A 144,179-nucleotide genomic window follows, 5' to 3' on the forward strand; every position below is an offset into this window, starting at 1 on the left:
AATTTGAAACATTTATGATTATATTTTAGCATTCCTTTTACTTTTAGTTAACTCATTAGTTTCCATTTATTCAAATCTGGTAATTTCTTTAATCAAATGTAAACTCGTTTCAGTTTTATCAGCTTTATGTAATGACCTTTTTATTTTACATTTGTAGACTATGCATGACTCCTGACTCACTTTTACCTTTGCTGTCTTTTACTTAATTGCTTTTTCGTTTATGCTTTGTGAAGCATTTTGGACCCATTTCCCAAAATGGCCCATAAATAGCTGAGATATTCTTATGTCCCTGGAATATTTATGCATAATAATCGCAGGCAAAGGAAGCACCAGGCAGCCAAAAAAAAAGAAGACACCAAGTCCAAAAGTAATGCATTAACAGCTCTGCATTAGGCAAGGATGGGTTTCTTTTATCGTCCTCTTCTTCTTCTTCACCTCCTTTTTTCCCCTCCTCTGTAGCACCGCTGGCACCGGACTGCACCACCTGCTCCACAGCTCTTTTCACTCCAGCCAGAATGAACAGCTGGCTGCTCTTCTGAAGCTCTGATTGGCTAATCCCTGCTGGTCACTTGCGCTTTTCCTCCCTGCGTGTCATTGAACTTTCTCTCGCCGAGTGCCAGGTCCGAGGAGTGTTTTCTCTCTCCCGTCTTTGCCCAGGCCCGTCCTTCATGTGCCCTGCGAATGGTCCGGGTGGCATATGGGGATATGTAAATAATTTAATGAGGTCAAAAGTGTGAGAGTCTCCTCTTTTTTCCCTTCATTCAAACCTTTTTCATGACATCGATGGTTAAATATGAAACGTGCTTGCTGGGTTGTCAGGAACACCACCTTTACACCTGCTATAACATGCATCTGCATTCACTGGATACTTAATGAAAGCTGCGCATGAATGCAAGACCTCCCCCTTCCTCGGCCAGGAAAGTTTCAGATAAAAACAGTGTTCAATGCACCTCAAAACACCTCTGAGTTCAGTTGTTTCTAACTTTTTCCATTCAGAGACAAATACAACTCCAATTCCAAAAAAGTTAGGATGCCATTTAAAAGAGCTCGGGATCAAACAACTAACCATCTGGTAAATAGATCACCTCACTCCACCTCCAAAGACACAGCTACCCTCTACTTTACAGCACCTGTTGTTCCCTGAAACTCTCCCATCCAGGTATAAACCAGACCTGACACTGGTTAGTGTCTGAGATCTGGAGTGCTCAGGGTGATGTGGTTACTCTCCACTGTGGACATTGATAGCTGGAGATCCGATGGCCGAGTAGTCATTATTGTTGTACTTCTTTGAAGTTCGCCAACTGTCCATGTGGTCACAAAAACAGGCAAGCACCCAGACAGCCACACGGATCCTCGCACTCACCGTCTAATGATGTATGTCCTTTACACAGGAAGTTGTCATCAGCCTCATGCCGATTACGTCCGATCTCTATTTCTTTACTTGTCAGGCTCACTTGATTTTAACCCCAATAAAACATGATTCAGACTCTTTAATGTTCTGTGCCTCGCCAGATTTGAACTTTTACACCTCAGCAATGCTCCACAGAAAATAAAAAGCTATTTTTTTAGTGCGTGTGTTCTGAAAGTTTGCTCACAGTTTGCTCAAACTTAAACGAGCTAATCTGACATGGATGCACCTAATTTGGAGCTTTGGGGACTACACAGCCACATTTTCATACTAGTTCTTCTTTACTTGAATTTCAGGTGCATTTCTACTCTTCTTAAGTCTGGATAAATAAAATGACTTAAAACTGTTCTGGATACACCACCGGCTCCAAGAACAGGTCTAGGATCAGCATTAAAAAAGACAAGAGGAGGAGATCACATGTAACTTACACAGTTCTAGATTGTTCCACTGAGGGTGGAAAAACTACAAGAAAGGAAGTTGAACCTGTTTACATGGATGCTAAACCTCTCAGTATCCTTTGCTTCACTTATTGGATTGGCTGGTCTTGTACAGCCTCCTCTTCTCCTCATCAAATGCAAAGCTAGCACTGAGTCATATACTCTGAATATTTCAGGGACTAATCTGTTCTCCAGTGGAGCCCAGACTGACTTCAAAATGGAAAAAATGCCCCTCAAATCCTCAGTTGCAACCAAACCTCAAACCTATTTTCATTCACTGGCCTCCGACGTGTTCTGTCATGCTCTATCAGTCATATTTTGTGCATTAAAGCGTGATCTTTTTTTCCCTTACGACTTCATTTCGCTGTTGATGTTTCATGCTCTGGCTCCCTTTTTCCATAATGTAACCCCTCGGCTTCTTAAAGCACATGTATGCGCCGGTTTTGTATTTATAAGCTGGTGTATAAATAGAGTTGATTGACAATCACCTACGGTATTTGACAAATGACCTTTGTGTCTCTCTGAGGATGAGAAATGCAGGTAAAGGAGTGAAGACGATGAATAATACAAGACGGACGAGCATTTTTTAAATGCAAAACGAGTCGATTTTACTACTAAGTGTATCTGTGGAGGCAGCAGAGTAGCCCGAGGCAAAATGTACACTTAGCTTTGGTCTATACAAGGCCCAGCACTGAATCATCAGAGCTCAGCTGTCCAAAATACACCACCAATCTGGCCGAGGCATATGGCTGCATGACACTCGTATGAATTACTACTACACGCTTGTGTTGTTGTTTTTCCTCCCTTTTAAATGTTCTATGAGCCGGGTAGTGCTCCCACCACCGTTTTACATGAGAACAGATCAAAATCGCTGCCCCGATGCCCGAGAAGAGCGGCCAGACAGGTCTGCTTTTTCAGCTTCTTAACACCAGAGAGAGAGACATGCGATCAGGCTCAAGGTTTTCACAGATCAGTCTGAAAGATGTGAAAATGAATATTTGTTGGTGATAAAACTGCATTTAAAGCAGCAGACTTCAAATTTGCCTTGATAACAATAGGCCATCTTCAGTGACTTATTTTGGGATTTTTAGGCTCTCTTCATAATTCGTAACTCTGAAGGTCTTTGAATGTTTTTCTCTGCTTTTTTACTCATTTTCAGTCCAGTCCTGACCATCCTCGTGTGGATGGTTTTGTTTTTGTTTGTTTGTTAAGCTATTTTACACTGACCTAAAATTCACGCATAAGAAAGGCTGATGAACCAGTGTTGTGTCTACACATGACTGAAATATTAGCAAAGAACCAAGCAGGTACAATAAGGAAGATCTCACTGGGCTGCCTGCTTTTCTAGCTGTTGTCTACTCTTTACATCTCATGGTATCAAACTCACTGCTGTAGTCCAGTCATCTTCATTCCCACCTTCTACTTCTTACTGTCTGTGGTTGGCATCCACGGTCACACCCCTACTGCTGCATAATTTTAAGTCCTGAAACAATTGAAATGGGTAAGTTATTAAAAAACTCAAAACCTGTGCAGTTTTCACAAATTTGGGCTTCAGGTATAGAGATTAAAACTGTTTTCATAACCCTATATAATTGTGTTTATTTCTGCTGTAAAGTTGGACCTTTTAACATGGGAGTCTATGTGGAGAGACTCACTGTAGGAGCCAGCCTCTAGTGGCTGCTAGAGGGACTGCAGCTACTGGAATTATTTTCCTCTCTTATTTTTGATTTATTTGTTTTATGTATTTTTTTCTGTGTGATGTGCAGCTTAAAAATTTTAAAGGAGCAAATTTCAATTTTCTGTCAAAACATATTTATAGAAAACACACACACACAAACATACAGAAACACACAGACAGAAAAAAAATCAATTCAGGGCACCATCATGCAGCTTGATTGCAATTAAAAGCTGTCCTCCTCTGGGCCCAGGGCTAATAGTATGAGACAGTATTGATCAGTAAATGTAAGAGTAGACTGGATCAACATCAGTGTCAGTCAATATTTAAGAGTGACAGCGGGAATTCATACAGAAGGAAGAAACGCGCAGGAGCTGGATGGCAGACACACTTCAGAAATCAGCAGATTCTAATGTAAACAGAAGTGGAAAACTCATCTTCTGCCTTTTGCACCTTTTCCCTGTTTTATTTTCCTCTACACCATCTAATAAGTTGAAATCCTGTCATTTCTTTCCTCTGTTTCCAATTCACTCTCTGCCTCCTTTACTTTAGGGTTGCAGGAATGTTTCATCACTCCCATCTCGACCTTTGACCTTCCCCATTAGTGGCTTGTAAAGTTAGAGAGTGGCGAACGCAGTCTTGTATGCAAGTCTAATAGATGTAAAATGCAGAAGTAGAGGAAGGTTGAAAATTTCTCCCTTAATGATAGTGATATACTCCAGAGGATTCCCTCCTCACCCGCTCATTTTTCCGCATGCGTAATTGTCCAGGCGGTTCACGGCACATTATCAAATTCATCAGCTAATCATTTAAGACCCCCTCTTTTATCTGCGAGAAGGTCCGCGCATGATCCGATGGCGTGCCGATCGATAGGAAAATCGAGATATGCAAAGCGCGTTCTGATGTTTGGCATCGCTCAACCTTTGGCGCTTTTATCTCTGCCTTTTGATGTTGCTTTTAATCTGCATAACGCCGCGTGAGTGGATGATAGAAGCGAGCGTCTTCTCCACTGGAGAGGACTCCTCCGATGGAGTCCACCTGTCAGGGCAGAGGGAAGTTTCAAAAAAAGAGATTCAGGAAATGAGGAGCTGATTTTTGGTTAGGGGAGAAAAAAAATGTCAGAAAACGGTGAAAAAATGCAGGTCACGGGTTCAACATGAAACCTTCAGATGTCTTCTTCAGTCTCGCCACAAGTCCAAACCCAAGAAATCTTTAATGTCATGATAGAAAAGAAACAAATGCTTACATTTGGCATCCTTGAACCATAATTGCAGTGTTTGTTTTTGTTATATTTAATTATAATGTTGAATAGATACTTGCAAATGCTTTAATTTGAAATTGGTAGCTTTATTTTGAAAGGAGAAATTGAGTCAATCCTTGTTTACAGATCTTTGTAATGTGCCTGAAAAGGTAAAGCCATTTCTTATGCTAGACACGAAATAACCTAGTTGGAAAATGGTAGCTCCACACATTTGATTTGGCAGGTTTTTAAATGTAATTTTTTTTAACACGAGATATCATTCCAGACGCAGTCCCAAAGGGATTTGCATCTCTCTTCCTGGATCAAACCAGGATCTTTCACTTATTAGGTGACAAGGAAGACCACCCTGCAATGAACCCTCGGCTAACGAACCACATTAAGACAGTTAAAATTTGTTGGCAGCTCTGATTTGGACACACGATTTCACAAACTTGTACTTTAATTGTTCAAGCAGATTGCAGGATTGCTCAAGTTTTGACAATCAAGAACGTATAATTAATAGAAGATTATGTAATTTCACAACTTTTATATACTCACACACATTCAAGAAGCTTTAAAAGAGCTTCTGATTAACCCCGTCCATTGTCTCCATTAAAAATAAATGCTGTCTTGTGCAGACAAATAAATATTAATTGAATAAGTCAGGTAAAAACACACAGTTTCATCAAAGAAAAAGTTTAGTAATTTACCAAAACAGCTGATCACTGTAGTTTACACTTAATCAAAATGAAGTAGTGCATTTGGACTATTTATAAGTACTATTTTCAGTAGCAGATTAATACATGTGTTATTCTGTAGGCAGTGAATTTCATTATTAGTAGTTTTTTGGTCTTTCTGTTGGATATTATCAGTTTGATAGGGTTTAAACCCCAGGTGTCAAAAATAAGGCCTGGGGGCCAGAGTCAGCCCAGCAAAGGCTTTGGAAAATGGGATAAATTTTAAATTTTTACTCTATTTTCTAAGGTTTTACAACTTTTATCTTCTTATAAACACTTCCTTCATGTCCATTCAGACTACACTGAAGTAAACAATTGATAGATAAACAATTAAAAGGCAGAAAGTTCCTTTTTTTTCACTAGCTGTTATAAAAATGTTCAATTTTTAGAGATGTTTCACTGTGAAACTTTATAAAAAATCGAGGTCACATGTTTCATGTCCAATGTGACACTTTTAAATCTGAATGACATTTATTGTTTAATGCTGGTAGAACAAAAGCAGCAGAAAATTTTAGTCATCAGCTCCTAACATTTTATATTTGAAATAATCCTCACAAAACCATAAAAATCGCAGGTCCCAGGATCTCAGATAGTTGAACCTAACCTAAAGATGATACTTTCTTCCCTAAATGTACTTTCAGCAACTCAGATCAGCTGAAGGTGCTTTAATGTTATGTTGTCATACTTCAAAATAAAAATCACAAAAAAGTTTCTTTACATTTAAAAGCTTCTGCTCTTTTTATCTAGTGTTATTTCACTGATTTTGACAGTTTTGTGAAGCCTTTAAAGTAATCTGGGAATGCAGTTGCATTTGCTTGTTTTTTTTTAATATTGGTTTTTAATTGAAAATCACATATAGAATATATAGAACTACCCTTTACTTCAAAAATGTGGAGAAACAGCAAAAGATGCCTTTAAATCACACATCTATTCTAGCTGAAAGCAATATAAAGAATATAGTTAATGGCTCAATAAACACCATATTTTAATACTTTAATACAAAAACTTCCAAATGTGTTTTTATTTAAACTATTCGTGCTTTTTCAATAATCAGTGTTGATATTGAATGATACATGCAGCATTTTTATTACTGTCATCACTGTAGCTTCTCAGCTGCTTCACTATAACGGGAGGAAGAGGGGGGTTTATTATGAACTATTAAATATTATCATACAATCTCATACTTCAAAACGAGCTTTAAATAAAACCTTTAAGGGTTTTAAATCCTTTAAATGTGTCTTGAGTTTTCTTGTAGTAGCTTTTAATCATTTATTAAGCGGAGGTGGTGTATTTATTTAGAATTATCAGGGATAAGTTGGATCGGTGCATGTTAGATCCTTCAGTTAGTCGGATCAATTCAGTGAAACAACAAGGAGTTTATCAAAATTGTCATGCGTCAAAATAAAAGCTTCAAATATGCTTTAAAAACCTTTAAATGTGTCTTCGCCTTGTGTTTTCTTGCCTTAAACCAGCCTTTAAATAAGTAGTAGTCGTAGGTTTGCTCTGGTGTACATTTGGTCCTCCAATCAGCAGGAGTAACTCAGTGAAACAAAGCAAATCATTTTGATTCTTAAACCTGCTGACAGCTACATAAGTATGTTATCTGCTTACAGCAATTTGCTCAAGATGCTTTAATTAAAGCGTTAAAATGTCATTTGTTTCAAAAGAAAAGCTTCCAAATATGATTTTAATATTTTTTAGAGGTTTTAAAAAGCTTCACTTTGTGTTTTCTTGTCTAAATTAATAATTTGTTTTATATGTACAGCATTTTTTAACCTGTAAAAGAACACTTCCAGAACAGCTGGACACAGCACATTTCAGCAAATTCAGTAAAAACAGGATGAGACTATTTTCATTGGCAGATTGATTCACATTCACACATTCCAGTGACTGGAATCCAAGTTTTAGTCATTTAATGTGATTTACTAAGAAACTAATACAGAATATTTTTGGCTTTATTGTTTAAAACTTTGGTCGTGGCATTTATGTTGTTTTCTCATCTTAAAATAGTGATAATCAGCAGGAGGGCTGGGCTCAGTTGACTTTAATCCATCTGAAAAGAAAGAGTTCATTGTGACGAAGCCAAGCACACCTCACCGTTTGTGAACAAACACGAAGCCCCGAGGGTTTGGTACTCTGTAATTTGGCTACTTTTATTCGAGCAGGGTCATTTTCAAGAGAAATTACAAATTAAGAATTCAATAATACTTTTACAAAGACATTTCAGGAAAGATTCTTCTTCAGTCATGATATCATACATAGTATTTAACAGTCCCTCTTCATTTTTTTTAGCTTAAAAAAAGAAACAAAGATGAAGAAAGTGGAATTTTTCAGTCGAAAATACAGTGTTTTCACAATTGTATAAAAGTTCCCAAATTTGGAATTTTCCAGTAGCTGGAAAATAAAGGAAAAAAAATAAAAATAAAATAAGATTAAACTTCGCATTTCACAATGTTTCAAAACACAATAAATGCTCTCTTTACGTAAAATTTGCCCCTATGATCGACACCATGTTCCTTTTTACTAAAATATATCTATATATTGAAGAACTATAGTACTGTACACAACAGTATGAAATAAATAAAATTAGGAAATATAAAATGGGCCACATAAATAATGTTTTCTTTTCAACCTACAAATAAATGAAATGCAATTTGTTGTTTTCAAAAAAAAAAGAAGAAAAAATGGTTTGGTGTAATACTGACAAAGAAAAGAGGTGAGAAAACATTGCACAACATAATGTAAACTAAGGAACTGCTGCCTATAATACTGACACGGGTGCTTCAAAGAACAACGGTGAACCATTTCATCAATACTGAAGCTGGTGAAAAAAAGTAACCTTCCTTTTACACAATACGAGGGTGGCACTTGCAGAAAACACACAGGTTAAAAGGTTTGCATATAAGGCTTCTTTTTTCTTATCAAAAACACCTTACAAAGGCTTCGTCCTTCTTTTTTTTTTTTGACCCTCCCCAAAAAACAACATCTGTCCGTAAAACTGTATTTTCCCTTAAAATGAAGGTCTCTTTTAAAAAAAATAATAAAGAAACAAACAAAAAAATAAACGGGGGGGGAAAGCTCCTTCACACAGTCTTTGAATTTTAATTCCTTCATTTGATTCAAGAGGCCTAAAACAGTGTGGCTGGAGATGAAAACTAAAGACGACACCGTAGGTAGGTTGGTGATAACAAAGGTAATACTGAAGGACTGTAGTAGTGCAGATACTACTGCTCTTTTTCCAACACTGTATAAATATATACATAGGCAATACTTTTTATTATTTTTGTTCATGATTATAGAAGCGGAGTGCAATTTGTACAAGTCACTAGTTGTGCTATAAATACTATGGAACACAGGGGTTTTTATTTGAGGAGGTTAGCACCACACATATTTTTAGGCCTTAGTACTGTACATTTTTTGAAATGTATTCATTTATTCATTGTTCGGTTTGCATAATGCAGCTTATTTCACAAACCCAAGCCTCCCCCTTCCCCCTTCAATGCCTCCTTCTTCCTCCTCCTCCTCTTCCGGATTGATATTTGAGTCCACGTTGAGGAGTCCGTCAAGCTTCCCGGAAGCTTCAGGCACGTGCACGTACAGCTTAAAACACGGCGTTTTAAACCGAGCAGGTAAGAATACTTGAACCGAAAAGAGAGAAACTTAAAAACTTTTTTTCTTTTCTTTTCTTTTGTTTTTTTTTTCATTAGTTTTTCTTTTTTTAAACTTCTAAAGATGGGAAGCTTCTGAAGTGTCGCCGCCGATTACACGCCATCCTCCATCGCGTCCTCGTGATCCGATTTGGTTTCCGTTTTGCCGTCCAGCGAGCTATCGTCCATCGAGTGCTCTCCGTTCTCCTCCTCGTCCCTCAACGTGTCCGGGTCCGTGTCCATGCTCTTGCTCTCCTCCTCCTCCTCCTCAAACTCGTCGTCCCTCCGTCCAATCTTTGCGTACGTTCCATCCACTTCCTTTCGCCCTGCATCTCTGATCCCTCCGTTCACCACGTCATGCCTCAGAATAGCCTCTCGCTCCGCCAGCTCTGGGTAACCCTGAGGAGTCATGCCCTGCAAGTACGCCCTGCTCATGAGCAGCTCGGTGGGCTCCAGGTGGCCCTTCTCGCGGGCCTCCCTCTCTGCGGCCTCCCGCTCCTCGGCCTCACGCTTGCAGTAGGAGTAGCGGTGGTTCATGTGCTGCGAGTATGAGCCCGAGTGCGAGAACCTCTTCCCGCACTTGTCGCATTGGTAAGGTTTCTCCCCCGAGTGCAGTCTGGAGTGCTCGATGAGATGGTGTTTGTGTTTGAAGGCTTTCTTGCAGATCTGGCACTGGTGCGGCCTCTTGCCTGCGGAGACACAAAGCAGAGAAAAAACGAAAGGGACGTGAGAGGCGTCCTGCAGCCACAGCAAATCAAACACACACACACACACACACACACACACAAGTCAGAATCAAAGCAAAATATTGAGGAAAAACTCTGATGAACTGGATGGCATGGAGTAAAAATGACATCACCGAGCATTAAATCCAACTTACGACTTTGGGCTATTTGTTTATTCAAATTGGGAGCACGATGAGAAAAGCGTGCTCGCATTCACAGGCCTACATTATGGAAATTCCCCTCCTGTGGTTGAAGCATGAAGAAACTCAACCGCAACTACTTATTTTAGGCCCTGCGTGCCACACTGATGAATGCAACATAAATAAACTACTGCAAAAGCAAACAAACAGAGAAGGCGACAAAGGGGTAAACAAACCCGAGATGGGGCTGTGGGGCGGGGAAGGCTCCGAGGGGTAACCCTGCTCATCTCCAATTGCAATTCGAGTTCATGGCGAGGCCTGGGACTATATTAGGTTTTGAGCTGGAGCTCCTTCCCTACCAAATATGACGGCGCGGCTCAGATGCCAAGGCTCAAAATGAGAAACCCGAGCTGTCCAAGAGTGCAGGGTGAGATAGTTTTATGGCTGGCTAAATGGCACTTTTTCCCCACACTCCTTCACCTAAAATATACCTGGATTCTTTTTAAAAAGCTACAAAGAAGCCTCTAATTTTGGCATTTCCCTAACTGCTGCTCACCACGTGTGGAAATATGGCTTCCTGCCTCGCACAAATCACATGACTCCCCCCTCTGACAGCTCCGAAACTGCACTCCAGGTCCAACATCTGGCACGATATTGTTAAAAACACACAGCGACGCATCAGGAGTGGAGATAACGCATCCCCGCGCCCCACCCCATATTTTCTGTCCAACCTCCCTTTTATGTCCAACCAGATAACACGAAGGCTGCGTAAAGCACAGAGCGCTTCTCTACAGATAGTGGATAAAATAAATGATGCAACTTGGTGAAAGAGGATCTCTGTATAATAACTATAATGAAAGACTTGTTATCGGTGCTCTGAAGCTTCTAAGCACTACTCCGCTGATGTGATCTATCGTCAATAATAGGGCCGATAAAGGCATTAGGGGGCCTTTTGCTGGCTTTACATATCTAGGTGAATTGATGTGTGTCTTTAAAGATAGCAAAGTGGTTCATACAGGAAGACATGATTGGGAAATAAATGGTACAATCCTGCCTATACCTGCAACATTACAGAAAAAGAACACACAAAGCCTTTACTCATTCGCTGGATTTCAACCCTGTCAATGAAGAAGCAAGTTAGGTGTGGGTTTACATATATACAACTTAAGGGTTAAACAGAGAAGGAAAGAAGGAGGGAAAAGGGGGATAACATAAAAAAATATTTATATATATTAAAATATATTCATACTGATAGGATTTGGCAACACAAACATTTAAAACATAAAAAAAGCATGGGGTTTAAAATAAGGGTCTAGAACAGTATATACCTGTGTGTTCATATTTGTGTCTTAGAAGGGAACTGCTCTTCTGGAATGTTTTGTCGCACAAGTCACACGCGTACATACCACTTTCGGTCTTCTTAATCTTCTTCCGCGACAGACAGGAGTCGGGGTCTGTCATGTCGTCCAGCCCTGACATGTAATCTGGTGTACCGTCGAGCAGGTCCCCCTAAAAAGAAAAAAAATCACAAACAAAAAAAAGGGAGAAAGGATAACACAATAATGAATTTAGTGTGATGATGAGATGTTGTATATTCTTTTAAAAGTGAGAAAACAGTGAGGTGGTCACTGTGTGTGTGGCAAATAACATGACTCTAGCTTAAGCTAGCTTCATGTAAATGTTGCTAATATCTGTTGCTGACATTATTCCACATGTAATCCCTTTAAATTTTTACTTAAATTATGAGTTTATGTTCTTAATGTGACTCAAACAAAAATTTATTTATTTATAGTTATGTTTAACCAGAAGACACCCTTTTCTGAAGTGTAAATTGCTAAGCTAACTGTAAATTAAGAGTAAATATCAAAATGCTACACATTGCTCAAAGAGCGTTCGTGTTATAATCTCAAAAGGTGTGACAAATTTTTTTTTAGCAAACACAATAAATATTTTCTGAGCTGCTGGGAGTTTTTAACCCCTTTAGAAGGGTATTTACCTTAAGCCGCTGTAGCAACCCACTAACCCACTATCTGGTTTTAATGAAAAGTGGAGTTTATTTTATCTATAAAGCTATAAAACCTATAAGCTCTTTATAAGCAGTGTATACTTTTTTAAATGTGAAAAAAGTTTATTAGTTGTTTATTTTTTTAGAATATGTATGTTAGAAATGCTAAAGTTTATTTTTCCTGCTAACTTTGTCTTGCTAGAAAAACAACCTTGTACTAGTAGTTACATTTTCAAGCTATATAATCTTTTAAGGTGACAGTTAATTATAACTAAATTAAGGAAAAATAAGGTGCCTGTGTTCATGTGCCGGTTTATTAACTCCTAATACTAATTTGAGAGAAAGCTAATGTTTATAATTTTAGTTGCAATTTCTTATATTTAGGTTTGCCATGCTATATCTTGAAAAATTGTATGAAGTTTGACAAAAAGTTAGCAATTAGGTGTCATGCTAATTGCTATATTAACAGCTAAGTGTTTGTTAGCTAATTAGTATGCTTTGAGAGTGTCATTTAGCAAAACTACAAACACTTTGTAGCTCAATCTACGTTGGTGGAAAAGCTCATACTTGATACTTATATTATTTTAAATTACATTGATTTACATTATTAGCTGATTTTTGTGAGTTTAGGTCATAACTGCTTCATATTACATTAATATAAAGTTACTGATAGCATGCTAATTTCTAAACTAACTGTTAAATTTTAAAGGAAAGTCCAGAAGATCAACGCAAAAAAAGGAAGTTATTTAGTTGTGAATATCCTCTTTTCTTTAAACAATAGCTGGTGAAAGATCATAAAAATATCTAGCCAGACACCATTTGTCCACATAGGATCATTACACTGAAGCGTTCCTCCCAAACAATCACACAACGCTACATGTTCTCATGCATTTTTGATTACCAGCACATACCGGCGTTTATTTCTTATAAAACTTTCAGCTCTGCAGTAATATCACCCATCTATAACTGACAGTCTCCTCATTATGAAACACCGCTATAATGGTGTATTCAGTGTGGTCTAATTTTGTACACGAGCGTTAATTCTGCACATTCCTTTAAAATTCTCTTTTATGATGAAGATTAGTCTTAAATATGAATTGATGGAGAACAATATTATAACATTAGAGGAGGCACAGTGAGCCATTCTTGACATTGCAAACTCATATAATGATTAAAATCAGAAGGTGCACCTTAATGGCCAATATTGAGCCACTGAAGCTTTCCTTAATGAATATGTGTGTGATAATGTGGGGACAGCACTGCACTGTGTTTTAAGAAGGGACCACTATCACTCTGCAATCAATTTGAACTAAACGCCTGTAGCTGTATTTTTAAAATCTAATTTAATAACTTAGAATAGGAAACATTATTAATACTTTTTTTCATCAAAATGGCTCCCTCTATGTTAAACAGCCTTCAGCATTCACTGGTAATGAACATGGAGACTGTGCATTATTAATCCACATGTAGAAGCTCATTTTGGCTTTGGCTCTCTTTAAAATGCAGCAAAGTTGCAATGGGAAATTTCAGAGAAGTGCACAGCTCCGGGGCTCACCTTTGTCATTTTTACAAAGGCCTTTCACCCATATTTAATAACAAAATATGTGAGTTCAGGCCAGCTCTGGAGGAGGACTGGAGTCGAGAGCATTAATGTACTCCAGCGGGTAAAATTTACTGTGCAGAGTGGTAACAATTAGAGCTTTAACGAGATTAAACTTTAGGGCCAATATGGGTCCTGTCATATATTTTAACCTGATGCTGTTTGATATTTTGTGCCAGTGTTTTTTTGAGGGTAAAAATTAAAACACCACTAACATTCATAAATCTGCAAATGAAACTCTGGTAGAAGGGCTGGAGGCTCATTAAGACGGGATGAGATAATCCAGTTAAAATGAAGTCAAGGAAGTAGAAGCAATCCTCAAAGCTTTTTCTTTTTCATCACTGAATGATATTACTGCTAAAACAGCTGAACACAGGCTGCACAGGCCCTCCTTTCCTCCCACTAATGACGCCTCACTTTTTCCACCCCGGGGTTGTGTCACAGCTGTTTATCTCCATCGCCTATGCCAGTTCAGTCTACCTCAGGTGAGCGTTTCACTCTCCTAACTCCTGAGTGGTTTTTTAATTAGTACAGAAATGAGTTCAGATCATTTCAGAGAATCTGAGTGAGCCTGGGGCTTTCACAAAACCACAGGTGGCTTATTTACCTGGAAACCTGGTTTCCGCTGGTACTTTCTCCTCTGCTGCATCTCGGCAAGGGTAGCTGCCCCTGCTGCATAAGTGTAGGCCATGTGTGGTAGGAAGCCCATCTGATCCATGCCCGGATAGGGCCTAAGACCTGGTATGCTGGCCTGCATCGGGGGCATGAATGTGGCGGGTGGGAAAGCGCTCTGAGGTGGAAGCGACGTGTACAAGGGTTTGGCCGCAAACGGGTTAATGCCGAAGATGGGGCTAGTGCTTTTTTCTAAGTTTCCATTGTTGGTAGAGCCTGAGAAATCCTTTTTGAGATAGGCCAAGTTCAAAGGCTCTTCGAAGTGCTCTCGGGGAGAAGGGATGCTGTTATGGTCAATGGTAATACTGTTGACTTTAGGTCTGCTTTTGACAGTCAGTGCATGCTTGGGTTCCTTCATGAGTCTCGGCAGAGACAGGTCCAGCGGCTCAGCCTGCAGGTCTTCTGAAGTCAAGCTGTTTGGAGTGTAGGAGCTGCTGTGAGAGTTTTTGGAAGAAGTGGAGGACAGATTTAGCGGGGAAGGGGTGTTGCTGCGGGAGTGGTCCAACTTTTCACCTGTGGGTTTGGTTTGGCTGCCGCTGAACTGGTGGTTTTTCAAATGTCTGAGCGAATTGTCACAGTTGTTCACGTTGTTATGGAGCTCTGCTATGGAGGGTGATGTGATGCGGTCAGTAGGCTTGATTAGAGACAGTGGCGACCTAGCTGCCAAAGAGTCTTTTGGTGGAGTGTGGTGGTTATTTGTTCCGACAACCATATCCATGTTGTTCCTGTGCTCTAGTGGTGGGGTCCTGTTAGTGCCGTACTCGTACATCTTTCGCTGCTCAAACCACTCCTTGACAAATTCCTGAGGAAGACCGACCGCTATGGAAATCTTGAGCAGCTCCTCCGAGTTGGGCTCCATGTTCATGGCAGAGTATGCCTTCAACACAGACATGTGGTCCCTGTAAGGGTTAAGAGGCCCAGTGAGTACCTTCTCAGACAACACGGAGGAGGGTAAGTGAGTGTTCTTCTCCATGAATATCCCTGGTTTATTGGGCATCAAATTCTCACTGGGCTGCAGCACAGCTTTGATCTCCTCGTTCATTTTACACAGGTAGCGTTCGTGCTGATGCAAAGGTATTGGCCCGGGGAAGGTTTCTTTGCAGTATTGGCAAGCGTAAGGTGTAAACATGTTGTTTTCCTGCACCTTCTCATCCACACCTCCTTCAAGCATGTGGTTGGGTTTCTCTCGTTTGATATTGCTAATCTGTCTCTTTGAGTCTGTAGTCAAGCTCTGGAGGCAGGCTTTGGCTTCGTTCACTTTTTCTAATGTGTAGTCGATGATGCTTTTGGTGGCGCCGTTGTGATTGACAAGTGGAAGACCGACCTGAGCCGTTGTCAGCGCTTGTTTCTGCTCCTCTATCTGGGATCCCAGCTCCTTCATGTGGGCTTTGAGCTTGGAGAGCTCTTCTGGCTTGCAGTCCATTTTCTGCCTGCACACAGTGTTGTCCACGATCTGGAGAACCTTCTGTACTTCGCTCAGGTTATTCCCCAGTGGGCCCGGGTAGCTCAGGAGCTGCGCTTCAAGTCCGGCCATCCCAAGATGCTGCAAGGGGCTCTGGGCCGAGCTGTGGTGGATCCCAAGTGGGCTGTTTCCCCCCACTCCTCCATTCATGAAAGGCCCAGGAGCGGCAAATCCATGAGAAGCCATCATCAGCTTGTAGTCGAAGTCCAGCGGCTCCGTCTTGATGTTCAGGTGGTTGTTGTGCTCGGCGAGGCTGAGTGGCTTTCCGTTCTCAAGCTTTTGTCGCAGCTGGGTGATGGCAGTGTTAGTGGGGGAGGCGGAGGCAGAGGTAGGGGAGGAGCCTGTCTTCATGTTGCTGCGCATCCTGCCATTGACTGCAATCAAGCCAATACACTTTTTGCTGCTGATGTGGGAACTGTAGGAGCCCGAGTGAGAGAAGCGCTTCTTGCAGTTGGGGCACTCATAAGGTTTTTCACCTGAAACAAGAAATATAGATGGTTAGCCAAGACCAGTAAACAACCAATTGGCTCAAAGGGGGGTCATGCAATTTTGCTTTTTCTCTCATATTATTTTACGGTCTATACTTTACAATATAAAATGCCTTGAGGTGGCTGTTGCTGTGAACTGGTGCTATGTAAATAAAACAGAATTGAAATTAACTGAATTGTGCCAAGATGTGCGATATGCGCTAGAGCCGGTAATCTTCCAGTATAGTGTCTGCGTTTTCTTTATTTTCTGCCAAACTGAATTGGTTTAGAGATCTTTGCTCTTTTTTTGTACTTACATGTTTTGAGTGAAAGTAAACCATTCTTTAACATTTATTAGCTTTAACATTTTCTGCTCAGCTCAGTGAGCACACAAAGACACTAAACACAAAGGCATGGAAACCTCACTGACTACTTTTGTTTTGGACATGTTAAGCATGTTCAAACAAGTGTGATGGACATGAAATTATTTTTATTTGATTTTATTTGTAGGGAAAAAGGCTCCCATCCAATAAACTGTAGGAATTAATTGAAAAAACAAATTCCTTAAGAGTTGGGGCACTGTTAAGAAAATGTAAAAGTTATTTAATTCTTCATGTTTTGCTTTGAACCTAAAGTCAATATAATCTGAAAAAACAGCATTAAAATTAAATTAAATTATATAAAATAATAAATTATAGTTGAGCAATAGGGCTTCCTAGGTAAGGATACTATTTGTTTCATGCTTGTATTACCAGAATAACAGCTCCACAGTACATGAAGTTTTGAAGTAAGTTTAATGTACACATCTGAACTCTGCAACAAAATACTCTTTGTTTAAGGCTGATAAAAAGGAAAGTTTGCAACAAGTAAACAAATAAATTCAATTCAATTTAAAAGCTTCACACACATAAGCAAATATTGCACACCCCGAGGACTTCAGTGTCCATTAACAGCCGACGAGTGTCCAAAATAAACCAAAAGGAATATCTGTGGATCCTTAAATCACCGTTATGAGAATGTGGCAGGATGAATGTTATCCTTCGGTCCAACCCACTTTCAGCCTGGCCCATTAGGGGGCGCTGGTATAAATAGTGGCCATTTGAGTGTCTCTGCGTCGCTTGCCTGTGATCTCCTTTTTGGTCACCTGACTTCCCCTCGGTGTGGTGGAGATCATTTGCGGGTTATTCTTCTGAAGCCTCCATCGCGGCTGGTCGTAGCTATAGAAGCCTCCTCTGAGCTATTCTGCTTACGTTCTGTGACCCGGCTTATTTGGTACGTAATCAACTTTTGTTACGCTCTCTGCCTTCTATTGTTCTTTTATAGTAATTATTTATTATGTTTCGCAGGAAGTGTGGGCCTTAGTTTTGCGCCAAGCTACGCGAACTGAAGTGCTGCTGTTTTGCCTTGCTGTGCTTTTACCGTCTGTTCCCGTTGTGAGAATTCTTTCCCTGCTGCTGTCAGCTTTTACAGTGGACGTCGGTGTGGACAACGGCCATATGCATGCCGGTTATCGGAGTCAGCTGGCGTGCATATTGATTGACTGTTAACTTATCGTCGTGTGGACGGCAAGTTGGAGCAGTACGGCGATTCCGTTTGCTCCAGATTTTAGAGTTTTATTCAGATTGTATGTTGTTTTATTGCTTTTTGATTTGTAGTTTGGATTTTCTGTTACACCACTGGTGGGAGGCCCTTTTTCTAGCTGTAGATCACCAGTGTGGTCCTGCAGTTGGGTTATCCCCCGGTGCTACACATTAGTTTGTTGTAATATATTAACATTTTCTTTGTTTCTTTTATTCAGATGCGGAGTGCCGACGTGGAGGAGACTAGGGTGCCTTGGTGGTGGGATCCCTTGAGTGTACACACCTGCCTTGTCTAGTTTATTAGTGTGAGTGTGTGATAGTGTGTTGCACTTGTGTTTTGGTGTGTTTTCTTTCTTTTGTTGTGTGTGGCATCCCTGCCCCTCCACTGGTAAGCCTCAGCTCTGAATACCTTTTTAAGCATATTTGTATTTGAATATTTATGATTATGTTTTTATTCGGTGTTTTAAATAATTACCAATAAATTGTCAATTTGTTTATTATTGAACCTCGTCTCTGGATTGAGTATAGCGAACCTAAGTGCCTTTTTGGTGATTTAGTGTCATTTCCAGTATTCTCTGGGTGAAATTCCCAGGGTGGCGTTGTCGTTCTTTAAAACTGAAGAGTATTTACTTTATATCCCAACCTCGTCTCGCCACAAACTTTCAAAGAGCAGGGCAGCGTTCTTCCTGCAACTCACCGCTATGAATCCGGAGGTGTTCCTTCAGATGGTGCTTGTATTTGAAGGCCTTGCCGCACTCGGTGCATTTGAACTTGCGGTTGCCGGCCGCTTGGTTGAGCAGTTGGTGCTGTGAGAGAGAGAAAAAAAAAGAGCGAGAGAGAGAGAAAGAGATTTTAAAAAAAGAAAAATGTACAAACATGGAGGGGGTAAGAGTTCAGTTCACGCTACAAGCCAAATGGCTCCTGTCGCAAACGAAGCATCTTGGCTTTCTACTCCCACCTCCATTGAGCAACTACAGGCAGCGGCGGCGATAACAGAGAATATCACATACCTTTTAATTTCCTGGCTGCACAGCCAAAGGAGGCCTGCCTTTAGAATTTGGCAGCCCAGAAAATAGAATAAATGAAAAGAGTCTTTTTTTAGAGCGTTTCTCCTTCATTAGAGGTGCCGATGTGATCTACTTTTCATTAATTTGGGGTCTAATCAGTCCAAAATGTATTCAGAATCATCTGTGAGCTCTCTCTCGCCAGCATACCTGTATTCACACCATCTCTGAATTTCACTTTTTTTTCTTTCCTCCCCTCTGCAAATGTGTTGCAGTAATTAGGTCCCCCCCCCCCCCCCCCCCGAAAAAACAAAACAAAAAACCCTCAAATGTCTCTTTAATAATCTTGGGATAAAGAAGCCAGCACATGGGCCCGGCCTTGATTTTGCTGTTCAAAAAAAAGGTAAACATCAGTTGCAATCCATCACATTTGCAATTCAAACAGAGCCTTCCTCTCTTAAAAAAGGGGAAAGAAAAATCAAAATATAATAATACTCAGCAACAACAACACGGGGTGTGTAAACCTGGCTCGTCACTCACAAAACAATTAATTCCAAGTGGGAGGCAGGGATGTTAAATGGTTAGTAAATATGGATAAAAGAAAAAAAGAGAGAGAGACACATTTTCTCTGAGCTTGCTAGGGGGAAAAGCAGAGCGACTCCCTCCTCCCAGTTCAGCCTTGACAAATGCTGGGGTGTGTGCTGACTCTACCCACATTCCTGGGGAGACAGATGGTGGCGCGCAGGACACTGGGAGGACTGGGAGGAATTGTTCAAACAGCCCCAACCTTCAAAGATCAAGCAGGGAGAGTCGAGGCCCCGCCAAGCGCCGGAGAGGGACCCCACCGCTCGTATGTTGCTGAGTTGCATAAACAAACAGCAACAGCTGCTTCGCTACCTCCGCCCCCACCTCCATCGCCACCGCCACCACCTTCCTCTTACTTCCCCCTCCCTGAGGACCCCTGCCCGGTAAAGTTTAGTCTCGCCACCACTGCTAATAAGACACAATTGCTCCGCGCTCATAATTGTGAATGGCACTGGCGAAAACGCTCCGTCTCTCCTTCATGGCTTGTTGTCTGTGTGAATGCCACCACTGCTGTTTGTGGGCGGGGGCCCGACTGGATTGGACTGGATGTTTGCATATGTATAACCTCTAATTAGTCATATTTCAGCTAATTGCTTAAGAGGAGGAGGAGTATTAACGCTTGTAAACATAGCAGACAGAACGGAGCAGCACATGTTTACCTATCAGAACATTTCTCTTTATGTTAATCTGACTGCGGCTCGGCTTGTTGTTAATTGCCAAATGTACATCTAATATAAGCAAACAGTGGAGTTTGTCAGTGTCGATAATTAGAGGACAGGCTAAAAAAAAACAAGAGCGCCACCTAGGGAAAGGAATCAAAATGAGTAAGACATCACCTCAATCTCATCTGGAGGATTAGCACTTAAACAATCCAGCTCATTTACAAATCAAGATAACCGGCTTTGTAGAAGGAGCCACGGTGCTTGAATAGGAGTCTTTGGCCATTGACTGGACTCCGGAGGGGAGCAGCAACAGCATTGTAATATGAGGATTGGGACAGCGGCTCAGTCGGCCGGCCCATCTGCTCACGTTTACACCCAGCTGGTAGATCAGGTGAAAGTGCTGGCTGCTGACATCTGATCAAATCAGCCACAGTCTGAGCCTGTCATCCTCGCTTCAGAGAGCACAACACAACACCCACGACCTGGGACTGAACACCGCAAAGCATCAGAGTACATGATATCATCTGTTATTGGCTGAATGGCTCAGTTCTTTTTTTATAACTCTACTTGCATCACAAGGTTTTTCTAGCAGAGGAAGTCCAAGAGAAAATTGGACACCGAGACGTGACAGATTATTTTTCTCCAAACGGGGCTGACCCATTTGAGCTGTAGTTTCTCTGTATGTAAAAGAAAAAAGTCTAACATTTTATAATAAACATTGGTAATAAACGATAAATTGGTAGTTACCTTTGTATCTCTCCAGGACCAATTCATTCTTGATTTTTCACTTAGTTTGGCAGACAAGTACATTACATTCATTTTGGACCCCCTACATTAGTCTAGTTATTATTACAATCCGCCAAGTTATTACTGCTATTAGTTATTAGTAAAATGTTTAACTAAGTTTCTTACTGAGACCCATACATAATCTGATTACTGGCATGTCTACAATAACCATTGCAACACAGATTTACATCAGTTTTTCTACTTTTAACAAACCACGAAATGACAATATTATTTGCTACTTAATAGTTTGTGTTTATAGATGGTTAAACATCATTTCCTGTCTTACTCATTGTTTGGTTTTGTTTGTAGTCTAGGTTCACATTAGGCTGGGGAAGGCTGTTCAGATCAGGGTTGACTGAATCTGTGGTTTTATAGGTGAGCTAAGAAAATTAGGAAAGTAATGGTAACATTTATTAATCATTAATAGCTTGTTATATAATCAGAATGTAACTATTACAGAATTGTATTATTTATGTAGTTAAAAATAATAAATTAACAAATTTTTACAAATTATTAGCCAATGATTTCAGGGTGTCTGAGTGAAAAAAAAATTCTGTTTTTTTTTTTTTTTTTTTTTCTTAAAGGCCAAACAGCTGCCTGCTAGAGGTCTCTTCCTGAGAAAAAGGGAGTTTCTTGTCCCTACTTTCATCAAGTGATTGTTCATAGGTGGATCAATGGATTGCTGGCTGAAGTGTCATTAACTCATAATACGATACAGTTTGGCATGACTGTTGCATGGCGCTGTTTACATGTCTGCATAAGTGGATTCTTTACATTTAGAGGTTAAGTCGCAGTTTTTAATAAAGCAAAAATTCTTCAATTATAATTATCCTCCGAAGCAAAAACATCAACTTCATCTACTTTGAAATTTACTGCTCCGATTTTAGCTTACTGAGAACTTATAATTATCCCCAAATGTGCAAAAACTCTGAAAGCGTGCAATTTTTTTTGCCACAATCTATCTCAGCGCACATCTTCAACTAAAAGCTGACAAGCGAGTTAAACACCCGTAACTGCTGGATGCGTTTTCACCTCACAGAACTTTAAGGTGATTCATGCTAACTGCCAGCGGATTCACATTATATTTCAGACGTACAGGATATAAATCGTGGGAGAAAAAAATTAAAGTATACACAGATGTTTATGCAGTGCATGAAATTAGAAGTGGAGGGGGGTGGAGTTTGATGGAGTGCTACGACTGCGGGCTGCACCAGAAGAACATTAAAGGCCAGGAGTGAAGTGAAGTTAAGGAGCTGATAAAAATTTCCAAATTGGAAATTAACACAATCATTCGATCGTGAACACGAGACTGGAAAATCATATCAGGGAGGGCCATCAAAAAACCATTTAGGGCCTCAATTAAAGTTATTACCATTAAAGGATCTGCATCTTCAAAATGCCATGAAAAATTAATAATGATTGCCAATCAGAAAAAATGATCTCCCTTCTCTGAGGGATCGGGGCACATTAGAAATGAAATGAAACAGGGGACAGGCAGAGGAGGAAAAGGAAGGAGGGAAAAACAGGAAGAAGGGGATGGGATGAGGAAGAAGAAGGAGAAAAAAGAAAGAATATCCCCCTCACCTGATCCCTTGCAGGCTTGTGTGTGGCCATATGCCGCTCAAGCTGAGTGCGGTAAGCAAACGTGTAGTTGCACAGGGGGCAGGCGAAGTTCTCCTCGTTCTTCTCATGGCGGTACTTGATGTGCTCCTTTAGCGATGTCAAACGCTTGTAGCCCCGGTCGCAGTAGGGGCAGGTCAACAGTTGGGCGAAGGCATCTGGCGTTCCAGGTGGCAGGTCTGCACAGGAGACAGCGGGAGGAGGAGAAGGAGGGAGGAGGAAGGGGAAAGGAAAGCGGGCCAAAAGGTCAGCGAATCAATGGCAACTAACGGGCGGGCTGCCCAGAGTGGTATGGGAGTTATCTCTGCAATCTGCTCCACATGAGAGTCACAGTGTCAGGCTGGCATCCGCTGCACTACGACCTCCTCCCGACTCACACACAGCACTCCCACTCGTTCTCACTTTCCTCCACATAGTTACAAACACGTACACGGTACTGGATGCACACACTATTCCACAGATAGTCCGAATTTCTTTAAACAGCCCTCATTTTCTAGTCCCCCCACACCTAACCACCACCGCTGGCACGTTCATAGTGTCTGTAGCGTGAATCACAATCCCGCTCAAATTCAAGCCCCCCTCTTCCAATTCTTTCCCTCCGGGGAGCTTCGGAGGTGTGCTATCTGATTTCAAGCCCCTGCCCAGCTGTTGCTTAAGACTGTAGGTAAACACCCAGGCATCCGGCGAATCTGTGGGACCAACAGCTGCCCGGTCGTGTCAGCGAGAAGACTTTTTCTCCCCCTTTCTTTTCTTTTTTTTTTTAACATTTGCCAGGACATTAGCTGAGCAAGCACCCTCAGTTACTGCAGCAGTTATGCTATAAGAGTAGGCACATTTAAGGCTGGATATCCTTTAAAATGGTCTGGAGTAATAGGAAAGGTTTTTAAATGCATCGGTTTAAAGAACGTTTTAAGACATTCTTCAAGTTTAAAGGTTATTGTGGGTGTCTTTCTGCAAAAAACATCCACCAAGCTGCTGGCAACACATCTAGAGTTAAGAGCAGGGTTTGGGTTAGGTTTTGTCTACTTGGACAACCTTGAACTGAAAAACTATGATGCCAGAACAAATGCATGAGGCTTAATTTGAAAGATATCATATTATCCTTCCTGAAAATATGCCTGTTTAGCCCTGTGAGGTCTAACCCTAAACCTACTTATATTTTAGAGGAAAAAAACTTTAATAGATTTGATGCTTGCCATCTAGAAGGATCCTTTTTGGTATCCCATGATTGTGAACATTTGGAAGAACAATTAAAAAAACATAATGACAAATTCTGATAGGTTAGGGTTCGGGTTGGGTCAGTGCCAATGACCCCAATGACTTAGACTTTACTTTCTTTTAACACGTGACTAAAAATAACCCTAACCCTGACTCTGAGAGGTTAAACCTACCTGTAACTCTTCCTTAACACAGGGAACCATAGATAGGTTATCAAAATTAGGTCAAACTTAGCATCAATTCCCAATATTTTCTGAGTCATAGCTGTTCTGGGTTACATCTTGTCTTGTTTCCTTCCTCTCACCCTAATCTTTCGACCCAGATCCTTCCTACAAACCCTTGGACAGGACCCGTACCGTTCTCCTCCGGTCCAGTGGCTTCCGGTGTGCCCAGGCGGGACAGCTCCTCGGGGGCTTCCGGGTAGATGATGGCGGTGTCACCCCGCTGCAGGTACTCGGCGATGCTCACCACGTGGCTGTCGCTGTCATCCAGCTTCCGCTTGGCAAAGAAGTCCTCCAACTCTGAAGTGCAATCGACGCTCTTGACTGAAGTGACAGAGAGGAAGAGAGAGAGATGGAGATTGTGAAGGAGGAGACTGAGGACAGGAGGGTGGGGGGGAGGCGAGAGGAATAAATTGGATTCCCTTCGTCCCCAGAGAAATGTCTTACAGGAGGATATTGGGAACATCTTGGTGGAAATGTGATGAGGATAGCCACCCTAAAACATTACAGCCGTGCTTTGGGGAGAATGCATCTAAATTACTGGGCTTGCTTGTCACGCCACGTCGGCTAAAACAAGAACTGTAACTTAATCCGAACAAAAGTCGGGAGATAAAGGTGCTACCATGAGCCTTGAAAAAACCTTCACTGACCTAATTTACTCAAATAATTTTTAAAAAAAAGAGCCTCATATACATACACATACAGACAAGCCTGGTTTAATCAGCAACAGAGCCACGTTTCTCAGTATCGACTTTCACATATAAGGTCAATCAAGAGGCTGTGGCTTTTGTTGATTCTGTGTTGAACAGATTACCAGGGCCAAACCACAAAAAGAGAAGAAAAAAAGGGAAAAAAAGGGCGAGAGAGGAGAGAGAGTGTGGGGGGTGGGGGTGGGGGGCATGCTTTGCCATAGCTGAGCTGAATGAATCTTAAGCCAACCAAAGTGCTGAGGCCACACAATGCATTTTCTCAAATTATTTCCCAGTCCCTTCTCTTCAGGGAAACTCTTAAGCTGCAGCGTGGAGATAGCTGCCTCCTAAACAACAAACCGGAGCAAAAAGAAAATCAGCAGCCTTCATTAGTCAAGGGGATGGCCGACTTTCAAAACATCACACGTACGCGCGCACACATACTGTTTACAACCTGGAGAGATCCTGGAGGATGTTTGGTGACCAAAAATATATTTTTAAAAAAAATCCTCACAAAACAAAAACAACCAAGTGACATCTCATCAGACTTCACCCCCGTTAATTAGGCTTTTAGACTGCGAGCCAAGGTGAAGTTTAAAGAGCGATTTGTTAGACCGTGATGACTTTGCAGGCCAATTTGCGAAAGGTCAAGGTAGTACATATTTGGATGTCAAAAATGGCACCGAAATGTCATCGGTGCCAATGGATCGCTTTTGATAACCGTGATGGCATAATTCTCAGTCTTCTCATTAGATGATTCTTTGTAGCTTTGGAGGAAGTCCTAAGCTAATTGTGATGATTGACTGATGATTGACTGGGTGCGGCTCAGTGCAAGCAGTTCCTGGACTTAAAGCTGAAAAGCTTCAGGGTAATGAAACATGGTTTACTTTAACATTCAGCTGATGCAAGCGACCAAGCTTCTATCGTCAGGAATAATAAAATGAGGACATATTCTGGATGAAAAAACATACATGCAAAGTGTTTCTTTAAGGAGAAAACGACCAGCTTTCTTTCCAACGGACGAGGAAATCACCTGGATCAAAGTGTGCTTTGGCATCGGGGGACGTGATCAAACTGCTCATGTCTTTAAATGAAATCACATGTGATCTAGTGGCGGGGAGCTTCCACAGCGGTGCCACAGTATTGTTTCCAAAAGTCCTTTAAATGGAAAACATTTGCTGGGCTTGAATTTCCAGAACATGAAGAAGGGGAGAGGAGAAAAGAAAGCGAAGAGGAAAACACCAGCAGAAAGTAACGGTAATTAAAGCTGAAGGGAGGATTTTGATTCAGGGCTGCATGGCGTTCTGCGGGGCGAGTTCGGTTTACCATAACGGCGTCCGAGGCCAATTGTCAGGGTGGCCAGGATGATATCATGGAAGGGAGGGTATGTGGCGACAAATCAGCTTTGGTGGCTTAATGAAAAATGGCAGATCGTGTTCGACTCCACCAGAAGAAACACTTAGCTAACTGGGAAAGCTGAAAGTAGCATGTGTAATCAATGGTTATTAAAATCAAAATCACTTCAGCTGCCTATAAACATACACGGGATTGCCTCAGTGATCACTGAGTCAGCAGAGGAAGATTTCCTTTTAATTACAGCGCGCAGTTTGTGGATATGTTTGCTTTGTTCTGTTCAGGAACTCCTCCAGGGACTGCAAAAAGCTAAAAAGGCCTGTATTAACTTATTAACATTCACCAGGCCACCAGCAACCCATTTAGGTTTGATTTTTCTTTTATCCACATGTTAATTAGGCAAATTTTCACAAATTGGAAACCCATAACTCTAGCTCTAGATCAGTTGGCAGTGACCTGGTAGATCTTAAGAGATTCAGGTTCTGTGGTTTAGTGGTTATAACTATTACAACCTTTTATGTTACAGCCAAATTTAGTCTAGTTTTAAACCCAGTTTTGACTTGGAATTAGTCATTTTGACCCCATCAGTCTTCAGCAGGTTATCAATAAACCGTTAAGGTTAGAATTACAAACTAGTGACCCTTCAAATTAATCAAATGTCTTACATACATTTTGGCATTACAGTTCTTCTTTTTTGAGATTATCCAACTGAGTATCTAAAACAGGCAGAAGTGCCATCAAAGGGCTGGATATTAGCTGAAATCCAACCCCACTGAAACAAGCCACATTCAGCCTGATGGCACATCAAAGACCTTCTAACCTCTTAACATCCACCAGGTCACTAGCAACACATCTAAGAAGGAGGGATTTGTTTAGTTTCAATCACTTACTAAATAGTCAATTTTTCATAAACTAGAAACTACAAACATATGCTTAGCCTAACACTAGATCAGTAGTCGGTAGTTTGGGGTCTTTAAAATGTACAACTTTAGCTGAATTTGAACCCAGTGTTGGGCGTGAAATGGTCATGTTGAACAGTTCACTTTCAGTTTGAGAAGCTCTTAACATCTACGAGGTCCTACAAGTTGCAGCTGAGCTGCTGGAAGTAAGTTTTTAACCTCTTAACATGACCTGTTAGATGTAAAGATGGTAAAAGACAGTAAGAGAAAGAAAACTAAAATATCCAATCCTTGACGTAGAGGTAGAGAACCCTTACCCTATATTTCGGAGTTAAAAACAAAGGACTTCCATTATTATGTTTATTTGTTCCAATAGAGTACTAATCATCAACGATAGGGCTGTCAGACCTTAAAGACTTGCAGACTGACAAAGAAACATGCACGTAAGGCACCAGACAAGAATGGCTTAATATGAAAGGTTTGACACACATACAGCAAATATCTGAACTCACCTGTACCGTTTCCAACTGTCTGCAAAGTGGTATCAGGCCCCAGGGTGTCAAAATCATCTTTTATTTCATCTGCACAAAAACAGAAGAAGAAGAAAAAGCAGAGAAGGGAGGGTGAGTACCTCGATGTACCATGCACGCTGACAAACGCTGACAATGAGGCCTTTAAGAAGAAGGTATGGTGAAACCAATAAAGGCACCGCTGTGAATCGCAGTGCACCACGGCTTTATTCAGCATGCTTAATGAATGCTATCATCTGAGCCAGACAGAGACTTATTTACCTTTAACGTGACAACAAGCGGCGGGGGAGGCGAAGAAAGCTTCAATCGCCAAACAGAGCGATTAAATACAACACGGAACACATCCACCTGAGCAATCATAGAGCTCCAGCCAACACGCAGGCTGAGCTTATTACTCCCCGGCTGTGACGCCGCTGCAATCCGCTGCATGCAGGATCACGCTTGTTTTTTATCATATGTCATTTTGGTGGATGCTTTTATCCAAAGCAGCTTGGAGTATTGTGAGCGCGCACATTTTTGTGATTCACCACAAGCCCTGGCAGAGACTTAGTAGTGCCTTGCTCCGAAACTAAAAGGAATACAACCCTTAACCACAAATTAAGAGTTTTAGTTGCACAAACATTTCAGAAATAACCTCATTGGTTGGGGTAAACCTCAGGTGGGTGGAGTCAGAAAATAAATAAATTAATGTTTTCTGGTGAGGTATGAAGCCCGACAATACAGAAAAACATGTAAAACAGGCGGAAACTATTATTTCAAAGCCTCGCACACACGATACTGAAGGGGAAAGTGCATTTTTAACCAAAAAAAGACACACATTTGATCTGCCCTATTTACCACTTTTCCAGGCCTTACAGGCCTTTGAATATTCCTTATTCTACAGCAACCTATCTTGATTGAAAGCCTTTCATAAAAGCCTTTTATTTGAAAGTTATCAAGCAATATTCCTCAGTCTCTGGCTAGATTTTAGGCTCTAAGAATCTGTGGCTTTCCTTTTTTGGCTCCACCTACTCAAGCCTGACCTCAGCTATTCAGATTATTCCTTCATCTCAAAGAAACCCTTCCTCGGAGAAATGTTGGTTTAAGCAGGACAAGTTCTTACTGCCAATCAGGATAATGGCTCCCGGTCTGTGCAGATGGGGAGATATTGCCCTGGCACAGGTGAGGCGACAGTAAATAAAGGGTGGATTGACAAGCTCATAAACAAACCCTCTTTTCCACCTCCACCTCACGGTCGACAGGAGGACAGAGACTTGACAATCAGCTTAAGAAGTCCCTGGTCCCTCCTTCCTGCCTTGTCAGTAAAAATTAAATCAAGGTGCTTCCGAGAACATGAGGCCTTTGTCTTAAAATAAAAAACAAGAACAAAAAACCTGCATTGTCTTCTTTTCACGCATCTGTTCTTGCTCTGCTGCTCCTGCAAGGAGGTTACAAGCGTTGCATTGTGAGCATTTTTTATTTTTTTTCCCAGATGACAGCAGGATCCGATGTATCGGACTATCCCTTGGCTATTAAAACAGGATGAGCGCCTACATAAGAGCAACCTGGCTGAGATAATACAGGAAAGGTGGTGGGTGTGTTGTTGATAATAATGTTATCCTGCTTACATTGCTTTGCACAAAAGCCAGAAGCAAAAAGAGTTTTTATTTGGAGTTGGAAACAATGGGCTTGATCGTTGTGGAATGCTTTCTAAGGCTTGCAATTCGGGTTTGCTTGAAATTAGAGATTTGGCTTCTGCGGTGAAATGATAAATACCCCTGTCAATGGCTTCAGAGAATAATGACAGACTCTTCTGCAGGGGTATGTCCTAGTTTAACTTTCCCCATGCTGTACATTTGATTGCACGTCTGCCAAACAGCATCAAAACCACAGTCGCACTATGGGAAAATAAATGGGTTTTAAAGAACATAAATTAAAGCTACAACAAAACAAAACAGATTTAAAAAAATACTTCCACCACAGATTAAAATATACCCACAAGTATCAGATATCAGAATGTAGAAAAGCCTCCCCCCACCCCGTCCACCCTTTTGTGCTTAAAACTCCCTCACATTTCTGTGTCCTCGTAGGCACCGTGTTTGCGTTGGGTAATCAAATTTGACTGCATACTTTTAGTCTGACGCAAGGGGATGACCAGTGGGATTTACTGGCCCTTCACTCTCCCCTATTTACCTTGGAGAACTTTTGTTATCTGTGGTCTAAAGGGAGGGACGGCTGCTTCCAGTAGGAGGTAGACTAACACCACATACACCTCTCTGCTATGGCCTCTGGGACACTTAAATACATAGATCCATGCCAGTGCTGAGCTACATTCAAATGGTACAAAGTGCCATTGCAGTGAGTGACAGTGGCTCATTGCACTTTTTAACTTTTTCTGTTTACATATCGCACAACCCTCTCTCAGAGAGACTCAAATTAGTTTCCTTGTTTTAAAACTGGTACTAAAAAGGCATTACATTGAGTGTAATGCCTTTTTATTCTATTTAGCGATGTATTTATAACAATTTAATCATTATGTTAAGTTGTGCTTTTTCCCCCGACATGACAGGGATCAGTAATAACTGTTACTCCATGTTGTTGTCTAGCTATTTCATTTGTTAATCCACATTTTTAGCTTGCAATTCAAAGTGACTGCTAGCCATACTGTTAAATAAAGAATTTCCAAATTTATTTCCAACCAAAATTTGCAATTTTAGTTCACTGTTTTAAGTGTATATCCAAAGAAATTATGGGCCAAACTGGACTAAAACCATGAAAATATCTTTAAGTCTCTTAGCTATTTCAAACAGTTATCTATATTTCTAATACCCTGGCAGCTTTAAAATCTTCATTTCTCTATTCATAATTTTAAGTCTTTATTTCAATTGTTATTTATACTTTTACTAAAAAAAATCATTGTCTGTAAATTCTTAATTTTAGCTACCTATTTCAACTATTGTCCACAATTTAAGCTAACTGTTAGCTATATTATTAGCAAAGCTAATAAGCTAGCCAGTTCAATTATATTTAGTTTGTAAAATAAACTGTATTTTCTCGTTTTTCATATTAGCTGGGCTGGGCACAGAATATAGAAACACGCCCTTGGCAATGGATGGGAATTATGATTAGTGTCATTGGCTGGGAATTGCTGCCTTAAACTAATAAAAACGTCCAACATTAGTGTTATTAGCTTCTGTTTAGAGAAGAATTCTTAGAAAAGTGAGTTTATCCTTGAAAGGGAGCTTAAAAATGTTACATTATGAAAACAAAAACTGCAAGTAATGTCAGAAAAGCAAAAGAAGAGAGGCATCTGATTTCTGCTGGATCCACTTATACCACAAATATGTGCCTATTCTTGGTCATGGAAAGCGTCTTGGATGAAAGTGTCCGCTAAATGGTGGAAAAGTGTGTTTTGTTAGCAGTAAATCACTGAAGACCTGAGGCGGTAAGGTACACACCTCCTTGAAGAGTGATGTTGAGGTTTGAGAGCCGACTCTGGACTCAGGAGGAGTCCAGACTACCTTTGGCCCGACTGTAATTCCACCTATTTTCATAGCAGCTCAGATGCTGTTTATTTTGAAAACATTCCTGTTTTTATGGCCGGTCACCGCAGTCACAGGCGCTTTAAAGTTCTGCCTTTGTGCATTTAGCCTCATTTATCCTGAATCTGTCATGTTTGAGTCAAGCGCCTAATAGTTCTGAATCTCGGAAACAAAACAAAAGTGGCAGGATTAAAGGTTTTAGAAGGCTAATGCAAAATGGGATATTTTTAGACTTGTCAATGGCAGATACTCTGTTCCATCGCTTCAAAATTGAGCATTTAGCAGCCAAAGAACACAGTGTTTTCCTCTGAATTTTATTCTTGGCAGGATGGATAGGCATCTAAAACGCTATGGGAAAGTCCTGGACTGCAGTAGGTGTTTAAATGACAAATTAATAACTGCACAACTCGATAGATGTGCAAAGAAAACAAGAACCACTGTTTGATCGAAAACAGAAGGCCAAATTTGGCTAAAAAAATATATTTTTTCGTTTTGTTTTGTTTGCAAACAACACAAACATGAAGCAAACAGCGCTGCTGTCAGAAATCCCCCTGCCCCCCCCACCGACGGCTGGGAGAAGGGGTTTAAAAAGGGCAATGGGGGGAAGACAGGTGATTTATTTGAAAACGCCTGTCAGTGATAATGATGTCATGCTTTCCAGCACATCGTGTCCAGCCTCACTGTGGGATTAAGGAATGTCAAGGACAATGCCAGACACAAGACTCTGATTGTGCGGTGGAATCAGACGAGGCTCTGCGATAAACTTTTTCTTTCTTACATGCTGTAGTTGTGTCTGGGAGAGTCACCTCGGCTGTTTTTGCCCCGTACAGTTTCTATTTGGCTCGAATATTCCCAACCCTTCGCAGGACCTTCATTCAATCACGCTTCCAAGACCTGTGCAAAAACTCTCGATAGGGGAGTGACGACCAAATCAGTCCGAGTAGGAAGGAGGGAGGGTGCTAACTTATCTCAGGCCTGAGTTATGTGCTGAGGTATCACTGTAGACACTTAGGCACCGCGGATGTTAAAAAAAAAAAAAAAAAAAAAGAAAAAGGCAGGCTGGGAAACACAGCACCCGCAAGATTGGGAAAGAGACTCCCAAACGCTCTAATGAACTTGACTTGCTCTCCGAAATATGTCAGACGCTTTATCACACAAGAAGCATATTATCTGGGAATTGCAACATAGTTGAATTACAGACATTATGGCACCGCAGGTCTTTATCAAATAAACAATTACCGTGTGCAATGACAGCTTGTTTATCCTTTATCTTGATTTATTTACCAAACTGTCTTTTCTTTCTTCCACCCCTTAAGGAGGCAATATGAACGGTTATTTAGGAGAAGTGAAAGTTGATACCCGCTAAGTTTTTCCCCCCCCTTATCCCTAATAAATGTGCAATTTTCCCCCATATTAAAATTTAAGACTGCTGAATGTTCCCCCGTTTTTCGGCACTGTGCACAGCTAGTTCATTAGCAGAAATGAATAGCAAAGCCCAGCTCATTTAAATGGGCTGTCTTACATGACTTCTCGCCATACTCTGTTCCTGTCACATGCTTCCAAGAATCATTGACTCTTATTATACATGTAAATGGCTATCATAAAAATAAAAATTTCATTTAAGATTGTTAATGACTTTTTGCAGCAGTCTGGCTTCCTTTAATGATTATACCCTGCCCCCTAATTAAAAGTATTTATCTTTCAAGCATCTGTGACTGGGGCCCCTGCAGAAGGAGTTGCTCAAACAAAAGACAATAAGTCAGTCAAGTTGGGGTAGGTATCACCTGCCTGGGATTAGGCAGCTTGTTAGGGGCGAGACGAATTAAGCAGCATCAGTCACTGCTGGACGTTGCTGAAACACCATAAAAACACGCTAAGATTTCATTTCCTGCAGCGCACAGGCTTCTTCCCCACTCCACCTCCTCTTTATACATTACTGTAAATATTTTTTTGTTGTTTGGCTTTTCTCTAAGCGTGAACCAAATGGTCTCTGCCGCTCACAGAGAAACTGTTTATCATGTCTGTCTGCTGAGGGAGCGTCATCGGGGCTTCACCGTCAGACCTGGCTCAAGCATTGTTTGCAAAACGCTCCGTGGCGTTTGTTTAAGTCTGCTCGGGCACCAGATGGGTGGGGTTTACAGCATAAGATGATACCACAAGTGGCAGGATGAGCACACATTCACTATAGAGTATCCATGAGTGAGCTTAGTGGTAGTTTTTCTGACTGACAGCTCACCTGAACCCCACACATCTGGTAAGAAAAGCCAAGAGTTCTTATGGTTCTAAATCTTCCCAACCCCAACCCTAACTCGAAACCTAAAAAAATCTAAAATCTAATTTTTGCTTTATTAAGTCTTGGCAATCAGGGTACAAAGAAAATAACCATCCTAATTGACCAAAATCAACCAAACTTAACATTTCTTCTACAAAAAAGCCCAAAACATAGGCTGAGGGTAGGGAAGGTGTTAGTGTTACCGCCTATAAGAACTTAAACCGCAAAGGGTTAAAAGAACATGGATGTTTGCATGATTTAAAATATATTCTTCTATCATCTTCTGATATTTCTAATAGTGCAGGTCACGTTTCTCAAATAGTGGATATCCGAGTTTGGAATAAACACCCCCATATGTTTTCTTTGTCATTTCAGGCAACAGATTGCTGCCTGTTTAGGAACCTCAGTGGGCAGATCCACAACTGTTCTAGTCAACAAAACCTAGACTGAAAGCCAAGCAGAATTTAATTAGGAAATCATCAATTTGCCGTTTTGCCAGCTTTACAAGCTCAAGAAAAATCCAGCACAGAGTTACTTTGGGAAGTCACAGAGCTTATCCGCGATCACGACATCAAGCTGATGCCATTCTACACATCTGACAACTGCCAAGGCTCATTTTAAAGTGTCCCATTAAGGTTGCCTGTGCAAGCTGCTTTGCAACCCAACTATTACCAAACTCCTACAGTTGACATGACTGAATTTACTTGTTCTACACTCACCAGTACCGTCCACGGAAGCACTCAGCATGTCATTGTCGGGCCAAATGTGCTCCACGCCGCTGTCCCTCATCTCGTCGTCATCGTCGTCCTTGTTCAGCAGGCCGTGTCCCTCGATACGTGGCGAGACCTCAGGGTTGGTGAGGCTGGCCGGGCTGCCGGTTCCGTTGATCAGAGGGTCTTCCTCAGACACTGGCAGCTTGTCTTCCTCCTCCGTCTCTGATCCGGTCTCCACCACATTCTCGTAGTTGAGAGCTGTGATACAAAGGAAGAACAAATTTGGTCAGTACAGGAAAGCACGGCGGAGAAATAATGCAGTTCTCTACAACTTCTTGTGGACAGATGAATCTGACGAGGGATTTAGACCAGTTTTGGAAAACTGAGGTCTATCCGCAGATTAAAAGGATAACCCCACATTACTGCTCAATGCAAGGCGTAGGCCCCTTTTTCTTTTGGTGGGTTACACCCCAATTACAGCATCCACGGCTGGAATTTGTGACTAAACCACAGCGGTGGGCAGACAGCTGTCGAGGAGATACGAGCCAAAATAGCCACTAATTTTCAGCCGTGCTCACATGCCTTGGATGCCAACGAGCTGCACCTTTCAGGATGGCTCTGCTCCGGAGCATACCGCTCACATTTGAGATGCTCCACATAGCACGTACAATATTACAACTGTTGTTGCTATGCATACAAAAGGCTTAACCTATAGTGATTTAGATTATTCACTGCATGTAGCCCTCGGATGTCTTCACATTTGCATTGCCAGTGAACCATGAACATTAATATAAATGTTTCCTAACATATTAAAATATAAAAGCATGGCAGCGCCTTTAGGCACATACACACACACACATTCAAAACTCCAACAGCAGGGCTCGCCCAGTTCCACAACACCCAGGTCCCAGACATATGCCTGCATTTCTTAAAATAGACGGCCTGTAAATAAGGGCTGTGAACTCAATCAAAGGTGGCTCTCGTGCAAATTAGTCACCACCATCGGCTGGTTCTCAGCGAGTACGCGCCACGGCGTAAATCACTGCAGAAAAGGGACGTCAGAGGACTTATTGGAGCAGTGCAGATGGATGGCATCACATGGGGACACACCTCATTGGCAGCTTGTGCAAAAATGTTCTGTGGTGAGAGCCAATCATGGGAGGGCCCAGAGTCTGAGCCACCGAAGTGAAGAGGTGGAGGCTTTCGTTGAATTTATGTTTCCGAGTCATAAAAAAAGCCTTAGTGAGCCCACAAGTCAGCAGAGCTTCGGTGAAAATCAATAGATTTATATCTTGTTTGTGGAAAATATGCAGAACTCCTCACATTGTGACCCTGCGAGGAATGAACAAGCTTAATTAAGGCGGTTTTTATGCCAAAGTTATAGCTACAAGTGTCCCTGCCTCTTGAACTCTCTGAGAATCAGGAGTGCCAACCAGATGAAGTTCATGCACGGCATTTCTGAAAACGTTATACATATCAAAAGATAAGCCTCCCCACATCTCCTTCTGACACGTCTCTGTGCGATTGACTGGTCTGCACTTGCCTTCAGCGAACAACTGCACAACAGGTGCAAATTAAAATGAAAACAGGGCTTTCAAACGTGGGAGGGGAGGCAGTTGGGGGTGGTGGGCAGGGGTGGCAGGCAGGCAGAAAGTGGGGGAGGAGATGAGGAGGAGGACGAGGAGGAGGGTGGGAGTGCGGTGACCTGCCTCGAATACCAATCGACGGAGGAAACAAAACCTTTTCAAGAGGTGTGATCACAAGGGTTTAGGCAAGTTCAGACTCAGTAATGCTCCTTGGGGACGACAAAAAAGGCAACCGAGGCAGGAGACCCACGAGTGGAGAGAGACGTTAGGAGTTCCTGGGTGGTCCACATCCACCTTGGTACAATTGATATTGTGCTTTTATTTGAAAGGTTGGATTGAAAGAGAGCCGTCTCTACCTGTCAAACGTCTAGACGTCTGAATGAGATGAAAGTTTGCCAGACTTAGAAATCTCTTAACTTAAAAATTGTTGGAATTCACCTCTCTGCGCCCCTTCACCCCTGAAGTTTTGAACTTTCCTCAGCAATGTCCCATCAGCTCTGTATCCCCCTCCTCCCCAGCTTGCCGAGGAGGGGGCAGCAGCACAGGATTGGTAGAACAAAAGGCCAAGAGGCTTGGGAAGCTATCAACCCGTTGCTGTGAACCTGATCTCTGGATGCAGATTCAATGACGGCCGGGCAGGGGCCGGCTGAATGAAATTATCTAAGGCTGGACAGGTTTTAAAGGGCCTATTCTTCCCTAATAAAAGGAGCTAGGGAGCTTCTTTTTGTTTAGCAACACATCCACCGCAGCAATGCACACCGTTCTGACTTCCCACATAAGGAATGAGGGAGCGGAGCAAACTTTTCAGGGCAGGACTGAGAACACCGGACCTCAAAGTAAAGCAAAAGAAAAAGAAAAAAAAAGAGAGAGGAGCTTTCTTTTTTATTTTTGACACCAGTTTATGTCTCCTGCTGCTTTTTCTTATCTCTCGTGACGTCTTGTCCTCAAGTTTCTGAACAAATTTAAACACGGGGGCGTTGAACTGTCTCCGTGGATGCAATCTTCCCCGAACGTCAGCTGTCTCCTCCGCATTCAACGTATACCTCCAAGAAGGCAAAATGACAGTGGGGTGCTCGTCAAGTCAAACGCGCAGTATTAACGTCAAGAAAGCTGCCATTGTTTAGGTGCCACTGCTGACAAGAGCCTCTCCCTCTCTGAGCATGAAGCATCTATTGGTATTGTGTCAAGCAACAAAGTAATTCTAACCTACTAATATTTCGCAGGCAGTTATTTCATCCCCCTCCCCGAACCTCACTCTTAATCAGTCTTTTGTGTTGCCGAGGAGAGCGAAAGACAAAGAAAAGATAGTGTTTACTTCTCCAGTGCCTCTCCTCTTCTCTCCTTTTCTTACCTTAAGTGTCATCCTTGACAAAAGCAATTATGAACGACGTTTCGCAAACTGTTGCCGCTACCTGTTTGCTTTCTTCTACTCCTCTTAAGGTAAATTGGGGGGGGGGGGTTCTTCGACTTGCGTTTTTGTTGATAATTAAAGTGACATGTGTAGCAGCGCAATTCTTGTTTAATATCAGGTTTTAAGCTATCTGACATAACCCTTTCACAGTCCCAGCATTATTCTGTCACTCACAAAAAAAGTACAGAGTGAGGATTAATATTGATTAGTACGGCTGGAAGCATCAGCAATGACAGCCTGAGAAAAAAATCAAGAGTGCAAAGGGACAAAGTCTTATTAAAATCTCATCATTTCTTTGATAAAGTCAGGGAGGAAGAAAAAAAACAACAATGGCGCAGGCAATTCTTCAGCTGTGACAGTTGCACTCTGCAGACACAGAGAAGCCCGTGGAATTAATTTAGTCCAACTCTAACATGATTGTATTTACAAAGCTTCAGGTTTGACAGGGAACGAGTAGCTCCAGTGATCAAAACACGCTTTTAATGTTGGAATCACAATTGACTCCTGCACACAAAAAAGAAAGAAAAAACCCCACCAAAGATAACAGTTGTCAGGCCACATGCTGCGTTCAAAGATGCCCAAAGTCACTTGGAGGAATAGGCAGCTACCAACTTGCGTCTTTGATGTTGACCGCACGCATCTGTTTGTCGGAAAACTTTTGCATATATGATAAGTCTGTACAAGCCGAGCGTGCTTGACACAGAATAAAAAGTCAAAAAAGGAGCTTACGTTCAGATCCGTTGGGCCTTTGATACCAAAGTTTGCTTTTAAAACATCTGACGAAACCTGATTAAACTCTGTGAGGTCTAAGTAATCACTGGTTATGACCACAACACTAAATCTAGGCAATTATAATATCTTTTTTTTGTTGCTATTTTTCTGGCAATCAGGATACCAAAACAAAAAAGGATCATTCTAACTGATATGCATCAAAAAGACTTTTTTTCCTTGTCTCCTAAACTCATCATTAGGGATTGGGCTCATCATTTAATTGTGACTTCATCACAAAAAATACATTAGTGTCTAAGTACTTAAACCTAACCCCTAAAATCACCCAAATCCTACATTTGGCCTATTTTTAACATAGAAAAGTGGTTTGGGCTCCTTAAATAATAGAAATCAGGTTGTAGCGACACATTAACTCTTTGATGACTTAGACTTTGGGCTGGAAATTGACTTTTTTGGTAAAAGGTGAACAACTTTTATTGTATGTCAGATGGAATGATTATTTTCTTTTAAATCATTAAATTATTTTCTAATTTAATAAAAGCAAAAAATGAGATATGATTGTCTACAAGGTTGCAAATAGGTTCAGAGCTGTATTTTGGGTCATTAGTCGTTAAATCTAACTCTTAAAATCATGCAAACCCATATCTGTGCCTCATTTTAAGCATCAAAACTTGTTTCTGCTTCCTTAAATATCAGATATCTGATTGTAGCATCAAGTTAAATGAAGCTGGGTTACAACAAATCAAGAACATTTCTCTTCAATGCCCAAGTACACTAGGTTACTCTATGCCATAAAATCCACCCTCCTATGCTCTAAAGCCCGAGTTCAGAGGTGTTCCACTTGCGTTCTGCCAAGAAAAACCACTTCACAATGCTAACAGGTATAATCACATTTATTTAACAATCCCAAAGTAGTCATCAGGTGCCCAGAGGAGGCTGCGCTAAAAGCCCTTCCTGCTGGAGTCTCCGAGCCAGAGAGGAAAAAGAGCTCTTACTGTTCGGCAGGCCAACGGTGGAGGTGATCGCTGCGGGGAGAATGACTAACACCCACGTTCGCGCTCTCACGCTAACCCCGGCTGACTTTTTAGTCAAGTGTCGAGGCTTAGCTCCAGGTGACACGCTCGGCCTCCTACGCCGATAATGAGCCAGGACATTCTCCCTATTGGACGATAACTGCTCGCGCTCGCTCCCTGTCTCATGAATGTGAGCCAAGCGGATCACCTGGATGGCTGGGAGGGAGATGGGGAAGCAGGGGCGCTCTGTTAGTCAGAGTGTGTCCGTGTTTGTGTGTGTGTGGGAGGGCATTAAGGTGGAAGCGAGGTCGCTGCCTTGTGGCTACCGCCAGCAGTAGTGGATTCTCGCGATGACCTTTTGTCTGCCATTGTTCCTGTCTGCAACAGTTTAAGCACTTCCTCGGGTAAGTCTTACTCCTGTCTGATGGAAAGCTCACACCTACAGCGAAGACGGTTAAATCTTATTTTATACATATCCTTAGACAGACTTTAAGGCATTTTTTCTGAAATAAAACTCAAACTGGGCTAACAGCGCTCCTTAAAGAGGAACTATTTTATAGATTATTTCACCTTTGTGTTCAAAACAAGAATACACCCTCCTTCAGTCGCTAAACCAGAGCCACCCCAACCCAAATCAGGCCAGACAAAAGGATAGCAGACATGTTTGGATATTTTGTGCTATCTTGTCTCAGTATAATGGTGTGATCGAGCACAAGGGGCAAATCAGGGCCAAGTCGGTGAAAGGACGGTGGCAGAGGGCAAACAAAAGCTCTGAAAGGAGACAGAGGGGGAGAGTGAGGGGTGAGGGCCGGAGAGAGGGGAGGGAGAGACGATGAATGGTGAAAACTCAGTGAAGTGTAAACGCAACCTGGGAGTGTTTGTGTGTGTGCGTCTGTCTGGGCACTGCATGTGTGCGTCTATAGAGAGGGGGAGGTGTGCTGCTGCAAAGTGAAGTAAGTGACGGATATAAGTTGCTGGGGACGACACCTTTAGGTGTTTAAGAGCTAATTTTGAGTCAGATTTATGAGCAAATAGCAGTAAAAGAAGTCACTGTCGAAGCTTAGTAAGTTAAAGAAAGTCTAACTGTGGACATCCAGAGTGAGGCAAACAAAATAAACTCCAAAAACTGCGACGTGATGAGAGTTTTGACGGAATTTAAATCATTCTGCTTGCAAGAGAGTGAAACGTAAGAAATACTGCACTGTTTTCATGCCAAGAAAAGCCTCCCAGCATGAGCGTTTTTCAGGAAATTTGCTCCGACTAATGTGTCTGATAAGTCTTGTTGACCAGATGACATTAAAGCATTGCAAAAAGGACCGATTGCGGGGTTCAAATGAGGCAATCGTAGCCCTTTTTTCTTTCGTGTTTGCAGTCGTTTAACTTTAATACGACAGCACTATAGCACGATAGCGTAGGTTGCCCCGAAAACAAACGACGCTCATAACTCGATTGTGCATAATTAAACTGAGATTACAGAAGGATTTTTACACGGAGACACATAAGGGGGTAAAGAGGCCACCAAATGGCAGATTTTCTTCCTCTGTTAGAGACTACCAAAGAAAAAACTCGCAGCATCGATATTCGTGGCATCTTCCGACCCATTGGACTGCGTCGAATCTCCGCTGGGTTGTGTCCACGAGGAGCCCCTCGCGCAGCCCTGACTCTAATTCAATTAAAGCGCCATTTATTTGCAGAGGAGGCCCGAGCAACAGGCTGGGGAGGGCGAGGGAGGCACAGAAAGCTTCAAGGTTTGCTCAACAGCTCAGAGGTCCCACCTTTGCCGGGTCCTGCATGGATTCACCATCTGTGCCCACCCCGCCCCTTCCTCCTCCTCCTCCTCCCCCAGTTCACACATGTTCCTGCCTCCAACAAATGTTCGAAGAAGTAAACCTCCCGTCCTTCCCCCCACCGCCTGCCTCCTCTTCGTCACACAAGCCAAAGAAGAAGAATAAAAAAGACACACAAAAGCTTCCCCTGGCTGCCCTCAGGACTCCCAGGCCAGGAGAGTGGGAGGGAGGATTCAGAGAAGAAGAACAGAGGAGGGAAAGGTTGGGAGGCAAAGGGGAAGGATGAGGAGAAGGGGGAGGTGGTGATGGAATATATATATATATCCATACATATATAAAATGTTTTCTCGGCACAGGTGAGCTTCCCCTTCGTCTCCTCACGTTACCTGACACTCGTCAAGCAACGGGAAGAAGGGGGAAAAAACGGTTAAAATTAGAAAATTTAATTTATTTGATAATTTCCCAGAATAATTAGAGTTAATATGGGTTAATTAATATGCAAATCTCTCAGCAGATGTTCAGCAGCGAGGCTGCGCACGGCTGAGGAAAAACAGCCCCCTTCTACTTTCTCCTGCCTGGTTTTGGCTGTCAGTTATTGGGCCGTAATTACTGTAACTAACCAAACACACACACACACACACACACACACACACACACACACACACACACACACACACACACAGAAGGGGGAAAAAGAAAACGTTTGCTGGGTGAACTGCTTCCAGTTTTGGAGTCGTCACAGGCAAAGCAGGGCTTCTTACACACATAAAGGGAGACCATCGCTAATTTCCCCTCCACTATAAAGGCCCTTTTTAATGCTCGGAGCTGAATGAATGCAGCAAGTGCTTTAAACTATTTGAAATTTGCGGGGCTTTTTCTGTGCGTGCGGGTATTAATGTGAATTGTAAAGAAGAAGAAGAAGAAGAAGCATCAGTGCAGGCAGCGACAAGAGCACCTGCGGGTTAATATGAAGAAGGAAACACAGCTAATAAAACAGATGTGTGGAGCCGCTGCGAGCATAATAAAGAGACGGACATGTTTACACGCGTGTCTACAGCTGAGCCGAAACACAATGATCGCACGTGGATTCAAACCAGAGTATGGACAAGTACCAGGGCCACGCTAGGGAAGGAGGACTTTCGGTGTTACTGTTTGTTAGAAACAAAAAGGAAACAAATCAGAAGATGTGATGTTATTCCCACATTTGAACTTTTAGTCCATCATTATTTTACGTACTTTTCAAAAACATTTTGTGGATGAGTTGATCATGTCCTCCTCTTTTCATCTTTATTCTTCGAACTTTCCATCGTTTTTTGTTTACTCTACCTTTCTCCTGTCTTCTCTCCATCATTTGTAGTCCCATTATTAAAACTTTTATTTACTTTTTCACGTTTTCTCGACACGCTCATCACATCTTCTACTTTTCGTCTTTGTTCTCAGCATTTCTCCTTTATTTTAAAAGTTTTAACTACATCTTCCAACATTTTGACTTTATTGTACGGTCAAGTTTCAGTCTTGATATTTTAACTTATACTTCACTTTGTTTAAGATGTTGATTTTACCCTCTGCTCAACTTTTTGACTTTATTCTCAAACTTATTTTAACTTTGTTCTTAAAAAATTAACTGTATTTTTTAACATTTTGATTTTAATCTACTTTCCAACTTTCTTCTTCTTTTATCTTTCTTCTGAAGTTTTGATTTAATTTTCCTACATTTGTGATTTTATTCTTGACATTTCAACTAGAATCTTGAAAATTATGGTATTTTTTTTCAGTATTTCAACTTTATTTAGGCTTAAATTATACTATATAACGGTGTCATTTTCTTTCTGACTTTGTTCTTGATATTACACCCGTACTCACATTGTCGTCATTCTCTGTAAGCATTCAGAATTTATTCTCAAAATTTTAACTTTACTCCCAATATTAAGATTTTGAATCTTTATTTGTTAAACTTTGTCAACAAGTCAGTTTTGCAAAATTGTTGGTTTTATTAGGAAACATTTTAAATTTACTCTTAATAATTTAACTGTATTCTAAACATTAACTTCAATTCCAACTGATTTCTCTACATTTTGTTTCCACTTTACTTCTGATTTTATTTATTTCCCCTACTTTTCAACTTTATTCTTGACACCTCTCAACTTTAATCAAAAAATTATAGCTAGTTATAATTAATATTTCAATCTATTTCTTGAACTTGATTCTCATTAAAATGAAAAATAAAATAACTAAATTCTCCCTACACGTTTTTTAAAATTATTAACAGGAACTATGCCGTGCTTCTTAATATGAAACACTTGCACTGAATATAATGCTGGATTTTTTCCATTTTTTGACACAAATATCTGCACACTTCTTACATAACTTAACAACTTGCTAATCAGAACTTGAAGAAAAGTGCCATCTATTCCTACATGTTAACAGTGTAAAAACATGCTGTTTCAATTTGAACATCTCTGAATCCTGTGCTGACTTTAATTGAGCTCCGACGGCTGACAGTAGAGTGGCTGGGTCTTTTTTAAAACAACTTATTGATCAGCTTACCAAAACAATAATCAGGAGATTGTTTGGTAATGAAAATAATCACCAGTTGCAGGTCCAGACTGAATACGTCTCCCTCTCTCTCTCCCCCTTGTTTGTATTCTTGTGGGAGGAGGAGAGAGTTACCTTTAATAGAAAGATTTAATTCATGAATTCTTCCCTGGGGAGGGAGGAAGAATATAAGAGCCTATCTCGGGGTGCTTGCCAGGGTTCTCCTGTGGTCAGCTCTCTCCAATAATAATGTGTTTCTGATAGCAGCTGTGTGTGTGTGTGTGTGTGTGTGTGTGTGTGCGTGTGTGTGTGTGCGTGTGTGTGTGTGTCCATGTGTGTATGTGTGTGCATGCCACAAGCTGAGACTGTTATCTAAATCGTTCCTCTTTCTCTCTCTCTCTCGCTCTCTCTCGGTGTCCACTCCTCCTCCTCCTGCCCAGTCTCAAAGGGACACTGTGGCTCAATGCCATGAGTCCACGCCCCACAAAAAACACACATGTACACACACACACACACACACACCTTTGCACAGCCGCAACATGCATGTATAAAAATAGCGTTTTTAAATATAGACAAACATGTTAGCACACACTCAGGTGGAGGAATCTGCTGACGGAGCCTTGGATCAAGTTGGAGGTGGGGGTAACAAATTGATAGAGGCAGCCTTCTGTTATCAGGTCTCCATGTTTAAACCTGACTTCATCAAATGTGTGAGTGTGTGTGTGTGTGTGTGTGTGTGTGTGTGTGTGTGTGTGTGTGTGTGTGTGTGTGTGTGTGTGAGCCCCAGGAGAGCTGGTGTGGCCTTGCAGTACTTTGTGCACAGTGCCACCATGATAACACATCTGCTTTGGGTTCATCTGTTTATGAATCACTCTTATCTGCCCTGCAAGTGTGTGTGTGCGTGTGCTTGTGTATGTGTGTACATTTGCGTTCCTGTGTACCCAAGTGTGTGTTTCTTTGTAGGCTCGTGTTATTGTGAGCATTTACACGGGAGGAAAACAGCGAGACGAGGAGGAAGGTGGCGTTTTATCAAGTAGCAAACACACCTGAATCCGTTACAGGCCATATTTGCATTTTTATGATAATACAGGCCAAAAGGGCAGCAAAGGGTAGCATTCAGTACGGTACGAGGCATTAAAGTGGCATTTAAGGTGCTTTCTTTGATTTGCGAATTTATCAGGATTACTCAACAGGTTTGAACAACATTTTTACCAAAGTTAGAGATTAAATATTAGCTAACTTCCATGATCAATAAGATTCCAGGAATCCCTTAAGAATGAGAAAAAGTAAAATACACAACTGCTTAAATTGCAGTGGGATTGTTGCTATGGCAAGATTCTAGAATGTCAAAACAGACCGAAGGAAGTATTCTAGAATGTTGCTATGGTCACAGGCAAGCAATTTAGACTGGTAATGGAACATTCCGCCCATTAAAGTGAAAGTTTTTTTTCCAAGAAATTGGTAAATAATTTGAAAACGCTAAATTTTAATCGCACATTACATACTCAAGTCAGTCATTTCCAAGTTTGAAGAGTATTTCTATGACAAACTGGTGCTGCAATAGGGTGAATTTGGTCTCCATTATGTATGTAGAAATACATTTTTAAGAATGAAAGGAAGAAATCCCCCAGTAATAAACTTAAAATGAATACACTTTGAAAGAAAATGGGCATTTTTCTCTGGAAACAACTATTTACAGGTCAGAATGTAAAGAAACAGGAAACTTGCTTTGCAGCTTTTCTGAAGCTCTATGTTCATATACAAATAGGCTCATATCTCAAGCCTTAATAAAAATCTGTAAACCCTAAAACAGCGGTGTTAAAAACACTCCTCCATGGCTCTAATACGCAGTGACCTTCAGTGCAGGCAGAGACATTACAAACAACAGGAAACAGGGATGAAACAGCCTCCTCACAACACCCCGGGCTGCCACCACGTGACCCGTCGCCTCCTGTCAGGACAGGTGCTGTGACACCTTTCCTCACACCTAAGAGGAAACCCTTTCCCTCGCAGCACGGAAAGCCAAAAAAACCCCAGCAATTCCTCATCTCTGACGGCTCCCACGTGCCTCAGTTTAATAAAAAAGAATCTATAAAAATAAATTACTCGCACTAAGTATATGCAAATTCAAATGTAAGCAATCATTGCAAAATTAATTTTGCCAGAACTGATTAAAAGCTTTAATAAATCTATATACAGTATTGCGCCAATCTGATATTGTAAATTTATTACGCTCCCTGTAAGATTAATTAGAAAGCGACGGTAACATATTGCACTGCCAGGCCAGATTACTGTACTTTTTTGTTAATAATAGTTAAGCAGAACCTGAGCTGTAATTACCGGCTAACGGGAGCTTTTTGATGCTGATTTCATTCACCGTGAGGAAGGAGAATGGGGATGCGGTGAAAGGAAACAAAAATGAAGGCGTCTATTTTGGAGGAATTAATCACGAGGCTTGAAGTTCATCTTTTAATATTGCTAAAAATTCCAAAAGCTGGAAAGCTGGAGGACTTCGTTTTGTGGAAGAAGTCGTTTGGTCTGCGAGTTGAGCAATTGTTGCAAAGGTTAGCAGTTGCAGACCTAGTTGGGCAACACTTTGGGGGTCTGAAAAAGAAAAAAATGTTGCAAAAAAAAAAAAAGCAGTAAAACATCAGTCTGGTTCATTCTGCTTGCATAAAAGTGTCTGAAGTAATCTCTCCACCCCCTCCAACCCTTTGACAACCAGCCACCTCGCTGCTAGAGACACATCACCGTGGTTACTCCTTTCACCTTTCTCCTCAGACGACAAAACTGTCGCACTGGCCAGATAGCAGCAAGGGGAAAAAAAAGCACAACACACACACACACTAACACAACAACCGGTTTGATCTGGCCAAGGTTGTTTTGCATTCTTGTCCACAGCGATGGGGCCACGGCCGCGTTTATCTCAGCAAAACAGCACCTGAGAGCGAAAGCGAGCACTTCTCAGTCCTCAAAAGCGGCAGCAGCGGCAGAAAGAGAGAGAAAACGCTCCTGTGAAATATTTCTTTGAGCAGAGTGGGACCTTGCGCAGCCATAAAACTGCCAATCAGCAGCTGTTTAAAGGTCGATCTGTGTGTGCGTCTGTGTGTATGAGTGTGTGTGTGGAATGAACAGGGAGCTCAGATGGACTAAAGAGATCAGACAGGATGAACCGGGAGGGTGGGGGGTCCAGGTGAGGGGCCACCACGTTAAAGCGAGGAGGAGGTTTGAATCTGCTTCTTCTTCTGTGGTTGAAGCCAATCTGGGGGCCTGGGGCCTCATTCACATGGTAATGAGAGTGTAAAATCACATCTGTTACCCCCTCACACACACACACACACACACACACACACACACACACTGAAGCTCTTTGTCACCTGAATAGCATCCCCACCAGGTATCAAATAAGGACCAGGAAATGGGGAAGTGTGTGTGTGTACATGTGTGTGCTTGTGTGTATGTGTGTGTGTGTGTGTGTGTGTGTAACGTTCCCAGCGGGCAAACTGGGCTCACCCCACACACACACACACACACACACATAGAAGAGGTGGCCTGGACCCTTGCAGAGAGGGAAAGCCCTCTGGAGAAAGGCAACTCTCTCTGACACTGTTACCAACTTCCCAATTAGCTACTAGCCAGCCACAGGGAGGAGAGAAAAGAGGAGGTGGATGAGGAGGAGGGGGGGGGGGGTGTTAGGGTTTGGGCTGACAGGGGCACAGCTTATTGTCACAGCAACTACCTGAGCGTCCACAACCATCTCCTAGGGGCTCTTTTGTGAGGTGATTTCAGTTAAATCTCAGCAGCATTCGGTGCCAAATATCTGGCTCGGTAGCATTAGAGGTGCCCCTGTAACCCAAAGGTCACGTGATGATCCCCTACAGCTTGTCTGCTAGCACCTTATGATATAATAAGCTGCCCTTAAGCGTGACAAAGACCTACAAAATCATAATTAGGAATGATAAAAGCTGGTTAAATGGGACCTATTGTGCTTTTTCTTATCTGGTTTCTCACACTGCTGAGATCATGCCAGGTTACCGGTCTTACTTCCAGGCTAAATAAACACATAAAAGTGCTCTAAATATGCTGTTTCTGACAGTTTTCTCTCCTCTTGGAACTTTATGACATCAGAGAAATCATATAACCCTAGTATGGTCATCTGACAGAAGCCCCATCCACCTGCTTGTGAGCGGCAGCCAGTTAAAAGAAAGTTGCCTTCTGAGGGGAGGAGCCATAAAGGCTTGTTTTGATTTGTAAATCATGCAAAGCATGCTAATAGCCCAGGAATAAAAAAAAAACAACAAAAAAAAAACACAAAGCTTGAACTTGAGGTGAAAAAAATGCTTATAAATATATATTTACAGCCTTCCTCAATTGATTTTAGCTCTTATTTTGATTTCCAGTTGAATGAGATTTTGCACACCTTCATATGTGCAGATCTGTGTGTGTGTATGTGTTAGATGGTGCCAGCGGCAAGGTACGCCAGGTGTAAGACAGTAGCTAGATGACACAACTTAACCTCTCTCTCGATCTCGGTAAACGGCGCAAACAGGCAGCGCTGAAGTCGGAGGGCCCCAGAGCCCATGACTTACACATGACGTGGGTGGGTGTAAACAGGAGCAGATCGAGGCATTTTGTTTCCTTTCTTCCCTCTTGCCAGATGCTTTTTTTTAATGTTGTACCTGTCTTTCTTATCTAGCTGCAGGAGGGCGAAAGCTACACTTTTAATTACATGGTGGGAGTAGAGGGTGGAAGCAGGCGGTAGCAGTGGAGGGATGGAGGGAAGGAGAAGGAGGGAGGTGTGTGTGTGTGTGTGTGAATACCTTGGGCTCTTTTCAAAACACCTTAATAAGGGAGCTCAGACGTTAACGGCAAAGTTCAAAACAGCAACAGCCTCGATGTGCACAGGTGAAAGCCATTTATTTGATTAGCTTAGCAGTTAACAGCAAAATTAACACCTTTTCTGACTCCTCAAAGCAACACCAAACTATATTTTGTGGACACAGATGCGCAAAAAAAATCCTGCAAGATAATTGGCTAAAAACCCAAGAAAGACAACATCTAAGAAAGTTATAATATTTCTAGTTATATTATATATATATATATATATATATATATATATATATATATATATATATATATATATTTATTTATTTATTTTTTTGTTAATTTATGTTGTAATTTATGTTGCATGTAGCACCTTGGTTCCTGGAGGAACGTTGTTTCGCCTCACTGTGTACTGTTAAACTGTATATGGTTGAAGTGACAATAAAGCCAACTTGACTTGACTTGACTTGAGGTATTAGGCTGTACTTCTAATCCTACCATTAATCCCTAGATCAAAAAATACAAGCAATGAAGTAAAGCCTTGTGCTTTCGCTTTACTCGATGCAGAGAAAAGTACAACGGTTAATTCTTGTGGTGCATTTCTTACTGTAACTACATAAGTTGTGTGGTCACTTCATTAGGTATACCTGTTCAGCTGCATTTTAAGGCAGAAATCTGATTATCCAATTATGTGCCGGCCACTCAGTGCATTTAGGGCATGGTGACATGCTGAAGTTCAAACTTAGCATCAGAATGGAGATGAAAGGTGGCTTTGAATCTGACGTGATGAGAATTTTTCTACGTCACCCATCTCTGGGGTTTACAGAAAACTGGCCAAAAAAGAGAAACTACCCATCGAGCAGCAGTTTTCTCAAGGAGAAAATGTCTTGTTGAAGAAGTCAGAAGAGAATGGCCAGACTACTCGGTCAGCCAAGGTATGCAGAAGAGCATCTCAACAGCAGCAGCAGACCACACTGTCAGCTAAGAACAAGAAATTGTGACTACAATTCATGAAGATGGACAACAGAAGATGAGAATTGGACTCTGATGAGTCTCAATTTCTGCTGCAACATTTAGATGGCAGGGTCAAAATTTCAGATAAGCATAATAATCGCATGGATCTATCCACAGTCACCAGATCTCAATCCAACAGAGCACCTTTGGGATGTTGTGAAACGGGAGATTCTCGTGTCAATATGCATCAAAATCTCAGAGGAATGTCTCCAGCACCTTGTTGAATCAGTGCCATGAAGAATTAAGACAGTTCTGAAGGCAAAAGATGGTCCAACTCGGTACTAGCAAGGTCAACATAATAAAGTGGCTGGTGAATGTATGTGCTTCTTAAAGTCACCTCCAAACATGATATTTTCCATCATAGATGCAACATAATATCTCCAATCAAATTTCAGGTACTGGTAAGGTTTCTCGTGGAGAGAAGTACAAACAAAGGTCACAGTCTATGCAAAAATGAGAATTTCCTACTATAGGCTATGATTGCATACACTCACCCCCATGTGTGTATGAATGTATATGTATATAGGGCTTACATAATTGAGCAGCTCCATTGGCATGATGTGAATGGCTGAAACGCGGGCACACACACACTCACTCGCACACTTGTGGTATACTGTAAGTAAAAAGGAAATTTTGATCTAAGGCTTTTCCCCCCACCTACCCTTGGGTTCTGCCTCCCCGTGTTTCTGTCAATCCCCTGCTTTTTTTTTTTTTTTTTTTTTTTTGATCAGTGGCTTGAAAGAGGCGAGCATGTGTGAGTGCTCAGGTACCTGGGGTATGCAGAGGTGCTAATTAGCTCGGCAGGATAATTGATGTGTAGATTACACCGTTGAACAAATGCTCCGACTTGTTTGTTCTTCGCACTTCTCGGTCGCCGTGCGAGGAAAAAGCAGGAAAAAAAAGAAAGAAAGTCCCCCCCCAACCACCCACCTACCCCACCACCATCTCCTTTTACCTCGGCCCTAATGAACAATTTACCTGGCTTGTAAAGGAGGTGGTTAAGCCTGCCAAGGCAGAGGGAAAACAAAGGAGGGGTTGCACCAGAGTTCATTTCCCACAGGTGGAACTACTGTCTCCTGTGCTTCCAGACCTTACTCTGGTCCCTGGTGTTAGTGGAAGAGGGGAATGTGTATATACGCTTTGCCAAACCCTGAAGGAGAGGATGGCGAGCATACATAATTCCAAAAGGGAAACAATTTTCAAAATGAAAGAGCATGCCATTAAGAGCGCCGGTAGGCCTCCATTGTTCTACCCCCTCCTCTTCCACCTTCTCTTCCTATAATGCTATTTCCTCCATCTTTTGTCTTTGGGATGCTATTATTAGCCAACTGTGCACGCGTACAACCCTCCTCCCCCTGCGTCCGTTCAATAGGGTTTGAATTTGCTCATTAACGGCTAAGAATCCGCAAACACATTCGCCGGAGCTTTTGCTACTGCTAATAAACTAATCATGCCCTCGCGTCTAATTGGGAAATGGAATGAGCGCTTCGCCTGAGGATTTTAGGAGCCCGCTCTCTTAACGGCGGGGAAGTGTGGAAGCGAAGCCCATTAGCAGGACAGATGTAGAGGCAAAAGGTGAGCGGGCTGAGACGGCGGCTCCTCGCCACACTCCCTGGACCGCCCGTAATCTGTCACCCACACTGGTTTACAAGTTAAACACATTATAGCGCTCGCCGAGGCTCATTTCTAGGATGCATAGCCCCGGCTGCTTTTTCTTTTCTCCCCCCCTCTCCCTTGTGAGATGCTTACAAACCTGCCAGGGCACTGTCACCAAGCATTTTTCTCAGCAGTCCTGATTATTCAGGCAGAAAAACAGAGACATCTTAGATCTGAGTCTTATTGTTTCCTGATATTTCCCCTCACAAACCAAACCCGAGAAGGCCCCTCAATCAGCTCGCCGTAGTCTGATCTCCACAGCTTCCGGAAGTCATATCATTTTTATTTTTCCTGTGTAAGAGGCAAATGATTTCAAATGAGAGGAAATGTGTTCAAATGCTCCTGTTAAGTCTGTATTTACCAGTGAATTAAAGCCCACCTCACCACCCCCCCAAAAAGCACCACATACACAAACACACACATAGTTCAGCCATGAAAAATGAACTCAATACAACCTTCCTCAAGAAGATCATTTTATTCTCTTGTTATTGTGTCGCTGGCCTTAGGCACCTCCAGTTTGCTATGTCGGTGTGATAAGGAGGAAAAAAGATGAGCCCTCTTCTTTAGATCAACCCTGAACTCCCTGGGACAGATTACCGTGTCATCGAAAACCTGCGGCGGCATGTTTGGACTACACCGGATTGGGAGTCTTGCTGACTAACTGGCAGTTTCCATCGCCAACCTGATAACTCTCCTCCAACATCCCTCACCGCAGCTCAGCCAGCCAGCTAAACAGGCAGCCACTTTCTTTTTTTTTTCTTTTCTTTTTTTTTGTTTTTCCTCCCTGCCTTTTTCCTGTCGCCATCTCGGTATTTAATCTAACACCGGCAGGCGGCAAGAAGGGTTTACTTTTCCCCCCTCAAAGACAGCTTTGCGAGACAGAGAAGGCAAAAGTGGAAGGAGGAAGAGAGCCGAGCACTCAGGCAGGGAGGGACAGGGGAGTCTAGGCAAGGCACAGGAAACCTGGGCCAAGCGTCACTTTTAACAAAAGCCTTTCATCTTTCTCTCTGCTTTCCCCCCAAGACAGTGTGCTTCCAGCAGTGGGATCCTTTTAAGTACATACCTGATAAGGAAACTTTTTTCTTCCCTTTCGAGAGTGCATAAAGGAAAGTATCCCCCTCCCACACACATATACGCACACCCCAGTGCGGCTAAAAACCTCTCAGTGCTTTGAACGCCAGATACTGTCCCTTTTATCCCCGGCAAACGGGTTTCCTATGGCTATTAACTCATTCAAAACAGGTAATTACGGCGGGCAAACAGAGACGCCACGGATCAGAGCAAGCTGCTCAGGCCCACTCCACCTTTGCAATCAAACCAGGCAACATCTCGGCTAACAGGATGGAGGTAGTCAAGAATCCATTTGTGGATAACTGTACCTAATCCATTTTAGTCAGGAGTCGCTGTGGCAGGGCTGTGTGCACATTGGGGGAGGGCCCATGGGACGGATCTGATGGAGAGGTCATAAATCACGGAGAAGAAGTTGGAAAAGTTGAGCTCCCATGAAGGGAGCGAGATAGGAGAAAAGAGAGGGGTTTTGGGATTGGGAACGCCCCTCAGAGGAAAACAACTAAGGCTATCATCACCTTAGTTAAAATATCAGCAACCTCAGCCCAGTGAAGGTGGGGGCTGCCAAACAATGCCCTCTTCCCTGTGGTTGGAGAGGAGGATACATGCAGAACCTCCAGTGGGTGGTTGTTATTGCGGGACAATTCCCTCAAGTGCAGTTAACATAGCCTGAGCCAGTTGGTGGACATTTTTATCCAAAGCATTTTTGCTGCGTACAATTTTAGCATGGGCGACACCAGTCGGAGTTAGACTGGTAGTCTGACATTGTTGCTCCAGGAGGGCTGAACCTTTAACCCTGGAGAACCCAGTGCAGAATCACACACCAAACACTTGCAACATATTTTTCAAAAAATCATTTATATGGACATGAAGCAATTAAAAGGTCAAAGCTGTAGGTAACAGATATTACAATAAAGTAGTGGTTAAAAAGTAAAAAGGAACACTGAAATAGCAAGTTAAAATTCTTGCTTGCAGTAAAAGCCAACAGTATGAAAAAAGCTCAAACTTTCTGAGCTAACTGTATGGCTAGTAGTTATAATTGCCAGCTAAAAGCAGTTAAAATTGTTAGCTAAAACAGCTGGATTAGTAAAAACATGGTAAAAAGTAAATAAAATTTTAAAATAGCAAGCTAATATTAGCGAACAAATTGCTGAATTGTTGTTAGCTAACAGAAAAAGAGAAAAATACAATACTTAGCTAAATGTGGATAACTGGTTGAAACAGATAAAAGAAAGATTTAAAAGTTCAAAATGACCGCTTATAATTACAACTACCAATTATTTTTTTCTAGCTAGCAGTTCATATTGAATCCCAAAAAATACGGATTTATATAATTTTTTTATAAACACCAGCTGAAGTCGTCATCGTAAGTACCGGTCAGTGGTTAAACTTTTTCCATTGCTATCAGTTTGTGTTTTTACCTCAAGAATGAAATAACAGTGTAAACTAAACTGTTAGCTAATTGTATGGATAAACAAGCAAAACCTGACGAATAAGTAGTTAAAATGTGTGACTAAATAAAATGCTTAGTCAATAAAGTAGTAAAAGTAGTCTGTGAATGCGTTATTGAAACTATAAAGCGTTAGCTATGCTAAAGTGATAAATGGTAAACTGAATGTAATACTCAGAGCAAATGCTAAGCTGAAATTAATTCAGATCTAGTTTAAAGATGAGTTTAGATAAAGCTATTTGAATTAAGTTGTTCTTCAGTCCATCTGCCAGGACTATGAGGATTTTTGGATGAAAAAGCTTGGATCCATAAAAGATGACAAAGAGCAAGTGGAAAAAAAGAACAGACAAGAGTGAGAATCTTAACCCAATCTCAGGAGCCAAGTAGTCTTTTTTCACCTATCTCCTCATCTACACAGGAAGTAAATGGCGCCCCAAGGGAGCACTCACTCTTTCCTTCCTCGTCTCCTATTTTTTTTCTACACTGTTTGTTGTTTCAGGTAATGAAAACAGAGTGGCTGACAGAGACGTTTTCATGTTGTTTTCATGACCTGGACAACGTGCCAGAGCCTCCCGCCACGCTTGTTCAAGCCAGAGGTGAGGTTTGACAAGATCCTTAAACATTTTTCCCCCTCTTCTCCTCCTCGCCCGTCCTCCACTCAAATTTTGAAGCAAGCTGTTGCGTAAGAAACTCTCTGTATCTATGGTAATGGGCAGCTAATTGATCACATGGGGCTTCGCTGGCATGGGGAGAACTTATTTACTCTTGCGACACAGGAATATTTCAGCTCAGACATTTTTCTCCCTCCTCTCAAGCTCTTCCTCTAATGTGACTACAACTCTCAAATTCTCTTATCTGTGCAGGGCACGGCGAGGTGCAAAGGAGGACAATGTCTACACATTTTCCCATTTGAGAAACATGTGTTCATGGGGTGACAATCAGCCGCCCGTTGCACCACAGAGAGGAACCAATCAAGCTTTAACACCTTGACTCTTCTCACCGAATGTGGCCGCCGCTGCTGAGCCGCTACACCGCTTCAATGTCAGTGCAACAAATTGGCTTCCAACAGGAATCCAAGGTGCCAAAGAGCCATTAGACGGACAAAGGCTTGAAGTCTACCCGGCGATTAATGCGTCAGAAATCCTTACACTGCAATGAGCTCTCTTTATTAGGTCTCGCTATAAAGGCAAGAGAGGCAATGTCAGTTCACCTCAGCATTTACTATCATTTCAAATGATTTGAAGGTTTTCAAGAGCTTGAGCATTTACCTGATCCTTCCACTCAGGGTTACAGATATAAGTCTCTCGAAACCTAGTAATTCAGTGAGGTATTTTCTAGGAATCTAAGAGTCATTACTGGATGTACAATGATGATAAATACCAGTTCACCTCAGTATTTATCATGATTTCAATGGATCTCAAGCTCGAGCATTTATCTGATCCTTCGAGTGGGGGTCATAGATATCAGCCTGCCTAAAACCTTGTAATTTGGGGGCCTATTCCACAACTCTCGGATGCTCAATGGTGATGAAAAGCACCGGTAAAACACCTGCACAACTGAGCAACAACAGGTACGATTGTTTGCGAAGCCCATCTCCAATTAAACAGTCATAATCTGCCCCTGACAGAGCAGATTAGGTTTTGTCCTGGAGGGACCCTCATAGAGGGAGGAAGGAGAAGGAGGCGGGGGTTAGCCATGGCCGGCAACTTCATTTCCTGTGAGTACACCCTTGTATCCTCCCGTGAAGTTACCTGACTCAGCGCAGTCTGTCCGGCGGGCAACTGACTGTCAGCTGACTTGCCTTCCTGCTTGTAGGAATCAAATCCTGCTCAAGATAATGGCTAATCATTTGTCACCCTGAGAAGCAATTCCCCCCAAATCACCCAGGAGGAGAGCGCCACTTTATTCCGTGGTGCTGTCAGGATGGCAAGAAATTACATTCAGCCAAGCTTTCCCTTAAGTCCCCCCCCTCCCGAAATCTCTCCCGAGTCCCGTTTGGAATGACAGAACAACAGCTGAGAAGACTGGAAGACACTGTCTTTCCAACTCCGAAGACTACACCTGGCAGGATATTCCTTAAAAACAACTGCACTTCCAGGCTTTATCCTAAACCTTGCAAAATATCTGGTGCAATCTTTGCCGTTCTTATGCAAACACATTGCCCCGAACACGTAATCACACAGGGGCTTTGGGAAACTATGGGAAAACACATGCTGGCAATATGCAGGCCCGTATCAAACACACACACAACCACACACACACACAGAAACACTTCAGCCTGTCCATGCAGCTGTTTCCTTTTGGGATTCTTGAGCTGTTACACTGTGACACTTGCTCTGCTTTCTCCCTCACATGAAACAGCATCCAAGTTTCAAATTTTGCAAGATCGTCAAAATGTTCAAGAACGCAAACCTACACTAATCTGCAAACATGACTTCCAAGCTGTTTAGGAAAAAAGTCTAAACAATAACCTGCCAGATATCACCAGGATCACATATATCCGCCCGTCCCTTCTCTTTTACAGCAGACAGCAGCTTCGTGTTTCCCACAGCTTTCCGGTGAACTTTAGCTTTCCATTTTGAAATTATTTTCTTGAGCAACGGGAGCTGTTTTATCATCAAGAAAAGTTGAACTTTGTGCGCCAAACTTATGTTGTGTTTGAAATGTTGCTACAGACAGAGCGTGGCCCACATTTGGCCTCGTGTGACGGCAGGGTGAGTCGTAGCTCCAAGTCCACCTTTAATGGGCCAGATGTGAGGTGTACCGTGACTTTTGTGCCACCTCTGATCCGCACAATGCTTTCCATAACACATTGGCCTATGTCTGGCTTGTACTACATTTGTCAAGGTTGTAAATGCTCAAAATAGCACTGATTAGATTGAAATGTGTGTGAAAACTGAGCAAACTTGTGCCAACACAACCTGTGTCAAATCTGGCTGGTGATTTTTGGGCCCATGTCTGGCCCACACTGTGTTTGTCAGTGCCGTAGCTGAGCCAAAAGTAGCCCAGATTAGGTTGAAATGCATCACACAATGCCACACAATACGTATTTATCTAATAGATGCTTTTAACTGTCACATTTATAGAAAATACATATCAAGTTCAGACAAATAACATCGTAAATCGGAACTACAACACAGCTTTTCAGATAAACGCAGCTGGTGTCACTGCCACAAGAGCTCAGCGACAGAACAGCAAAGCGGTGGCAGTTCATAAGGTTTTTATATTTTGAGTTAGTCAACTGAATGGCTCTGGGACGGCTGCCCGCGCAGCATTGGTCATACTTAATTACATTATGCACGGCGTGGGGATATTCATAGCATACATGAGCAGCAAATTAAAAGGAAAAAAGAGACAATATTGCCAGTGTGGAAAAGGACCTCTGACACTGAGCGAATTTGGCGATTTATTTTAAAAAAAGACACCATCCCATTTGATTAGCAATGCTAAATTAACGTCAATTTAGAAAAGGGGAGAAGAAGTCCAACCTGAGAGGAGATCAGTGCGGCGGTGGCGTCTGGGAGACACCAGCTTGTTGATGGCACAATGCTAAGTCTGTGCGTTGCAGATAAGAGTGCCATACAGTAGGCCCTAGGCCCAATGCTGTGTGCGTACGGATGTCTCATGTGTGTGTGTTTGGGGGGTGGATGTGTGTTTGTACACAGATATATATGAGTGCATGTGTGTTAGCGTGCAAGACAAATGAGAAAGGTGCTTGATGGCATGAAGCGACTTATCTCTCATTATGTGGAACAGTGGATGAATAAGGCAGTCGATAGAAAGGAGAAACAATTAGAGGAAGAAAAGTCCAGGGACAGAGTACAGATGGAGCAATTTAAGGTGTGCGTGTTTTATAATTTCTTCTTTAAAGAAGAAACGTGGATTGTTTTGAGTTTTTTTTTTTTTTTAAATTTTCAATTTGATGCTAGCATTTGGAAAAAGGGAAGAAGGGGAAACATCTGATCTTCCTCGGGTTCAACTGAATAATGTATGCATACTTTCATTTGACGGGCGTGATGAAGCAATTTTGGTCTTTACAACCTGCGAGAGAGGCGCTTCCTTGCACCTTTAAATAATTCAAGTGGCCAGGTGCAGACTCTCAGAATAAACTCCGCTGAGTAAAAGGGCTTGATTTCCACAGCACATTTAACATAGATGTAAGCAAAGGAGGTGGTGTTGCACAAACAAAAGCGTGGGTTGTCCTGAATTTATCACACCCATCTGAAATTTAAATTTTTGAAAGATGGATTTCAGGGATCAGAAGGTCACCAAACCAGCTCCCCAAATTGTAATAAATACATATAAACCTGACGTCTCCTCCTTCGGCTCTCCTGCTTTCACCTACATCTGACCATTCGCGTTCAGCCCTGCCGTTGCACTGTCTCTGTAAGTCACCCTGGATGAGAGCGTCAGCTAAACGGCTCAAATGTAAATGTAAAATGACAGGCCCTGGAGATCTCCCAGCCCTGGATGTGTGTGTGTGTGTTTTCCATGGAGTTCAGGTTTGCCCTTGATAAAAGAGAGAAAGGAGGTGAAAAAAAGGGAAAATATATTTGTGCCGAAGAGGAGAAAAATGAATAGAGGGATTTGGCATCATAAAAGTGTGTCTGACAGGTTGAAGGGCTGGAACTGTGAACGACTGGACACCTTGGTGGGTTTCCTGAAGTGGCGGCTCTCGAGCAGATATGAAAGAGAGAATATATGATATATATTGGGAACATAGCAGGATGTCCTTTCTGCCTAACCGTTAGGGAGAGTAAGTAACACTCCAACAGCTTGGATTCTCAGTATTTCAACGATATAATGTATTTATTGTGTCCCACCTTCTCGCTGACACTTAAAATTTCCCTCTGGGATAAACAGGCCCGGTATCCAGCAGAGGCCCCGCTGTTTTAACACACAAGCTCACACTGAGCTCTCTGCGAGAAAACTCAGGTACCAGTCCCTGCAGAACCTTCAAATTACTTTGAATCAATGCAGTAAAATAAAGCAAAATGCATAATAATGTGTTAGCGCTCCACTGGGAGCACAGAAAACGCAGAGAAGACGAGGATAAGGAGGCAAAGGTTTCCCGGGCTAGGCAGCACAGTCGGTTTCTCGGCTTTCGCTCTTAAACTCTAAACGCCCCACGCTGCTCGCGCCGCTCGTTGCCCTCAGTGGCCAAACAAAGAGGAGGATGTTTGTCAGAAAAGTAACGAAAATCAATAAAAGCAAGACCCCACCACCAACCACCTGGCCAAAGGCTCGCTGTATTCATACACGTTGTTACGAGCCCTGCTCCTTTCCCTCCTAGGTTTTTCCTTCCTACGCTAGCTACAGCATGGAGGAGCTGAGAAGAGGAGACCACGGGGAGCCTCACAGGAGGCCGGAGGAGCTGCTGGGCTCCTCCCACAGTGTTGCCCATGGGCTGTCTGCACTGCTCTCGAGTCGGGGCAGAAGGCCACAGATCATTTGGATACTATTACCATCAGCACTACTACCTACAGTCAGATTCAAGGTATTTAAAGCGATGGTTGTGAAGTCAAAATCCTTGCTGTTTCCATCTCTGGTGCTAAGTGGTCTTTGTTGAGGTATTTTGAGCTGAGATCACTTGGCAGTCTAATAGTGTGGGTGGTACTGTGTGAACTACATTCTGCAAATGAAAGGTGGGTGAAGCAAACCAGAGTTTGGGAGGGTTTACTTAAATATCAAAACCAAATATCTTAAGCACTTCTATAAGAAAGTTTTTAAAGGCCCAGCAAGAAAAAAAATTGTGTTTTAGTTGTACATACAGCAAAAAACATTCAATAAAACAAATCGACCTGTCTGAGAAGTTACTGCGTTTGTCCCAAGTCCAAAGGATCTTTATTTGGAAAGTTTCTTTGCTTACATCAGGTCTTTTGTTTTTACTTTTGAGGTCAGACGTTGTTTGGCAACTATCAAGAAATCTTATCAGCTTTCCTTGGCTTGCCTCGATAGTAGTTTTCTCGAGATTATTCAGTGTTTTTTTTTTTTAAATTATTCGTTTTGGCTGTGGATTTCTAACCTATTAACATCTACCAGGTTGCCAGTGACCCAAAGTAAGGTTTAGGGTTATAAACCTTTGATTAAGTGGAATTGAGCAGTTTGGTAACATCTTTTAGCTTTTGAAACTAGGCTTGTTTAGCCTCTGACTCCAGTCCAAGCAAACCCTAAGTGGTTTGAGAACAACCTGTTGGGGCTAAGGGTAGGATTCAGATCTATTCCTCTGACATACTCACATGTGAACTGGAAGGCCACGTTTTTTCTAGAAAGGCTCCAGTTGTAAGGTAACATCTTCTAGTTTCTGAAACTAGCCTTGTTTATAAAAGGTCTAAAAACCAACGCTAACCATTATTGGTTTGCTAGTTCAGGTTAGCATCCACAAGGGTTGTTAAGTTAAGACCAGCTCCACCAGTCTGACCAAACCAACAAAGCACTAAAGCTACAGTTAAAAATGTGTTCAACAACCTGCAACTGCCAATATATCTATTGACGTCTATCTGAATCCAAAGCAGTTACTTTGAAAGCAGTTATTTACTGAAGTGGAATCTCAGCGAGGTATCCATCCATCCATCTCGTATCCCAACCTTAAGGCAGAAGTCTAAATTGCTAGATGAAGTGAGAGATAATACCAAAGAGTTGCTGATCAATAATCAATAGATTTGTCCTGTTGTACAACCCTTACAGAGACATTAATGTCTTATTGCTTTGAGGTGACTTTAATATAAACAAGCCTTATATAAAGACTTTGAGGTTTTTCCACTTTCCCTTTTTGCTGTATTTTTCAACCTCTGGCTCTTTTACAGCTTTTAATTTCTTCACCAGCTTGTGCCAAATCCAGTTACTTCAGTTTCAGTCAGAAACCCTTCCTCGCTGGCTGTTTCAGAGTATTTCCCTCTGACATCATGCATGAGCTCCTCTGGATAACAGTTGAATGGCTAAAATCAAAATATGACTCAACACTCCCTCCCTCCTTCTCTCTTCCACTCTGACACACTGTTCTGGCAACATATGGCAAAACAACATAAAACCCCTAATGCACTCCAACTGTGACTCGCCCTAAAATGCTGCTGCACCCTGTAAAGAGAGTACTTGTTTCCTCCCACACAATATGAGAGTGCGACTTAATCTCAATTACACCTAGAGGTGAGCACCATTTTACTTCCCCACCTGAGTGATTGGTGAACAACAACCGGCTGAACTCTTAAGAGCGGTGCTTTTCTCCACTCACCCGGCGAGAGGAGAGAGTATTGTGGTTGAGGTCAGCAGAAATGGCCTCTTACGGTTCCTCATTCCTCCACTGCAATCTGTATTAGAGCGTCTTAAAGGAAGGATTTTAGTGACCAGGAGAATTTTCCTTCATTTTTTTTCTTCCAAAGGTTTTGGCTCTGGATGCCAGCAATCCCCTGGATGCTGGGATGTTACAGCAGAGGCCTGCCCACGCCGAGACCGCATCACGGCCAGCTGCTATAAGGGTCACAGCTACTGCCCTCGGCCGTCGAGCTGAGCGATGTAGGTGGAGGTTACGCTGGAGAACTGAAACTTTTCTGGCGGTCTGATTGTTTGGTAGTTTGTTTTTAGCCATTATTTCCCCAGGAATTAAAAAAAATACTTTAAAAGAAAAGCTGGCTTATTATTACAGAGAAACTGCAATTTCAACCATTTGTGTATATCATATCTTAGAAGTTACTCAATTTAACAGGTTTTTTGTGTATGTTTAGTTACCAGTTCTCCCACTTACATTGTCAGCCAGTAATTACTGTTAATAATTCACACTGTTAGCCAACAATTTCTACTGTTTATATCTATATTCATACTTATAAGTATGTTTCTGTCCATTAACGACTCAATTTTGGCTAACTATTTCTGCCAACAATCCATTATGTTTATCTACAAGTTTAAATAGTTAGTCCGGTTAGTTAGTCCAGTTTTTTTATTCCAAATTTTACTTTTACTTTAGTTTTTAGTTAATTCAACAGTTAATCTGTTATCAATAAGTAATTTTAGCTAGCTATGTCATGTATTATCCTTTATGTTTAGCCAGCCATTTGTAGCTAATAGCATCAACTGGTAGCACTACTGCTAGCTAAGAATCTTTTAATTCATTATTAGCTTAGTATTAGCTATCAGTTTCATCTATTGACAACAATTCTAGCTATTCAAACATTTATATTTGGTTTTTGACCATTACTGTCATATATTTCTTCTGCTCATCCATACTTTTAGGCTCACTGTTAACTTTGTTCAGGTTTACTGAACTACACCCCTGGAGTGTCCCTGACTGGAAAACATTGCACTTACAACATTTAAATTGCTCTCACTCTCATTCAACTCCAACGTTTTCTGTCTCCCACTGAATAGAGGAAATAGCCCAGCTTAAAATCCTGGTTGCACTCCTCCACAACTTTTACCTGCCTCCCCCCTTTCACATAGAAAAGAGAGAGAGTGTGAGTGGGTTTTAAGGACAAGGACAGGCAACATGTTTTTGTATTTTAAATAAACATGACCCTTGTGGTTTCTCCCAAGGCGAGGCATTTAAAAAAAAGAGAGAGAAAGAGAAGGGCTCTCAACAACAACAACAACAATGATACCTTCGCCTGGACAAAAAGAGACGAGGAGAGTTATCAGAGAGGGGAGGCAGAAGTGCCATTCAGAGCCACTCAGACCTGCACTCTCTAAAAATAGCACAAAGTTAACCCCATTGCACTCAGGACAGGAGAAATAAAGACAAGGAATTCTATATTGCAAGAGTATTTTCATCATTCAAGAGTATAATCTAAGTATTTGAGCTGTTTATAAGACCACAGTGTGCCTGCAGATAGGGCGTATCAGGCAAAAATAACAATCATAGTTCAACAGGTAAAAGTTCAGACTCTCTGTCTCCTTAGATTAGCTAATCTTGTTTTCAGGGGCGCTCAAATTGTCTGTGCATGTACAGTAGCAACAACAGACATAGCAACGCAACAAATATATTTTTACCTGAAGAAACTTTGCTGAAAGTGCATTTTGGTGGACATTGGTGCGTTATATTAAATGCAGGAGAGGTAATGTATAGGAGGGTGACGGCGAGAGCGAGGGTCTGCTTTCTGAAACCTCTGCTGAAATCTTCCAATAAGGGATTATGACACATCATAAATATACTCAACCTTATAAATATTTGAGCTTGGCTACTCCCCTTGCTTAATGTGCTGTACAGGCCCTAATTAAGCTAGTATCTGATAGATGCCACCGCATAATGATGTGCTGGTGTCTGGGGGTGGACTGGTAAAAGGCGGCGGTGGCGGCAATGGCGGCGGCGGCAGCTGGGGAAACAAGTATGATCCGAACTGCTCGCTTTGTAATAATGATAGCAATGTTAATGATGGCACTGCTGCTTCAATTAAAACTACTTAGCTACTACAGCTGACCCCGACTGAGCCCATGAGAGTGGAGAGGTAAGCTAGTCCTCCGTCTCCCTCGTTCACGGGAAAAAATCCTCCTTTTATCATCAGGTCATTTGGAGTCTATTGTGGAGCCTAATTCTCTTAAACCAAGTGAGAATATTTTCAATAGAGATCGACTGGTTTCCAGAACAGTTTGGGATGAAGGGTCATTTGGCGCTGTTCTAGCGTTATTATACCTACTTTAGAGATAATCACAGGGATTAAAGTTGCACTAGTTTGCTAAAATCAAGTGCAGGTCAGGATCTGACAGCATGTTCAGGGCAAACATCTGCAGTAAAAATAAAGTTCTGGAAGTAATTTACTGTGAACACTGATTTTGTTTTGATAAAACCGATATTTTAGGGCTCAAACGCAGACTAAAGCAGCCGATTGGATGGAGGATTTCTATCTTACACTCCGTTGTTTTTGCTTGGCAGTAAGATCCAAAAGTTTGGTTTAACCCCTTGTTTTCCGACATTTTTAACTGAAAAGCCCTGGGCTCCATGTATGGATTTAAATGCCATAAGTCTCTTAATGGTGTGAGTCCCAGCTGTTGCCAACTTAACTTTCCCAAATATGTTGTCCCAAGTTTAGTCAGTAACAGCTGCAAAGCTGTAACACCTTGGACTGGAAAAACTGATAATATGAATTTTAGCATTCAAAACAGGCAAAACTAGCCAATCTTTGCCTTTTTATCTTTTGGTTGTCTTCTAAATACCTACCTAGTACGCTACGAGAGACATGGGAGAATACAGTTGTTACACCAACTTAAAAGATAATAACACAGCATAAAGTGCTGGAGTTTTGCTACAATCAGCATCCCAAAAAATCCCTGTAATGCATTAACAGCATCGAAAAAAGTTAAATCGCCTTTATGTAAATACTAATCGTGTGTCAATAAAACTTTCTTTTCAAGTGTTAAAAATAGTCTAAATTTACTTAGAAGAGAGAATTTCCTTCTGTGTCGCATCATTCAAGCTTGACTTGAAGAAAACTTTTGAAATAAATGAAGTGCTTTCAAAGTGGCTGACAAAACAAACGTAAGGAAGACTAACGCACAGCAAAAGCTGCTAATTAGTGATGGAAGAAAGCCATAATGGGACAATAACACTTATTACTGATAGCTAAAATCCGAAAGTGAAATTTGGTGTTAGCAAGAAAATGTATAGTGCATTGTTATTCTATTTTCAAGGCAGTTCTAGACTTTCTGTAACTTTCAAGTCTACGTAGAGCTTCTCAGCCTCATCCTGTCTTCTTTCAAAATGTTTTCAGAGCTAATATTATTGTTTCCAAAACAGCTTGAGTATCTAGAAATAGGACAAAATGAGGCAAAATGGCAAAAGAAGTTAGATGTTAAATTCTTGTATTGTGTTAGAAAGAGGTATACATGAAAAGGATTTTCACTTGATTTAAGAAAAAAGACACACATACACACACACACAGCTCGTATCTGGATGAGATAGAGCAGGCATTGATTTACACGTCTCACTTTCACTCCCTCCTCTCTCCCCTTCACTGCAGCCGACTACCTTCTCCCACCATCCGTGCCTGTATAGGGACGCCGTTAGTCCCCCTGCACATATTTGTACATTTCCTGCTAAATCCTGCAGCAGTGAACGCGACTTGACTTCTTTTTTTCTGTTGATGAGGTCAGTTTCACGTGCCGCACTTGCTATCCAGGCCTCACAAAGAGGAAGTTTCCCACTCCTGACCAGTAAATTATTCTAATAAAAGAACGATAAAAGGTGGCCATTTTTAAAACTCGCAAGTGCGGCTTTTATTGCTCATGCTGAAAGCTCCAAACAATCCAAATAAAGAGAGGAAACCTGACCCAGTTTGGATTCTTGAAGCGGTTTATAATAAGAAAATAAATGCAGAAAAGTTTTTTACGACGCTCCTCCGGGGAGCTGATTCTTCTGAGCTTCCCCTAATTTAAAAGCTCAACTTGTAACCTTCATTAAGACCCGAGACTGACTCGTCACCTCGAGTTCAAAATGTTAAAGCATTGTCTGGCCAACCCGTGCTGCCACGGACCATCGAGAGAGACGCACAGAGCGAGCGTGGAGTGGGGCGGGTTGGGTGGGAAGGAAGGGGGGCACCTGAAAACTTCATGACTCAATTATTCCCGGCATTTGATTCATGTGCTAACCAGATGATCAATGCAGATTAATTATGTAATAGTCGTTTTGGCGGAGTGCCACTTGCAGCAGAGGTAAAAAAAAAAAAGAAAAAAAAGAAAGAAAGAAAAGAAGCTGTAGACCCTTGGCTTGAATCAGGGTTTAAAAGCCACGTGGGCTGCAGGCTTGCTCAGGTACTTATTCAATTACTGTTCTGCAGAGCAGTGCTGGAAGTGTACACGCTCCCCTTCTCTCTCCGCTGCCCTGGCCTGCTTCTGACAGGCTCTTATTACTGAGCAAACACGCCTGCCAAGTAGCCATGAAGCAGATCCTAATGAGCACATTATTGTATTTACCTTAGATAAGGTGAGCCACCCGAGGTGATAACAGACAGATAATGCTGTGTTTGGATAGCGGACGTATACACGCAGTGGATCATTTGGTATCTGGTGAGCAGGTTGAAGAGGAATGTGATACACCTGGATCAAAGGGGAGACAGGGAGTGGCTAAAGGAGGGTGAAGAGGGGCGCTATTATTTAACTACCACCCCACAGTGAGCCCTACCACAACAAATAGAGTTGTCATATCAGTTTAAGAGTTTAATATTTCAGGGATAATAATGTTGAAGTCATTGCAAATATAGCTGTAAAAATAGAAATCTTTGTTGTGTCAATAATACACACAGTGGAATTGTTGTTTTTGTATGATTTCCAAGATTATATTTAATTTAAAGTATAAAAAAAATTGTAATAACTAGACTAGTTCCCCCCCAGTTTTGTTCTTTGCCAATTTTTTTGATCACACATTGGTGCATTTGTTAATTTAGATTAGTACTGGCATTATTTTTTAAATTTGTCATAGAAATTGTTTAAATATCATTATATACTTGTGAAGTTAAAGCCTGATGAAATTAAAGTCCAGCTATGAATCAGTGGTTAATATAATAGATCTTAAAAAGCGCCGCCTCCCCAATCGCAGCATGTTTTTTTCCACTAGCTACTATTCCCTAACTCCTCCTAACTTAAATCAAAAGAAATGTGAGACACTGATCTGTACTTCTTCCTCTCAGCAGAGTCAAACATAATCAGTCTTGTAAACACACTGCATTCTGTTGGCTCCATTACCTCCCTGGTTGAATTTTGTGCTTCAGTGCGGGGCTGCCGTATCTCCTAATGTGCATTTATGGAGGCAGGTGGTCTGCTGACAATTAAAATTATTATAGCTCACTGATTTTTCAATTTTCAAGTGGGCTAGTTTGGTATTTATCACTGATTACTGAAAATTTTCTAATTTCACCCTCCCCCCACCCAGCTGGGTTGTGGTCCCCCCATTCAAAGAAATCCTAGAAATGCCCCTGAACAGTCAACAATCACAGAAAATCTGATTGAAATCTTTTTTTTTTTAAAAAACCCAAATCCTTCAGAATCAGGGAAAGGGTCAGTAGGCTGTAAGTGGCCTAATGCTCTGACGCTGGAGGTGAAAGGTCACCGTTGAAGCCTTTTTATTTTACTTCAGCTGGACTGCTGCCTCCTTACCCCTGGAGAGCTCACATTTAAAGTACTGCAAAGAGCCCCTGTCAGATTTATCACCTATTGACCACAGTTCACGGCAAAGTCATAAATCCCCGCTGCTGCCTCTACAGATGGAGCTCTGTCAGCTCCATAATACGAACGGGATCCAGGCAGAGAAGAAGAACAAAAAGCTACGAACTCGCTGTTGTGTGAAAAGGTATCCGCCGCTGTCAATCCCGTGCATTCGCAGCCTCCTGATTTGGAGTTTTTTGTCCCCCGGTGGCACCTATAGTGTGCCAGATGTGCATTACCACCCCCTCCCCCCCCCAACCCCTTCTGCCGATTCTCCCTCCCCACTTCCACTCCAACTCCCGTCCTCCTGCATGTGACCTGAGACAGGCCCGGGGCTGAATTCTGGGTAATTTCTCGCTCACATCCTACACCGTCGATTGCGGCGCCTTTTTGAGGTGAGGGAAAGTGACAGCACCGACTCTCCAGGGCAGAGCTTCCCAGTTGAGTGGATCAGCGGTCTGAAAATCGCTTATGAATAGTCATTAGGGCCTTCATTACAAAGCCCCTCACTACCCACTTCTTCCTGTGCAACCAAATGCCTCTTGTCATCTTCACAAGGTGTATCATTTAATTGCCAATTGATTTTTCTCCCCCCCCCATCCACCTCCTCCTCCTCTCCGCATATGACAACATGTCACATAGCAAAATGCAGTCCTCGACCAGCCCAAGGCGGCCACATATTCTTGGCATCCCAAGCAGCCTGTGAATATTCTTCAAAAAAAAATAGAGAAAAAAGAGAAACAGGGAGAGAGCTTAAGCGCCTCACACAATAATTAAACTCAATGCATGTGAAGACAGAAAGAGAAAAACGCTCTTTGTGCGGCGGATTGTTTCTTTGTGACCCATTTTCCGTTTCGGAGGCCACAAAGCTTTAGAGAGAGCGCACGTTCACCCCTCTTCTTTCTTTCTTTTTTTTTGTTATTTAAACATACAGGGTGACTCGTCATGGTGGCATTTTCTCCTTCTTTAAAAAAATCTGTATATTTCCCACTGACATGCCTGTTTGCTGCTTCACAGTCGCTGTCAGTGCCATTAGCACGAGTGACACACCTATTTTGTCTCAAAGTAAATGTGGGACAATCGTCTCTGATCGCAAAAGAGTGAATCTACTGTAAAAAAAAAGAAGGAAGAAAGAGGAGGAGGAAGGGGAAAAAAGCAACATTTCAGTGACAGCTCGACACACGTCTGCTCAAATCTCTCAGCGTTTTCTGTCAGCCTGCCGCGAAACCCCTCAGGTTTTTGCGCCCAGAAACTATGGAGCATTTGAAGTCAGAGGAAGGACGCAAATGGCCTCCTCCTCACTTCAACATGCTTCCTCGCTCATCAGATGCTGCTTGTTGTGTTTTCTTTTCTGTTTTTTCTTGTTTAAATATGTGTGTCTGTGCTGACGGATTGCTGCAGCCCACCGTTGTAATGACATCCAAATCGGCGGGGTTATCTGTCAGGTGCACTTTGCCTCGGGTTCGACTATGGGGAGGAGCGTGCATTGTGTCACGGAAAGACAGAGAAAAAAAAGCAGCATTACACGTCGCCTGTATTTACAGAGCAATTTCATCCCGCCTGCAATGCGTGGAGGATTGAGCTCGGAGCCTTGTCTAGCCTTCAAATGTGGCAAATCAGCACAGTCGCCCCCTTTGACACGAAATGCGGCACGATTATCGAGTTGGTGCAGCCTTAATAAGCTGAATAATGAGGGAATTTCAGAAATGCCCAAGCGCCATTATACCCCAACAATAAGAGCTAGGAGTGAGTAAACCAGTGCAGGGCAGAAGGTAGGCGTCGGGGATATAATGAGGCTACTGTGTAAGTAATGTAGTCTCTATTGTATACCCATGTAAATGCCCATTTCTTCACATGCACAGCAACGACGGCATTAAGCCAGTCAGAGATTTCTGGAAGAATGGCACACACAGTGGCGCTCTCTTTTCTACTTCACCCCTCTCTCTCTCTGTTTTCTTTTCTCTCTGCCTCGCTTCTCTCTCTCTCTCTCTCTCTCTCTCTCTCTCTCTCTCTCTCTCTCGTTTTATTTTTTTCCTGCTCGTCCCGGTGACAGCCAGTGACAGTGGCTGGCAGCCGCCCGGCTTCTTGAAGGCAAACATTACAACGAAAGATGAGCTGCAGGTGTGCCAGACTTGTAAACATGCGCTAATTACACATTTTTCCAGTGGATGACAATGAGGTCACTGAAATAATTGCTGTTTTTTTATGTTGTTTTTTATAACTGCACAGCGTAATGTAAGTAACAACGACAGGCGTACAAATCCTGCTCCGCTGCTGGGCTCCAGAAAAAGTGTAGTGCCTACAAATTAAGTGATTAAAAAACAAAAGAACAAAGAAAAACAAGAACCAGTGTTTTTACCTGTTGCAGGGATTTCTGGACAGATTTTATGACAGAGAACTCGTTTGACTATCAAACTGAGCCCGTGAAGAATTATTTTAAGGTAACTCCTAATGTACGCTGATGTTTTTAAGAAACGCAGTTCCTCAAATGGCCACTAGAGGCTTGCTCGGAAAGTAAGTCAATCCCCATAGAATACCATGTTAAAAAGCCTACCTTTATAACAGAAATAAACACATTTATCACCTGCCACGACAAACAGATTTGCTTTCTAAAGCTAATTTACACCCTTGTGAGAGCTTTAAGGGTGGTGAATCGCCCCCATTTTAAGTACATTAGAGTTAGGCACAGGCCATAGCTTCATGCTAGGCTCACTTCAGCCAATTCAAATTACTGAAGATGACCTCTCTGCCCTGCGATTTTGAAGCCTTCTGGAGCTCGTTTAGTGCAATTACCTGAGATCAGTGAGCTTTAGTACTCATCGGGGGTGTGCATCTGTGGATACAGCTTGTCAACCAACTTATCGAAGCATTAGCCAATCAGTTAGCACCCTTGCCTCCAAATAAGTTCAAGTTTGATCGTATTTTTTTTAAATACAAAATTAAAAACCACAGGATGGTCATAGCCATAAGTCTAGAGCTCAGGCTTCAAAACCAGAGGGTGGGGTCTCTGGGGCTACATCCATCTTTTATATTCAGTCTGACGGATTCTGCCCTTTGCCCTGTTTTTGCTTTGTAACCCTGAACACAAAGCCCGATCACTATTTTACATCTGCTAAATGCATGAATGGGGTAAGTGGGCGAACAATTTCCGCACGATCATGATCGCCATTAATTATATTGGCGGTTCATTCAATACCGTTTGTCCTCATCTTTTGAAATATGAGTCGCCCGGACAGTAAATGATGTCAGGTACCTCACAAATCATGCCTGTGGCCGGCTAAGTTGCTTCAGCTGGGAGATGGCGGGGGAGGTCTGTTTGAAGAAAACAATCTCCCTCCTGCATTGTCAGACATGGTGGTGGTGGTGGTGGGGGGGGGGGTTACGCAGCGAATAGGCACATACATCAAAAGAACTGCCAAACAATTGTCTGTTTTTTATTAATAAGCTTCGAATATTGCTGCTGGACAAGGCCAGGAGAAGTGCCTGGCTTGCACTTTTTTTTCTTTTCCCCCTCCTGCAACACAATACAGGTGCAGCTCAGTGGTGTGGATTTTCCTGCAGCATAAAGAGGCTTGTAAAATGTCCTAATCTGTCAGGCTGCGTTGTGGCTCGGCTCTATTGAGGAGGGAGATAGGCCTTCGCCAGGACGCCTGCTCCTTTTCAAGCCGAGGTCACAAAAAATCCAGGTGGATCGTGTTCGCGAGCCAAGTCCCCCCACATTTATTCCCCTAACACAGTTAAAGACATGAATACAGATCTCCCTGAGCCTGCAGGGCCTGGCAATCCTCCACAGTGGAGCTAGTGTGAACAAACTCCATCTCAGCGAGTCACTTCTGACTAAAATTGACTCCTAGGAGACTCGTTTTAAAAAAAATAGTTTTCTAGAAATGACCATGGATATGAGTGGATAATAAAGCAGGAGAATCAAAAAAAAAAAATCAAAAGCAGGGATTTTTTGGCTTGTTTTTTTTTAACCGATGTTTTCTTTTTTAACTTATATATCAGTGGTTTATGTTTCTGTGAAGTTATTTTTGTTTATATTCAAATTATAAATGCTTAAATATATCATTTCTGATCCAGTTGAACTTTGAGTCTCATTAATATATTGATAAAAAGATACTTCTGTTGCATACGCAGTAAAAACTCCAAGTTTTTTGAGGAACAGTTCACCTCCAAAACCAAATTTACATATTTCTCCTGTGGTTTGGAAGCTGCAGAGATATCCACCTACTATTGGATATGAAGGAACTAAATACTGCTCACCTTGTAGCACTTAAATCTGCCAAAAAGAAACCAAAAATTAAAACCCCAGCAGAAACCATGACCTAGTTACTCCACAAACCTTACTGTGAGCAGTTTCATGTAGGAACTGGTTTCTTTCTACCAAAGAAGCATTTTTTTTGAGTGAACTGGCCCTTTAAATGTCCACAATGTCCCTGCTAAAGCCTCCGTCTTAAGCATTTTTCTCCAATACACATCAACTGAAACAAAAGACGCTGGTTTTAATGAAATGTAAGAAAATGGATACTTTTTTTGGTTGGCGGATGTAGGCTGTGGGAAAAAAGTAGTTCCTGTATGAAGATGTATTAGTACTTTTTGATTCCTGGAGTCCTTCAGAAGACTACATCTATTATATTGAAGCCATCTCCCCAAAACAGCTCCACAGGCCAATGGGAAAAAGCATGAATTGGATGAGTCAAGTCTTCCCAATCGACTGGTGAATATCATTTTCAGAAATATCCACCTGCTGCCTCACTAACCACCTCCTCACTAACCACAAACGCTTGAGTTTCTATCTGATCTGCTACACTTTGTTTAAGTATCTCTTTCCATTTGTTGGGGGGAGGCTAATCCTTTGCCGAACTCTTTGCAAGCTGTTAATATTGATTGCCGCCGCGGACGAGAGTAGGGGCCGGCTCAATCTCAATAACAGCATTCCATTATATGGCAGACGACAGCCGTGCCGAGTGTGCATCTTCCATGCGGCCACGCATTTAGGGTATTATCAAATTGATAGTGACTCAAATTGATTTGGATAATGAAGGTCGCCGCACCTTGAAATATAATGGCCACTTATTGTAATTACCATCACAATTATCAAGGTCACTGCATCAAAAACAAAAGGGGGCTGACATTGTGACCGGAGCAATAGAGTCTGATGAGCCTTTATTATGAATCCTGATCACAGAGAAGGGGGGTGGGGGGTGCTGTTATATGTGATGGCGATAAATACAGATAAAGGCTCGAGTGTTTTATCTTTTGTATATAGGTCAATAATTTCCAAAAAACTAAAAAAAAAGCTCAAAATCCTTGTTTCATTTGAGGTGAAAAGGCAAAAAAAAAACAGTTCACACAGATATCTCCTCCTGATTTTGACTTCTACTGCCCTTCACCCTCCCTCTTCTCTTTTCTTTTTTCCTCCCTGACGCCCGTCAACGTGTCAGGGAAAACGGGGATGACATCCCAACACGAGTGAACTGTCACGCTCGACACTTTGGCTGGGGCGCTCGCGGGCGTGACTGAAAAAATCCACACAGAAAAAAAATAAAAATAAAACCCCACATCAAAACAAAACCCACATCTCTCGGTTCAGATGTAAACCGACCTGCTTGATAGCGATAATACGGCCGTACAAGCATTCAGAGGAAGCAGCAGGGATGGCTGCCGACTATCTCCGAGAATCAAACAATGTTGGAGTGTGTTTCCTTTCACACAGTCGGGCATGCAATAAACCCTTGGCCTTTGTTTCGACTACGCTGAGCAGAAGGATGACCTCAGCTTTGAAACAATAAAGGGCCTGTAATGGTCTCTCATGAGGCCTGCTGCCTCAACTTTGTTTCTCCTGAAAGTGTGAGAAGGCAGGGAGAGAAAAAAAAGAAAGAAAAAGGGCCGGGTTATAAACTTTTCTTGCTCTTTAACCAACCGTGCCCATCAGTGCCACCTAGAAGATACATGATAGCGATAGCAAAGCTTTTAAGTCTAGACCAGGGGTGTCAAAACCAGCCCACTGGATGGATATGGAAAATGTGAAAGTTTTAGACTTTTGACTGAATGCCTGGCATGCTACACCAAAGTAAAAGGTAAACCATTAAATGAGCAAAAAGTTCCTGATTTCTTACTATTTATCTTTTCAGTTCGGTCCACAATAAAAAAAGAAAGGACATACTGTGAATTACAAGTCATTTTTTCTGGTCTCCAAAGTACAAGGTTCTGGGTTAGGGTTGAAGTCATCATTTGAACTCAACTTAGACCTCAATGTGTTAAAATCTTTAATTCAACGCACCCGAGAAATCACACAAAGCCATATAAATGCCACAGCTTGGCATCCAAGACTGGCTTCTACTTTGTTAAATGGCAGATATCTAGTTGTAGCATCAAGTTAACCCTTTGAGGTCAAAGATATCATTGGTCATACAACCGTAACCCCCAACCCTAGACAATCAGGGTTGTTTCCAGTCTCTCCGTTCAGGGAACAAAGAAAATAATTATTCTATCAAAACGTCCTTAAAAACTAGAGACATATTTCCAAGAAAGTCACTTTTTGCATCTTCAAAATACAAGGTTAGAGCAGTATTAGGATTATCACCTATAATGCCTTAAACCTCAGATTTTCGAATTCTCAGGGTGTTTTTATCATCAGTTTTTTAAATCAATGATTTATTAAATGTCTGAATAAACTTTTTTTCCACCATGAGAACTCATTTGCATGTGCTTTTTTGTAGGCTATTAGGCAATATATCCCCTGGTCTGGCCTACTTAAGACCCACAAACTAAAATAAGGTTGACACCTCGGTTTTAAACAATCACAGAAAAGTGTTTCCCACCTTGCTGGGAGGTAACAGCGCTCAAAACAAACACGCTGAGGTTATTTTCTAACAGGTGACAAGAGAAAACGAGAGAAAGAGCAAATGAAAGTGTGTATGTGTGTGTTAATAGTCGTAGTAATAGTGGTGGAGGGTACTAAGGGGGCGGAGGCATGGCAAACTGCTAAGAGGATCAAATATCGAAGCACAACAAAAGCTGTGTCACAGGGGCGTTTGAGTCACAAGTCTCCCTTCGACAAACCCCTCCTTCGCCACCCACCTCTCCCCCCCGCCCGCCCGCCACCCCGTACCTCTAACCTCCTGTTACCACGACAGCGCTCTGCCACAAAGACAGCCCCCGATATGACAAAGAACAAAACGGCAGACAGATGTAGGTATTGTCATGCAGAATGTTCCCTCCCTCCGCCTCCTCCTCCATCCTCCACCTCCTCCTCCTTCTTCTCTCACAGAGAAAACCTGCTCTTCTTTGCCTCGAAAAAAGAAAAAGAAAAAAAGAGCAACCGCGTCGCTGCCCCAGAGTTGCTGCCGCTGGAACTTGGAGGCGGCCATGTCGGCCAGCGATCAGGCCAACTCTCTGGTCACGTCTCTGCAGCCCAGTGGTGGCGTGGAGTGACACAGAGGTGAAGCCAGATGTTTTTAAAAAACTGCAAAGGTGGTAGTTTGTGCTGATATTTTGGTGCATGTAATGTGGGCGCTTACGGTGCCAAAAAAAATCCAAAGATTCCTGCTTGTTTTATTCTTAGGGGAGAAAGCCACAGAGCTCAGGCCTCGCTATCACGGCGCACGAGAGCTCTGGAGTGGAAGTTTGCAGCAGCTCCTTAAGGCCGGTGAGGCCAGCTGATGCATTGATCTAGTTTCAACATCAAACAGGTTTTATTTTTAGCTTGTTGGTAAACTGGGTGAGACTGAATGCTCTCATTTCGCTCTCAAATCACAGACGGATAAGAGCAGACTATATTTGGTTTGAACTTTCCATCTTGAGTAGAAAGTTTAGTTTAGACGGGAAAAAAAGACTCTTTAGGACTCTTCAGTGTCCTTCTATTCAGGTGCTGGGTCATCTGACCCGTGGGCTCTTGGTGAAGCCGGGGCATATTATTACAGCTGGGAGACCCAGAGGAGATGCTAGCGTGGGGACGAGGTCCTGATTGATTCAGACCAGATGGGCGTCCCAACACGTTGCAAAAAGCCACGACCGTAAACAGCTCCTACGCCGACTTGCTGCATTCCACGGGAACACATTGTGCACTTCATGGCAGAAGATCTACAAGTTGCTCCCCATAGGGACGGATGGGGGGGGGGGGGGGGGGGGGGGGGCAACCTTAAATCCAGCTTTTTAATATCCACACCGATTGCTTATCAGAGTTGGACAAGAAGTGAGACGCTTAGATCAACAGATATTACAGGAGGAGGTTTAAAATCAACAACCTTCCTTTCCACACCCACATTGGGTGATTAATCACCTGAGCAGAGCCATGCCAGCTACAGTACATGACTAAACAAACAAGCCTCAAATCTGCGGTTTCCAAGCACTCCGGCATGATTCTACTTTTCAGAGGTAAATTAACACCTATAATCGTGCTCGTCGCTATTGTTCCAACCAATGAGCGTGCGCACCAAAATAACACATTGCTTAACACTGTGGGAGTTGCAATGGCCAGAGAGGTACCTTAAATTAGCTGGGGATTTAGCCTAATTGGTGAAAGTCATCTGCTTCAACCTTCACCCTGCTAAATCCCCCCTCTGCTCTGCAGTCTAGACTGAATTCTTGACGGCACTAATGTCCCAGGCCGCCGCCGGCTGCAGTAGCAGGAGAGGGACAAATGCAGAGAGGCAGGCCAATCTGACATGAAGCCCGTCTCCGGGGTTTTAATGCAGGGTGGCAGCAAAGGCCTCTTTTTTAAGGAAATCAATTAAGGTTTAAAAAGGTGATTCCTGGACGCAGTGTCTGGCTTTATTCCTGGGAGGGAATGAAGGGGAAAGGAGGAGGCTGGCAGGAGGAAAAGAATGGAAGGGTAGTCCCATGGGGGTAAAATAGAAACCACACACACACATAATCACACACCTCAATGGCACCATTGTCGTAAGCAAAGCACATAACTGTGAATTTGGCAGAGCCGTTTCGCCTGATCTGCAAGTTTACACGGTTGTTTTAGTGTTGATTGACTCTTGGACCCTAGGAACATGCTGAAAGTTTAACTTCTTTACATCTTTCATCCCTCAACAGAGTTTTCTTGACAGCTCGGATAGGCTTCAGCCTCCCCGTGACCTTAAGTTGGATAAGCAGCTAAGAAAATGTTTGTATGTGGGTGTTGGGATGGAGAGAGAGGTATCTAAATTAGCCTTCAGGCTACATTGTGGACAGGTCACCAATCCACGATTGGCAGTCTAGACAAAAAAATAAAAAATCTCCTCTAGAAAGAAGGCCTGGAGACATCAAGCGAGCTCTAGTGCAGACTGCCAAACGTGAGGAAAACATGGTGCCTAAAAATATGACGACGACTTTCCTGCGCGATTCTAAACTTGTGACACTTTTGAACACAAAGTGGCTCTAGCAGAAGTCATGGGCCCAATTTGAATGCAGAGATCACTCAAGTAGAAAACTGAAAACAGCTGAGTTGTTATGGCTCAGGCTTTTGCTGGTGCTAAAACGACTATTTTCCTAATGAACTTTGGGTCACCCTGTCACCCTCCATTTAAAACCACTAGCCTCTTTCCAAGTAGCCCTCTGTTTCTGTTTTCAATATAGCTCACATCTGATACCGCTATCACTCGCCACCAAAACTTTCAAACCTGTGGGAAAGGGTAGGAAGGGTTTTAGCCTCATTCTGCACCGTTTAGCAGTGAGCTTGTTGGATTTCACTCGGTTACACCATGTATCAAAGGGAAGGAGTCTTTACCAACACAAAGGTGCCTCTACACCTTAGCAGCGACTTTAATCTCCGCCCGAGGCACCAGACAAACTATTCTTTCCTCAGCGAGGCACCTTGCATAAGATGTCGAAATCAGCTTACGACATGATCTTTTAAGAAAGCTTGCTCTTGTGTGCAGGTTTCAGACAAGGTGAGATGTGCAGGGGTAGAGTAAATACCATTGTGGTCTCTGAAAGATATACATCCTCCTCAGCTCCCGATCACAAGCCTTCAGCGCTCAGCTACACATAAACAAATCCAGGGAGTCTGGCTTAATGCATAACTCTTATTTATGTCATTCAATTTAGCCCCGGTCGCTTGGCAATTCATTTTCATGATCAATTACAAAACCTAAAGGCATCTGTAATGCATTTGGCTTGACAGGGCGCGTTCACAGATGCTCGCTCAAACACACAGCTGTAAAATATTCAACTCCAGCGCCTATGAGAATAGGCTGATTTGGCGAATTTTCCTCTCTTTTCATTGAGTATTTGTTTATATTTATCCCCCGGGAGTCAACAGTTACCTACACCTTTGATGCTAATAGCAGGCTTTGTGTTGTGTTGAACTCGCACACTCGTGTGAGGTGTGTCTGCAGCTGACTGAGCTTGTATGAAACAAGATGAGAAACAAGCAGCAAAGTGGTAATTTGTACTGCAAAGATACAAAGAACAGGGTTGATTCTGGATATCTGACTTGAGCCAAAGAGCAAATAATGGCCAGTTTCAGGGACAAAGAAGATATAAGAATCTCGCAGTGGGTAAAATGGTTATTAACTACTTTACGTACCTGATTATCAACATTACCGCCAATTAGGATGTATAAAAATGGCAAAAAATAAAAAACTTGGACCCAACTATGACCTGTTGTTGTTGATGTGCCACTCAAGATGATATAATTAAGCTTATATTGATGTCTTGCCATATTCTGCATGGGCTCACCATTGTTTAGTCTCTTAAAAGGGAATTTCTAGGTTGGCCCTTTATCTGGCTAATTGAGTGGTCTGTCTATCTCAGAAATTTGGCTTTACCAAATCCCAACCTTTAACCTTTGGACTTAACTTTGACCTTTTCTGTTTGAAGTTGATATGTTATAGCCACACTGACATCTCTTTAGATTAAAGCATTGGGTGAATGGGGATCTCTGTCGGCTATCAGCAATAGGCCAAGCGGATCGCATGTTGGTCTTTCAGAGGTGATTTTTGCTTTTGGTTGTTTGATTTTTGCCTGCTGGAGAATTTATCTTAATCCGGACCTTTGACCTTTGGACCTGACTTTGACCACTTTGTTTCTCAAACACTGTGCGACTGGGCAACTCTATCGGTTATCAGCAATTTACCAAATCCATCACCGGTTGGTCCTTTAAAGAAGATTTGTGGCGTGACTTTCCATTTTATTTCTCATTGCTTAAGAGTTAGGCCTTACCTAATCCTGATCTTTCATCTTTGTGCCTAACTTTGACCTTTTCTTGTTTCATCTGGTACTCAAATTGAGAACCAAATGATGTAACGTGAGAAATTACCATTTGTTGGATTGACAGTAGCTTGTTTCATAATATCTAGGCAGTGTCATCTACCTTTGAGCTGTTGATGATTTTTAGATTAATCCATAGTCTTAAAGCTTCTTGGACCATTATATAATTAACTATCAAATAAATTAACTGTTATTGAAAAGCTTCTAACACAGAGAGACTCATGTATCTAGGTTTTAGTGATGTTGGGCGCCCAGTGATGGGTAGGATGAAAAATCCAGAGGAAATATTAAACATTTTTAGCAGATAAATACCAGCGCTTGAATTATCTGCTGCCTGTAGTAAGAAAAAAAGTTCCTAGTATGAAAGGGCAAAAGCCTCAGCAGCTCAACAGCAGATGTAAAAAATAAACAAAACATTTGAAAACCACAAGGCTGTCCTGTTATTCTGCTGTTTCTCTTTTCTCTCCTCACACCGAGTTCCTCCTTCAAACAGGTTCGATTTTATGAATCACTGCTTGCTCCTCAAGGGAACACATTGTGCATTCCTAAAGCCACGGCTCCGGCCGTCTCTGCTCATATAACTGGGAAAATTCATTTCAATATTTATCTCCATGAATATTTTTCGTTTTCTTCATCCTTTTTTTTTTCTCTGTGAGGTGAAAAATAACGTGGAAATCACAAAACGGGTTTGGGGAATGCGCGCCTGGCTGCAGCGTGGAGGTGGGAAGCTTGGAGGAGATCATCAGAAAGGGAAATTGTGCACAGCGGGAAGAAAAATCATTGTGTTACCCCAGGTGAAAAATATTGTTGCTTTGCTTAAAAGTGCATGCAAGGCGAGCTACATTATTAGAATGTTTAAATATTAATTCTTCTGCTGGGTAGTAAAGATGATGGAGTCGCGGAGTCAACTACTTTGTTTTTCCTCCCCCCGCTTGTAGGCCACAGCTGCATTATTTTTTTTCCCATCTAACCTCGCTTTGTTCCCTGTTCCTGCAGAAAAATACACTTTCCTCTTTGCACCCAGGGTCACTCTGCAGATTCCTTTCACAGCTCAACATGTTAATTTTTGATGTTTAAGCAGAACGTTGTACTGCACGTGATAATACTGAAAGGATCCGGAGGGTTTAACGTGTCATCTGAGCAACTTTGATCTGAAAATCAATACTTCTTGTCTTGACCGAAGGTGAGGTCACATTTCAAGTGCTACAACAACATGCACTTGATGTAAAAGACTCCTTTTGAGACGCAGTCACAAACGGCAGCTTATGTTGGCTAAAAAGTGCTTCTTCTTTTTTTGTCAAGGTGACTGTCATCTCACAGAGTGGACATGAAGTGGTTTCAGTCCAAAAACACTATGAATAAATTTCAAAAAGTAATTATCACCTGATGCTCATTTCCACAGCCTCACTTCTACAGATATCATTCAGTAAAATATTAATATTTCTTGTGCAAATGACTCCAGATTGCTGATAACTTCCACGCAGCAGCAGCTCGCTTCATTTCGAAATGAAACCCCTCAGACGTTAAGAAGTGCTTACAGGGTGTTACCGAGAAGAAAGGAGGGGAAAGTGTTTGCCCAACAAAGCCAGGTGTGATTTAGAAGGATCTCCACCGCCACTCAGGTAAAGTGGAGGGAAGCTAAGTTCCCTTGTTAGTCAGAAAGAGATTTCAAAGCTGCCAGCTTAAAGGTGGGTATTAACTTGCTCACATCTGAAATACTTTGGGATCCTTCAGACTGAAATGGATAAAGATACAAAGAGCTGAGGGCAGGGGGGAGGTGGGAAGGGAGGAGAAGGGGGTGGAAGAGAGAAGGATGGAGAGGGAGGCAAAGGCAGACCTAGAAAAGGAGAGGCTGCATTCACACTGCAGCTGAGGGTTTAACTGATATTTCTAACTTGTCTGGAAGGAGCACTAGACCATATAATGTGGGCTATGTGCTACGTCAGTGATTCCCAACCATACCCGTGGTGTATATTTACTATACCTCCATGCTTGTTTAGTTAATTTTTTATTGTGATTTCATTTTGAGTGTAGCTTGTTAAATTATTTTAGCTTCTAATAGTTTTAAATGTTTTATTTTTAGTTTAGTTTTTATCAGTTTCTGTGTAAGCTTATATGACAGGGGCATAATTTGAGGTTTTAGTCGACTAAAATATCCCCAAGCTAGCTAAGATTAGGAATATAAAGTTGGGAAAAAATAACATTTAACAACTTGCAGTTTAATTTTAACTAAAACTAAAGCTAGCAGTTAACATAAACTGTTAACTAAAAGTACAAATAGCAGATAAATGATTAGCTCACAATGTAACAAACATAATGTAAAATTATGTTCAAACTGTATAGCTAGCACTCTAAATTGTTAGCTAAAAGTAAATCTTGTGGTTAAAAATGTAAATAAGGCATAAGAATGAATCCTATTAGCAAAAATGTAGTTAGCTAAAACTAAAACTAGTAGCTAAAAGTTTGGATTAAGGTTATTAGCTAAACACAATAAAAACAAAAACATTAAAAATAGTCTAGTAAAATTAAAAACTATATGATCTTGGAGTCAAATCATTAGTTAATGTCAAAATGTAACTGTTAAACTTTAAGCTGAAAGTACTGATTAACAGCTGAAATTATAAGCTAACAACACAAATAAAGAAAGACGCAGCAAGACAAAGAAAAACTGTTAATTACACTACTAAAAGAGGAATAATAATATGGCCCAGATCAACTTTAAAGTGAGTTCAAATAAACACATTTGACATCATTAACACAGAGATTTGACTTAATTTGAAAGTGCTTAGGGGGTCCACAATGAAAAAGGTTGGAAGCCACTGCTACATATGGTACTAAATCAGACCTGGAGTACAGGTGGCTGCTTTTAGTTGCTTTTGTCACCTTCCAGTGGTAAGATAAAAGTTCGCTTGGAGGCAGATAAAGAAGTTCAGTGAAAAGTCTCTGTTACCTGCAGGTTAACACAGACTGTACCAAGAGTTTAATTTTCCTCTCTTGAGCACATTTATGTTGGAAATGGGTTAAAACTGGGTTGGCAGGACTTGCTGAGATGGCTCTTTTTTCCAATATGTGAATGCAACCTGACACCATCAGAGCAGTGACACAAGGAAAGGCAAAGGGACTGAGCATAGACAAAGCAGACCACAGATAGTGGCATGAAAGCCTCCAGTGTATGAAAGTGAGAGTGCTGTCACTCTTGGGAACCCCTGCCAGCAGTCCTCACCCTTCCAGCTCTCTGAACCACCCCACCTGAGAGCAATTGCGATGCATGTTCTAGTCACTCATGCGGGAGAAGCAATACATAAGTTGGGTGTACAGCCACTTTAAAAGCTCATCAAGCACATACTCGGCTTGTAGGAAATACCTTATTCATGACGGAGCTGGCTGAGGCCTAGGTAATTACTTGAATCAAGGTGGCCTCGGAAATGTTTAAATCTACAAGGACTGGGAGAAGGCATGAATAATGCAAAATAATTTGCATCTAAATTTTTTAAGTGTGCTTTATTCGAAAAAACTAAAACGCGGGCTCCGATTAAACTTTGATGAGTGAAAGCTGAGAGCATGCAGGCGGGTTAGGGCAGACGGGCGTGCGTGCTTGTAGTAGAGAAAACCTCCTCATTTGTAGAAATTATTTAGAGGGAAAGGGACAGAGGTAGTGCCAATAAATAATAATTAAGAGAGAGGTATTACAGCGGCAGGGTGTCTAGAGGACGGGAAGAAGAGTATCCGCTGTTGTGCAGTCAAACAGGTTGCAGCCGCACTCTTACATTTATGCTGAGCATCTTGTTTGGAGACTTTTCCCCTCCTCATACACACGTTTTTACAGCTTGGCTTGTGCTGAATATTTATGAGATTGTGTTGTGCACGGAGCAGTATTTCCCTCTTAGTTATAGCTTGGGAATCTATTGGGCCTAGATAGCCAGGTCTGTGTGCATTATGTGAAACAAAAGGGGTAATGCAGGTGCAGTTTACATAATGTAGCATGCGTGAGGAGATGAAATGCTTACCTGCTTTGGAGTGAAGAGGCACAGGTGGAAGGAGTCCATGAACCAGGAGTACAAAAAAGAGAAAGACAAAGAGGAAACTCATTAATAAATGACCACTTTAAAGCTTTCAGTCATCTTTTGAGTCCTGGAATTTGTCTCACAACCTCCTAGCAGCTTGTCAAAGGCTGCCCAACTGAACCAATATCAACTTTCAGTGAACAATATGATGTTCAGATTTTTTAAAATCCTGATAAATCACTGAATAATTGTCAGCTTCTGACTCTGGTGAAACACAAATATTTATTATTGGCACACAATATCATCCGTTCAAATCCAAAGTGTCCAAAAATCTGTCACCGTGATTCCAATTTTTTTTTAAAAAAAGCACTGAAAGGATGCACACACACACCTCTCTCTTTGTTAAACAAACCATATATCTCTTCTTTTCTCTCCCTGTTTGGCCTGGACTGGGAGGTGATGGAGGAGTAGGGGGGAGGAGAAGGAGGAGGCGGTGGGTATTTTTAAACGGAGGCTGGAAACAAAGGCCCCTCCTGAGGCCAGCCCCCTGCCCGGAGGATCACCTAGTCCCAGGCTACCCCACTCCACTTTTCCCACGCTAACCTCCGGCCTCATTTGCATCCCCTGCTGCCCCTCGTAGCGATTATTTTCAGGTGAGCTGCTCTGTATAGGCGGCCCGGCTTAAGTACGTGTGTGAACGTCTACGTGCATGTGTGTATCTTTGCCATTTTATGTCCCTAGGTCTATCTGTATGTGTGCGCCCACCCCCTGATCCTGCTCTTAATTACGACTGACTGGCACCAGACACAATTGCCCCCTTGATTCAGTCAGCTTGCCCCCCAACCCCCCCGAAACAAGCAGCCCGCAGTGACCCGAATCATCTCCCAGCAGCTGGAGGAGGAAAACCTTGTCTGCACACGATTACGAGCCCAAACAGAGATAGCTGAGACAGACTTGCGCTGTCTTTCTGCTCAGCTAACACAGCTCGGACACTGCTTAGGCTGTCACTGCTATTAAAAAGGCTTTCTATAGGTTACAACAGCCCCCTGTGTGCTACTGTATCATCCCAGCAGAGGAGCAGCAGTGTTGTCCTATTCATTCATTAACGCAGCTGTCACACATGTTAACTAGATTCACCAGTCAACTGTTACATATTAACACTAAAGGCTACAGCACAGTAATATACTGCTCTAATGGTTACTACAACACACGCTTTAAGGTGGAAACAGAAGATTCTTACCACACTTAGTCTCTGCAGATTAGTAAACTTGATGATAAAACCTGCTACATCATTTAGCCACACATTACCATACACAAGGCTCCAGCACGCTCCCTATAAAAGGATCCTGTCCAGTAACATGTGCACTTATCCTACACAATTTCAAATTCCCATATCAGATGTACTATTCCACATTAAACACACAATGACGCTATATTATAATATATGCAACAGACTTGCCAACAGTAACGGTGCGATACTGTTGTTTTACATTGAGCAGACTGTGATCAACAATAATAGTGTCGTACTGTAAACAAAAAAGTGGTTTACAGGGTCTGCACTGTAATTTACAACAGCAGATCCTCACTGTGAAACTTTTCTATAGGAAACCGTTATTTTACAGTGCCCCTACTTTACTCTACTGTAACATGCTGTATAGATTTTAAGAGCTAAAATGCAATACTCTCATTTTTTTTTTAAATTTTACTGTTAGTATAGAGACAATAAGCTAAGAACATAAATAGTAATACAATGTTTCTTTTACAGTCTTTAATGCAATGTACAACAAATGTTTCCTACTGTTAGAAATTTGAAGTAAAAGCATTTTTCTTATATTATGGGGACATTTAAAAATATAGCAATAACGGGTGTTTTAAATGGTCTCCACTGTAATCTACAACGGTTAACAACCTTATAAAATATAACAGTTGCTTTACACTGTGTGGACAACAACAGTTTCCCACTTAGAAAACATAACGGTAATAGCAAGACGCTGTTGTTTTACAGCACTTTAATCTAACAACAGCTTTATATTTAAGACATTTTACTGTAAAACACATTGTTTTACACTGTCTGTGTAATCTGTAACAAAAGCGTCCTACTTTAACAAATAGAACAGTACAAGAGTGTTGTTTTACTTTGTGTGGACTATAATCTACAAAAACTGATTCTTAATTTTAAAAAATGACAGTAACAGTTTTTTTTCTTACAATACTATAAGTTGCAACAACAGTTAACTACAAAAACACGTCAACAACAAACATCCCCCACTTTAAAAATATACCAATAACAGTTATGTGCATCACTTTGTGTGATCTACAGCAACTTTGATGTAGTTCGAGGACACCATAGAAGACTCTATATTAAATGAACTGTAAGAAATTATGTAAAAATGTCCCCATATTTCGTGTTGCTGTCCCAAATAGACCCGAACCCTTTCACCCCAGCTGTGTTAGTGCCTTGTTCTTCCCACTGAGCAACACATACAGTCAGCCCACTGATCCCAGCCACAGCAGCGCTTTATCGAGATAGCAAACAGACAAAAACAATGTTTGTCCTGCTACAGCCGGGAGCCGCACACATAACTACACCTTATTATTTCATATCATCATGAGCTCCGAACTCTCTCAGCTGTGGTTTGGGGAAAGGTAGCTACAAGGCAGCGTACAGGGATTTACACATACAGAGAAACAAACACACACATGCCTAATATAATTGTCAGCGTCTGTCCCTCCCCGTCTCAGAGTGAAGTCCCAGCGTTCACAGAGAAGGGTAATTATCGTGTATCCGAATGGGAGGATGCAACCATCTCTGGCTCTGATTAAAGGGGACAGGAGAGGAGTGTCGCCTCCCTTTTACAAGCCACCGTTTACGGGGAGGCGCACCTTTCACTGTCCAAACAATGTCTGTCAGCCACTATCAATAGCTGCCGTGGGAGGAAACAGTAGCCAAGGTGCCTGGACTGCAATACAGACTGAGAAATGGATATAAATTGGGTGAAAAGTGCATTACAAGGCTCTGGTAACCCCACAAATCCCTGCGTGGAGGCGGAGCGTAGCGGCGTAGCAGAAAATGTTGTACAAATGTCCCTTTGCACTTACAGCAGGATTCTATTATAAATCACCGTGCCATACTTTGTAAATCTCGATTATATTGCACCTGCAAGCGATGATCGAGCACATAAAACAAGAAGTAAATGAAAGGATTCTGGGTTTGTGTTTTTTGTTTAGTTTTTTTAGTCGGCCTGTATGTCACGCTACACTCCTCTTCCCTCTTCCTGCTTCACTCCCTTCACCTCATTTCGCATCCCCAGAGGTTACCATCTGTACCCGCTCCCCTCCTCTCCCTGCCTTTTGCTGCACATTTCAGCTTCATCTTTCATTCTACGCCCCCCTTGTTTTAATATTTTTTCTATAATTGTCTTTTTATTTAAGGCGCTACCTTTTTGCAGGCTGAAAGTCTCAAAGAAGAGCGCAAACTTAATGTGCCGACTGCCTTTGAAGTTCAAGGAAAAGGAAGTTACACGCCACTTGAGATGTCATAGCTAATTGTCCATTGCATACAAGATCATAGAGCAAAGTGAAGAAGAAGGAGGAGAAGAAAAAAAGAGGGGGATAATGACAAAACAGAGAAAGGAAGAAAAGAAGTGAGGGGACATATGTGAAGGTGTCATTTAGTAAATAAATGAGCTAAAGGGGGAAAAGGAAGCTCGCCTTACACACAGCCTGAGCTGAGTTAACGCATCGCAGAAGATGATCGTCTCGACTCAATTTCTGAAAATTGCCACTGCTGCTACACCCCCACTCACTCCCCACCCCACGAGAGAGAGAGAGAGAGACAGAGTAGAGGAAAAAGAAAAGAGGAAAAAAAAACTTATCAGCAGTTACTCCTCCTTCATTTTATTTCATTTATGAATTACAAGGAAAGATGCCATTATATATTATTAATTCTCTGCTGTTGCTTTGGCTCTGGCTGCTGCAGCGGTGAGCTGCGGATGTCGGCGGCGGTGTAATTACGTTCTAGCCGGGCAGCCATCCGTTTCCTTTCAAAAATTTACAGGATTCTTAATCACGTTGCTCATTTGGGTGCACGGTGGCGGGGATGGCGAAACACAAACAGGGGCACGTCTGTTTGCACGGGAACACCTGCTTAGCATTGATAGCAGATGTCAGTCAGTGAACTGAACAAAAAAAAAAAAAAGTGCAGGGAGGGGAGGGGGTGGAATTAAAAATGCAAGCATCACCAACTTCTTATTATTTACTTACTCCAAAAATGAACTACTGGAATGGGAGAAGGAAAATCCTGGCAAACGCCAGGGAAGCTGGGCCTTGTAATTGTGCTGCTGCTGCTGCTGCTGCCTCCCTAACTCCTCTTCCTCCTCTTCTCCTCTCCTCCTTCCTGTCAATCTCCTTCTCCCTTTCAAATCCAGCTAAGTAGTGAGCATCAAGAGGCATTTTTAACCTTTTCCCTTTCCTTTCCCCCCACTTTTTCCTTCTCTCTCTGTCTCTCGCTCACATTCCCCTATTGAGCGCAGGAGTCTTATATTTCTATCCGTTTGCATCAGTCTTTGCTGCATTATTCATTTGCATTATAGCGCTGGATGGTAATTAAATCTTGCCTGGTATGCTGTTGTATTTAAATGAAATGTGAATATTTTAGCGGGGGAAATGCAGAATGCTTAATCTGCCCCCTCCCCAACCCACCCACCCACTCTCTATCCTTTTCTTTTTTGCCTTTTAAGAGCTCGACTATTGGCCAAGCTTTAAAACTGTTTATTGTTCTCGCAGATTTTTTTCCTGAGAATAATAGTGTTGAGTCAACAGCTGCATTGATGAGCATATTTCAGCTGATGCATTTGCCTGGGCAGGGTTATTTGATACCTCGGAGACCCACATGCTTGCATTCAGCTTCCTCTTCCACACGCATGTATGGAGGCATACAAAGTCTGGCCCACAAAATGGGCACTGAGGACCTTCGACTCACAGAAAGAGAATCGGCGAGAGAGGGAGACCTTGATAATGTAGCAAAAGATCACGAGAGAGAGAGTTAAGGAATTAGGGAGGAAGAGACAGAAAGATAACAAGAGGGACGACCGACAGAAGTGAGACGATAAGAAGACAGCGAGAGGGGGCGGGAGACTTGTGTCATACATTCGAAGGATGAGCAAAACCAATAATGAGTTTGGAACCTGTAAACTTTTAAAAACTTGCCTGCACATCAGTCTGGTATCATGAAATGACGTATGAGTAACACGTCATTACCTTGCTTTTTATCTTCCAAATGAAGAGACTTCATTTGGAAGGTAACAACATAACCCTACCCCTAAGTAGTTCATCACGAACCAAGTGGATATTAAAGGGGTTGGAACCTGCCTACACAATAGCTTTTCGTATTGTCATGAACAGTTACATTTAACTAAAGCATTTTTTGTCTTTTCCTTTGTAACGTGAAACTTTAACCCTAACCCTGACCATAATCTTTTTCCTTGTCCAAGTAATGTTTATATCTTGTATGATATCTTTGACATACCCAAATGGAAATGGGAAAAAAAACTTATAAAATGTGTTGTGGAGACTGCCTGCCCTCTTTTTGCATCCATGACATAAGCCAGAAAGCATCGTCAGCTAATTAGCAGGTATCTTTAACCTCCACCAGGTTGTTGGCAGCATGTTAGAGATTAGATTTGCATTGTTTTTTACCCTAGAACTCCAGTACAGGAGTCTAGCTTAGCCTGCGCGTTAAAGTAGTAAAATTAGCCAGCCCTGTAACTTCAGCAGATTTATCCAGTCACCAAAATACCCCAGAAATAACCCCAAAACACTTGTTAGGTCAATCAAACCTCTAAATGTAACAGCTCTTAGTTGCTGGACAGTTTTAAGATGTAAATATACTTTTATTGATCATTTCAGAATCAAGGCCAATTGACGACAGCCCTCACTGAATGAACCTAAGTGAGACTAGTTTACAGAACACCTTAAAGAAACCTTTGGCTCGAACACAACAAAGCTCAAAACCCTTTATTTGCAACAAACAATAAAAATCACCAGTTTAATTATGCCATCTCTAAAAGATCTCTTTATATGGAATCTGCACCCGGTTGACCTACCCAGACGGCAACTTGCAAGGCCAGATTTTAATCTGAGAGGTAACATATTCTAGTTTGTGAAACAAGGCTTGTTTAGCATGTGGTTAAAATGCAACCAAACCGAAATATTACCCCAAATTTGTTAGCTCTCAACCTGGCGGTAGATTAATCCATTTTTTTCCTGCTATTTTGAGTCAAGCACAACCACTATTCAATGTATAGTTTTGCCAACAATAAATGTGATAATAAAGGGGAAAATGGCTGTTTTCCTGTTTGTAAGGAGGGCTTCCCATGAATGACCTGAAAACATTAGGGTGGCTGCCTTCCTTTTGTAAATGTGTTCAGAATTGGTCGGCTTAGTCCAACTAACACAGTGAGGCTGACAAAGAAACAGTAAAACGCTGAGGGGAGAGGAGGGAGGCAATAAACCTTTGTCAAACATTTGCAGATAGTAAGAAAAAAAAGAAAACAACGGGAGGAATCGGAGAGCGAAAGAAGCAGCAGAAAATGAAAAAAAAGAGAAAGAAAGACAGAGATAAAGAGACCCCGCGAATGAGATGACAGAACAGAGAGAGAGAGGTTGAGAAGCAGAGGGATGAGCTGTGCCTTTAATGCCCATCTGGCCCGGAGATGTAATAAAATTGACATATTGATTCCTTTGAATTTACGAATGCCTGTTTCATAAACTCCATTTCCAAAGCCGAGGCCTCTTTAGAGCCCTGTCATTTTTCCCCCAAATGGATCAATTATGTGCCCACGTAATCCTGTTACCTGAGAAACCCACGCATACTTCTCCCATTTGCGGCGCTTCACCGGGCGCACAGACTCGCATTATGTGCACATAAACAAACTCTAGGTTTTCTTTTTTTTGTGTGTGTGTGTGAGAGAGTGTCTTCACCTCCTTCCCCCCCTGCCACCTCTCCTCCTAATATTAGCGATTGTTTTCTCCCCCCTGGTGTCGTTGTGTGAGTCTCTCCCGGAGGGGTTTTAGGGAGGCTTTTCCTCTTGTTCCTCCTCTGGCTTGTTTTTGAAGTTGTAGAAAATCCCTTTCACCCCTTTTATAAACTGCAATTCTGCCACCACTACATCAACACTAACATCACATCCTATCCTCCGTTAAAAGCCATATAAAAGCATAAATTTCATTTTCAGCTGAAGGGAGGGAAAAAATGGCCGCTTCAGATCTTCTTTAAAACGTTAATCACAAAGGAAGACAGTTACAAGCTACAGGATGATTTTCTTTGATAAATACACCTTCTTCTTTCAACTGCGCCTCGAGCAATAAACAGAGAGTTTGCAATACTACGCACAGGAGGTTTACCCCATCGCCTGTAAGATAAATACTCTTTTGTGGCACTGAGTAGCTGGTTATGAAGGCGAGACACTAGCTCAGCCAAGGATTGGGGATTTATTACTTGAGATGGTCACCTATAAGAGTAGCAGCAGCAAAAGTGAGCCTTGCAAATCATGTTTTAGCACATGAGAGGATGAAAAAGCAAAAGAGCACCAGTATAGTGAGAATATTTAAGGATCTTTCCTCGAGAAATCAACCCCTTTAAACTAGCACCATGAGCTAAGAACTTGTAGAAATCAATTTTTTTTCTTTTTTCTTTATAGACACAAAACTTTCTATACATTCACGTGACATTGCTATAGTACATAAATTCTGATAGCACAGGTTATCTTGAAACAAATGATGCATAAACTTGGAAGCTGTAAGATTATACAAGTATTTTTTCACAAAGAGGCTAGATGGATTGAAACCATGGAAAAGACCTCACAAAGTTAAAGAATATCCCTTAAATCAAAGATCCTTATTAAATAATACTCAATGAAAGTGGATTTTTTTTTATCTTACAAGTGTATCTACAGGGATTTCCTCATGTAGTCCATAAAACAAACTGGTTTCAGGGAACAAGAAACACAAGTGGAATTTGGCCTCTTCTCATTGGTGCAGAAACATGTTGACAACAGTTTCTGACCCGTTCTGACACTACAGGGACGGCTCTCATGCCTAACCCCGGTGAAAACAGAGGAGTCAGTATGGCTACCGCCTGGCCGGTAATAGCATAATAGGCAACTACAAGTGGTCACGGGTCAAACTGGTGCAAGTGTAAATGTTGGAGCAATACAGTGGGCTGTCAGGTGGAACGGAAATGTATGAAGAGCGACAGCAACGTCGGAGCACGGGAGCGAGCGCTCACTGAGCCACTGGATATCTATTTTACTATCTTACATTGTTGTAAAACCAAGACGGAGACAGAGAGGGAGGGAGAAAGGAGGGAGGTAGTGGGAGAAAGAAAAAAAATCAGTCCTCGATCTTATTTTCCACACTCCAGCAAGCTACAAGCGGCTCAGTTACACTACACTTGCACTGAACAATCAGTCTGGCAAAGGTTCACAAAACGACGAAATACCTTGTCACTTACTGCCTGACCTGTTCAGCGAAGTGACTCAAAGAGCGGGGGAAAAGGAAGACGAGGAAGAAGATGGACAAGGATGTAGAGGAAGGAGAGGTGGGGGGGGGGGGGGGGGGGGTGTCATAAAATAATCATGAAGGAGTTCTGCTATGGGTGATGTCCATGGAACAGTTTCAGCAAATTCCTTCACGTTCTTATTCCTGTTTTGGAATATACTTGTAAGACATGTACTCCAGCTTTTCCTTTTCTTTGTTTCACCATAAAGCTGCCTCAAAGGCTTGAAAATATCAAACCTAGGATAATTTTTTTGCCCAGTGCACCACATGGAAAAGGTCAAAACGGCTTCTAAATGAGCGGTGCCCAACTTTATTTCACGAGATGTAACGTCAGAGGCCTGTCAGATATTCAGAAACTAATTTGAAAATTTATCTGGATTACTTTTACGTAGCATCATTTAGCACTTATGTTTAGGAAAATCGCTTACTGACTTCAAAGCCTAATCCATTTAACTGCTATATATTATGTTTACCGACCAATTTTAGCTCTAATACATGATACATACTTTGATATGTTCCTTTAGCTATATTTCTACCTAACTAAAAAATGCTAATCTGTAGCTTTAGCTAACTTCAACTGTTAGCTAAATTTTTAACTAATAATTACCAACATTTCATTTTAGTTTGAGGTATTTCAACTTAGGAGCAATCTTGTTCATCCATACATTTTTAGCTGTTATCAGTTTATGCCCAAGTTAGTTTAAAGTAAAAGGTTTTGCTAACTATTCACCTGCTATCATTTTAGCTAACAATTTTGTTTGTTTATTTACATTGTTAGCTAACAATAGCAATACTGATAGCTAGTTTGACCGATTTCAGTGTGTTAATCTGAAGTTTTAGCAATCCATTTCCACTTTTAGCCAGTAAATCCAATATTTTATATACCATTTTAACTAATAGTTTATTGAGTATCTATAGTTTACAATTTTATTAGCTGATCTAAACTGTTACATAACAATTACAATGGCTTTTCCATATTTCTAGCAAAAAGTTTTCATTACTATTAACTAACAATTATAGCTGTTAGCCATACTTGTACAGAGCTATTTCAAGTATCATCATTATTTTTAACTTTAATCACATATGCATTTAGTCTGTTTCTGTTGCAGGTCTGTTATATTACAGCTTAAACTTGTTCAGGACCAGTCAGTTCTTGTAATTAAAACCAATCTGTCCACATACTCCATGAGTCCATGAGGAATACTGGTGTCCATGCTTTGGAATCACTGTTCTGAATTATATACATAAATATTCCCCCACAAATTCATCCTGACATTTTCAGTATGTTTGAACAAATTACAACCACTGTGAGGCTTTAACACTAGACACCTCATGTTTTAGGATGAGAGAACTCCAGTGGATGCTGCAACAAGCATCTCTGGTGTCAAAAGCAGGGGGTAAGAGGGGTATAAAGTAGATGATTTGTCACATAGCAGCTGTGGAAAGTTAGGGGAGCTTTGAGGCTGAGTGAGAGAGGCGATTGTTAAAAAGTGAAGAGGAGGAAGAGGAGGAGGGGGGCTTAACGGGCTGACAGGCGGCTGGGTTCTGCTCACTGGACTTAATCTAAAAGAAAAAGGCCCCAGTTATGATGAAAGGTCGACAGAGTATGTCTCAGCAAATTGGCTTTCCTAGTTTTTTTTTTCTTTAAACCTTGCGCTGGCTGATGCTTCAGCTCCACCGCTGTGGAAGCCTAATGATCTTCGGCCTGCTAGCTCACCCCCTTCCTCCCACCTGTCCAACCCCCTTTCTCGGTTCAAAAACGGCAATTTCTGTGAAAACTTTAGCTGCTGATGCCACTGAAGTTTTTTTTGCTCCAAAAACCACTGCTGGTGACAAATCAGAAAAGGTCAAGCATCAAAGAAGAATTTTTTTTTATTCGGGAGCAAGGCCTGTCTTTGTCAAAGAAGAGCCACTGACAGAAGCATGTAAACTTATGCAAACTCTGACACGTTTCAAGAGAGACAGATAAAGCAGATAAATGAGACAGATAGGTCAACGGGGCGAGTTCAGAAACGGGAGATGTGACCCGGTTGCGGCCAAGTTCAGAACACGCTGGAACAGCTTGGCTCGGTCTCGTTCCAGGCCTGACATTTCTCCAAGGCCAACTATAATGATGGACAATGACAGGTAATTACTAGTGTTGGGAGGGGTGGAGAGCATACAACGAGAACTCGAGATCAGCGGTATCTGTGAAGTTTCTGGAAACTCTGAGTGGGACGAAGGACGTCGGCCAACAAAGCCCGAGCGGGGAAAAAAAACCCACAGCACCGCAGCTTCGATGTCGTGTTTTCCCTGACTTGGATTGAAAGATTTACAACCACCATTTGAGCGCTGCTACAACCAAAAAACTTCTAGGCAGATTTAGGATGCAACCTCTCCTTCCTACTTCCTCAACCCCCCTCTTATCTTACTGCTTGGAAACGATTCTCCTGACTCCCTTTTTTAACCTCTTGGAAAGAAAATATGTGTTTGCCTTTACTCGTAAAGCGGCGGTAACTAAGACAGAATACCAAGCGGCTTCGATGTTTTGCAAACAACTTCACCTGCATGCTGGGAAACCAGTTATGTGGATGGAGGGGTTGGGGTGAGGTGCAGTGGGGTGGGGGAGTCCATGTTGCAATCTCAGCCTCTCCTTGGTGCTCCCCCTTTATAAATTACCTCATCAGTGACTGAAATTAACACCGATTCTTGCAGGCAATTTCTCAATTTCCAATGCTAATTAGCTTTCTCTCTTTACTTTTAAATTCTGTAGCACCTGTTTAGGGGGAAGACATCTTAGGCAGTGCAGGCGCATTTAATCACAATTTTAATTAACCATCCCCGTAGATGTGAAAGAGAAGCAATTATAATGCAGATGAATGATGATTTTTCCACATTAAATTGTTTTGTTTCTTCGTTATGTTGATTGCATAAATACGGAGCGACGTTCAGTTTTTATCTACTGTAATTTTGTAATTGTTTTGCGGGGAGGGAGGCGGGGGGGGGGGGCAAAAAAAGGCAAAAACCAGCAGTGGAAAAGAAGGGGGTTTGGATAGACTCGTCTGTTGACAAATTGTTTCATTTAGTTAACTCGTTAATCGCTGCCGCAGTATGGGGAGGATTTGGCAGGAAGTGTCTTATTTACTTTCTTCCCCACCACCACCACCTCGGAACAACTGCCATCAACTTCCTTGCTTGTCAATCATCCCGAGGTTTTAAGGCTTTTCGAGGAGGGGGAGGAAGGGCATGTGGATTAAACCATCTCGTTTGACCTTAACAAACTATCTAACCGAGTGAAAGTCACCGGCGCGTCTTAACTCTGCCTCCCCCTTTAACTGCTCGGCATATAGACGCAAATGAAAGCACAGATGGGGTGCGACCAAAATGGACTCATAATCTTTATGCGCTCGTGAAAATATCATTGGGTTCGATGACGGCGCTTTCGACTGCGTTTACGGCCCCTTGTTCGCGGAAACTTTGATTTTACTGTCTGAGTCACTTGAAGCGAAAATAAATAAATAAAGCAAACGTGCCACATTGCGGAGTAAATCCTTAAAATGCTTGTGTAAGCTTGGAGGTGCGACTTTTTTACCCTGAGCCACAAAGGTCAAATTTAGGTGTTGCAGGTGTTTCTGGTGTGAGTTGCATAGTTTTGGAGTGAATAATTTGAGTAAAATGGCGCTAAAAGGACCTCATGAAGGACCAGGTCCTTCATGAGGTCACTGGTTTGATTCCAGCAGAAGACACTAATCCTTTCAGGGTTGTGTCAGAAGCCGGATCAAAGAGGAGGAAGCAGCTGAAAGTAGCTTTTCATGACCAGGTTATTCAAAAAATCCACAAACATTGTGTGAGCAGTAGCTTTTAGCATGCAGGAACTATTTTCTGTCTGCTATCTACATCCGCCAGCCAAATTGAGAGGGAAGCCATTAATGAGTACGCCCTCTCATCAAAGGTAGATAAACACTTTTTCCTGTAGAGTGATGCAGGTGTAGACAGAAGACGGAGACCTGCTAGAGGAAAAATGTGATAAATTTATATATATATTTTTGTATTTTAACTTGTAGATTTATTTATTTATGCACTCCGTGCAAATTAAGCACCTTTCTTTAAATCTCCCAGCTTCCCAGGTTACATTTTTGGGAAATGATTTGCTATCAGGAGCGATCAGGATCTAGGATTTTTTTTGTACGCGCCCTTTAGGAAGCAGTTGTTTTCTCTCTTTAGCAGATTGCTGCTATAGCACAGGGAAAAAAAAAACCTCCCAGAATCCTCTTGTGTTCTGCCCCCCTTCCACCCACCCTCCGCCACCCCCAGCAACACTCATTCTCTAATCCCACTGAGCACTGCTTTCAGTTTGCCCAAAGACCATGCAGGGTAACTCCAACGGACCAGACACACACACACACACACACACATGTTCCCTCTGTGTGACACACACACATACACTTGTTCCCTATCTCTCTCACAGTCACCGTCAGTCTCGCTGTTTGCAAAAAGCATTTGGTGTTATTTTAAAGATTTATGGGATTCGCAGGAAGTTTGAGATGTATATAAGGAGCATGCCACTACTTCCGTACAACTGCAGGCAGTTTGATTTGAATACAACTTCCTTTTATGATTTTCGATGAATACCCTGCGTTACACTCCTCTACAAGCAAACCCGCAGGTCTTTCTCTTTTTTGAGGGATCTATCTTAAAGGAAGAAGCTCCTCTTTGAATATTAGTGGTGATTGGTTGGAGGTAAACAGAGCATTAAATCTTGCAAAACTGTGGCAAGGCCAATATGGGGACGGGGGGGGGGGTAAGGGGGACGGGACGACGACAATGGCTTGGCCCCGGCATCTCCGAGGCCTTTGTTCTCGGCTTAACAAAACTCTGCCGTCACACCGTTTTACCTCAATGCTGCCCTGTCGCAACAGCCCATCAGCCCATCGGAGGCACATGCAAAGCCGAGGACAGGGAGGCAGGGAATGGGAATGAGAGAAAGGGCGAAAATATGAGGGTTAGGCTAGGGAGGCGGGGGGGGGGGGGAGATTAAGATAGAAGGTGGGAGAAAAGGAGAAAGTGGCGAGGAAGGAGCGAGGAAGGAGCCAGGATGATGCAAGTAGATGAAGATAAAGAGGGAGAAGGTGTGATGGGGCGACGCAAGAGTGAAGAAGGAGCGTCAAAAATCCTCAGAGGCCATTAAAGGGGCAAGAAAAAAACAACAAGAAAAGAGAAAAAGAGCACTCACCTCTCTCGCTTAATAAGAATATATAGCAGCTGTGAGGAGGGAGGCGAGGAGGGGTTTGAGCTTCGTGTGACGTGGCTGCGACAGAACTGGAGCAAATGCGAAGAGTCGCTAAAAGTTTCATCACTAAATGTCCCACTGCGGGCCACAGCGAGGATCAGGAGGAGGGGAAAACATGTGCACCTGCGTGCCAGTGAGCATGCACAGATGGGTGGCGTATAAATACATGTGTCCAAAAATATGCAAATATGGATGCATGTTTGTGGCCCCTCTTTAAGAAGATGGCCACCACCCCTTTAAAAATATGCAAAATAAAAACTCCTCTGACTTCCTTTTTCTCCCAGCTGGTAATTAATATTCATACTTTCCTTAAAATTTATGTTTTTCGCTACGTCGTGGCTCCGAGCCGGTGGGAAAACTGCTCGTGTCAGTGGTTCCAAGCAAGAAGAAATGTGGCAATCTGGCCCAGTAAATATCCAAACTGTTAGCTATATTCTCGCTAATAAGATTTGATTCCGAGCTGACTTATTAGCACTTAACCCCAAAGCTTGACCTCCCGATCACCATCTTGGATGTAGTTCAGGTCTCTCCTTGTGTGCCGTGATTTGCCTGCTTCTTTCCTCCCTCCCTTCCTTCGTTTTCTCCTCCACTGTCAGGTTCTGGCCTGCCAATTTCCACTTGAAGCTTGACTGGGCCTGATTTGATGCAAACTACCTTGGGGTGAGCTAGGGGAGAGAGAGGGCGGCGGTTGTGGCGGTGACAGCAGCGGGGAGGACTGAAACTGATGAACAGTTATGTCAAGTCAATTTTGCACCGTTGGGAAAAGGTAACCTCTCCGTCGGGGAGGAGAAAAAGGTAACAGGAAAAAAGCAGAAAAGGGGGGCAAAAGAAAAAAAAGACAAGTGGAGTAAAAGCTGCAAGCTGTGGAGGGGGGGTAGGTAGGGTGGCAGAGGGGCGTGTAATCGCACCGGGGTGCACCCAACCCACCCTTCGCTACCTCACCTCGCCTCCCTCTGCTTAGTGCCGCTAACTGAAACGCTAACTGTCAGCGCGAGTACTAATTGCAGATGTGCCAGTCTGCCATCATAATAAAATCAGAGGCAGGGCGGACATTAAGCATGGCTGGCTCATTTGTGAGACCGCTGAAAAGGTAGCATAAATGAATATTTCATTACCTTAATTACTAAGGAATACTCCTTTCCGCCAGTCGTGGAATGAGTGTTGCTGTAACTAATTATGAAAAGTAATAACATTAGGGATACTGTGATTGCCAGTTTATAAGGCGGCGTCTGCTTGCTGTTGAGGTATAAACCATGTTGGGTAACATACGGCGAGGAGCGGAAGGAAGGAAGGAAGCGAGGGCGAACCCGTACATCTGCAAAAAAAAAAAAGAAGCGGTAGCAAAAAAAAAAGAAAGTGGGGTTTGTGGGGATGAATGGAGCACTGATTATTTACCCCAGGATGCTTGAGATTGCCAAGTGGAGGTTTTAACAGGTATGAAGGAGCTGGTGAGGTTGTGAAACTGGCTCGGTGCGTAAATGACAGCTTTCTGGCAGCGCAGGAAGCCCTTTAGTGTGCCGTTTTCTATAAATACAAACATGGAAATATGAAAGGACACATGCAATACCTGGACCGCCGAGTGCAATTTGACTAATCCTTTACCACGCAGCCCTCGAGTACCTGCATGGCTACAAAGGCCACAAGCTGCACATTTGCATCGCTTCATCATCCCACACGTCTTTGAAGTCGGCTCGATACCTCTGTCCGTTATTCACCTCTGCGGCCTGTGGGCACGCCTCCCCCCCATGCCCGACTGTAATGTATGACCACAGATAAGGTCGTGAGGGGGTGTGTGAGAAAAAAGGCAGAGTACAAGGTCTGCTTTGATGGCCATGCTAATTCCAATACCCCTAAGTAGTAAGAATAACAAAGTGGTGGAGAATTTATCTCAGGAATGCCGGAGCAAGACGGCCAGGCGATAAGGAAGTAGCTTCCCTTGGGTGGGGGAGAAGTAATTAGAGACGGCTGACTGATTAGATGACTGACTGGGATGGATGGAAGTAGAGGTAAGGGGAAATGGACTGGTTGGGCGACACAAAGGTGGGGCGAGGAGCAAAAAGGAGAGTTAGATTCCCCCTGGTTGTTCATGTTTAGAGTTTAGGCACCGATCTAATGACTTGATAGTGCAACACAAGTCTAACCTGAAGGTTTTCCAACCAAAAATGAGAAGGGAAAACACAGAAGAGAAGAGGTGAACCCTTGACTTGATAGCTACCCCCTACGGAATTCGTAAGATTTTTGAAAACCCCAAAGAATAAACTCTCAGCGATGTACAAAAACATCCCCAGGCTATCAAGCGATAAAATGTTGACTCAACCAAAGACCAGGCTGTGTCTTAGACTGAGTCACAAGGCCAAGTATGAACTCGAGTCTTCATATCGGACCAGATCTAAGTTGTCTCCCGCAAGGTTTCTAGGTCAGGAAATACCCTTTCGTCCCAACAATCCAGCGTGAACAGCATGCCATAGCCAAAAGGTCTCATCGGATTTCTCAAGACCTCAAAAGCAAGCAGCAGCTACAACCACACAAACCTTGGGTTTATCACCTCATCATGACTTCTAAAGGTCGATAATAATTCAGCCTCAGAGCTTTTTCCAATCCAAAACCAGAATCGTGCTCTGACTCCTGAAAACCAAAACTGCAACCACAACCACAAAAAGTTCGACCCTGTCAAACCTAAGCCTCCAGCTCCAAAAATCCTTAATTTACCGTCATGTATTTTACACTCAAACCCACGAACTCTTTGCCAGACCACCTTGCCGAAAAACCTTGACCTGCGCTCTTGCCAGAAAAAGCTTTTTTCTGTTGCAGACCCCCCCATCCTGTTCTTCCTGCGTGTCAGAAAGGCTGAGGACAGGCCTGTCGGTGTGATTATCCCCCCTCTACCTGAGGAGGTGTTTGTTTGACATTCGTGTTTGACAGCGACGGGACATGAGGCGTTCAGGGGAGGGGGCTCCCTCTCCAGTCAGAACCCATTAACACGTGGATTCACCTCTCAGAGTCCACTGCCTGCACCACAGATGACATTTAAAAGGGGTGGGGAGGGTGCGCTCCCTGTCCGTGTTCCAGCTCTCCTTCGTGCCAAAAGGTTAAATGAACGTCTGAATAACAAGGAGGTCGGGGCAATTTCTGACCATCTCCCTCTTTGCGCTGCAACCTCCGGTTAAGAAGGTGCTTGATCAACAGCGAGATGAAAGTGAGTGAAATTTGTGCAACCGCAAAATGACCTAATTTTGTCCTAATCTCACTTGGCAATCTGGTGCAATTAAATTGAGATAACACATCTGAATTTACTTCCACGCAAGACGGGATTGGAGCTGGGAGGGGGGGAGACCGGAGCACAAAGAGAAGCGGACAGCAAGTCCTCGTTAGAAGGAAAGAAAAAAGAGGAAAAGGTAACAAGAGGGGCGCACTTAGGTGGCAGAGAAGCGGGACACCTTCTGAATAATAAACTATGGTAAGAAAGCGAGCCCCCTGATCAAATAGCATGTTCTATTATCCAGAATTAAAGGTGGGATGGAAGCACGAAGGCGAGCGCGGAAAAAGGGACCTAGATTTCCAGATGTCACCGTGCCTTAATCTGCCGATCTGTTATTGATTGTTCCACGCGGCCGTGACCTTGCCAGAAGAGCTCTTCCACCCGACAATCAAACATACATCAAAGAGTGTGTGTGTGTGTGTGTGTTTCCTACTAAATGTGTGTGTGTGTGAGAGAGTGTGTGTACATGTGGCAGCGAGCAGGCGCTTGCAGATCAGCAGCGCCGACATCAGAGCAGAAAAACTGGAGGCTCCTTTCAACACTTGTTTGCACAAAGGTGTCATCTCTGAAGCAGCTGCCGCCAAATAAAAAAAACGGGGAGAGAAGAAGAAGAAATGGGGAAAAAATTATTTTAATAGATTATTTCATGAAGCTGTGCCCTGCTTTACACTTGACAGCAGCAGCGATAAGTCACGCACGCGTGCTAGCACACGAGCTCAAAGCAGCTGTGAGGTGTTTGCTCTTTTGATTAAATCTATATTTGATTCTTTGTTGCTCTATTAAGACTCAATCTTGTTTGTTAAAAGCGCTTCATAATCGGAGCTGACGCCTCGCCTCCCCCCCATTATGATCGATATTTGTGGTGTGTGTGTGGGGGGGGACTCTGAGCCGCAGTAGTCGTGATGAATGTGCAGAGAAACGGGACATTTTAGAAGAGTTGCCGTGCACACAGACGGCGCTGTTAGAAAAAAGGAAGTCAGTGTTTTTTAAGTTGTCTTTCCTTTCTTTCTTTCTCTTCGTCTTCTTTTCTTTCTGTTTTTTGCCTCTCCTCGCCCCCCCCCCTCCTTCCTGTGTAATTATGAAATCTGAACGTTAGTTTACACCTGCTCAGCAACCTGTCGCCTGTCGCGCCCAGACTCCCTCGCAAATGGGAAAAAAGTCGTGGAAAGAATGTCGAAAAGCATTTTTAAAAAAAGAAAAAACAGAAAAATCACAGGCGTAGAAAATGCAACGACTGAATAAGTGCAAACAGCAGGAACGAGATGGAACGGATGGGCCAAATAAAGACTTTGCATCTTCACTTGAGAAAGACTCAAATGAGGCATGATATTTTTTTTAAGGGAAAAAAATGAGAAAATGCATGTTTTTTCCCTCCCTCCTCCTACCATCTTTCCTACGCGATGCATAAAACATGCCTGGGCTTAGGGTAAAGAGTGTAAATGAAAAGTCCAAATGCATGCAATTATTTGCCGGACCAGTGAAGTTTCAATTTCTGTGTTTGCTTTTTTTTTTTTATGTCCCCCCCAAAAAATGAGAGAGAAAAAACAAGAGGTGGAAGAAAACACGCATGGAGGCATGAAATAAAGTCAGGGAAGCAGGAGAAAGACATCTGAGTGCAACTTTTAGAGCGAGGAGGAGGGGGAGGGTGGAGGGGGAGTTGATAGGAGCTGTCAAATTCAGGGATGGTGGTGGTGGAATAAAAAAAAATAATAAGGAAGGAGGGGACAAGCCGGCTGCCACAAACACCTTGAAGTCTGTCACCTTTGCTCCATCTTTACTGCTGCCGCCGCCTTTACACCACCACAAACTGCCAGAGTCCAAGCAAACCGAGCTCGACCCTTACCGGCGGTTCAGGGAACAGATACAGTAAAAAGTTTTTTTTTTTAAAGAGTTGCTTTTCTTTGGTCTGACGTGTCATTGCAAGCGGGTTTAAAAGCATAAAGGCAAGTCAGAGAGGGGCAGAGTTGGCTCACTATTGGCTGATTCATGCCTCGGTGTTAGTCAGGCAACGGATCCCGGCCACCGCTCTCGCTTTCATCGTTCTTGGCAGTTGCTTCGTGTTTGTGTGAGTGTGCATCAGCCCAAATACATTCTGCATGAAAAAAAATATATATATGTGAGTCGAATTTTTTCAAAATTATGGGAATTTTATTTAACTAAACCCAGAAAACAAGAGAGGAGGAGGCGGCGGCAGGGATGGTCACAGCGCTCTCATGCAAAGCATTAACCCCTCCACCCCTGTTTTCTCCAACGCACGGGTTAATATCGTGGCTGCCTGGTAAGGCATTATCCAGAACCTCTCCGAACAAAAGGCCCCTTTTGCAAACAGACTCGTATTCCTCTCTCTCTCTCTCACCCCCCCCCCCCCCCCCCCCCCATCCACCACCACCACCAACAAGCCCCAGTGTCCAAAGGTGTTTGCTGAAGTAAATCTGCCTAAATCCTGCGCAGCTTGGGCCAGTAGGGAGGGAGGGAAGGTGTACCGATAATCCTTCTTCTTAACCGAAAAGAAAGAGGAAAGAAAAAAAATAAAGAGAGGAAAGTTGTGGGTGAGGAAGGGATGAAAGGAAAACTGAAATCCAGATCACATGATACCCCCGCCTCTCCATCCATCCAACACTTTACAGCTCTGGCAATCCGACGATAACAGATAAATAATTAAAGACTGCGGCTACTATTTTATTTATTTATTTGAATTCACGTGCAAAGTTGCCGAGAAGTTGGTGCCAAACAGAGGAAGAAGAAGCAGAGGGAAAAAAAGCGCATCGTGCAGACACCTGCTCCCGACTCTTATCTCCTTCTTTGTGCACAATCCAATCGGTCGCAGCCAGGATCTTTTTCTTTTTTTTATACCTCTCTCTTCTTCTCCTCCTTCTTCTTAAGTGTGAGTGGCCACGAATAGTGTGGGCATCTCGTAACACTATCTGTCTGTCAGGAGGGGCCCGGGGACCCTTGCAATGGAGTAAGGGAGGCTATAAAAGGCTTGTAACCAGGGGACAACCAACAAACAACCACAAACACCCTAGTTATTTCTCTCCCACCACCCACCCACCTCTAGTTTTCCCCCCTTTCCTCGTCTCCCTTTTTTCTCTCCTCTCTCTCTCTCTCTCTCGCCCCCCTTTTCATCTCAGGCCCTTTTTTTTCTTCCTGATGCTGAATGCAAATGTGCGAGCCCTGCTGCTGGCGGCGAAAGGGGCTGAATTGTGATTAAGAGGGAGAAGAAGGAGGAGAAGAAGAAGGAGAAGAAGAAGGAGGAGAAGAGGAGCTCCTTTTCTTTGTTCCCCCCCACCCCTCTCTACTCTCCTCTTCCTCCCTCCCTCCTCCTCCCCCCGGGGGGATGTTTACCAGGAGAGACGCGGCGGATCAGATATGAAAGGCATTCAGGTCAGCATTGATGTGAGCGAAAGTGAAATCGTACCTAAGGCATTCCAAAGACCCGCGGTGTCAGGGGGTCCGGGCTCGCCGTGCCTCTGTGAGTGTGTGTTCTCTGGCCGCCAGGCGGAAAAAATATCTCCACACAAGTAGGCAGGGCGGTCGAGGAGGAAGGAGGAAGAAGAGGAGGAAGGAGTTTTTTTGGTTTTTTTAAGAAAAGAAGTGTAAAAAAAATGCCTTTTTTCCCCTGGGGTGTGTGGTGCGTGTGTGTGTGTGTCTGTGTGTGTGTGTGTGTGTGGGGGGGGGGGGGGGGGGGGGGGGGATATAATAATAAAAATTAAAAGAAGGTGGAGGAGGGAATTGATGAAAGTTTGCTGTCCTGCGTTTAGGATGAAGGTGAGATGATCATTAGCTTCTACCTCTCCAAATATGTGTGTGTGTGTTGGGGGGGGGGGGGGGGGGGGGTACAGCCACAAGCCATGCTATTTGCTTTTATCTGCCTTATCAAAGCATGAAAAAAAAGAGGAAGAAGTCGAAGAAAAAAAACGTGCATGTGCTGCAGCCCGAGCAACATTCCTGATTTAATTCCTGGTGGAAAGCACACGCTAAGAGGAGCAGACATCACACCGCATCTCCGAAATAAATCCCAATCACAGGAATTTTATAAGGAATAAAAAGTCCCTCCTTTTCTATTTTCCTTTGAATATATTTTTGTTTATGTTTTTGCTTTTCCTCCCTCCACAGCAATCTCATTCACAGATATATTTAGCTCCGTGCAGGAGGAATATCGGGCCTCTCGATGCCGAAGCAGTGCAGTGACAGGCAGGAGGCTCGGAGGAGTCGTCCCTGCCTGATGTCATCATTTCACTTAAAGAAAATAACGCACAGCTGAACTCTTTCTCTCTGTCCTTTCTTTCTTTCTTCTCCTGCTCTGTCTGCTGGTGCACAACAATCGCCAGCCCGTATGGGAATGGCAGCAGTGAATGGCGTGCCGTGGACACCCCCAGCCCCCCCCCTTGTTCGCCACTATTGACGGTATAAACATGTAAATGAAACACATTACCGCTGACAATCAATTGTCCGCGAGCGCCCCGTGAAACCTCCTCCTCCTCACCCCCAACCTCTTCCTTCTCTTTTTGCTTAGTCGCCCTCACCCCCCTAAATTTTTGACTGCAGATGCTCCAAACACAACTTTAAAAAAAACAAGCAGAATAGAAGAAGAATAAAAAGATGGTTTCTTCCTCCATTTTACTCATAAATATGTGACAACATTCGCACAACTGAGGAGAAAGAGTCAGCAATAGATAGAGAGCAGGATTCGGACTGCTTCGGATTATGTAATAGGAGTATTTTGGAGGGCGAAGAATCACCGAAAAAGAAAAAAAGAAAAGGAAAAAAGAAAGCAGGATGGGAAAAGCACCTGCAACATCTGCAACATGTGTGTTTCCTCCTTCCTCCTCTCCTCGTGCAGGGAGTCCAAACTGCAAAAACAGAGTCGAGCTTTTCGTGGTTTCTTTTTTGTTTTTGATGCTGGTTGAGTAATAAGAAAATAAGGACAGGTGTGTGTATGTCCGTGTGTGTGTGTGTGTGTGAGTGTGTGTGCTGTCACAGCTGGATGTGACAAGCAACACCTGGCGAAGGCCAAACTCTCAAACGCTTCACGCTGCTGAGATCGAGTTTCACAGCAGGAAGAAGAGACCCTCTCTCTCTCTTCTCCCTCTCTCTGCGGTGGTTCTAACAGTCGTGTGAGAATAAAAAAATGTCATTTCTGCGCTTTTTCATAAAAAATATTTTCCTCGGAAATCTGCAAGAGAGGCGGGTTTTTTTTGGGAGAGGGATAAGTGGCGAACTGCGCTGTTAAATACCACATGACGTGAGAGCGAGCGCAGCAACTCCAACCCTGAAGGCCAACAGTCATCTGGAGGAGAATGTCAAAGAGGGGCTCCAAGAAAGCGCTCCACCGAAGAAGAGGAGGAGGAGGAGGAAGGGGTGTGTGTGTGTGTGTTATTTCTATTTTTAAAAAAATAGTAAAAAAAAAACATAACAAAACAGGTGGCACACAAATTAGAATTAGCGCACCGCCGCCTCAGAGACACCAGCTCTAATTCAACGTATATCGCATTTGTGTACATTCATCTGATTTGCCAGTTAGTGCGCCTAACTCGACATCCATCTGCTGGAATATTTAGCATTCCTCCTTCTTCTTCTTCTTCATTTTTAAATCTGTGTTTTGTTTTTAAGTGTGGCAGCCGAGCCGTAAACAAACCGCCATCCCCTCCGAGCGACCCGAGCCCGGGCAGGAAGAGGACAGAGAGGAGAGAGTGGCCAAGCCTCAATAAGCCTCTGAATTCCCAGAGGAGGGGGGTTGGGGGGGGTGGGGGGGTGAGGGGTTGAGGAGTGAGGAGGAAGAAGGGAATAGTAGGGGGGGGGGGTGTCATCAGAGAGGGCTTGTTTGACTTTTTTTTTTTAATAAATGTACTTTCTTTTAAAATAAGGAAAGAAGAAGAAGAAGAAGACGGGAATACGCTGCATGCTTTCCCTACAACGGATAAAAATAATCTCCCTGCAGCCGTGCCAGAGCTCCGTCAGGTTTAAGGGTGTGAAAATGATATTTGTGCTCCTATTATTATTATTATTATTTTTATTTCCTTTTTAACCAAAACAGGTGGCCAAGGCTAAAATGCACACACACACACACACACACACACCATCACATCTCTTCCGTCCTTGTTATTCCATCTTGCCGCAGATCCAGAACGTGAGAGATCTCCTGCACTGTTGTGAGGCTCTTTAAGCGTGGAACAAAATGCTTGTCTGCCATCGATTGTGCGGGATCAATAAGTGAAATCTGATCTAGATAAATAACCTGTGGGGGCACAGTTTTCTCTCTCTCTCTGTCTTTCCTTTCTTTTAAAATTAAAAACTGCAAATAAAAACCTGCTGAATCACACACACTTACACACACACACACACACTCTCTCTGAGCCTGTATGGAATAATCAGGAATAACGGGGGCCAGGAAATGTCACTGCAGATTTGCCTCTTGTGGGGAAAAGTGTGGTGCAGTCAAATGGAGGAAGAAAAGCAACAAATCTCCACCTCCAGCGCTCCCCAGTCCAGACCCAATTAATGTCCAGCATTTATCGGACATGTCACCCTATTTATACAAGCCTCTCGTGCTGCCTTCACTTACTGATAGGAAAATAAAGTTGTTGTTGTTGTTGTTGTTTTTTTAATCGTTTAAAAAAAATTCAAAAAAGGAAAAAAGTGAACCAGAGAAGCCAAGTGCCACCTCCTGTGAGATATGTCCCGGAAAAGCAGCGACAGTGAGGCGTTCAAAGACTTCGAAAAATACTAATGAAAAAGAAAGAATATAAAGGCCCATTAGCGTGGATTTATTATAGAAATAGAGGGGGAAAGTGTGTGTGTGTTTTTGTGTGTGGTGGTCACGGAGTGCCAGCGCGTGGATTAAAAACTCAAAGTCACAAGACTGGACTGTTTTTTCCTCCACAGCCAGTGACCGCTACACTCAGGCAGACACTCAGTCCTCCCCCATGGCCGATTTTTCTTGTCTTTTCTCTTTTTTTCCCCAAAGAGAAAGCAGCCGGCAACCGCCAAACTTTCCAACATCCACAAGTTTATTCTCACTATTTAACATTTTTGGACTTTTCTTTTGTTTTGTTTTTTTCAACACAAGCCTCCTGACAATCTTCACCCCCTCCACCCTCCCCCTCGCTTCACCACAATTAAAAGCCGCTATTATTTCAAATTATAAATAACTAAAAAAAATAAAATAAAATAAAAAAAGGACAGAGAAACTGAATCCTAGGACGCATTTACGCACACTTTCTCTCCCGGGGTAACGCTCTCTTTACATCCACGCGTAAAAACTAAATAAAGTAAATAGTCATAATAATTTATTTTTTAAGCCCGAATGAACGCGGACTCTCTCTCTCTCTCTCTCACACACACACACACACCCCTGAACCGCAGCGAGAAGCCTTGAAAGCGGGCTTACATCCAAAGATACCACCACCTCTACACTACACACACACACACACACACACAACCACCACCATCACTAACACCACAACAACAACAGCAGCAGCTTTGCGTCCCGTCATCTTTTCTCTTACCGTTTTTCCGTCTCGGGTTGGCTTGTTTTCGCCTCTTACACCTGGGGCCATCCGCCATGATCTCCTGCTTCATTGATAAGTGTGTGTGTGGGATCAGATGGCAGCTCGCATGGACTCGATTCCTTGATTTCAGCTTGAGATCTGAAAACACACACAGACACACACACCAGCACCAACAATGTGAGTTGGGGTGAAGGGAAGGAGGAGGTAGTGGTGGTGGTGGTGAAGTAGTAGAAGGAGGAGGAGGAGGGGTGTGAGAGTGATCCACATCCACTTGCGCCCCGGACGAGAAGCTGAAAATGCGTGTTGGATCGGAGGGACAGATCGTTTCAAAGAGAGAGAGGAGGAAAGAAAAAATGGGAGAAATAGGGGAAAGGAAGGAGAGGAGAGGAGCGGTGAGGTGGAGGGTGGGGGGGAGATCCGTGTCCGTCTAATTTAGATTTTCAGCTGATCGGCTCAGAGATCAGGGCTGAGGACGAGAAGCGGAATTCTTCTTATTTAAAATCAGGAAAGTTTCACAGCCCGCTCTCTACCTCCTCCTCTCCGTTGTAAGCAAAATATTTAAAAAAAATCCACTTCTTTTAATTAAACTTCAAAACAATCATTTTCTAGTTTTTTGCGCTTTTTTAGGGAGAACAAACTCACATTTCAGTCACTCTGTTCTTTTAAAAACGGAGGGCTTTCCCTGGGATTTAAAAGTCACGCAACACCCGATAAACACTTGAGCAAAAATTGCTCTTTCAGGTTTAATAAAGTGAATCCAAACTCTGCTAATAAATAACAGATGGACGGGGGGGGGGGGGGGGGGGGGAGAGAGAGATAATTGTTCAAATGTGCCAAAAGAAGAAGAAGAAGAAAGAGGAGAGAGGAAAGAAAGCTTTAAGGCACAAATGGCGCATAAACATAAAAGTAGAAGAAGCGATTAGAGCCAAATTGCGCGTTTCGCCTGCGAATCTATCAGCGCAAATCGCCGTTACTGGGAAAAGTGGGTATTGGAGTGGAGAGCTGAGTGAGCGAGCGAGTGGGAGAAATGGTTCAAATAAGATCCAGAACGAGAGGAAATAAATAAATGAATAAAAATAACAAAGACACCCGTACGGAATCGCCTTTTTTTTCTCCGGGTCTCCGGGGCTGTGCGGCGACAGACGCCCGACAAAAAGCAGCTTCTCCCCGACTGTCACAACCCCGCAGGACGCCTCTACAGGACACCGCGGAGGGAGACGGCGAGCAGAGCGCAGGGAGGCGTGTGTCTGCGTGTGTGTGTGGGAAAAATGTAAAAAGCGGATGGATTTTTTTTCCTTTAAAGAAAATAAAATAAATAATTTTTTTAAACCCAAGCGCACCTTTCTCCACCTGCGCAGGTAAGTCGAAGTTTCGGAGCTCCCAAACTCTGGCGCGAGCGCGTGGAAGTTGTAATATCCGACACAATTTGTCCGCGAGACAGCGAGCGACAGCGCGAGAGCGACAGAGAGAGAGAGAAAGAGAGAGAGCGCGAGAGAGGAGGAATATAAAAGAAAAAAAGAGTGGAAATGATAGAAAAGTAAGGATGCACATACCTGCTCGGCTCTGTTTTTTCTCTTTTGGGTTTTTCTTTTTGTTGTTTTGTTCTTTTTTTTTTTTTTTGCTTTTTTTTTTTAAAGGAGGGTCCAGAGGCTTCTTTTTGCGGGGAAGAGGAGCTGCGAGGACGGGCTGATAGCGGGAGCTTGGCGGCGGTGAGCGGGTCCTGTTCCACCGGTGTTGATAAAGCCTTAGAAATAAAAGCCTTAGAAATAGTTGGGAGGAGGGAGGGACCGCTATTCCTGCTAGGGCAGGTTTACAACTGATGTCTTACACCCACTCCAGGAAACAAACCTGGGTAGGGACTGACGTGTTACGCCTCTTCTAATGACATTTTTTTTCCCTTTCCACCTCCTTTTCTTTGCCGTGCAAACACACAGAGAGAGGAGAAGCCCCCTGAAACGCACGCCACCTATCTTCACGGGAGGGGATAATTGAGGAGAGCCAAACGTGAGCATCTTTCTGGGCTCAAGTTCCCCCCCTCTCTCTCTCTACCCTCCCTCCCTCTCTCTCTTCTTCTTCGTCTTCTTTTTTTCCCTTTTTTCTTCTTCTTATTTTTTTGGAGCGTGAAACCAACTATGTCGGGCTTCGACACGGAGTAAGAACCAGGCGACAGTGAGTGTACTTCTTTTTTTAACCCCTGTCTTCTGAGTGTTTGTGTTGCAGAGAGAAGATAGGTGGAGGAGGTGAGGTGGTGGTGGTTGGGGGAGGGGGGGCAAAAGGAAAAAAAACTCATAAGGATGATTCATTTTTATATGTGTTCGCTCGTGGAAATGTGTGCCTGTTGTTAGGAGTAATGTGGTTTAAGTCGCAGAAACAGGAGAGGGATGCTGGAGCTGGGGGGGGGGGGGGGGGGGGGGGGGCAGTTACATGTGTTCTGTATTTAATTATTATTATTATTATTATTATTATTATTATTATTATTATTTTGTAATTGGCTGCAAAAGATTGGCGGATGTTCGGTTTTTATTTACGCTGTAAATATGTAAATTTGGTGAAAACGCAGCTTTTCCTCAATTTTATTAGTTTTTGGGTTCTGAAAAAATGTTTTCGTTTTTTAGTTAAAAATGTTAGAAATGATCATTTTCTTGTTTTCGGCTCGTCTTAATTCTTTTATTTTTTTTCCCTCATATTTATTTTTTGATCCTTTTGGAACAAGTTTTATTCTTTTTTTGCGGTTCGTTTCTGGAGGTGTGTTTAAATCAATGCACCTGCGCGCAAACTCGGCGCATTATCCAACTTAAAAAACTGAAAATAAAACACGAAAAAAAATAGTCCCATGTTTGCCGGTTTGCAGGAGTCCTCGCCGTTTGTTCCCCCGATGCTTGCCGCGCAGCCTCGGCGCGTGTGTGAAGGCAGGGGGGGAAATCATTGCATTTTTTTCTGTTTGTTTGTTTTTATTTAAAAAAAATAAATAAAAAAAAGACCCCAACTGGAATAAAGTGAGTGTGATGTCACACCGCCACAGCCGCACGAGCCCGCGCAGGAATATCAGAGGAATATTCCGGGATGGTTCGAGTGATTTTTCCCTCTCTGTCTGTGTGTGTGTTTCTGGACGCCACTTAACAGGATGAATCCCGCATTTATTACAGAAGTCAACCATCTCTGCACCACTCACAGAGAGAGAGAGAGAGAGAAAGAGAGAGAGAGGGAGGGAGAGAGGGAGGAAGCTCCACCTTTGCAGTGCTCTGATTGGTTATGTAAATAAAGCATTATTTTGCGTCCTGTCCTCCCTGCAGTTCGCCACTGTATGGCTAATTAAATCATCAATCAAGGGGCTGAACTGGATGATTTACCCCCACCTCACCTCAACCTCCCCATCACCTCCACCACCTCCACCCCTATGCCCCCCCCCCCCCCCCCAACACTCACACCAAAAAAACAAAACAAAAACATCAGATGTTGCAAAAGAAACTTTTGCATAGAAACCCCTCCTCTGTGTTATTGTTATTATTATTATTGTTGTTGTTGTCTGCAAGGAGAGGAAGTGTCCTCTCTCTCTCATTATTTTTGTTTTTCTGTATTTTTTTAATCACTTCCATCGTTTCTTCTCGTCTCCTTCCTTAAACCCTGATGAGGATGATGTCGTAGGAGGAAGACAAGGAACCTGAGCATGACGAGGACCAGCGAAGCTGCTTCGCCCCCCGTTGCTGTTGCTGCTCGGGGTCCAGAGTGGTTCTGGTTCCGGGTGAATTGTTGTCACGTGTAATTTGCTACCACGGTGTAAACCAAGCAGTCACGCCATAATCCCCCCACCCCACCCCCTTTTTCCTCCTCTTTCACTCTCTCTCTTACACACACACACACACACTTGAACCGCAGCTCCAACTCTGCCCCCACTGAGTGGCACCTCTCCCACACCCCCACCCCTCCATCGTCCGTGGGGCCACCACATATTCACCGTGAAAACGGATTACAGTCGGTGTGTGACCTATAGGGGGACCTTGTGCTTAATGAATATATTGGTTTCAATGAAGGGAGGGGAGGGGAAGGGGGGGGGGGGGGTACCCGAAACAACACATGCATGATTCATCATTTTGTGTGTGTGCGCATTACCTGCAGAATAAAAAGTGTGAGATAACTGTGCAGGTTTGAAGTGAAAATGATCAAAACGTGTGTTTTTTATGGCTTTTTTTCTTTTCTGGAAATAAAAACAAGAACATTTCGCAGCACATTACCCGCTGTTGCTTTTTCTTTTGGCTTTCTTTCTTTCTTTTTTCTGTTGTTCCTCCTTCCTGAAGTTGAATTGTTGCCCCAGAAAAATCAATAAGTGGGAAATTCACTTGGGTTTTAATGGTTTTTAATGTCCGACGCCTAAATTGGAGCTCTGCAGTTCTGCAGCTGCCCGCCTCAGGCGTGACTGCTGATTACGAGATTATAATCCTAATTTTCTCTCCCAGCCTCAGTGTGTGTGTGTGTGGGAGAGAGAGAGAAGGCCCACTTTTAGTTTTTTTCGACGGTGTAAACACACAAAGACAGCAGTGCAGAGGCTTCTGCAGGAACGTCTCGCAGTATTTGGAGGATCTGTCGGTCTAATTACGGCTTCTGTTTGTGCGACTGCTGAGCAGTCGGGTTACGCTCGCTGTCAGCTGCTGTTACAAAAAAAAGAGAGAGAGAAAAAACCCTCCGTGTTAATAATAACAAACGTCACTCATAGGATGCAATTTTGAGATCACAGGCGGCGAACGGGGGAGGTCAGAGGTCAAAGCAGCTGACTTTTAGTGGGTTTTCTGCAGATCGTTTTTGCCCACAGCGACTGAGTCCTCAGAAGATTTCACGTAAACGACCACAAATCAAACCTACAAAAGGCGGCGTATTTACCGCTAATGGGGCAGGAGAAAAAAATCAGCAATAAGAAGCCGAATCAGAGGCAGAGATGCGTGCTGTGCTTCAAGCAAAAAAATTCAAAATAAATAAAATAATAATAAGAAAAAGCACTTTGCTGGAATTAAAGAAGAATCTGTGATAGACGCTATTCGGTGTTACTTTCACCCGATGCTGCGAACTTCCTGCTCTAGAAGAAGCGTGCAGGGAGTCCGTCTGTAACAAGCTGACCTGTTAGACACGTTCGTGCACTTGCGGCTTAACTTCTGTCCGTGCAGGTATCCTTTGAGAAGTGATCCTCTTACAGCTTACTTTTAAACCCCACCCTTATTCTCAAAAGCTTTTACAAACATGGAATCTTTTTCTCTTTTTTTGCCTTGTGAAAATTTAATCTGCAATCTCTCTGAAAGAAAACAGAGACTACACACACACACACACACACACACACACACACACACACACACACACATATGTGCTAATATTTACTTCTCCTCTGGCTTCCAATTGTTCAATCAATCAAGGTTTTGTTTTAGGTTTGTAAAAATTTGCATGTGATTTTGTCCTTTGAAAATATTAATTTGCATACCTCTGTCAGTGTAAATGTGTTTGTACTTATATTAATTTCTACTCGGTGCTCACACACCCCACACACACGATGAGGGATCTGTCAGCAGCAGTCTGAGGTTCAGTATTTTTGCCCGGGGACGCTCCGACCTCTCGATTAGAAGACGGCTAGATCTTCATCCTGGAAGCTTCCTGATTTCGTGTCGGGTGGTGTTCTCCAGTCTCTCAGTGTAACGGTGTGCACTCACGCTAAACGGACAAGGAGGAAGCAAAAAATAAAGTCTTAATGTGCCTAATATAATAAAAATATAATATTATAATCTGCACTAACTGAATAAAATACAAACCCTAACCCTCACAAAAAAGGTGATTTTTGGGGGGAGTGGGCTTTTGAAAATTATTCTTCTCAGTCTTTGCAATCAGGGAACTAAAACAAATTATTATTTATATTATTTTTACATTTACACCCCCTAAAAAAAAATCAGATGCCATTTGTCTCAGACATGGTTGGGATTAGGGTCACACACTGAGGATTACAGGTGTGCTACAACCCACTCCATCCCCGCTTTTGCCTGCAAATTGCACCCTTCGCTCTGGTGTAAATCACATCAATTAATCTGGAATAGTGTAAATAACTAAGAAAAAACCCTCCAGGATCTACGTCGACCTGTTTCCAACCTTAAATGACCAAACAACTCCCGTCTCCTCCCTGATTGGTGTGGTCGCTTGTGTTACAGCCGTGCCCGCTCTCCCCTCTCCGTGGCCGACATCACTGGCCATCTGACACCGCCGGTGTGTGCGTGTGGTTATTAACAAGGCCCACAATGTGCTAGGGATATATTTGCAGGGATCAACGTGTCTGTGTGCGTCTCTGGTTTTTGCTGCACGCTGAAATAAGGCAAGAAGGGAGCGAGAGAGAAGGATGCCATTGCAGAACACGCCTCGGGACTGTTGCATGTACATGCTGTGCATTCAACAACTCAGCCGCCAGGCGTCCCTGATTATTGGCCTAATTTAGTACTGTGAGCGTCACGTGACGCAGCGGTGATGAATCTATGCCCAGTCCGGCAGCAGCAGCATCATCAGTAGCAGAAGCAGCTCAACCAAACCTGTTACAATATGAGGGGAATACTCATTGTGGTCGTTTGTGCGTGCTGTTCTCTTATGGTTTAATTTCAGGGAGAAATAAAAGAGTGTTGCATGACAGTGATGCATTCGGGTGTGTCTGTTATCTAAAACTGACCTGTGCCGCTCAGATCTGCACCGCGAGAGCTGTAGAATCAGCCTCGTGGAGGATGACGGTGAGGGGGTGATACGCCTCATTTTGGGTCGCCGAGAGGAGTTTCACTGCTGATGACACATCAAAGAGAGAGAAAGAGAGAGAAAAGGTTTTATGTGACTACAGATCAGGTTAAAGATGCCAGACAGCAGACACATTCGGGCCAAAGCTGAGCTCGTTTTGGCACCGACGCCTCAGTCGGGGAATTGCAAGTGTCACGACACACCGATATCCATCCATTAAGGAGTGGAGCTGATGCCGAGAAAACGCTGTCAGTCGACGCCAATGCCCAGATTTGGGCGAAACTTTCAACGCTATCTGCAGTTACGCACAACTGACACGATGGAGGTCAAAGGTCAAGACGGAGGACGATCCCGACGCTGATGCATTTGGCTTGAAGCTGCTGAAACTGCTGTTTCGTGCCCACAGTTAATAGTTTAATTATTGGCAAAAACAAATCTGACACTTTTCCAAGCAAAACAATGATTCAGCGTTTCCCTCTCAGTTTGGTTCATGACATCAAAGCAGAAAATAGCCTTACAAAGAATTCTGTCCGACATGGGAAGCCGAAACTCCCCAGGGAGAAATGAGAGATTCAGATGAAATTCAGGGTAATCGCGAAGTAGCATTAGTACAAATATCCCAGTAACATAACTACTGTTCAGTTCTGTACAGAAAATCCCCCACTCCTATAAAAACTGCTATTTTGAATATGAGTGACAATACACATAACTAAAAAATCATAGACGGTATATAAAGAATGGCAACTGTAACGTTTCTCATTGGTTTACAGACTATTTAGTTTTTTCTCTATCACCATATTGGTTTGCAAACACATCACACACATTTGCAACTTTTGACCTAAAACATTCTTTTTTTAATTTATTTTTTTAAACCATAATTTATCAAAATTATTATCATGTTGTAGTAAATTAGACTAGAAAGTAGCAAATTACCCTAAAAACTAATTAGGAAAGTAAGTAAGTGAGAAGTAAGCCTGTTTTTTTCAGGCTTCTCTACAACTAGAGGAGTCACCCTCCTGCTTTTTGCACATTTGTGCACTGGTTTCACTCTTCAAACGAAGAGGTGATAGCCACCCTCTTTATACCGGCTATGCAAAAAATCTGAATTTTAAAACATGCCATAAAACAGTTGTCTAACTACACAGAATCATTGTACATTTGATAAACATGGTTTCCATCATAATCCTACCTAATCCGTAAGTGCTGTTAGGGTCGGCTTTCCTTGTTAATGATTGCGAGGCCATAGCTACACCTGGCTTTGCCACGAATTCTTCGCGAATTCTTCGCCAATAAGATACATTTGAAGCACTGATCAATGATCGATGAATGATAGTACAGTGAGCCAGGCTGCTGATCAATCTAGAACTCGGGTAAACCAGAGGGTAGGGTTAGGACTAACCCTAACCCTACTTTCTAACCATGTGTGAGAATACGTGCTTTATGTATAATATGTGCAACTACATACCAGGGCCTCTTTGCAACCCCTGGGGTGGCTGTAGCTCAGGTGATTGTGCAGGTCATCCTCTAATTGGATGTCAAATGTCAGCTGCATCCACCCACCAGTCCATTTACCATTTATTTCTGGTCACTAGGGAAAACCGTCCATTCCTCAACTAGTTGGCAAGCAGTTCCTGGGAGTCGAATCAGTTGCAAGGAGGATGTCACGTGACTGCTTTGATGACAGCAGATTTTTTCTGTTGAACATTGTTTGCATAGAAAACACCGACTTCTTGGCGACTAGGCACTGAGTGGTGTGAATCATGAAAAAGAGCGACTCAAAGAATATATGTGTGTGTGTGTGACAATTACATTTAAATACCAATTTGATCAATCACAAACTGACAGCACGCTGACTCCATCGTATTTTACGACTGAGTTGATGTACCAGGGTTGCTCTGAGGATGTCAACTGACCACAAGTCATTGCAGGACTTGTCAGGATCACAAGTTCATTGCACTCGGCCGCCATAATTGTGGTCGTGCCGCTGCCTGTGTGATTGTAGCATTAAGCAGCATTTGTTCTTAAAACCTACCCTCCTTTATGAGCATGGAGACTTTAAGGGGCACTTGCAGAGTTTCAATCAACAACTGCTCAATGTTCAGTTGTGATATAACCACAAAGTCTGACAGTAATATACACCAGCTCCACCTCATGTGATGGGTGGTGTCGCTTTGCTCATGTGTCAAGGGCATATGACATCTCTTAGACATTAAGTAAGAGGGGATTTTTTTTATTATCTTTGGGCGATCATCACAATGATTCAGATTTGCCCACAGGGTGGAAATCTAGGTGTCGAGTTAAACTGCTAGAAACTTCAAATCTGCTCCACTCCTGTTTTATGGCGATATGGAGAAAGACAGAGGTTAGACAAAGTTATGAGGATGGACAGAGTTTGAACAACATGCCTGCAGTGGAGGGAGCTGGTGTAAATACAATTATAACCACTTCATGTAGAAAATCAAACAAAGCTGGTTTGACCAGAAAGTGGGTCTAGAAAAAAAAGAGGAGGGACATTTTTGAAAATGCACTTCTACAATTCAAAACAGCTGTCAAGTGGCTGCAGCTCAGCCCCTCGAGTGTTAAAGCCTCAGCATACAGTTTGTGCTTTAGCCCCGAAAGCGAGCTTCGCCTCTTTTCAATTAAAATAACGGTTGTTGTTGGCGTTCAGAGGGTTTGAATGCACGACAGAAGTATCCCAGATCACATCTCCTTTTCTGGCTCCTCTCTGCACTCGTTTGTGGCTCTTCCAGCTCTGCAACATCAAACTGGAAATCTCTCGACGGGGTTTGGCTCTGTGATAGCCACCGCAAGAGCCCCGGCACCACAACAACTCCAGAGATTGACGGACAATTAAAGAGCGAGAGGCGAAGGCTGGAGCGTGTGATCTGCGAGGACTCTTCAAACATGCAAAATGAATTTAGTTTACATTGGCCGTGAGGAAGAAAAAGGGCGAGAGGAGGAAAAACTGCTCTTTTTCTGAGCATTTCTGATCTCTCTCAGTTGGACAAGAAAGCTCGCAGAGAGAACAAGATCGCTGCATAGCTGATTGGTGCAGAAACAAATGCTCGCACTAAAAAAAAGTATTGATTTTTCATGCTGTTCTTGTTAGCTGAAAACCTGAGCAGTCTTCTACAAATGACCACGACTGAGCCACTTTAAAAAAAAGAAAGACAAACACATCCTGTGCCCTTTTCTCCTGTGGACAGTCTTCAAAAAAGAGGGGAAAAAAGCAACCGTGTGGGAAAGAAAACTGAATGAAAACTTTTATTTTAGCCAGACACACGTTGACATCTTTTGTCATATTCACGTGACACAAAGGTTAACCAGCAACAGAGTAAAGAAACCCCAGCAGATCGGGACTATTTAATTTTTGTTAAACTGTAATTTAGGAAAGTCAAACGTGAGCTTTTTAAATATGTCATATTCAGTGTACAAGTACATAACTGTATGTATGTATGTATTATTTTCTTGGACGTAACTGACATTTAGAGTAGATGTATAGTACTATGCAAAAGTCTTGAGCCAACCCCTCATTGTCATTTTTTTAATGTGGTCTTGAGCAATAGTTCTCCAGGCTTCCTCGAGGTATTTCAAAGTTTTTCTTTGGATCAGTTCTTGTATTCACCATTTTCAGAGGAATTCTAGTTTGTTAAGCAGTGACCTATGAATTATTTGACATTTTGTTAGTTAGTCATTTTTCAGTTAAATCTATGAAAAATGTCAAAGATAACACAGTTTGACAAATTTAAAATACAATTTTTGTGATTACCAAAGAGCTATTGGCTGAAAACTTGTCATATAAAACTTCTCATGGTGTGCAGTGTGTCCTTAAAAAATTGAGGAAACTGGAAATGTGGAAGACAAAAGAAGAAAAAAAAACTACAGTAACTACTATCTACTAAAACTACTATTTACAGCAGGTGAACTGTATCTGAAAGTCACGACCTTAAGAAACAGGAACAAATCCAGCAAAGGCCTGACACAGGACCTAAGAGATCCATCTGAACCCTCAACTGATTCATCTGTTGTTCACTGAAGCCTCATCAGAAATGGTCTCTGTGGAAGGATGGTTGTCAAGAAGCCATTCTTGACACGGAGAAAAGGCTGAGGTATGCCAAATTACAAGACTGCAGATTGCACTAAACTGAAAATCAGTGGAAGTAGGTTTGATGGAGTGATGAATCCAAATTTGACATTTTTGACATTTTGGGGTTCAAATCATCATCAGTATGTACAAAGATCAGCAGGAAGGAACAACAGTGTGTGGCTACAGCCATCTGTAAAATGCAATGGAGGCTCTGTCATGGTTTGAGCTACATTTGGGTCTGTGGTGTTGGCGATCTTGTCAAAATTAATTAATTATGAACACAGAAAGTACCATCAGGTTTGATTCGCTATGCAATACAATCTGGTCAATCCTGTCAACAGCATTATTTTTTATCATGTCAATGATCACAAACACACTGCCAATGCAGTAAAATCATACCTGGATAGAAAAACACACAGTGGAGCACTATCAGTCATGGATTGGCCTCCCCAGAGCCTGGACCTCAACATTATTGAAGCAGTGTTGGGTCATCTTGAACAGAGAACAGAACAAAAGGCAGAAACATCCAAAGAAGAGCTTTGAATGTCCTTCAAGAAGCCTGGAGAACTATTCCTGAAGATGACTTAAAGAAATGACAAGAAAGCTGCCTAAGAGAGACAGACTGTGCTGAAGAATAAAGGTGGTCACAACAAATATTGAATTTCAAGCTTGTTAGAATTGTACAAACTCTGGATTTTGCCTTATATGCTGCATTTACACGTATATTTGCACATGTCAATAAACCAGCCCATCTGTTTTCCATTATCCTAGCAAAATGTAAAGAAAGGAGGGGTGGCTTAAGATAATTACACCGCAGTGTAGCATTAGAAAACAGATTGATTTCAATAGAGAACAGCTATGTTGAGGCAGACCTTAAAGGAGATACAGAAAAGGGAGTGATAACTACATAGAAAGAATATAGAGAGATATGGAGAATATAAATACAGAGAATAGACACATAGAGATAATGATATAGAAAGAAGAGATGGAAAAATAAAGAATAGACAGAAAGATGCAGATCACAGAGAAAATAGAAATATGGAGATCTAAGGAATATAGATATAGAGAACAGAGATATAGAGAAATCAGTTATTTCTTGTAAAAACCATTATCAGAAACGCTCTGAGCATTTTTGAACAAGCACAAAGAGACAGTATTTAAAGTGTAGCGTCTGTCTGCTGCCACCAAAACAAATCCTGCACGTTTACTGCACTTCGCAAATAAAATGGTTTTGATTGGGATTCTGATAGATCCCTCAAGAAAACTTTTCACTCCGAGATGAAGGGGGAGAAAAAGAGAGACGACTTATCGCTCACCGAAATGAATAATTGACGGCGTCTCCGATGAATAATTAATCAAACATTTGAATAATTGTTGTAGCTCTAATTTCGACAGACATTTGCATATCGGTGTGCTCTTAATATCTGCCTCCGTATATGAGTTTACATCCTCTCAGGACGCACGGATAGAATTAAAAGATCTAACTTACATCTGCAGAAACCTTGTCCGGCTCTCGGCGAGTTCTCACTCAGAGAGGAAAGAAGCACTGCTCAGAGAGGAAAAGTTTCTAAACATATGGATAAAGGCGAAAAATAAGACCTGCAATCCCACGTAATATTGCAACACCTAGGAATGCAAATACATGCAACTGCAGCTAAAAATTTTCCTTAGTATCGTTTCTTTTTCAAGAATAGGTAAAGTATATGTGGACTGATTAAAAAGGCTGAAATGATTAGCTGTATTAAAAGTTTGTTGGGTATGAAGTGGATGAGTCTTGGGTGGAATAATATCAGCCTTTAAAGCTTTTCCCCTGTCTGCTTGTTAGCAAGATATCTTAAAAAGTAAACACATTTGGCTGAAATCAAACCAATCAATTTTGAACCAAACACTGGGTGGGTTTTGGTGGCAAACATTTTTAGCAATAAATTAGATGCTCTGTTTTGTTATTTTCAATGGTCTATGGGGCATTTACTCGCTTTTAGAGCAACATTCACTTTTTATTCTCTTTAAAGTCTTACTTTTAGGTGCTATAACATTTTAGCTTCCATTAAATAGGCCAAGTTGACAGATTATAAATACATAGACACGAGTTCTTTTTAACCAGTTTGCTCTGTCACTAACTGTTTGGAGGGCCGTTGTACTCTCTTCAGATTGGCACAGTAGCTAACCATCCTCTCAACCAGGGTTGGATGCTGGCCACTTTTTAAGAACTGGTGTTGCCTCCAGGAATGGAAATTTGTGATTTAGCCAACTCACGGAAAAAGAAAAAGACTCAGAGGGAAAGAGACTCAGGCCCTCTATATTCCCCAAACGGTTGCTAGGGGAAACTTATTAAAATGAGGTAGATTGCACTGGACCAAAAACCTCCTGTGGATTGCTTTAGACATTGGCAGTCTGACACAGGCTACGTCCACACTAGCCCGAATAGATTTGAAAACGGCTTTTTCATCTGAAAACGCTCCGCGTCCACACTAGCGTTTTCAGTCGTTTTTACAGAGTTGTGCGTCCACATTGAAACGGCCAAAAAACGCTTACGTTCCAGTACTGCGCATACGTGAAACGCAAGAAGATTCGACCTGCCTCTTTGAAACGTCGCGCCAAAAGGTCGAGGAAAAGCACAGAGTTTTTTTTAAATGGACTAACAATGAGGTGGAGTTGTTGCTGCGAGTAACACAAAAGTACAAAGTAGCAAAAGCGAGTGAGAGTTAAAGAATTTGAAGAAAAGCTATCTGGAGCATGTACCGACTGATATTAATCTTTAATAGGGCAGTCAAAATTGAGAGCAAACAAAACAACTGCTGTATAATGCCCTCCGCTATTCTTAGGCTATGTCCACACGTACACGGGTATTTTTGAAAACAGAGATTTTCCGTTTTCGTTTTAAAAAATAATCCCGTCCACACGTAAACGCAGAAATAAAAGAAAACGCTGCTAGGAACATGCCAAAGCAACAGGTGGCGATATATTCCTAACCGTGCAGAAATGTTGGCCAATCAGAAGTCTAGAAGCCTCGGTGGGAAAAAGTAAACAAAGTTGGGGCATAGAAGCAGAACTGAGTCGTATGTGTGGAGGGACAGAAACTGTGTGTGTATATGTAAGCATTTAAACACTGCAGAGAGTACAATTAACAGTAACAGTATTGTAAAAAGTCATTTCACCGAAACAATAATGTGGCGCACAGTGTGACGTCAAAAAAGGCGCGCACCTTTGGACGCTGCATTTTCTCAGTTTTTCTCGTTCAAACGTAAATGCAAAAACTGAGTTTTCGAAAAATATCCACCCTGGCAGGCGTTTTTAAAAATCTCCGTTTTCAGTGACCAAAAACGCCGTTTACATGTGGACGAAAGGTGCAAACGCATAGAAAAATTTGCGTTTTCAAAAATATCCGGGTACGTGTGGACGTAGCCTTAGTTTAATAGGTCACATGACTGCATCATATGACTAACATGCATCATCGTTTTAGAAAGTCTGCGTTTTTGCTGTCCACACTGCAACACGAAAGCAGAGTTACCAAATGTATGCGCTTTTGAGAGCGCTTTCAAAACGCGTTTTCCATCAGCGAAAACGCCGTCTCAGTGTGGACGGAAATGCATTAGCGTGGACGTAGCCACAGTCACCTGTTGTTTGCATAGAAGACGCAAGGGAGTCACAAACTGCTCGCCAAAGTGGTGGTGAAACTGCAACATGTGTGATACAAACCAGAAATGGACACCATTTGACTAACACTGATAATCTCTTCATTATGGCACCTGTTGGTGGGTGGGATATATTAGAGAGCAAGCGATGGAAGAATGTGGCCTGGTCTGATGTTACCTTATCACGTACTACCTACCTAATCATCGCTGCAGACCATGTACACCATTTCATGGAAAATGTATTCCCTGATGGCTGTAGCCTCTTTCAGGAGGATAATGTTCTGCCACAAAGCAAACGTGGTTTAGAAACGGTTTGAGTAGCACAACACCAAGTTTGGGTGTTGACTTGGACTCCAAATACCTTGTGACAGATACCCAGGCACACCTTCAGCGGTCTAGTAGGGTCCATGTCTCGATGGTGCAGAGCTGTTTTAGGAGCAAAAGGTGGACCGACACAATATTAGGCAGGTCGTCATGATATTATGCCTGATTGGTGTAAGTAAAACTTGGTGGTGAGGCGCAATTTTTCTTTGAAGGCAATCAGTTTGCATTGCACTTTTTCTAGTTTCACGGTGAGTGAGTCTGGTGCGTTGGATGGTTGAACCCCTAATTTTAACCCCAAAAGGTCTGGAGGGAAGGAAAATTACTTTATTTGGAAAACGTGTTTGATGTGTGTTAGTTAAACACCACATATTATGATAGCAAAGGGTTAGAGTTTAGGGTGTTGGTGTTATCGGTGAAGTAAAGCGTAAAACAAGCACATTATACCACAGAAGTAATTCAGTAAAACAAACTGATTCCCAGAATATCACCTACAACTGTCCAAACTCACTATCAGTTAATTTATTGCCTAGGACCACATGACTACAACTGGTTTGAGTGTGTTTATGTGTGTCTTCCCAAAGGATCACTAACTTTAAACCAGACTGCAGCAAATGAATGTTTGTTTTTTTTTGCCATCAACTGTGGGGTAACTTTGCAGAGAAGTCAGCTTTGAACCCTTGGCCTCTTCGATAAGACTTCACAGAGTTCCCAGTTTGCTCATTTGGGCTTTCAGATGTTTGCATTATTTTTCAGAGCTGCCTCAGACAAACAGATCTGTTTCATCCTCTGCTAAAGTTTATGGCCCTGTAGGAACTCGTAGAAAGTCAGTTCACGCTCTGCTGGATGCACTGTATACCTCCACTGCTCATTTTAGACGCACTATCCTTCCAACATTGTCATCCATGGCGTTTGTTATCTTGACACTCAAAGGATTTTGGGGAATATAAGCTGGTGTAGGAAGCAAATTGCTGTTGTGTTCAACACTTCCTTCCACGTTTGGTCCTCGCCGAGTAAAACCATCACTCGCACCTCTCGCTTCTATTTCTCTTTGTATGTGTGCGTGTGTTGGCGTATGTGTTAGGAGGGGAGTCGATGATTCGTCTTTTGATCCTAGCGTGCTTGTTGTCAAAAGCTGCCTGGATTGAAGAGACTGTTGGCCACAATTGACTGTGACAATTAGGGCACGATCGCAGTCCCCAAGTGGAGCACTTAAAGGCTAATTTACATGTCACTTTGCCGAATTAAAAAAAGAAAAAAACATAGCGGGAGAAAAGATATTCTGCTTTTGCTCACCCTCCCTCCCACCTTCTTCTTTTTTCAGTCTATCTACTCCATCTTTTTTTTTTTATTCCTGCATGCCTTGTAAACTGTAATTTGTACACTGCTTAGGGGAACCAGGCAGAAGAGAGGCAACCGGCATTTCCATTTGAAAAGAGGCAATCACCAGGCCACTGCTGAGCCTATTGTCCGGTGGTGGTGGTAGTGGCGGGGGGGTGACAGAGGGGGTAGCGGGGGGGCAATTTACAGGCAGTGAACTTAACCTTCTGGTGAGGTACATTTATACTCGTACGCATGCAGATCTTCTCGTGTTTGCTGATATGCTGCGCTGATACTGGTCTTTTATCAAGACCAGGATGTCCATCAGTCAGGATCCTCGTCGCTCCTCCTGCTGTGAGAGATCCTTAATTCAACTGTCCTCATGCCTTTCCATCTCCATTCACATGGAGTCAAATGCTGACGTTTTTCCAAGTCACTGGCAACTTTAAGATACCCTTGAGGTGTCCCTTGGCGTTGGTGACACTCAGAACTCCCTGGAAACAGTGGGACAGCTTGTAAAATTTGATGATTATTGCCAGGGTCACATTCTTGTTTTTTAACATGGTGTGAAGAGGCGAATTTTGAACCCAAATCAAAATCTTTTGCCAAAAGCTTAACACTCTCGTCTTTGTAATGACAATAACGTGGCAGTGTCAATGATATAAGATCTAAGCAGCAAGACTTAAATTATTGTGATTGTGTGGAATAAAATTGCAATCTCATTCTTTTTAAAATGGTTGTTTAAAAGATTTAGACAAAGTCTATGGACACCAGCCGGGGTTGCCATTTCAAAGCAACCCCCTTTTTTCTAAGGGAAGGAAGAACCACGGGTAGGATCAAACCACCCACCTTCTAATTAGTAGACAATCTACACTACCATCTGAGCCACAGCCACCCCACTACTTATCCAGTTTTGTTAACTGGAGTATTATTTACCCAAGATTAAGCGATTGGAAGTAGCACAGATTTCTGTCAAATAAGGTAGTACAAATTTACTAAGCCAAAGACTAATTTTGAACTCTGCCTTTGATTGTAACCAGCAAGCTAAACGGAAAGAAAAGGAAAGTATAGTAGGTAAAGTATAAACCAAGCAATGGAAAATGAGCACAAACAAAAATCTCCCAAACAGGAAGCAAATTGCTGTTTCCTTACTGGTTCCTACTGAGTTACTCTACTCAACAAATCTTTGCAACTCTTTAAAAGAGCACTGTTATCTGTGGTTATTCAACAATGCAACAGCGACCACTTTAAGGCAGCAACGCCAAAGGATCCATCATGACGCTAGAACACATTGCTATATCTGAACAATACTGACTAGTCGAAATTTTTTGTTGCCAAAACAATTCAAGCCTTTATTTGTAACTAGTTGGAAAAACAACTCGGTAACTCAATCAAGACCCTACATTCAAGAGAAAATTCCAATTTCCATACAACAAATGTAGTTTACGCTTTGTAATAACAGCAAGAGCTGGCATGAATGGCAAGGTGGGCTGCAAAGCAGCAGACGTGTCACAACTGCAGGCAGGCTGAAGCAGCTTCAACAGCACGTCCTATATGAGATATGCCGTTTAGATTTTTAAAAATTCACACTTGGATGGTGTCAACTAAAAATAAATGAATAAATACACATTAAGGGAGCAAAGTCACCACTGTACTGAAAAGGGATGTGCTGGATTAATAACACAGAATTATCCTTTTTTTTATGTCGATTATCCTGTTTTGATCATTCCTGGAAGACAATGAAATGTTGCTTTAACTGAAAATCACATCTGATTGATTGCCCACACCTACTGAATTATGAATTCAAAAACCTTTTTAATTTTAGCAACACATGCAGTCAGTTATGGCCTTATAAACCCCAAATCGGCTCAAACAAACACCCCTTTTCCCTCAGTTCTTCCTCATGGTTGAACTTTCTTTTCTTCCCCTCTGACAGGCTGTTTGTGACAGGTGCAGAGTGTGTGTGTGTGTGTGTGTGTGTGTGTGTGTGTGTGTGTGTGAAAGGACTCCCTCCCTTCATCCATGTCTCTCTCTCTCACACACACACACACATGCACAAACACACACTCCTGCTGTCCTTTCAAAGAGAACACAGAGGGGACAGAGTGTGTACAGAAACAGCAGGTTGATGGGATAATGCCCATCATCTGTTGCACCGTGTCATTTCTGTGCCGCCATAACCTGCTTTTGTAACGGCACACACACACACACACACACACACACACACACACACACACACACACACATAAATGCACACGCACGCTTCACCTCTTCCGTGTGAATGTGTGTGTGTGTGTGATTTTCTACATGTGAACGAGTTAAACAGGAAGAAATCCAAGGTGGGAATCTTCTTCATCACTCCTGAGAAAATCTAACAATCTAGTTACAAAGTCAATAAGTGTATCCAAAGGTGTGTGTGTGTGTGTGTGGTGTTCAGGCATACGTCAGCCTGGCCTGGGATTGTCGTGGAGCTCAGCCCGCTCACAATAATCACCGGAATAAATTCCCTCCTCTGCTGTGAATGACCTAATCCAGATTTGATGGTCATTATATCAGACCTGCTTCATTATGCTGTAAACATACAGCACAGATAATCTTAATCTCTGTAATGCCACTGTAAACGAGAACAGCAGTGCTGCTGCATGAAACCCACCTCTGGTTTGTTTTTGTTCACTCATTTTGTGGATTTTATGTTATTCGAGACATTTAAATTCAGCGTTTTCTCCCTCCCTAAATCCCTGCAAACATCATTTCTGTAGATACTGATATGAGTATCAGGTTGAATGTAGGTTACTAATCCTGGCGATTGAGCCTTTAATTAATTGCACAGTTTTGTAATAAGGCTGGGAGGATTAGTGTGTGGACAGGTGGGCAGATTTAAACCTCACTGGGCTGGACACATGTTGAGACTGAAGGGAAGCCATCATCCCAAACAAAGAGGGATTTTTCTTTTTTCATTCCATGGATAAACTCCAAATGTCTGCGTACATGCAACAGAAACTGTTCAAAACAGCGCTCCGAATGTAAGCCTCAACAATCCATTTGCTGCTGCCAAGTACCATTTCACAGGGTTCCACACAGGACCTTTATGGTGTTTAAACACATGAAAGGCTCTCCATAAAGGAGCCCGGTCACATTGTTTTTCAATGGCTATTGTTCGAACTGCAGTCTTCATTCATGGCACCATGCTCAAAGGTGACACACTGAACTTACCACTGTCAAAAGTTTACAGTGGCAAAACAATAACTAAACATGAAGTTCTGATAGGCTACACGGGCGCTTTAAAGGTTTCTTCAGCTTCTGATAATGGTGCAGTTTTTAACCACTACTACTACTACTTCTAACACTTTCTATGAATTCTATGAAAAAGTTTAACAGGTTCATGTTCCTGCATAGGTATTTGCCTCTTTTTTCATAACTATCATTTTTTGCCCAGTCTTATATGATTTGTGTATCTTAACAGGAAGTGATTTTTTTTATGCTTTCAGGGTCAAAAAGTCCAAATTTGAATGCTGGAGCGGCTGGTGGAAGAGGAAGTCGTTTTGTTGCTCACACAGGGTTTATTCAACAAAACCACCGGGTCAGGTTTAGGGACTAGTGAACTTATTAATTAGGTTCGGGTACCAAAGCCAAAACACTTGGTTATGTTTTTTTCACCAAAGCTACTGTGTTAGGTTTACTCACCAACAGAAAACAAATAAATTTGGTTTAGGCACCAAAACCAAAGTGCGTTGTTAACAGAAACCAATCACTTAGGTGTAGATGTTTGACTAGAAAACATTGGTTAGGTTTAATATCTTGAAGTAAACTAATACATTAGCTTTATACACCAAAACTACAGGTTAAGGTTTATCCACCAAACTAAACTACTTGGTTAGGTTTAGGTATGGAAGTTAGGTAAAAACACCACAACCATTTGCTTGCGTTTAGATACTAAGTCTGCTCAATTAGACATCCCTACTGTTATCAGTCTTTAATAATCAGTAAGAGCAGAAAAGCACAATGGAAACAATGTGTTTTACATCACATTCCTCCAGTAGAAATACTTTGAAGGTCATGCTGAATGTAATGTAAAAAATAGACAATTTCTGTCCTTGTACAAGAATAGATTACATTTTTATGACTATTTAACACGTTTCTAACCTAAATCATCTTTGGTGTCTTAGGTACCACTCTTTTCCTCTGTTGGTTCAGGTGAAAGAGTCGATAAACAGGTAAAACTTGGACTACAAGAACACTAAAAACAAATATATTGCATTACACTAGCATTATTTCTGATTTTAGTAGTAGTTTTACTAACAAAGCTTAACTCTTCTTTATACTGTAGATGGAGAAAAAAGCACAGACTGCTGTGCACAAACTCGGCAAAGTCCAGTCTACATGCACACACACTTAGATTACCTCCTAACTAGTTGCCGACCCCCACGCACACACCACCTGGTTAACTGAACACGTCCCTGCATATTTACCTGTGTTTTATCTCCTTTCCATCCGGAATGGTGGAGATGTGAAGCGACCTGCTGAGCGCCTCCACGGGAGGAAAGGAAACAGAAATTACTGAGAGACAGACAGAGAGAGAAAGAGAGAAACATGACTGATTTATCCCACACATACAGAAATTAGAGAGGTGCAGTAAAGAAAGAGGAAGAGACAGCATTTATATGGTTAGAAAAAAAAAATGAAATCAAATGAAAGCAACATTGTTACATGTTTCCTGTGCTGTTTCTGAAACCTTCAAACTGCAGCACAGAAAATAGTGGATGAATTGCCGAATACATTATGGAACACTGGAAAATATATAAAAAATGTAGACTGGGCATCATTTTATAATAGCACAAAGGTGGCTTTAGATGTCCTGAAATATCTGTCTAGTTTAGCCTCCCATGAATGTACCTGCTGACCTTTCTTTCACATAAGATGCCAGATACAATTTGTCATAAGAAATATGACTGAACCTCTGACTAAAAGGGTCAAACCTCAATATTTCTAACAAATTACTTTGTTTGTTAATATTTAAAGTTCAATATATCTGTTCATAGCTGGAGCCAAGACTTGTTCAGCCTAGCTTAGCATAAAATCTGGAAATAGGTGCAAAAAGCAAGCCTAGTTCTCTCTAAAGAGAAAATACCCTGAAGTTTTTCCAAATATCATGTTGCAAGGGACAAACTATGGGTCAAAATAGTGCAAGTATCTCGTATACTAGTTGTTTTACTACTTATACAATAATTTTAGACCTCTGAAGCTTTAGAGGACTTGTTAAGCAGAACTTTGTGATGTAGATATCCTGAACCAGTTCGTCTACCACAAAACCAAACTGGACCCCACTACAAAGCATCAAGAGCCACATCTTAAGCATCTAAACTAGACCACTCGGATAGATTAGTCACAAAAACTGGTTCTCAAACCTAGCCAGGAAGTACTAGGTTATCTTTATGAACCAAAGCTAAACTAGTTCACTTTAGGCACAAAAACAAAACTACTCAGTGAGGTTTAGACACTAAAACCAAACCAATCACTGAGGTTTATGCACCTAAACTGCTAGGTTATGTTTATGAACCAAAAGCCACACTAGTCGTTTAATTTTAGGCACAAAAACCAAACTACTCGATGAGGTTGAAGCACCAAAACTAAAACACTTAGTTAGGTTTAGACATTTAATCTGAACCAATCAATGAGGTTTAAGCGCCAATAACTCTACTTCTTTGGGAGCTAGGTTTAGGGGCCAAAACTCACCTATGTGTTAGATTAAGGCACCAACTTTAATTAGTCAGTTCAGTTTATCATTCTCTTGGATAAATTGTGTTTTATTTCAATACCAAACTAACTTTCACAGTTATGTTGAATGTCCCATATACAGTGTCTTTCTTTCCTGCAATTTATTAACCATAAACTTGGGTTTAGGCACAATTTGATCAACTAAAAATCAACAACCTATTATATCATCAGCGCTACTACTTTCAGTACGGGGAGTAATAACATATGGAAAAGTTATGTTACGTAAAAATGTTTCATGTATTTCTTAAAAGACTGAAATAATAGCTCACTGGCTGTGAGTACATTTTAAAGATCTTTGAGTAGGTACATAGGTGTACATTACAGCTACCAAAAGTAAAAGTAGTAAAAAAGAGTATGCAGAATGGCTCTTTGTATTACTGTATCTGTTGGCAAAGTTGGATGAATTTATTTTAAATATACTGCTGCTTTCTATAACAGATTTTAAAAAGACTAACCAATTCTCAACAATCGCGATATTCACTGTTATTCAGAAAATGTATCCTCAGGTAATAAATACAATTAACAATAGGCTTTAAATATGATTTCACTTCCATGCCAGTCATCACTTTCTAAGAAGAGGTGTTAAGTTTGTTAAATAGTGGATGTCTCGTTTTGGAACGAAACTCTTCATTTATCTCCAAATGTCAATTAAATTCAAATATAATCAAATATATCTCAATGAATAAAACATTGTGGGTAGCACGTTGGATGAGCTTTCGCTGCTCACAGTGAACGCCATTTCTCTTTCTCTCTCATTAGAACCAGCCTTGAGCATTATAGCAACTCCCTCTCTCTCGCTCTCGTCGCTTCCCCGCACACACACATTTCCACCAGGCTGTGTGCTCGCTGTTAGTGGCCCCAAACAGTTTCACAGTACATTTAGAGTTTGATCTTCTGCTAGTGATATGATGGCGCAGCATGGCCGAGCTGCCTGCTGCACAGGGTATAGGCAATCCATAGAAACAGGCAGAGGACCACTTAAACCCGTATAGAAACTCACCTCTGTGCCGGCTGCAGAGGATAATAAGGACTTGCTGTTTGAAATCAGGTTTTCACCAAGCGAAGACTTCATTTTCCCTGAAGAGGAAACCCAGGTAGAAAAAACACCTGTGTTATAGACAACATATTTAACTGGACTTGAGCAGACATAAAAGCTTTTGAGAAAACTACACATAACAGAAAAGCTGTGGAAATATACAGGCAAAAGGAATAAATTCAAACTGATTAAAAAACAGTCAAAAAATAAACAAATTGTGAAAATAGCTCTCTAGAACTACAGGCTACCACCTGAAACTGATAGCTAATAATATGAATAACCAAATTAAATGGTTAAGAAAATGCGGGTGATAAATATTTAAATTTGTCAGGCAGTATGGACTGAGTGGTGACAAAGTTCACCAAACTAAAGAAAACATTAGCTAAAATTAGTCTAAGGAGAAAACGATTATGAACAGGAAGTATGAAATAAGTTGGAAAGTTGAAAATATAGCAGTAAAAAATTTAGCCAAGGTTGTAACTGTTGCAGTACTTAGCTCTATCTAACCCATCAGTGTTGCTACTTATTGTAGGTGTTTAATAAACTTTATTTATAAAGCACACTAAAAAAATCAAGGGTATACCAAGGTGCTTGACAAAATAAGATAGGAAAAAGGAGATGGGAGGGAAAAGAGAAAGGAGCTAGCACGTAGCAATTATAAAACCATGGCAATCATAATACATAAAAGTACTTAACAAAGCATAACGGATAAAAATGTATCAAAGCACACCAAATATTAGCTAGGTGGAAAAGCAAGATTAAATAAATAAGCCTTTAACCGTGATTTAAACAGTGGCATAGAGTCAGACGCCCGGATAGCAGCAGGAAGATTGTCCCATAAGACTGGGGCAGCTACAGCAAATGCACGGTCGCCCCGAGGCTTCAGCCAAGAACGAGGTTGCTCCAGAAGAAGTTGGGTAGCAGATCTAAGTGCTCTGACAGGAGCAGTGTTAGTCAAGTTACTTGAAAAAAGTAATCACTAACTAATTACTGATTACTTCCCCCAAAAAGTAATCCCATTACTTTATTGATTACTTAATTTCAAAAGTACTTAGTTACTTTTAAAAAAATGATTTACAACCTGAATAGGTAATAAAACAATAGATCTTTCAGCCCAATTCTATTTTTTCTGCATAATCCATCATATAAAACGTAATCAAATGGAAAAGTCTCTTTTTAAAACTTATTTTATTAGTTTTAATCTTTTAACTTCATGCATCAAGCAAGCATTAAATTATATGCAACATTCACTGACTGGAATAAATTTGTTTAACATTTAAACCTATTTTCTGCACATTCCAGCATATGAAATAAAATAGTTTTTTGTGTTTACACTCAGTCTTTCAAATAAATGCAAGTGAAACACAGCAGAAAATAAATAAAATCAAAGTCTCAGCAGTCCTGTTGCTCTATTTTCACCTGTATAGCAGGAGTGGGGCAGGCGGAGGTTTACCCTGGTGCAGGTGTCGTAGCGTTCAGTGGAAGGATCCTGGAATTTCACATTCCCGTAGCAGCGTACTGTCAGTGCTTGCTCGGAAGTTTAGGGGTTTTTTTCGCTGTAAAAAGAAGTTTTCTTCTCACACACTGTACAGCAGACACTAATGTTTTTGTCACTTTTTACAGAATCAAACTCAAAGTAAGGTCAGTACTTCCACGCTTTAAACGCTGCATGCTCATACTCTCTCCCGCACTCATTATATTATCCATTGTTGATCTGCACACAGCTGTTGCCACGAACGTGGCACTCGCTTACATCTTTGGCATGAGACATGCAAAAAAATCACGGTTTTAGTAACGCAGCGTGCTTACGGGAAAGTAACAGTAATCAAATTACCCTTTTTACAATAGTAATCCCTTACTTCACTCGTTACTTGGAAAAAAGTAATCAGATTACAGTAACACGTTACTGCCCATCTCTGGACAGGAGCGTGTAACCTAAGAAGCTCATTGAGGAAGCTCGGTGCCAAATTTGACTAAAACCACACAAGTATTAAATATACGTTATATTCACATTCAAAGATTTGCTTTTTATCAGAGGGAAATGGGGCTGGAGGTTCAAACAAAAGAGGTCCATGAACTGAGAGAAGCTCCCAGCTTAACCTTTGCACTTTTGGTTTTACCCTAGCATAACCATAGCCAGAAACAGTTAAAGTGTTGGAATATGGGCACCATTAGGGGATAATGGGATAAAGGCATAAACTGGTTCTGACACTGCATGTCCATGTACGGTACTTAAATTTTAACATATAACAACATTTGGTGTAAATCTAGCAAGCAGCAACCTGAACTTTTGATACAAGGCAGAATGAATCCATGTTTTCATGTTGTTTACATCAAATTTCGACCCTACCATCTCAATGTTGCAGCAGAAATCAAGACTCATTAGATGAGACAATATTTTTTCAATCTTCTCTTATTCAATTCAGGTGAGCCTGTATGAATTTACTTCTGGCGTCACCAAGCCATTTACGGCTATTTTTTAGAAGTGCCAACAACCAACAACCATGCACCATTCAGTCATTTAAAGTTTGTTAACAATCCTTTCTTTCCCACTCTGATGCTCACTTTGAACTTCGTGCTCACCCATGTCCCTATGCCTAAACACAGTGAGTTGTTGCCATGTGATTGGCTGATATTTACACTAAGAAACTTTTGAACTTTATAAAAGATAAAGATGTGAGTGTACATCTATGGTTTGTGGTACAATTTTGAATGTTGCATTTTCTTTTAATGGAGTAAGATTTGATCTTTTACTTTGCTTTATTTTTTAGGGCAAGTACAGGTTGGTTTTCTTAGAGTTGGAAAAGAAATCGGGGTTTAAGACTTATTAATGGCTGAATTGTTTAGCCTTTATATAAAGCAATGCCTCACTGCCAAACTACTTTTCTGAGTCCATTATCATTATCTATTAAGTTTTAATGTGTTTAATGCTGCCTGTGTGCACTGTAGGGGCAGTTCATAAAAGTCTGGCAAATACTCGGACAGTGCAATCAAGCACCCCAAAGGCTCAAACCTTAACACAAGGCCTCCTGCAAAACAGACATCAGGGGTTTTGGTGTACCAGTCAAGTTTTGTTGCCTATTTTTGGGGGTAAAAGAATTGTGGTGTGTGCAGAAGAGGGAGGAGCATTTGTGGATTGGTAGGGCTGTTGAGGTCTGTCTTTACAGAATTGTCTATCAATAGGTGCAGCCAGTGTCAGTAGTCCTTCTCATCAAACCGGGGCCTGACAAAGAGGCGGTGGCGCATGGGAAAGGGGCAGCAAGGTGAAACTAATGCCATGGATGTTTGATTCATCAGGGCCTCATTGTTGGCGGCCACGGCTGATTGTGAAGGTTCAGTCAAGCAAAAGGGGTGCGGAGTAATCAGTCGGATTTATGGTGCCGAGGGCCTCGGAGAGAGGCAAAAAAAAAAAAAAAAAAGCCAGATAGAAGCTGTTTGCAGAGCAGGTCTGAAATACACATACCTCATATGCAGAAAAACTGTTTAAGGGCAGAGTTTATCTTGCTTCCTACTGCACCTGAACTAATCACAGTGCCCCCCCCCCCAAAAAAATTTACTAAAATGGGAAGTTTTTAATACGTACATAAATTAATTACACCTAAAACCATTTGTGAACATTTGAACCTAAAGGTAGGTCAGAATAGAAGATAAAATACAAAAGTATTGAAGGTAAAGATTTATAAATTCCTTAGAATTTTAAATGGATTATTTCAATACTTTCATATTTTAAGAGTCATGGTATGAGTACATGTCACTTTAATGATGTAATTATGCACCAGTGTTCCCCATTAATGTAGAGTTGAGAAGCATAAGCAAAATGCTCCTTTTTCAGTGCCTACGCCAATGCCAGAGCGTCAATTCAACCACCAAAGGATGCTGTAGGAAAGAAAAAAATTGACCCATTAATAGTTGTAAAATATGCATGAGTTTCAATTCAAATGCACGGCATTCTTTTCAGAAAGTCTGCTAAATAAAATACAAACTAATGTGCTTTTGCATTTATTCCTGTTATAATCCAGCATATTAGGACAAGTTATTGTGCTACTCTGAGTCATGTGCCTTTAAAGCATTGCAAAGGAAGAGCTTGTGCAATTAAAAGAGCAACAGCCCAACCTAAAATAGTGGCAAGCACAGTACAGGAAATATGGCCTTTATATTTGTTTCATGCATTAAATTTCTGCATTTTTCAGGCACGTGATTCTTGAATGTGGTGATTTATTTGCCATATTATATTTCTGTTCCTCTTTAGAGAATTTCATTTTTATTCACCAACCTTTTGGCATAAGCTATATTTAATATGTAGCCAATCAGTGTCTATATGTCTGCATACATTATATCTCTTCCTTAACCGGTAAGTCAATCTGTATGAAACTTTGCCCAATAAACACACATGCAGCCATTATTAACATCTATATGTTTTAAGAAAGATGTATGATAAAACACAGTTCTTTTGAGTTTCAAACTCATCATCACCCTGTGAACGTAATATTTCCGCGTTCCCATTTGTTCAATCTGTAATGATTATCATAAGCCCGTACGTAACATTACAGTCACCAAAATTTGTTTCACTCATCACTAAATATGAATGGATGATGAATTTGAAAAGGCAATAGTTACACTAAATATTACACAAAAGCAACATGTTAAGTAATCAGATTCATTTAGAGATTACATATCTAACAATTGAATTTAAACAGTTACTGTTACTTTTTGGAGATACATTGAGTGAGATGAGCGAAACACTTAAATTTCACATGTGTCTGATTAATCCATCAACACAATGCATTATTAGTGCCATGGGTGCAATATTCATTGTTTAACACAGAGGTAAATAAAGCATAATGTAACACAACTGTAGGACACTGGCGCCACCGGGCCCTCTGACCACCACCATTAGGCAACGGGTGAAGTGTCTTGCCCAAGGACACAACGACCGAGACTGTCCGGTTCTCTTTAGAAAATATCATGGCTTTACATGCCTTTATTTGCAACAACTCAACACACAAACTGTAAAACGAGTAGAAGATACAACTAGATATTCAAAACTACCACTAAGCTCTCCACGTTTGTATCCTCGACTCTCAGTTTTCCCTTCCTTCCCTCTTCCCCTTTACTTCTCTTGTTTCCTATACTGTCTTCCCCTCCACTCTTCTCCATCTTTCATTTTTTTTATCCACCTTCTCCCTCCCCCCGTCTCTCCTCCCTCCCTTCATTCCTCTATCCACCTTTCTGATTGGTCGTCACAGAGGGAAGACAGATGTAGGGCGAACAGCAGCTAAGCCGTTGTACTCTTAAGCCTAATGTGGAAGTTTTATATGCAAAGAGGTGAAGCAGGGAGGTGGGGAGGGAGGAGGATGGAGTTTGAACTGATTAGGATAATTCCTGCTTTTAATACAGCTGTCCCTCCAGCTTAAGGTAAACCAAATGTTGCCATCGGAGATTAGTGTACCTTGCCTGGTTATTAGCAACCCCCCCTCCTTCCTCCTCACCCCCTCGCACACATACACAAGCACGTCAGAAATGTTTCTAAAGCCGCTCTCGCTGGCATTAATTTGAGAAAGAGAGAGGCGGGAAGGACAAGAGGAGGAGGGAGGAAGAAAAAGTGCTGCAACTTGATCTTCTTCTGCACCTGTTGGGAAATAGCGTGTGTGTCTGTGCGTGTCGGTTTTGTGCACAGGAATTTTACGGGTAATCGCAGTTAGTGATGACATTTTGGCTCATTCTTAGTTCAGGATAAAACTTCAGGGCTGAAGCGAGCAATTTAGATATTCATGGATATAGTATTTCAGCCACAGTTGTAGATATACATAGACACCTGTGCTAAAATATGCTGTACAGCAGAAATAAACAAAAATAAGTAAGTAAGCTGGTACAAAAACTGGTTTGTTCTCTATAGCTAATTTAGGCCCAGTCACACAGGCCTAGAGGATGTTATCAAAACTTTTGGTCACCAGGGAAAAATATTCATGTTCCAACCTGGTCAGTCACATATCCCACCCTCTCTACTTTTTAGGTTAGACTTAAAACTTTCCTTTTTGGTAAGGCAATATCCCTATGATGAGTGTTTCCCATGATGCACTGAGCGTTCACTCACATTTTTTCACTCTCTGTGTGAAATGTTAAATTGAATGGGATCTGGTTAAATGAAATTTAGTTGACTGGTATACATTGAGTTTGCACCGAATGTTTGTACCTTAATTACGATTATTTACTGATTGATGTTCAAACAACCACTGATTTTCTACATTTCATTTACAATTCACTTAAAAATGATTGCTTCATGCCTCATGGGGTGTATAGGAAGAACGTGGCTGTGGTCAAATATGATGTAAGGAAGGTAATATTGAGCAAAACTCATTAATAAAAAATTTTATTGCTTAAGCCTCCAATATTCCTACACAGGAAGAATATTTAAAAAAAATCCACATTGTGTATGGTTTTTGGTTTGCCAATCTAAAAATGAGGCATGAAAGGCAAACACAGTATCATCATGCACTGTACATAATGTGTGTGTGTGTGTGTACCTGTGCATCTGTTCTGGCCCGTCAGTCAACAGGTTCTCCAGTCCAATCCAGCCAGTTGGTTTAATACCTCCACACCCTGAGGAGAACAAAACACACTTTCTCACACTTGGCATCTCACGTCAAATATTATGTCAGCCACTCCCGAGGCACGACCGTTAACATTAGTAAGTGAATACAGCAGACTTGGCTCGTGAGTTTTATTTGAAATCCCTTTTAATACTGAAGCTGCGGAGTTCAGCTGTGGAGAATTAAAACAGCTTCAGTCCAGGACTACAGCGGAGCAGAAACATCCTAATGCTTTAAATGGGGAATCCTGGAGCTGGGTTTAGAAAGGATATGCACAAATAAATCAGGCCTATGCTTTTTCCAACACATCAGCTTGTATGCTTAAAGCAAGAATGTCTACCGAGTATGTATTGTCACAATTTCAGGCTCTGAAATATTTGTCTCAATTTAATATTAATGGAACTTTTTGTTAATAGTTGTCAATATTATTTGTTTCCTGGTTTACTACACAATGCAGCATCACAGCAGTTTATGAGTGTTTCACCAACACAGCAGTTCATTAACTAGTCATAAACTGCCATTTATTGTGTTCCTGATTCATTTACTGAACACAAATTTTGATCTGTGTGTTCTCATGAACACAGGAGTCATGTCTGTGCACACTAAAGTAATATTTTACACTTTTTTTTTTAAATGCAAAAAGACCTCACTTCCAACAGATTTGGAGGTTGAATGGGTCAGCTGTGGATCCAAGTTCAAGTCATACACATCACAGATTTTCTTAAATGCGAAAGTTATTCATTTAAATATGCCATAATTTAAAAACATGCAAAGCGCCAACTACTTGGCTACCAAAAATGCTAGCCAACTACTTGGCTAACATTCGTCTTATTGCTTGCACCCTCAAGGTGATGGTTTCAGATTTCAAAAGATGACTTTATATGTTCAAATAATCCCTGATAGCCAAAAGCCCACGTATCAGATTGCTTTTTTGACTGTTTTTTTTCTTGCCTCTGCATGCATGTCAGAGACAGCAGGGATTCCAAACATAATCATGGATCAAGTCAAGGAGGGGTTAAAACTGGTTGTTTAAGAGAGTGGATGAATTGAGGGGCTGCACCAAAGCTTGGTACTTTAGAAGAGTCCAAGATTAAAATATGTGTGTGGAAGTGAGCATTCTTTGATTAAGGAAGGAATACAATTGTATGTCACCTATTATCATCACCAAGAACTTCGAGAAAAAATTATCGTCATGTTTAATTTTTTTCACCATCTTATTAAGCTGGTCAAAAATATTTGAAATAAGCCCTTCACTTACAGAAGTTGATGGAATAACACTTTCCAATCACACTAGGTGGGCACGAGTAACCTCTTTAAGTGCTGATAAATAAGTATTCTAAATACTGTGTGACCTAGTTCTCACACATGTACTGTAGCTGTCACAGAATCAACCCCAATTTCTGAAAGCAAGCTCCTTTTGACAAAAAGGGAGGGGAAATCCTTTGCCTGGAGCGTTTGAAGTGAACATGTGAAGATTTCCTCCCAAACGAGATATCCACTGACAAGTGACTGCGACATCAAAAAGTGCTCAGTTAAAACAAATGATGGCAATTTTCCATGGACAGTAGGTGTGTCTTAGCTTTCCGGTTGACAAAGTGGTTTATAGGCTTTGAGCTGGGATATTACCTGATCTCTTTAACTCTTGGTGGAATAGATATTAGGCAGGTTAATGCTGAAAAAATCTCATTATTAAAGCTCCCAATTAGAGCCTCAAATGGGAAGGACTCCACCGTCAGCTGTCAGGGCCTGAACCTCTGCAGTTATGGATGGAAAAGAAGCTTTTCTACTCTTTGGTCCAGGTAGTGTTGTTAATGTGCAATTCAGAAGCCCAAGATAACTGGATCCTCATTAATCCATTAGTCTGTCATATTTACTAGAGATTATTAACATGATTTCTCTCAGTTTTGTTAATTTGAAAAAGAATCCTTCCTTTAATTAATGGATTCAGGTCTAGATCAGCTTAAAAAGTTTATTGCTACTAACAAACAAGCAAACCAACAAAACATGGCCAATCCCATAGCCTCCTTAGTATTTTTTGTATTTTTGGACAGCTTTGACATGACTGGTTGTGGTTATTGCTGTAGTACAGTAGACTTGTGCTACCAGAGTGGAGTTGGTCCATTGTCATGTTAGTTCTCCATGGACAACAGAGTCTTACTTTCATGGAAAACAATTTAGGTGTATGGTCACAAAAAAACAAGCAGGTATGTGAACATCATCACGGATCCTCACTGTCATCATCACTCAGACCCGACTGGACCATAGCGGACACACTGACATAGACACCATAATCCCACTTTCAGTGATCTTTGTCATTCTGCCTTTCAGACCCTCATTAATGTGACCCACCTCATCCTTGTCACGTGACAAGCCACCGCCACCAGCATCTACATTCCAAGGATCCTCTCTTACTTCTTACCATTGTTGGCACTCTACTCTATAATGTAACTTAATTTGAGCTGTTAATAAATAATTTTTAATTATTTAAAAAATTTCTTCTCGTTGCTTAGGTTTAAGTCCCAGGCCTGGCCAGCTGCGAAATCTACACAAAACGGCCCAATGGACCTTCTTCTTCCGCCTGCTCTCTTTAGGAGTTACTACTATGGATCATGTGGCTCCATAAAAAAAAAAAATTCTTATATTGCTGACAAAAGCAAAATCCTGGAACGGAAATTTATTTTAAAGTGCAGCAGTAAAGTTATCAAACAAGTTCCATTTTGACTTTGACTTCGCACCCGCTACACGGACTATCCAGCCTTTCATCTGTTTTCTTGTACTTATGTAATTCAGCGTTGCAGAGGGGCTGGAGCCTATCCAGCTGTCATAGAATAAGAGGTAGTGTACACCCTGGACAGGTCGCCAGTCTATCACACAGCTAAAACAGAGCGATAACCATTCAAACTCATATTAACATATACAGATAATTTACGATCACCAGTTAACCTAACCCCACTAACTGCATGTCTTTGGACAGAGGGAGGAAGCCAGCCAGATGGTGGATTTAAACCCAGGACCTTCCTGCTGTGATACTACAGTGTTAACCACTGTGCTACTCAGGAACACCCTGACTAATCTTCAGCTAATCTTTAACATGAAATACAGTTGCAGGACTTAATAAAGGCACTGAAATTGCCTAAGGTAGAGCTCAAATGTCAGACATTTATGTAGCCTGCGTCAAGACCGATATTGATGGCTTCTCTTGGTAGCAAACAGAAAACAAAGCTGTCACATTTAGTCAGACTTCACTTGTTGATTAAAGGTAAAATAAACATGTGCTCACACACATGCAGGAGCAGCAATGCTTCACTGATTCACATACTGAATCAGAAAGAAGTGAATACTCATTCAGGGGATGCCGTCGGAGGTGATAACACTGTTCATTTCTGCCTCCCTGACATGTACGACGACGGTTCACTGGCTAATTCTGAGCAATAATACACCACACACACTCACACACTTAGATTTATACTACATGAAGGTCAGGGGGCAGAAGACGAGAGAAATCATTACAGACACTGACCCACACAAACGGTTGATTACCGCCATAAAAGCTCCGTGTGGATCAATGCGGAAAAATCTCCATTATCAGGGCTGGATAGCTAGACAACAGACTAGACGATACGTTAAGCAACAAAAGTTTACCAGAAATAAGATGATAAAATACCGGAACATAAAAGCAAAAGGGAATTGGAAATGGTCCCATATGTCCTCTGAATGAGACTTTTAAAGGACAACTCAAGTGTTCATTTCTGCCTCCCTGAAAATTTCCATTTTTCAAGTTTATCACAAGTTAAAGTTGTGCTTGTGGTACTGACCACAAAACTGACATTGGTGAGGTGAACGCTGGCTATACCACTGCAACCACCAAAACCTAAAAGCACCTGCAAAGTTGTTGATAATTCCCATTATACCACTCAAATTAATCATTAGCTTACGAAAGTACAGCACATTTATTTAAATGGGGCCTTATTAGCTCTTTTCCAGTAGCTTTGCATGATTCACAAGAAGCCATCTTCTGATTCCTCATACTGGCTGTCCCTCACAAACAGGAGGTGGGAGGGACTCCACCTACCTGAGGTGATCATATAAAGGGCATTTCCTCTCTTTGACCTGATCCAAGAGAGCCTTTGGCTCGCAGGAATTACTTGTACATAATCTCATAGTGATATCAACATGCACCACTGGAAGAGATGGAAAACTCATTTTAAATGGGCTTTATCTTTATAGTGCTTGCCTCATGTAGCTTGTCTCTGTAACTCTGTCTTCCACTGGACAGGAAGTCAGTTGCAAAACCTTGATAGTAAGACTAGTTACTAATTAGTGCATTTATATCTCCAGGTACTATTAGCAAAACCACAGGTAGAAGGTGTAAAGACACCAGTAACGCAAGAATATCTTGGCTTTTTTTTTTTTACAGGGACAGAATTTGACTTGAGCCGAATTGTGCACTTGAGAGCGTTTAAACATTTGATTTCATTGGCCAATACTTGACAGAACCTACCTATTTATTAGCCTTGCACACGCAAATTTTTAAAAACTGAAGGCAATCTGGTTGAAGCTAGAGGTTTGTCTGCTTTAACTATTTTAAGAACAGTAAGCAATAATAACTGGTAACACATCCACTGGCACCACAAGGCAGTGAACATGCCTGGACAAACTGGGAGGGTTGCGTCACTAAGGGTATCTAATATAAAATCTTTGCCTAATCAAGCATGCAGATCATCAAGAATGAGATGTAGTGAGTGTAGAGAGTTGGTAGAAAATGGCCTGAAGAGGTGGAGTATGTTCTGCAGAGAAGAGGAATGAATGTCAGCAGAAACAAAAACAGGTGGATGTGTGACAGAAGGCTAGAAGTATGAGTGAAAGGGAAGGTTTACCAGATGGTAGTGAGGCCTGTTATGGTGTACAGTTTGGAGATGATGGCTCTGACAAAAAGACAGGAGGCCAAACTGAAGATGATTTTCACTGTGAGTGATGGACAGGATCAGAAGTGAGTACATCAGAGGGACAGCTCAGGTCAAGCAGATTGGAGACAAAGTTTAGAGAGGTAAGAATGAGGTGGTTTGGACATGTGCAGAGGAGGGATAGTAGCTATACTGGACAAAGAAGGTGAAGATGGAGCTGCTGGGCAGAAAGTGAGGCGTGGGAGGGTGAGATGGAGGTAGATGATCTGCTGAAGAAGCAATAATAACTGATAATTAATTGCCAGCCAAAGTGTTTTGAGGAGGAACTCATGAAATAGTTAAAGTCTTATCCATTTTTGGCCTTATTTTAGGCAAATGCTAGAAATCTTTTAATTTTCATCACAGATTTCAGATCTGATTTTAAGACCTTTTAAATGAAAGTTAACCATCTGTCCACAATCACTGAGATACTGTAGGGGCTTCAGAATAACTAGGCATTGCCAAGATGGCTGTTGAGTGTCAAGACTTGGATTCAGAATTTGTTTTTCTGAACTGAAGGTGTTAGGGGAGAGAAAAAAAAAGAAAAATTGCAGGCCCTGTGGCTTGGGATAAAGTTCTCCTGTCCGCTCTACTCATTGCTCTTTGTTTCATTGCGTCCTTGTTTACATCCTAATAAGTAAATCGGACTTGACTCGAACACAGTTCCAGTGGAACTGAGAGGGAGCAGAGGCGCGATGGCTACAGGCGGGTCAGCGGGTTAATCACACTTGACTCGGAGCTCATTGCGATTGTCTGGACCACTTTAGACGTCGAGCGCAGACCTTTCAACAGAAATCCCATTAACCTGGCAGAAAGACCATTTAAACACGGTGACTGGAGAACCGATTAGGTTCAATTTGAGATTCTCGCTAAGCGATGTGTGGCGCTCAGCCAGAGCGAGCGCTCGGATACAGTGAAAGTCAGTGTGTGTTAACTTCCCTGAGGCCTGCAAGGTAACTCAACGGGAAGACTGTGAACACACCGAAAAAGACGAAGGCAGCGCTTCTACCTTCCACTTCATAAAAGATTACTTCCTCTAGTTTATTACTACATGCAGCTTATCTAATGCACCTTAAAAGCAGCATTTGTTTTGGAAATAGCTATATTATTTAGTGCCAATTTAATGCCTGACGTCCAACTTTAAGACACAAATTAAGATTTTATTGTTAGAAGAATTATAACGAATACATTTCTAGATTAAATTAATCAGTTTATTTGAAGTTTAGAGAGACCTCAGACATAAAAGAAAAAAGATCAGGAGGAAAAATAGGAAAGCATGCACAGCAGAGGAAGAAGAGAAAAAAGCAAAGTGGAAGAAGAGACGACATCTTGCGCTGCTGAATAATTCACACCGTCCCCTCTTGCTAAAAGATGTGTGTCTACGAACATCATCTAAAGCTCAAAGTTTGCACCACTGCACTGCTGCTCATTGTATTACAGCTACAGAGATGAAGGTAAGCAAAGGAGACCTCATGCGTTTCCTCTCGCCACAATAACCACACATCACATTGCATCGATTTGACACGGAATAATGCAAGCATGCATGGGAACAAAGGTAAGCCTGTATGTTAATAACACTGGAACCTTTTTCACTCTTACTGTAGAAAACAAGCTGCAGATGACACAGTCCTGAATGCTGGGGAGATCACGCTGAAGCTGAGCTGACTTGGGGTTTAAGGGAAGCAAAGGTATTAGCAGGGCATAACAAGGGCATATCATTATGATGTTATGAAGAACATTATGAAGCATGAAAAAAAAAGTACAACCCACCCCTGGTAATGCCCAAGTGGTGGCAAACTTCATGTGATAGCACACTTTTTTTTTGCAAGTCACTCAAAGCTTCGAAAGGTGATGGGGCCCTGCTTCATTTTGCATTGATGCTGAATGTCTAATTTAGATAACTTCCTTTGGCCCACTTCATCAGAAGACTGCAGGGTTATGGGGTTTTGAGGGTTATAAAAGATGAAACCGTCAGATTTCGGTTATAAAAGACGTGCCGTGCTTTTATAAAACATCCCTACTTTAGAGGTTGAGCAAATTTAGAAGCTTGCTAGCACTTCCACTTTGCAATAAATCAATTAAGTTGATGGTGGAATATCTAGGAGGAAGAAAAGAATAGCTAGGTGCTTGATTTTATATATGACAGTAGCTAAATACTATATTGTGTATCTTCCACTTTGTGTATCTCTCAGTCATTAATAATCTCTTTAAATCTCTCTATAAACAATTTTACAGCAGGAAAAAACTAATAAACAAATACAGATAAGCAAACAAACTTTCCAGATTAAAATTCGGGTGCTTTAATACTTGTTGTGCAAGTCTGGACTTTTTCCAGCACTATTTTATTTTTAGATCGCTCCCTTGAGGTCTTGTGCTTCCACGTTCGTGTTCTGTGATTTCCCCATGGACCTCAAACTTGGACAGAGAGCAGACGTCTAGTTCTGTTTCATACTGACCTAACCTTCACATTTAGGAGCAAAACTGCAGATTAGAGCGTGTTCTTCTTCCCAAAACCAGAGAAAAAACAAGCAATTTTCAGTGGAAGAACCCACAGTGTCCCGGTCCGAAGACGGTGCAACATGTCAAGGGCGTGAATGGGAAGTGCTGTTTTTGGACATTCACAGGACTGTGCTCAAGTTCTGTGAATATCCTGATACCTCAGAGGAAACATTGTCCATCTGCTCACACTGAAGTTTTTTTGGCTAGACCGACACAATCCTTACACCTGCTCTGTTCGCCATAGTTGACTTTGTCCTCTTCCCCCAAAATGAAATTCAAGTTGAATGTTTGTCATTTTGACACAAGAAGGGAGATCCACTACAAATGCATAGGTAAGTATGCTTACACAGCACTTCCAGGAGCCGAGCTAAAAATATCCACCAAGCTGCAAGTCATCCAGACGTGCACAAAGAGATAGCTCTGATGGCAGTTGACCTTATATATCAAATGAATCAGTCAGCTCATGACTTTTAAAGCCATTTTAGACCAAACATCATCACTTTTGATCAGATGCCATTAGTTATAGCTAGCGAAATATCATATATGTTGGTCTGGTCGCTGGTTCTGGTACTCAGATCTAAAGTGAAATATCTCGAGAGTTATAGAGGCCACGTTCAGGAATATCCTAAAAAAAATTCTGGTCTGAGCTTCCTACTAGAGCAAAAGGGAATTAAAATCTGGTCTTTAATCTGAATCAGGCAGAGCTCATAAAAGAGAAATAAAATAAAGGCAATAAATTATAGACAGCAAAACAAAAACTAGTCCAAAAGTTCATGAAAGCCGGAAAGACTTGACTTGACTTGACTTGAATAACAAGGAAACAAGATGACCTGGCAAGTGAATGGTGAACATCTGTAGGTAGGAGTGGATACTAACAGAAACCCAATGTGATGACTGTAATCTTGAATACAGGTTGAGTCTGTAAGTTAGTGAGAATCTGCAAATGTACATGAGAAGGAGTTTTACTCATCTAGCATTAACATTTAGTTTAAATTTAAAAGCAGATAAATCTTTAAACGAGCGATGCAAGATTTCAAAATCGTTGCCTGGATTGAAAACTGAGTTGGGCCTTTCAAACTTTGTCACATCTGGGAATCTTTGTTAACAAGGATTGAAACAGGGATTTCCCTGGGCAACAATGTGCCTTTTCTTTTTTTTCTTTTTTTTTTTTTTTTGGGGGGGGGGGGGGGGGGGTGTGTCAGCCAACCTAAGTACAATTCGTATGCATATAGTGTAGGCATAGCATCAGTGTGACCCTACTTAACAGAAGTCTGTCAATTTTCTAGCTGTCTGATATAAAATGTATTTTATGCTTGAATAAATTAATCAGAACTTAAAGAAAGCTGATTAAGCAAGTGA

General features: G+C 42.0%; 1 protein-coding gene and 2 long non-coding RNA genes across 6 annotated transcripts; 2 read left to right on the forward strand and 1 right to left on the reverse strand.

The window, feature by feature from the left end:
* Positions 1 to 9,163: 9,163 nt before the first annotated feature.
* On the reverse strand, positions 9,164 to 107,483 carry zeb2b (zinc finger E-box binding homeobox 2b). 4 transcript variants are annotated; one of them, XM_085447333.1, is made up of 10 exons: positions 107,424 to 107,483; positions 105,868 to 106,008; positions 33,875 to 34,126; positions 27,345 to 27,413; positions 24,027 to 24,215; positions 22,417 to 22,631; positions 18,493 to 18,601; positions 14,222 to 16,224; positions 11,416 to 11,518; positions 9,164 to 9,833 (listed from the first exon to the last, which is right to left on the reverse strand). In XM_085447333.1, exons 2-10 carry the CDS (start codon positions 105,938 to 105,940, stop codon positions 9,259 to 9,261), a joined length of 3,588 nt encoding a protein of 1,195 aa, XP_085303459.1. In that variant the 5' UTR covers positions 105,941 to 106,008; positions 107,424 to 107,483; the 3' UTR covers positions 9,164 to 9,258. The 4 variants fall into 4 exon arrangements, with proteins under 4 accessions (XP_085303459.1, XP_085303457.1, XP_085303458.1 ...); XM_085447331.1 differs by having other exon boundaries at positions 11,338 to 11,518; XM_085447332.1 differs by having other exon boundaries at positions 33,875 to 34,129.
* Positions 17,703 to 18,300, forward strand: LOC146681061 (uncharacterized). Its single transcript, XR_014917821.1, has 2 exons — positions 17,703 to 17,839; positions 18,014 to 18,300. It is a non-coding gene; the product is annotated as an uncharacterized LOC146681061 (long non-coding RNA).
* Positions 107,484 to 107,514: 31 nt separating the features above from the next.
* LOC146681062 (uncharacterized) lies at positions 107,515 to 110,096 on the forward strand. The gene is made up of 3 exons (XR_014917822.1): positions 107,515 to 107,579; positions 107,805 to 108,039; positions 109,503 to 110,096. It is a non-coding gene; the product is annotated as an uncharacterized LOC146681062 (long non-coding RNA).
* Positions 110,097 to 144,179: the final 34,083 nt, after the last annotated feature.

Source organism: Copadichromis virginalis, linkage group LG23 (genome assembly GCF_057382275.1).
Source record: "Copadichromis virginalis isolate Kocher_CV1m ecotype Utaka linkage group LG23, C_Virginalis_male_GT1.1, whole genome shotgun sequence".
Taxonomy (NCBI): Eukaryota; Metazoa; Chordata; class Actinopteri; order Cichliformes; family Cichlidae; genus Copadichromis; species Copadichromis virginalis.

Excerpts from the sequence above, each read along its gene's own strand:
- zeb2b (XM_085447330.1), bottom strand. The coding sequence starts at position 105,940 with ATGAAGCAGGAGATCATGGCGGATGGCCCCAGGTGTAAGAGGCGAAAA. Across the intron at positions 27,414-33,874 it reads TGCTTCCGTGGACGGTACTG|ATGAAATAAAAGATGATTTT; the intron begins GTGAGTGTAGAA and ends GTTTTTGTGCAG. Across the intron at positions 24,216-27,344 it reads GACAGTTGGAAACGGTACAG|TCAAGAGCGTCGATTGCACT; the intron begins GTGAGTTCAGAT and ends CTGTCACTTCAG.